Source organism: Euprymna scolopes, chromosome 26, assembly GCF_053919585.1.
Source record: "Euprymna scolopes isolate OS-2025 chromosome 26, ASM5391958v1, whole genome shotgun sequence".
In the NCBI taxonomy this organism is placed as follows: domain Eukaryota; kingdom Metazoa; phylum Mollusca; class Cephalopoda; order Sepiida; family Sepiolidae; genus Euprymna; species Euprymna scolopes.
The window spans coordinates 69,554,572-69,662,071 of record NC_136507.1 but is presented as its reverse complement, the minus strand read 5'-3'; the positions used below and the strand labels follow the sequence as shown (position 1 = coordinate 69,662,071).

The 107,500-nt window shown below is 33.7% G+C and overlaps 1 protein-coding gene and 1 pseudogene across 3 annotated transcripts in view; one reads left to right on the top strand and one right to left on the bottom strand.

Annotated features, from left to right (window-relative positions):
* The first annotated feature begins 45,224 nt into the window (after positions 1 to 45,224).
* On the top strand, positions 45,225 to 96,161 carry LOC145247874 (FAD-dependent oxidoreductase domain-containing protein 1 pseudogene; annotated as a pseudogene). Its single transcript, XR_013863292.1, has 2 exons — positions 45,225 to 45,305; positions 95,810 to 96,161. The product of XR_013863292.1 is annotated as an FAD-dependent oxidoreductase domain-containing protein 1 pseudogene (transcript).
* Positions 96,162 to 102,619: 6,458 nt separating this feature from the next.
* Positions 102,620 to 107,500, bottom strand: part of LOC145248144 (large ribosomal subunit protein uL10m-like) — a 43,498-nt gene continuing 38,617 nt past the window's right edge. For both annotated transcript variants that reach the window (XM_080109966.1, XM_080109965.1), the window contains exon 5: positions 102,620 to 102,965. In XM_080109966.1, coding sequence (XP_079966092.1) covers positions 102,757 to 102,965 — 209 coding nt within the window. In that variant the 3' untranslated portion in view covers positions 102,620 to 102,756. The remainder of the gene's footprint in view (positions 102,966 to 107,500) is intronic.

Below are 107,500 nucleotides of genomic sequence, written 5' to 3'. Positions count from 1 at the left end.
TATATATATATATATACTACGGTGGGGTGGAGATGTGATTGCGCTTAAAGTGTACTACTTCTATATTTCCTTTTTCTACTTGCTATCTTTTTTCTTTTTTCGTTCAGGCGAGTTTTAAAAAAACAACAAAAATCATAAAAAATGTTTTATGTTGAGAAGAAAATACATTGGATAAAACGTCTTTTTTTTTTCCTTCGTTTAAATGAAAACCTAAAAAGGCTAAAAATAATACTCATTTGATGTGAGACAAAGAGAGAGTGAAGAAGGAAGAAAGAGAGAGAGAGAGAGAGAGAGAGAGAGAGGAAATTGAGAGACAGGGAAGGGAGAGAGAGAGGAGATAGGAAAGCGAGAGAGGGGACTGCCAAACGCGCACCTGCCTCTTACATCTCTTACAAACATTAATAGAATCATACGTGTTTATAAGACACGTAAACATGCACATCACATCACATGCATTAAATACATGGAAAGTGCTTAGCATAAGCATTAAGATTACCTTATGAACAGCAACAGCACTGCCCATAGCTGGACCCTAAAAGCCTAAATAACACTGAACTTTTCGGAATATGTATATTATTGGATGCCTAAGGCCATGCTAATACCGGAATGGCTAAGATGTTCGTCAAAATACTAGGTGTGCGATCTCAGTTTGAAGTGTGTGTGTGTGTGTGTGTGTGTGTGTGTGTGTGTGTGTGTGTGTGTGTGTGTGTGTGTGTGTGTGTGTGTGTGCGTGCGTGCAATGGAAGACCGAGAGAAAGAGACAGAGAAAGGGAGATAAAGAGAGAAAGAGACCTTCCCCCACATCGCCGAAAAAAAACGACTTTTTTTCCTACAGAGCTTGTGTTAGTGTTTACTAAGGAGGAGGTAGGCTATACGTTACCCCCCACCCACCCACCAAACATATGAATATGTGTATGTGTTCATGTACTACACTGAGGAAGACCGAAGGTGCTGTCGAAAGATTATGTTCTTGTAAAAAAAAGTTAAACATTTTTTTTCATAACACTTTGTATTCCTGCATGTTACGAATAGAAAACGAATAAAGAAAATGTATAAACTTGTGTGTGTGTGTGTGTGTGTGTGTGTGTGTGTGTGTGTGTGTGTGGTCACGAATAGGCTCCTATATGGTTGACTATTTTAAAAAACTGATTACATACCATGATAGAAGATGTATCGAGACACAGGAATGGGTATATTTGATCTGGCAGAACGGTGGTTCATTAAAATTGTGGGGTCTGCGTTCGCGCCTGGTCCACAAAGTATGGAAATAAAAAATTTTAAAATTAAAAAAAAACGTTTACAAGTGTTTTTGATATAGATGTACATAAGAATACTTTGATAAGTATGTTTTAACTTAAATAGAGATGGTATAATAAAATTGTGGGGTCTGCATTCGCGCCTGGCCTCCATAGATGGATATAGGCACACACTTTAATAAAGACTTTTCATATCTATTTGCGTAAGTATACTTTGGTAATTATGTTTCAGTTTGAAGAAATATGGTATAGTAAAATTATAAGGTGTTCGTTCGCACCTGACCTCCATAGAATGGAAATATGTCAGAAAGTTTAACAAGGTTTTTAATATAGATCCACAGAGTATTGTGATAAGTGTTTCAGTGTGAACAGGTATGGTATAATAAACTATGGTGTTTATCTATTTTATTTTTACTTTCATCATATTTTGCTTTGGTTTTGATATTCCCAAATTCGTAGCTATCTCTTTACAACCCTTCCTTTTCATAACCTATCATACTTTCATAAATCAGAGTCCATTTTCTGTAGGCTGTTTTTGAACCCAGTCAACGACGGGTACTTTTGCTAGTATATATATATATATATATATATATATATATATATATATATATATATATATATATATATATATATATATATATATATATACTAGCAGTTCAGCCTGGCTTTGCTCGGGTCTTATGTGCATAACTATTTATATATTAAAAAGTTTGACACATGTACAGGTAAGCTACACCTAACATTTCAAGTGTTCAGACCGAAAATTAGTGGAGGAGTTTGTTAGAGTCTGCAATGGTCAACTCTTCCAACTTTGATCTTGGCAACCAAATTTTTGCCCAAAAACTGATTAAAAAGCTTGCAGAAAATTTCACCCCCCCACCCCACCCCCACACACACACACATATATATATATATATATATATATATATATATATATATATATATATATATATATATATACGTTTTATATGTCTTTATATAAAAGCATAGGATTCGCTACACAATCATGTGTCTGTTTCGGTTATAAATAACAAGTGACATCACCAGGATTAAACATTTCGAAAAAGCAACATCGCCTGATTATGTCTTTAGTTATCTATAACTAGTTGATTGAAACATACTCATGATTGTGTAGCGATACTTAAATGTTTATGTAAAAACAAACGCTTGCTCTACTTTGTATTGAGCACTCATTGAATTCATTGGAAGTTTTTCCCTCTAAACATTCTTAACCTGGAATTATATATATATATATATATATATATATATATATATATAGAGAGAGAGAGAGAGAGAGAGAGAGATACTAGCAAAAGTACCCGTCGTTGACTGGGTTCAAAAACTGCCTACAGAAAATGGACTTTGATTTATGAAAGTATGATAGGTTATGAAAAGGAAGGGTTGTAAAGAGATAGCTTCGAATTTGGAGGTATCAAAACCAAAGCAAAATATGATGAAAGTAAAAATAGAATAGATAAACCTCAGAATTTATTATACCATACCTGTTCACACGGAAACACTTATCACAATATTCTGTGGATCTATATTAAAAAAAAACTAGTTAAACTTTGTGACATATTTCCATTCTATGGAGGTCAGGCGCGAACGAACATCCCATAATTTTATTATACCATATTTCTTCAGACTGAAACATAATTATCAAAGTATACTTACGCAGATATTTATGAAAAGTCTTTATTAAAGTTTGTGCCTATTTCCATTCTATGAAGGTCAGGTGCGAACGCAGACCCCACAATTTATTATACCATCCCTATTTAAGTTAAAACATACTTATCAAAGTATTCTTATATACATCTATATCAAAAACACTTGTAAACGTTTTTTTTTAATTCTTAATTTTTTTATTTCCATACTTTGTGGACCAGGCGCGTACGTACACGCCAATATTTAATTAATCATCATTATGCCAGATCAAACATACCAATTTCTGTGTCTCGATACATCTTCTATCATTATATGTGATCAGTTTTCTATAATAGTCAACCATATAGGAGCTTATTCGTGACCAGACACACACAGACGTTCAGCTTTATATATATATATATATATATATATATATATATATATATATATATATATATATATATATATATATATATATATAAGGGGGTAGTCACCAACAATGTGTATTTTTTAACATTATTTTATCATTCCGTATCTTGGTTTTTCATTGAGAATTATGTTTGGATCATTGTAATAATGTTTTTAAATCATTGAAATCGTTTTTACGCGTTTCAGACGTTCTGTGAAGCGTCCTCGTCAGAAATTATTTTCAAATGTGTTGGAGATGTAAAAATGACATTTTTGTAGTTAATTTGAAGTGTTTCCAAGGGGTGGAGGCGTGAAAGTGTCTATTATTCATTGGCATAATAATAGAAGGTAACACATACACATTCAAAAACCCAGCACAAACATTCAAAATAAAAAAGGATCTAAATTGCACCTCCAGAAATATAGTATATGCACTAAGATGCACAGCATGCAATAAATCCTACATAGGCGCCACCAAAAATTTCAGCAATAGAGTGGCCTTACATAAGAGCAACATCAAAATTGCAGATAACAGACACCTCTATGTTTCAAAACACGTACACACATGCAGTGGAAACAGCTTCAAAATAATGCCAATCTTCCAAACAGACAATTATTTTTATTTACTTGCACAGGAAAAAAATTTCATCACCAGATTCACTCCTGAACTGAACAGAGCTTAATGTCAACACACAAAACATGAAATGCAAGACACACTCGCATGCACATCCATATACATATACATATACACAGCCACACATAAATCACAACCGACACATTAAAACACACACGCGCGCGCATACAACCACACACAGACATAACACCCCTATCTCTAATACAACACACTGAACAATACCAACCCTACTTAACCTCGAAACCAACAACACTAGGAAACACCTAGAACCATAGTATAATATCTGTTCCCACACCTCGCTCCCTCCTCAGTCAGTGGAAGAGAACCCCCTCATGACTGAGACAACTATCATCCCTTCTATCATCCCCTTCCCATACCTATACCCCCTCCAATTGCCCCCCCCCTCTGGGGAACAAAATCTTCCCCACACTAGGAACCGATCCTGGGTCTGGCCATACCCACATGGGGAGACAAATAAATAGAAACATTAAAAAATCCCCTATACATATTTTTAAATACACCCCTCTATCTAAACAAACATAATATAAAGAACACCCGAAAAGACTGAAACAAAAAATCACAATACTAAAATCCAAGAATCCAAAAAATAAATATCAAAATAGAATGAAAGCACCCCTACCCTTATTTCAGAAGAGCTGGTCCCCCCCCTCCTCACACATACACATTAGTAACGACCTTGTATCACAGTCACCTTCCTAGGGAAGCAAATAATCTCATAATACTATAAAACAGTACACATGTTCTCAAACCAATAAAAGAAAACACACACACACACACCCTACCCTAAAGGAAAAGGGAAAAAACACAAGAAGAAAGGGAGAGGGAGAGAGAGAGAAACACCACACGAGAGTGACTACAGCCGAGGTCAGCGCCCCCCCCCCCGACAAGCCCAATAAAAGAGTAATAAAAATTGAACATGCCAATGAATAATAGACACTTTCAAGCCTCCACCCCTTGGAAACACTTCAAATTAACTACGAAAATGCCATTTTTACATCTCCAACACATTTGAAAATAATTTCTGACGAGGACGCTTCACAGAACGTCTGAAACGCGTAAAAACGATTTCAATGATTTAAAAACATTATTACAATGATCCAAACATAATTCTCAATGAAAACCAAGACACGGAATAATAAAATAATGTTAAAAAATACACATTGTTGGTGACTACCCCCTTATTTAAATATACATCTTTCTTTCGTTGGAATTTCTTAACCCATTATATATATATATATATATATATATATATATATATATATATATATATATATATATATATATTACAATAAGTTTACCAAGGTAATCAAAATGGTAAACTTAAAATATATTATAAATATTAAAGAGTTAATATTTACAAGTAAAGTAATCTCAACCAGATGTAAAAGCTCAATAAAACCGAAAAGGAAATAGAGCTTATAATATGAACAAATGATTACTTGATTCCTCCGACCTTGGCAGACGTGTTTTAAATATTCTCTCCAGTGCTTTTTCTGTGCACATTTGAACTTTTCTTTTAATGATTTGGAACTCATTCCATTTGTAATTTTTTCCAATGAATTCTGCCTTTTGGATCATTTTGGACCATTTGGAACTTACCTGTTGGATTGGAAATTTTTTATTCTACCGTGTTTGGATTTTACCATTCTTGGATTTTTTACCCTTCACCGGACTATCCATTCATGTGAAATCTTTTTATCATTTTTTCATTTACCTCCTACTCCCCTTACCTCACTCTTTTTTTTAACCAAGTAAGATCTGTGACTTACTTGTAGTTTCACTAAATACTTTTACATGCAAAATCCGATCCCGTATTTTGCTAATTCCTACCCTCTAATGAGAAGGAGAGTATTTCTTCGAAACTCCGCGGATTAAGGACTATCCACTTATCTTGTGCTTCCTTTTTAAAATTAAATATGCTTTTAACTCTTTTTCAAGATGTCTTTTAACATGTTTTATTAATCATTTGTTCATACATACATATATATATATATATATATATATATATATATATATATATATATATATATATATATGAGCAAACAGTTAATAAAATATGTTAAAAAAACACTTTGAAAAGAGTTAAAAACATATTTAATCTGAAAAGGAAACACTAGATAAATTGATAGTTCTTAATCCGCGGAATTTCGAAGAAATACTCTCATTCTCATCAGAGGGTAGGAATTAGCAAAATGCGGGATCGGATTTTGCATGCAGAAGTATTTGATGAAACAACAAGTAAGTCAAAGATCTTACTTGAAAACAAAATAAGTTAAGCAGAGGGAATATGGTAAAGAAAAAGGTGATTACACATGAATGGATAGTCTGGTGGAAGATAAAACATCCAGTGACGGTAAAATCCAAATGTAAAACTTCAAGAAAGTTAAAAGAATTTCCATTTGTACAAGTAAAATCCAAAGACATCCCGTAATTGGAAGAAGATGGTCCATAATAACCCAAAGACAGAAAAATAAGATGTGCTTTTCACTCTACTTCCGAGACATAACTATTTTATATATATATTTATATATATATATATATATATATACATATATATATATATATATATATATATACATACATACATAGGAGACAGTACGAATGGAAAATGAAGTCACAAAAACTATACATTGATAAATATAGACTGATTCATTTATTTGATAAGGGTATACATACATTTAGTTGGGGGATGAAGGGGATTCTTTATACCAAGGTATTTCGAAGCTTAATGCTTCTCATCAGAAGAGTAGATAAGATGCTAGGTAATTCTTTATACCAAGAGTCCCCTTTTTCTCCCAAATAAATGTATGTATACCCTTATCAAATAAAGGAATCATTCTATATTTTCCAATATATAGTTTTTGTGACATCATTTTCCGCTTTTATTGTTTCCTATATAAGCTCCATTGAAATTAGTTGAGCTTTATATTATCCCGATAAGTCTCCTCTTATAGAATTGAATTCACTGTCTACTTCTAACTATCCAAGTTATATATATATATATATATATATAAGTGTGTGTGTGTGTGTGTGTGTGTGTGTGTGTGTGTGTGTGTGTGTGTGTGTGTGTGTGTGTGTGTGTGTGTGTGTGTGTAATAGGTAAAGAGATACCAATGAAAGAAAATGTATATTTAAATGAGTGGGGTCACCAACAATTGTTACGTTTTTTTTATACTTATTTTATTATTTCATATTTTAATTTTTTTAATTTTTTAGATCATTGAAATAATTTTTTAGCCATTGAAATAATATTTTGAAATAGTTTTAACGCGTTTCGGACGGTCTCATGTTTTTTAGAGCATCCTCGTCAGAAAGTTTGTAAAATATTCAAAATGTAAAATATTTAAAATGTAGAATAGCGTTTTTGCTAACTATTTTGATATCAGGAGATGTTTCTAAGAGGTGGGAAGATTTCTAAATGTTCCTAAATGTTTTATGGGTATATTTCTCACTTTCTTTTGTTTATTGCGGTTGGTACGTGGTCACCGAATGTTGTTGTTATTTCCTTTTGGTTTTTATTTTTCTGCCAGTGGAAAAACTTTCTCGACATAAGGATATTTCCTTAGGAATCTTTTACTTAGGTCGACTGCTGAACGGCCATCGACGGCAAAGAGGGAGAAGATACGGTAAAGGAAATGTGTAAGTGTGCTCCGATATAATGCCGCATTCCCTTCACATATTTTTAAGGCTAGCCATTTCGGGCCCCCATAAATAAATGATTTTTACTATTGTTAGAATCTCACCTGGTGGAGAGGGTATAACGTACTTTCTTTTTTAGGCGATTACATTTACATGTTTTGTCTGTTCTTTTATATTTGAAATTGTTGTGTGTAGGGGGTATCGATGAAAATGATTGATATCCTTAATATAGTAGGTGTGTTCAAAACGGAACTTTATGTCGACCGGGGCAACGCCGGGTACCCATGCTAGTATATATATATATATATATATATATATATATATATATATATATATATATATATATATAGTAGAACCCCGGGATACGCTCGTCATCGGACACAGTTTTTTTCAGATGATGATGTGGAATACGATGTTTTTTCCGGACCCTGGTTACGGCATTTGCCCCGCCTTACTGTGTTATTTATAATGTCATTTCAGTATATACATTGTATCCGTGTCTGCATGTGTGTGTGAGTTCGTTTTCTATGGATTCGAAAACGGTTGGGCTGATTTTTATAAAATTTTACACGAAGGTACTTGACGGGCCTGGCATTGATTTTAGAAAGGTTTTGTATCGGAATGTCTTTGCATTAATCTTGTAAGTAACAATAATCGAAATAATCCAATGAAAGAAGAAACTGGCGATTTAGACCAAAGTTAACACCTTACACAGCCTAAAATCACAAGTGCATCTGAGAAGTTTTATTACCACACAAGCCGAAAAGTTCAACATATAAAACCAACAGTAGGTTCTTTGATATAACAGGAACGCGTTCGATATAATGTTTCTGTTTAATGCATAATTTCACCATGATACTTGACTTTTTTATTTTAAACTATAATTCAAGTCATTATCATCACACAACCAGTAAGGCCAGTCATAAAAAATCAACAGTAGGTTCTTTGATATGACAAGGGCACGTTCGAAATGAATGTTTCTGTTTAGAGCACAGGTGAAGTATGATACTTGACTTTTGCATTTCAAACTTTAATCCACGCGATTATATATAAAATAATTTTAGCAGCAGTTTCTCTTCAGTGCAATGTAGACTACAATATATTGTGAACTAACTCACTGCGAGAGGCATGTGAACTTCCTTCCGGTGCACCGCGATGTGTCTCCAACTAGAGCAGGCAATCAATCGATTTGATCGAAAAATGAGCGATTTCACAAATTTCGATGATAATAAAAAATATAGGAGTGTGGAACATTCGTTGACCATCATTCAATCCTAAGCAACGTCTGATATCCCGACAAGTACACACACACACACACGCACAAACACACACACACACACACACACACACATATATATATATATATATATATATATATATATATATACTAGCAAAAGTACTCGTCGTTGACTGGGTTCAGAAACAGTCTACAGAAAATGGACTCTGATTTATGAAAGTATGATAGGTTATAAAAGGAAGGGTTGTAAATTGAGGTTGAATTTGGGATTATCAAAACCAAAGCAAAATATGATGAAAGTAAAAATAGAATAGATAAACCTCAGAATTTATTATGCCATACCTGTTCACATTGAAACACTTATCACAATATTCTGTGAATCTATATAAAAAAAAACTTGTTAAACTTTCTGACATATTTCCATTCTATGGAGGTCAGGTGCGAACGAACACCTTATAATTTTACTATACCATATTTCTTCAAACTGAAACATAATTACCAAAGTATACTTACGCAAATAGATATGAAAAGTCTTTATTAAAGTGTGTGCCTATTTCCATCTATCGAGGCCAGGCGCGAATGCAGACCCCACAATTTTATTATACCATCTCTATTTAAGTTAAAACATACTTATCAAAGTATTCTTATGTACATCTATATCAAAAACACTTGTAAACGTTTTTTTTTTAATTTTAAAATTTTTTATTTCCATACTTTGTGGACCAGGCGCGAACGCAGACCCCACAATTTTAATGAACCACCGTTCTGCCAGATCAAACATACCCATTCCTGCGTCTCGATACATCTTCTATCATTATATGTAATCGGTTTTTGTAAAATAGTCAACCATATAGGAGCCTATTCGTGACCAGACACACACACACACTCACACACACACACACACACACACATTCAGCTTTATATTATAGATATACAAGTTAGAAAAGTATTTCATCCAAGACATGAAAATTATTAAACAAAATGTTTTTAAAAATAAAGGTACGAAATTCAATTTTAAATTTATTCATCTTCAAAGTGCACTTTTATAAATTTTACAAAGTAAGGTATAATAATGTAATACCTTACTTTGTAAAATTTATGAAAGTGCACTCTGAAGATAAATACATTTCAAATTGAATCTTGTACCTTTATTTTTAAAGCCTATAGTAAAAACATTGTGTTCAACAATTTTCATGCCTTGGATGAAATGCTTTTCTAACTTGTATCCTATCTTTTTAAGATTATATTTTATTTAATTTATTAATTTGGATTTTTAAAAAATGAATGTGGTTTTGCATGTATTTATAAAAACTTATAAAATCTCTCCTACTCTTTATTTCAGTTTGTATTTCTCCTCATACCACAACTCATTTTTGCAACCCCGTCTTTGTATTATTACAGGTCTGAATATTCTTTCTGTTTCAGTTTGTATTTCTCCTCACACCACAACTCTGTTTTGCAACTCCCTCTTTGTCGTACATGTCTGAATAATGAGAAAATCTGAATTTTTTTAACAAAAACTTTAAAATAACTTTTTTAGATTACATTTTTTTAAACTTCTTTCAGAATAGAAAATCTTTACAATTTAAACAAAAATATACGAGCTGAGATCGAAATAAAAACCTTAAGACAGTGAGTCAAGTACGATAACCATTAGGCCAGCTTTCCACGTTCTTCAAACCTACTTATTCCTACCATAAATAATCTGTCACATGAACGATTCACGCATGCGCATTCGTGAAACATTTGACATGGCTCTTTAGCAGCCTTTTTGAATGAATACCTATTAAAAAGTTTCCACGTGTCTATATACCACATTTCAAGTCTGATGATTAAAAATTCGCCGAGTATATAGGTTGAGAATTGTCCTCTTGCACACGTACATTGTCATTTTTATAGATATACAGATATATAACATTTTCAACTTATAATGTACAACATTTCTTGTTCGCATAAAAGGAATACAAGTTAAAGTTAGTTATTTCCTTGTTCTATAGAGCTTTAAAAAGTTGGCTTTTTTTTCTCTCGAAGGAAAGGGTTATCAAAATAAATTTTATATAAACTAGCTACACTTTTGTTGGTTTGGCACAAAAATTGAAAACTTCAAAGTTTGAAAGAATTATATAAAATATATACGGAATTCAAATTGATGTCCAAGTATGAAGATGTATTCAGACAGTAACAAGATTCCATCAATCAAGTTGGTTATCTCGGCATTTGTTTCCAGTCGTCTTGTGCATACACTTCATTTGCCACTGGTATTTAACAATGTCAGGAGATGTCTGGTTGGAGACTGCGCACCTTCTGTCACAAAAATTTCACAAACAGGCACCCTTTCGTGGGTATCCATAGTCTTTCAAAAACTGAAGAAGCCTATATATAAATATATATATATATGTGTGTGTGTGTGTGTGTGTGTGTGTGTGTGTGTGTGTGTGTGTGTGTGTGTGTGTGTGTGAGGTAATTTGACTTGCGGATATTGAATTCTTGGAGCCTATGTAAATAATCTCTCTCTCTCACACACACGCACACACACTCTCTCTCTCACACACACACACACTCTCTCTTCTCTCTCTCTCTCTCTCTCTCTCTCTCTCTCTCGCTATATATATATATATATATATATATATATATATATATATATATATATATATATATAAAACGTGTCAGTGGATAATTATATTTTAAAAATAATATATATATATATATATATATATATATATATATATATATATATATATATATATATATATATATATATATATATATATATATATATATAATAGCAGAATAACCCGACGTTTCCCGAGATTGAATGATGATCAACAATTGTTTAACATTCCTATATTTTTATTGTCATCGAAATTGATGAAATCGCTCATTTTTCAATCAAATCGATTGATGTTATGCTCTAGTTACGGGTTGTGGGCCTATCGCAGTGCACCAAGAGAAGGCTCGCATGCCTCTAGCATGGACTTAGTTTATAATACATTGCAGACTATATTGCACTGTTGAAACCTACTGTTGATTTCATAAAATCATTTTATATATATATATATATATATATATATATATATATATATATATATATATAATGGCTTGAATTAAAGTTTAAAATGCAAAAGTCAAGTATCATACTCCAATTGTGCTCTAATGAGAAACATTCATTTCGAACGTGCTTTGTCATATTAAAGACCATAACTGTGGGTCGTCCGATGCGTTGAGCTGTGCCCTTAACAGTTGCATTTTGAGTGTTCTGGCAATGGTCTTTTTATCATAACGTGAATCGGTAGAGAGCATGTGTTGTACAGCAGCGCATCTACGATCTCGCTCGTTGAACATTGTGTCACTATGGCTCTTAGGATTTATAAACAACTGGTCAACTAGTAGATGATCTGCAACAACAAAAAAAGAAAACTGGTTTTCATCAAGTGGAAATGGAATTATGTCGTCTTTTCGAGGGCGACAATTTTATTGTTCTACTCTGTGGTACATGGCTTATGTTTCTGAAGAATTCGAGAAAACGATTTGCACACATTATGGGACGAAGAAAAAAGAACAATTATAGACCTAGAAAAACGGTGGATAGTAAGACAACCATGAGACCAAACCAAACACGATGAATACATATTTGAAGGCATGTAAGATCAAAATATAAAACTTTTACCATAATTACCAGGATCGGCTTTAAATAAATTAAAAAAAAAAAGAATGATGTGGTGCTGTAAAACAAAACAACCAAACCAAACACTATCAATAAATATTTAAATATATGAAGAACTTAAAGCATAAAATCTTTTACTAAAAATACCGAATTCGACAAAAAGTAACACGAAAATTGTTTTTATGCCATAAAAGAAAACCACCAAATCAAACACCATGAATATATATTTAAATATAATTTAAATATACAAGAACCCAAGTTTGCCTAGCTGGACAAACTTGAGTCTTTGTACCCGAAAAATATCCAGTAAATAAAACGTTGTTTAGTAAATCGTTATTTTTTTTTTTTTTTTTTTTTCATTTCCATACACCAAACATGGACATAAATATCACTAAAACATCCGTTGGGTCATAAGCTTCATTTCTGTACCTAACTTGGCTGAGTGGATTGCCTGTAGGCTGATAAACACCGCGTCACACACACACAGTACATCGAACTTACTAAGGGAGATAATAACTTCCGGTGAATACCGGAAAAATATGTAGTAAATAAAACGTAGTTTAGTAAATCGTTATTTTTTTGCATTTTGTTGTTGTTTTTTTTTTCATTTCCATACACCAAATATGAATATAAATATCACAAAAACATCCGCTGTGTCATAAGCTTCATTTCGGTACCTTACTTGCCTGAGTGGGTTGACAGTAGGCTGAGATAAACCGCGTCACACTCACACACATACACAGACAGAAAGACATTAGGAAAATTTATAGTAAAGATAAAGATAAAGAACTTGAAGAATAAAAGTGATACTTAAAATGACGGTACTTAACGTTAAATGACTTGAAAATGGCTGACATGCCGTAAAACAAACCAAACAAACCAAACACAATGAATAAATATTTTAGGATATGAAGAACTTGAAGTATAAATGTTTTATCAAAATGACGTTTGTTTGACTTTAAATAATTCGAAAAACTTGACGACTAAAAAACAAAACAATCAAACATCATGATTGAGTATTTCAAGATATAAAAAAATTGAAGTATAACATCTATTACCAAAATAACCGAATTCGGCTTTAAAGAACCGCAAAAAAGGTTGATGTGCCGTGAAACAAAACAATCAACCAACCACTTATCGTAGGCCATCTGCATTCTTTATTTTATTTTTATTTATTTATTTATTTTTTTTTTTGCAGAAATATCACTCCATCAATGGGTGTTCATTCTGTGTAGACATTTTTTATTCCTTTTTCACTACTAACAAGACATATTGCCATTTGGATCGTATCTAACAGGGGCTATGGGAAGTTCAGCAGCGAGATATATGTACATATTGCATTTAAAATTCTGTAGATTAGTACAGGGAGGAAAGCAAGGGACAGGGAAGAAAATTCCGGCCTTTAGGGAACTCAAAAGAGAAGGGGGATATTTTGTTGCTTGTTTAGATAAGGGGCGCTGAACAAGTGGTTATGCAGAATATCAGATATGCAACACAAGTAGACCATCAGTTGACCTTCCATCTACTAGGATTGTGGCCTCAGGAAAGCCCACTGGGGATGAGTGCAGGGTCCCTTTCTATGCGCGACATAGCACTACTAACATCCCGATATTATACAACTGTTGATGGAGCAGCCACTCTAAACGCTTCCAAAATGTTAGGGACCCTGTACTACCAGTCGGAAACAGCAGCCAGAAACTGTCAATCCGGTACCCTCAACCCATCAGACGTGGTCAACCAAATCTACTTGCACTGACATTACGGCATTCAAGCACTCCCAAGAGCCCAGTTTAAGTGATGGGATGTGTCGGGAGTGGGGAAAACGGCGTTCATTGCCCTAGTCAGGAAACAAGATCGACCACTGGGTGTTTCTGCCTAATCCCTGTGATTCGACCTATACGCCTGGCTAATAGGCAAAGAAGGAGTATGGAAGCCGGGCGATAAACAGAGCCTATCTATCGAGAATATGTACCTCAAAGTGGGCACAGGTGCTATAAGTTCATTTTGTAATACTGTTGCATGCGCCGGGTAATGCCAATTGAGGTTCCATAAAAAAAACATTGTATTTGGCAAATAAAGAAAACTTGCCGGCTGGGCGTTGAAGAATATACACATCAGCTTTGGGCTCTCGCCCAGGGCTAGATACCCCCCCCCCAAAAAAAAAAGAGGCAAGTTGAAAAGCTCTCCTCCTCTGACTGAAAAGCTGTCTGCGCGAACCTAAGTTGAAAATATCATGCATTTTGAAACCTTCAATAACCCGAAAAATTTATTTCTCCTTCGCACAAAGTGTACCCTGAAATATATTATGAATAATTATTCTCGCTTATGAAAAAAGGATCTCTGAGTTATTATTAAATTGTTTGGATTTGAAAACCCAGTTATTTACAGCGTCGACACCACAACCAGCCATTCACCAAAGCACCTACGAGAAGAACTCAGCAACTGACGAAGAACCGCCAGCGAGGGTGCTAAAGATATAGCTACACAGATTAAGGGTCATACGCGTTTTGTGCGGTCTGAGCATTAGAGCGGTAGTTCCAGTGACAAATAAGTTTCTGGTTACATTTTGAAGGATCTATCACTAGACAAAGATGAAAGTGTAGCCATGGGGACTTGGGGTTAGCGACTGCATATAGGAACTGGAGGCACCAATTACACTAATTGGTCCCGTTAAACAGACTTTAGGAAATAGGGTTTGATTATTATATCTCCAGTATCAAATAATCCTTATACACTGTGAAATTTACCTTATGTATAAAAACTAAACAGGACAGATACAACATATGATAAATATTTAGAATCGAGTCTCCCCTTGCTGTTATTTCAGATCATTTGAAACCATTTGAAAGCAGAAATTTTTAGTTTTCCCTCCATCAAGGTCTTGGGGAAATATCAGATATTTTGTAATTCATATGCAAAACTAGAAAAACAAATGACTATAATTGAAATATTTTATGGCTGTAAAAAAGTACCAAAAGGAAGCTCTGATGGATAATCCTTTTAATGGGCAACCTTAACGGCAAATATCATATAGGCTAAACAATTCAAGTCGTTACCTTTCCAACGAGCCTTCATTTGCTAAATTCTGATCAATAGTCGCTTAGATTTAGAACTTGTAAAATTGGCAAAAAAGGTGGTGTATATATATATATATATATATATATATATATATATATATATACTAGTAGCCAAATTGTATATTGAAATGCTCGTATCTTCGATTCTATGGGACGAAACTACATGAAGATTTAAAGGCCTTTTGAAGATTATAATACTATTCTATGGTTAAAATCTTATACAAATGTCACAAACAGAACCTAAACCAATAAAATATGCCCAAATTTGCCTACATTTGTATATATAGTGTCTTGCATGCCAGCTTCAGTTTTGCTGCTTCGGTTATCTCCTCTGTGGACTTGCCAGACCACTAATATAGCTTTATATTAATATATATATATATATATATATATATATATATATATATATATATATATATATATATATATATAGAGAGAGAGAGAGAGAGAGAGAGAGAGAGAGGTGAGAGAGAGAGAGAAAGGAAGTGCTTTGTATATATATATATATATATATATATATATATATATATATATATATATATATATATATATATATATATGTAATTCTTGGTTCGTTCTAAATCGATAAAACCATATTTCTACATTACAAATTTAATTGAAATTTTCAGAAAATCTATCTGTAAAGTCGAGGCATGTTTGCATGTTATTAAAATAATTTAACATTGCGAATTATAAAAATATTAATTAAAATAAAAATATTTTTCCTACGTCGTTTCCGATAACTTCCGTTTCAACTACTCTCGAATTACAAGATAAGTAAAAAAAAAAAAAGTACCGATGCAGAGAGCGATCCATGCTGAAATGATAACGTTATTATTTAAAAAGCCATTCTTAACATGGAGAAGGGAGGGCGTTTTGTACCTATTCTATACTTTAACCTTACAATCGAATAAAAAAAACCATATCATAAAACTTTAATTAAACGTGGAAATACAAAATAGCGCGGATCACTCTCTGCATTAGCACAAAAAAATATTTTTTTAAATTTGAATATATTTATGTATCTTACCAATTTTTTTAATTTTAAATTCCTTTGTTTATCTTAAGGCTTTTCACTCATCAAATATTACGTTTTAATTGTTTAGTTTCTTTCACGGCATTGTTTACATAAAAAAGTTTGTTTTAACTTTTTCTAAACTGTTTCATTTGTACGACATGCCTCAGCGTATTATAAATACCCTAGTCTCCCCATGTTAAAAACGGTTTTCAAATTGAACACGCCCTTCCACAAACCTCGAAAGCCGTTCTAAACATGGGGAGGTTGGGGGTGTTGATTCCGAAAGCCATTTTAACATGGGGAGGTTACGGTGTTTATAATATGCTGGGGAGAGTCGTCAAATTAACGAAGTTGCTATTTATTATTTATTGCAAAAATTGCTTGAAATTTATTTATTTGACAAAAGATCTTGACAATTCAAAAGAATGTTTAAAATTATTTATTTGTTCGAAAAAAAAAACTATTTTATAAAAGTCCAATGTTGCTTTCATTTCAAAATTGTTTTCTTAAAATTATATTTTTTACGCAAACTTTTCAATCAATGTTTTTACAATTATATTTCGATTCCCAGTAAAAAAAAATAAAAATAAAAAACAGCCCACTTCTCCGTTAAAAAACAAAACAATCATCTAAATTAATTTGTTGTTGACTTTCCAAAGTTGCTTTAATTCAAAAACAATGTATAAAATTATTTATTTGTTCGAAAAAAAAAACATACACACACACACACACAAACGAAAAATAAACAAACAAACAAAAAACTAATAAATGTTTTGGTTTTCAAATGGCGCTCGCCCAGTTTAAACTATTATGAATATGTCATTTCAATTTTCTGTTTTTAATAAAAAAAATGTTCCATGAAAGACTTTCCCGTTCTCATTAATTAAATCGAAACATTTCCAATTAAACAATTATGGATATATGTTCTTTTTCACTTTCTTTATTTACTTTTTTCCATAGTTCTTTCCGGATTTTTTTTTTTTTTTTCGAACAAATAAATAATTTTAAACATTCTTTTGAATTGTCAAGATTCATTTTCTCCAGTAATATCGGTTTACCGAGTTTCTGGAAGTAATAAATGATACTTTTAGTTTAATTTAACGTTTCCGGAAGTAATAAATGTTAATTTTGGTAAATTTATTCTTTCCCTTTCCGGAAGCAATCGTTCGACCATATGATGATGTCTCCCCTAGATTTGGATAGCAAGTGCGTGAAAAAAAATGGCGTCTCCAATTTCGACAATAAAGGGTAGAAGCACAATTTTAATCATTGTTGATTTATTGAAACAGTCCTTTGGAAAATAAATATTTAAAATAAAGTGAGTTACTCCTTGGGTGTTGAGTTCCATGGCGACTAGCAGAATTATTTAATGGTCGCTCCCTTAGCCCCTCCCCCCTTAGTCAAGGCTAACGCATGCGCACGTAATATTTATCATTTATTTACTTACGTTGCCTTTCGCACTTTTACAAACATTATTTATTTACGTTGGCTTAACTCTTTTCATGAATAAAAAAAGTAACTAAATTTGTCACTTTTACAAACATTTATTTATTTACGTTGGTTTAACTCTTTTCATGAATATTGGAAAAAAAGTTTTACTCTTTATGAATATTAAAAGAAAAAGTTACTAAACATTTATTAATAATTTCTCACTTTTACAAACATTTGTAATCCATGTATTTACTTACGCTGGCTTAACTCTTTTCATGAATATTAAAAATGAATAACTAAACCATGTATTGATAATTTCTTACTTTTTACAGACATTTTTAATTTACATGAGTGGATAATTTTTGGGTAAATATTTACATTTAGGTCCACTTCCACAATTTTCTTTTTTAAATGACGACTTTTATTGATAAATAAATCTACTTCTCTGCAACGGCCACTGAACCCCTCCTTTTTTTTTTTTTTAAATAGTATTTTCGGGTGGGTATGCTGACAACAAATATCAGTTAAATTTTGCAAATATTTTTTCACGCCATCCCCTCCAAAAATGGTGTTTATTCCGAAAGCTGTTCTTAAGATGAGGAGGTTGGGGTGATTATAAGGTGGACATAATCTAAAAAAAAATACCAAGTTTTTTAAATGATTAAAATAATTTCTCACTTTTACAAACATTTTTACATGCTCAAATAAGCAACTATTTTTTATTAACTTTTTTACTTTTTTTATTTAAAAATTAGTAAATTTCAATGAATAGAATAATAAATCATTTATCATTAATATGTGTTTTTGGTGTTGCGTTGAATGAAACTATTTTTTTCATTACAACAATAATGAACCAATTTAAATCTTCCGGCATGCGTTTAAGGGTTACGAAATTATCAATAAATCGTTTAGTTACTAAGCCAACGTCAGTAAATAAAAAACGATACGTGCGCATGCATTAGCCTTGACTATGGGGGGGGGCTAAGGGAGCGACCATTAAATAATTATGCTGGTCGCCATGGAACTCAACGCCCAAGAAGTACCTAAAGTGGCACTTATGCACTTATATTATCGTGCTATTTTTAAAATGGTATTTCACACTAAATTCAATTTTACAATATCTTTTTCTTTTTATTTTTATTAATTTGTTAAGTGAAAGTACAGATAACCCAGTCGGTTTCTAATGTGTGGAAAATCTAGCTCCCGAAAAAAAGGGGGTCCTCTGGATAGTAACAAAAAATTAAAATTGCTTCAGTCTTGAAAGATTTCTTCTCTACTGAACGAGGAAAAAACGGTGAAGTGTAGCTCACCTTCTGTTTCTCTCCCCTTCTTTCTTCCTCTCTTAATATCTCTCTCTATCCATCTCTCCCTTTTCCTCTCTCAATCTATCTTTCTCTCTATATCAACCTCTCCATCTCTCTTTGAGTCCCTTTCTTTCTCTAACTCCCTCTATCTCTCTCTCCTTTCCTCTGTCTCGTCCTCTCTGCTTCTAACTCTCCCTCTTTCTGTCTATCTATCAATCCCTTTATCTCTATCTATCTCCTTCTCTTTCTCTATTTTCTTCTCACTTTTTCTTTTCTATCTATATATCTTCCTCTCTATCTGTCCATCTCTAATCCCTCATCCTATTTTAGTCTCCTAAATTAATTACAGTGAATAAGGCATTGTCAAAACATGGATAAATCCTATTTTAGTCACCTAATTTACTGACTGTGAGAATAGAAGTTATTTGGAAATTACTGCTATATTGAACAGCACCAGAAGTAACTGGTAAAACCTTTCTAATTAAATTGATTTTGGCAGCCATTCGGTAACAAAATGACATAGCCTTAGCCCTTGCTGCATGAGGAATACCTGCGACCTTGCTGCCAAGTAGAAGAATTATTTATTCTACTTTGAAACATTCAATTTTTCAAAAATCTCATGTTCGACATCTCCAAAACATCCAATATGGGGAAAAAGATTGCAGAAATGCAAACTTATTGTTTAGGATGAATGCACAATGGTACGCAAAAAATCACTTGAGGCTCTTGGTCGATCCTTGCAAGATTTGCGTGGCAATTTCAGACCATTTGGCAATGCAGTAATATTGCTTGCAGAAGATTTCAGACAAATGTTACCTGTTATTCTTCAATCAACACCAGCAGATGAAATAAATGCTTGCCGCAAGTACTCTACTTTTTTGTTCCATGTGAAGACATTAAACTTAACTCAAAATATGCATGTCCAGTTGCAGACTGCTCGATTCGCACATAAATTTTTGCATCACTTGTGGGAAATTGGGTACGGAAAAGTGCCAGCTGATCAGAGATAAGGGCAAAATTCTTTGACTTTTAACTTCTGTAATTTTATTTCATCAAAAGAAGAGTTAGTTTAAAAGGTTTTTGCAGATATATATATGCATAAATTTTATATATGTACAGGGTGACCAAAAAAAAACAGGGGACATTCAATTGTTTTTCTGAGCATTATACAGTCAATGGAGAAAAAAAGGCCAAAGACCCAAGTGTTTTGATGTGATGTTTTGAATATAATAAACTAGTTATGACCAAAGTTTCATTTCATTCGAACAAAACACTAAGACACGAGGCCTAATTAGAGTTGGGCCTGTTTGGGGCGGTCACCCTATATATATATATATATATATATATATATATATATATATATATATATATATATACTAGCATAAGTACCCGCCGTTGACTGGGTTCAAAAACAGCGTACAGAAAATTGACTGTGATTGATGAAAGTGTGATAGGTTATGAAAAGGAGGGGGTTGTAAAGAGATAGGTTTTGATACTCCAAAATTTTATCCTAAGCAAAATATGATGAAAGTGAAGATAATTTTCGCGAAAATATATTTTTTATATCAACTTTTTTTCCCATTCGTAGCCAAGAGTGACCAACAAAATGATGTTTCCTTACAAAGAGAAAATGTTATATATATAATAATATAAATATACGAGTAATAAATGTTACCATAGTCAATAAAAGTTACTTTTATGTTAGAAAAGTTCATTGATTCGTATTTTTAAGTAGTTTGTAAAAAAAAAAAAATTTTAATTCACGAACCGGTTTAAAAAAAAATCAAAATGGCAGCGACTTTGAAATGGAGAGCCCCGTTTTCAATTTTAAGGAGGGGCGCCTGAGCATTCTGTGTTAACAATTTAAGAGATGTTCCGTCAACGTAAGGAATATTTATAAACATATTTTAATGTTTTCCGTTATTTTGTGCTTGAGGAATATTCGATTATGGCATGTGTAGCTTATATAAAAATTCATTTAATAGTTATCGCCTCAAATTTCGTTTTAATTTCGGTTCTCTGAAAGTATTTCAAGTAAAGAGCATTAAAACTATTTCAAAACTAAAAAAACATGAACTGAACTTTTATTGACTATGGTAACATTTATGTCTTGTATATTTATTTTTTCGGGTAGTCGTTTGTTGGCTTTTCTGTTAAACACTCTTACTAAATAATATCGACGAAATATCGAAATATCGAAAAACAAAGAAACAAAAGCAGTTTTGAAAAATAATGAAGCTTTACTTACTTTAGTAAAATAATCCGAAACAGCAAAATGGGATATTAAAAAAAACTAAACACGTAATTAATTACTTTAGTTTTTTAAAGCAAAGAATCGATATATATATATATATATGAATAAGAAGAAAATGGCGCCCTTTTCAAGCAGAACAGCTTCGTTTCAGTTTTACAGTAGTGAACAGGGTTGTGCTATTGTAATGTAAAGAACACGCAGAAAGGGTTGTAATCAACTGAATTCCTTCTAGTACACTGACGAAAAAAAGCTTAAACAGATATATAAATAAAAATAAAAAGGTTATGTAAATGTTTTTAAAAAGACACGTAATCACGTGAGCAAGATTTTTTCCTTCTTTTGACTTTTTTTTTTTTTTTTTTGGTTTTCACTTTAATAAGAACGTGAATTTATGAGGTGAATTTATTCGACACAATATGATTCAACTAAAAACAATAAATAAAAGCTACCGTGAATTAAGATTAAAGTTAAGGTGTTATTGTGGACCCTCAGCCCTTTTAAAAAAACCTTGTTAAACTTTGTGACATATTTACATTCTATGAAGGTCAAGCGCGAATGAACACCCAATAATTTTATTATAACATATTTCTTCAAACCGAAACATAATTATCAAAGTATACTTACCCAAATAGATATTAAAAGTGTTTGTTAAAGTTTGTGCCATTTTTCCATGGAGTACAGACGCGAGCAAAGACCCCACAATTTTATTATACCATCTCTATAAAAGTTGAAGCATACTTATCAAAGTATTCTTATGTACATCTATATCAAAAATCTTTAAAAACTTTTTATTTTCATTTTTTATTTCCATAATTTGGGGGCCAGGCGCGAACGCTGACCCCACAATTTTAATGAACCACCGTTCTGCCAATCAAACATACCCATTCCTGATCCTCGATACATCTTCTATCATTATATGTAATCAGCTTTTTAAAATAGTCAACCACATAGGAGTCTATTGGTGACCAGGCACACACACACACACACACACACAAACACACAGATTCAGCTTTATATTATACTAGCAAAATTATCCGTCGTTGACTGGGTTCAAAAACAGCCTACAGAAAATAGACTCTGATTTATTAAAGTATGAAAGGTTATGAAAAGGAAGGGTTGTAAATTTGGGTTGAATTTGGGGGTATCAAAACCAAAGAAAAATATGATGAAAGTAAAAATAAAATAGATAAACCCCATAATTTATTATACCATACCTGTTCACACTGAAACACGTATCACAATATTCTGTGGATCTATATTAAAAACCTTGTTAAACTTTGTGACATATTTCCATTCTATGGAGGTCAGGGGCGAACGAACACCCCATAATGTTATTATACCATATTTCTTCAAACCGAAACATAATTATCAAAGTATACTTACGCAGATAGATATGAAAAGTCTTTATTAAAGTTTGTGCCTATTTCCATTCTAGGAGGCCAGGCGCGAACGCAGACCCCATAATTTTATTATACCATCCCTATTTAAGTTAAAACATACTTATCAAAGTATTATTATGTACGTCTATATCAAAAACACTTGTAAACGTTTTTTTTTATTTTTTAAATTTTTTATTTCCATACTTTGTGGACCAGGCGCGAACGCAAATCCCACAATTTTAATGAACCACCGTTCTGCCAGATCAAACATACCCATTCCTGTGTCTCGATACATCTTCTATCATTATATGTAATCAGTTTTTTTTTTAAATAGTGAACCATATAGGAGCCTATTCGTAACCAGACACACACACATACACAAACACATTCAGTTTTATATATATATATATATATATATATATATATATATATATATATATATATATATATATATATATATATATATATAAACTCAGATCAGCTTGCTTGCTTGAGCGTTTAAACCGTCTATCCGGTTTGTAACTTCCGGTTTTAAAAAAATCGTCTGCTTACCTATTCCATTGTCTCCCTGTCTTAAGTCCGATGTTAAAACCACTGCTGTTATTCAAATATACATAAGGTCAACAATATTTTTGTTTTAACTTATTTTAACGTGTTTTCTCTCCAAATAATTTAACCCCGTTGAGTTAAAAAAAATTGATTTAAATATATACTTACAATATATAACTATAATCATATTTATAACCATATTTATTGTTTTTAGTAGCGCTCCTGTCGATTCTGACGATTTTTTTTTTCAAGCTTTACTTAAAAAATATTTTCTCTTCAAGGAGGGGCAGGTAGAAAATTGGTTTTAGTAGTGCTTTTAATAGGGCGTTTATGCAGTTTTGAAGGAGTTTGATTTAAACAAATAAGTATACTATAAGGTTGCGTTCGACATCCAACACATGTTTTATCACTGTACCTACTCCAGTGTCGGAAGAATCCATTGCCAGGTTCAGTGATTTGAAAGTTAGCCAGTGATAGCTAAATCACAGTTAAGCCGAATTAGAATAAGACTCTGTTTTAGTTTATCTAGCCTTATGTGTAAGATACGAAAAGTCATTATGAAGTTATAGGCTTGACCTGCCAAGAAATCAGTTCGGTTGGTGACAATCGGAAACGATAAATCTTAGATGAAAATAACATCAAGCAAATAATTGGTTGAGTAGTGGTTGTAATCTGGAGAGTCTAACATGGAAGTTTGGATCGACAAGATATGTTCTGAGATGTTTATCAGGTAATGTCACAAAATAGGGTTTTGGGGTGGTATGAGAAAATAATTCTATTTAGGCATTAAAAATGTTTCTTATTTGAAACATTATTACACGAGGAGTCATTTCGAGTAAAAAGTTTATTTATTTGACCCATTTAAGTCCAATTGATGTTTCAATATTTAATATCTTGAATTTTTATTCATTTATTTATTCATTTATTTATTTATTTGCGGACTGTTATCCTCCTCATCATAGTTGTTGTTTTCACGACGTTTCGGCCAACTATTTCTCTGACCTTCGTCAGGTATTGTTTTGAATTGCCGGAACAGTTTGGTTAGAAAGCAAGCATTAATTTTGTACCGTCTTCCCTTTCTTCTTGTATCACTCATTAAAACAAAAAAATACTTCCGGCGAAGTTAAAGTGCACTTGTTTCTAAAATACTTTTAAATAAAGAGTAAAATCGTCAGAATGAAAGTCATCTCATACTGTTCGACTCTGCAAACCCGGCTTGCAAGGACTGTATTTTACATGCAGCATCTGGTAAAACCAAAGTGTCATCCATTGACGTCACTTAACTTCGATGATTTTACGGAAACCAGGGTATAAACGTGAGTGTCGCCGTTATGAAACTTTGGTAATGTCACTAAATAGGGTTTTGGGGTGATATGAGAAAATAATTCTATTTCGGCATTAAAAATGTTTCTTGTTTCAAACATTATTAAAAGTGAAACTAGAGAAATGTGCGATTGAAATGTGTAAACGTTGAATGAGTAAAAATGAGGATGACTGCCACTCGCAATTTCGAAGAACAAGTAGCAGTTTTGAACTTGCGATCAAAAACCAAGAGTGAAACGGAACGACCCGACGGGACATCTTCGTGAATTTATGCGGAGGGAGCAAGCAAACACAAATAAATTCGGCGAAATCATTTGCTGCATTGTGTGCATTTATTCTACATAAATTATTTTTCTTTTCAAATTAAAAAAAAAATTTACAACAAAGGTTGTTTAAATTATTTTTCATGTTTTTCTAGCATTTATTTTACATAAATTATTTTTATTTTCAATTTAAAAAAATATTTACAACAAAGGTTGTTTAAATTATTTTTCTTGTTTTTTCTAGTATTTATTCTACATAAATTATTTTTATTTTCAAATTAAAAAAACATTACTTAAAACAAAGGTTGTTTAAATTAGTTTTTATGTTTTTTCTAGCATTTATTCTACATGAATTATTTTTCTTTTCAATTTAAAAAACAAAACTTAAAACAAAAGTTATTTAAATTAGTTTTTATGTTTTTCTAACATTTATTCTACATATATTTACATTATATGTGTGTGTGTGTGTGTTGTATGTCATTATTTAAACAAGTTAGCGTATATTCTATATCTACTATATAGAGATGTTAGTTTTGAGAGAGAAGAGACGAACATCTGAAATTTTGCGTTCTATGGTTGTTTTTACTTTTTGACATGCAGAGCAAACTTTCAGGTCTCTAGATGCAATATGTGTAATAAGGTTATTTTATTGACAATTTCAATAAAATCTACAACTAGCTTAATGCACCTACTAAAATCAAACTTCTCTAAATTTATCGTCTATTGCAATCGACGAGGTAGGAACAAAGAGAGGCAGAGACAGAGACACTTGATAGACGGTAATGTCACTAAAAAGGGTTTATGGATGAGATAAGAAAATTAGTTTGTACATGCATTAAAATGATTCTCATCTTAAACACTATTAGATGAGGAGTCATTTCGAATAAAAAAGTGTATTTATTTTACCCATCTAAACCCGAGAAAAGCACGATTAAAACCTGTAAATATTGAATGAAAAAAAATCAAGATGGCTGCCGCACCCAATTTCGTAGAGCAAGTAGCAGTTTTGTCCTTTCGATTAAAAACTCAGATACCGTAAAACGGAACTAATCGAGACAAAACTGACAACTCTTATTCAAACACTACCGTGTTTGAATATGTGGTTAAGTGGCAGTTTTAGTCATTTAGAACTGTTTTAAAGCTTCACCGCTCACTTATTTTTCGACCAATTTTCAAACAATTATTACAGTTTAGAGATCGCCTTCTCAGCTATATTGCTATATTTCAATTTTTGTTCAGTAAAAAATATTTATGATAAATTTACTGGTGTTCAAAATCGGAAAAAACGTAAGGAGGTGAGTGACATTTTTATGACTGATTTCCATAGCAACCACGTCGCTTCAGCGACTACTATTGCTACCAATTCACCGCTCCCGCGAAAAGAGAAGTAATAAATTGAAAAGAAAATTAATTTATGTAGAATAAATGTAGAATAAATGCTAGGAAAACATAAAAACTAATTTAAACAGCGTTTGTTTTAAGAAATGTTTTTTTTTTAAATTGAAAAGAAAAATAATTTATGTAAAATAAATGTTAGAACAAATTTAAACAACCTTTGTTTCAAGTACTTTTTTTATTTGAAAAGAAAAATAATTTATGCAGAATAAATCCTAGGAAAAACATGAAAACTAATTTAAATAACTTTTGTTTTAAGTTTTTTTTTGCTTTGTTTTGTTTTGTATCTAACTACTGAGCTGAGTGTCGCTGGTTGTCCGAAAGAATCCGCTTTTCACCGCAAGTAACAACCCGGTCGAGAAACATGTCGTTCTTGTTGCGTAAAAGAAAGAAAGATGACACTTCATAACGACGTTTCTTTTGGTTGTGGTTCAATTCGTGAGGCACACATTTATAAAGTTTTTTTTTTGTCTTTCCAATCTCTCTTAAGTTGTTGGAAATCATCGTATACATTACGTCTAATTCAGAAGCAAGTTCTCCAACAATTGTGCATGGATTCGCTTCGACTGCGGCTCTTAATTGATCGTTGTTAACATCCGATGACCGACCACTACCCTCATCATCTTCAAGACTCTCCTCACCTGGTTGCCCCACAAATGCTTAAGGCCATCAGAACCAAATAAATTAAATTTCGTCTCATCAGACTATGGGACATGGTTCCAGTAATCTATAGGCTTTGTTGACATGTCTTCAGAAAACTGTTTGTGGGCTTTCTTGTGTATTGCCTTCAGAAGAGGCCTTCTCCTCCTGGGGTGACAGCCATGCACATTAATTTGAGGAGTACAAAGATAAGTGTGTCATGCCTACAGTTAAGTCATGGGAATGTCTTGATCTGAAGCTACATGAGTGCTGCATGTATTGGAAAGTTACATTTCATTGAGGGAAACATGAACTCCAACATGCTATCAAATACTGCAGCAGAGTATGATCCCCTCCCTCCAGAAACTGGGTCGCAGAGCAATGTTCCAGCATGACAATGGCCCAAACCACACATCCAAGACAACCACTGCGTTATTGAAGAGGCTGCGGGTAAAGATGATGGACTGGCCAAGCATGTCTCTAGACTTGAACCCAATAGAATATTTTGGGGGCATCCTCAAGCAGAAGGTCCGGATGTGCAAAACTCAAATATCCGCCAGTTCCACGACGTCGTAATTGAAAAATGGGAGAGCATTCCAGTGACTACATGTGAAGCTCTGGTAAATTCCATGCCCAAAAGAGTAAAGTCAGTTTTGGATAATGATGGTGGCCACACAAAATGTTGAGAGTCGACATGTTGTACTGTACTTGCAATAACCCTTATCCCTGAGTGGCTTCCAGGCCTTGATAAGTGGTGATCACTGTGTAAAAAAAAATGTTAATATTGACAACTTTTCGTAAGGGGTGTACTCACTTTTGTTGCCAGGGATTAAGCTTTTAATGGCTATATTTTGAATTATTTTGAGGGGAGAATAAATTAACTTTGTTATATATGCTGCAGGCAGACTACTTTTCATTGTGTCAAAAATCATTTTATGTTTTCAGTGTTGTCCCATGCAGAGATATACTTAAATATTTGAAGATATTTGAGGAGTGCAATCACTTTTATGATACACTGTATATAAACAAAGGCGGTTAATATTATTTCAGATAATACCATATCAATAACAAATTATAAAGTATATAACTATTATATAATATATAATATATATAATATATAATTATATAATATATAATATATAATTATATAACGACTAAATTGCTCGAAATCTACAGATGATTTGTTTATACTAATGAAGGCTTTGTGTAGAGCCATCCACACTTTTGAGGCAACTGCTAATCTCAGTCGGTGCAGTTGGTTGCCACGGACAGAGCGGATAATAAACCTCGTGTTTTGTGTCACAGTTTCCTTCAGGATTCATGTCTTAGCGATAATTGAAAGTACATCTCTCCCAGTGGTTTCCCCCTTCCGATACTAACCCTCCCAGATACTAACATCGAAATTTCTACGTCCTGACGCTTGGCATACAGCGCTCAATATTTTCAAATGGCCACCTATTTCGTACTGACCAGACTCATCGTTGCTTAAGTTCGATGATCTAACAAGAACCTGTGTGTCAACATGAATATGAAAATTATATATATATATGTGTGTGTGTGTGTGTGATTTATCATTATTTATTATTGATATAATTGATTTGTTCAACTTGAACTCTTCCTCTGTGAATGGCTCAAATCGAACGGCCAATACTAATCACAATGATCAAGGATTTATCAAGTGAAAACTCCAAATCTGGATTCAGCAAATATTTTCCCGCGTCAGGCCACAGACTTATTGATCGCCTCTCGTCTTCATCTTGTCTCTGAATGGTGCTGCATCTCTTCTATTTCACTTTTGCTTCTTCTTTTTTTATCTCTGGCTCTTTTGCCACGAATTCTGTTTATTGATTTAGCGATCTATACTATACCGGTTCTATCAATCTGCAAGGTCTGCTGTGGACTGATGATGGCGCGTTTTGGCTCCGTCTCTGAGGCCATTGTTAATAGGGTTAGTTCGATTCGACAATATAGAACAATGAATGAAGATGAAATTCTATACACAGATGTTTGTCAGCATACAAACACACACACACACGCACGCACACACACACACACACACACACATATATATATATATATATATATATATATATATATATATATATATATATATATATATATATATATATATACATAATGATTGTCATGTTGCGAGTTCCTAGATGTTAATCCAATAACAGTACGGTGTTTATAAAATAGTGCTTAATAACAAGCAAAGCTGTATTGCCTAATTTTCTTTGTACAAACATTATCGTCTACATATGTGCATACGTGTTTCAGCTGTGATTTATTTCGAAGTCTAGTTTTATCATGCAATTAGCCTAGGGTTGATACTAATGGCTTGCTGACGTTCAGTTTCGAAAGAAATCACAGATGAAGCACGTATGTACATGTGTAGCCAATAATATAGATAGATAGATAGATAGATAGATAGATAGATAGATAGATAGATTATTTCATGTATCTACAAAAAATGTTATATGGTGATGAAATATTTGATGTACCTATTTTCAGTATTTACTTAACAGTGCTCAATACATGCGTAGAGCTTGGGGTAGATTTGCGGAAGAGATTACTTCAAAGGGACTAGTTTCATGTGTATACTATCGATAAAAGGGCCCATACGAAAAAAAGTCTGGAAATTTATTTAAGGTGCCTCGTATGTCGTATTCCGGTCAAATTGTTGTACATGAAAGTCGTTGGTTTATTGTTCCATATTTTCACGAGTACTTTGATTCTTCAGATCATCATCAGAAAAGGTAGACTTGGTGTGTTCACATCTCTTTTCTTTTATTTACAATCTGTAAAATGAGCGTCTATTGTACATGTTGCATGCGGATGTGATGTAGAATGCGCAAACAAAATTCAAAATAAAGTCTAATGGCTAACATAATCTATTACTATTAATTATTGCGCTAGACACTTTATGACTTTGTTTTTGTTTGTTTTTTTTTGGGGGGGTCACGTTCTTTTCTTTCTTCGCAGAAGGAATTGATGTTATCAAATTTGTATTTTGTATTGATGCTATCAATTTTGGGATGTCTAGCTAAAATGTAATGCAAGAATTTTTAATTTTTATATTGCTATCATAGTGTAAATTTTTGTTATTTATGTGTTGACAGATTGTGTTCGTATAAGAGGCATGTGAATTCTGTGGGAAAATGCTATCGTATTATAAACGATGTGGAAACATGAGTTGGAATACATACATCGAGATTATTGCTAAGGCTGCTTCAAAGAAGGCGGGCACTCTCTATCGTACTAGAAAGTTACTTACGCCTGAAAGTATCCTGTACCTCTACAAAACCACCATTCGTCCATGTATGGAGTACTGCTGTCACATTTGAGCTGGTGCATCTGCTACTAGTTTCTCGCTCCTGGACAGGGTCCAAAAGAGAGTAGCTAACCTAATAGGTCCCGAACTGTCATCTAAACTTCAGCCAATGTCCCACCCACGTAATGTTGCATCTCTCTGCCTGTTTTACAAGCATTTTAATGGTGGATGCTCTGACGAACTACAAGCCCTTGTACCCCCTCGATAAAAATACCTCCGACAAACTCAGCAAACAGCAAAGTCCCACCCCTACACAGTTGAGATCCCTAGATGTAAGAAAGCCTTTTACTCTAATAGCTTCTTCCCCAGAACTGCTAGACTTTGAAATTCTCTCCCGGTTTCCTGCTTCCCCAACTGTACTGACATGCAGAAGTGTAATGTAAACAGACATCTTGCTACTAAACTCCCTACATAGTACCCCTGAAACGTAGGTTCATAACTAAAAAAATAGAAGACTTTATTTTTTATGAAAAAACGCTCGTAAATGCATGCGTGTGTAAAAGTAACCAGGAGTTATTTGAATTTAAAAACAATCAAACGGAACTTATCATTTTGAACTTTATACTTTTTTTTTCATTAAATCGCTTTCATTTTGTAGCATACTTTTTACTAATAAACATTTTTGTTGATTAAACAGTTTTTCTTGGTTATTACCGGTTTGCAATATTATCGCCATCCAGACACGTAAAAGATTGTTGCCACTAAGACTTCAGACCCAGAAACCAAAGGTTGTTGTCTGTGAGAAATTTCTGATAACGACTCGAATAAGAACTCTTACTGCGTAATTTTCTTTTACTCTCGTTGTGTACGTAAAAATGCTATCTTTGTGGCAGAATCACGGGTAAATTAAGTTTAGTATTGCCACACGCATCTAAACATGACATATCAAACTAAACATTACTGGAAGGAGAAAAGTGAGTATTACGATCGCCCAGTAATGGTTAACACGGAGAACCATTGACATCTTGCGAATGCTTTCCCTTATAACTTATGAAACAAGAACTCTACGAACTAAAAACTGTTAAATAACACCTCTAATTCCAGAATAGATAATTCCACGTCTCAAGTACAGGAAAATAGAACTGAATACTGCGGCAAACGAACAACACAAAGAAAGAAAAGGGACTACAATGTAATGAGATGCTATCACAAAAGCAATCGCACACAAAGACTCAAAACGCATGAATTGTCCATGGGACAGTTCTATTGACTTCCATACAATGAAACAAACGATTGCAGATGGAGTAAGACACTCCCTCAAGAGGGGGTGCTTTTCAGAGCTAGAATTAATAAAAGTAAAAAGAACAAGCCGCACGTGCGTTGTCCCCCTCTGGTGCTGCATGTGAGATGACTCCACAAAAAATAGTGAAGAAATGATGAATGTGAGAAGTGTGAAGGGCCAACGTTGCCTTCACATTTTTGCCAAGTTTCAGAAAAATTTAATGGATGGGGCAAAAGTTATGAGGGAAAAAGTGCAATTTTTTTGCAATTTTTAGGCATTTGTGACCCCTTTTGAGCTCCTGTGAACGCCGAATCCCAGTGAAAATGGATAAACGGTCCAGTTTCACGCCTTAAGACATGTATATTTAAATTCAGCGCCATGGAAAACCACTATATAGACATACATATCAAGTTTTTGAGTAATATGAAAAAAGAGCTCGAAAAAAGCATGTTTTTAAACCCTAAAAAGTTTCAGAGAGATACGAACTAGAACTTTGCCAGAGTCACCCATACTGAATTTATATTAAGAACAATGGTCTCCACATTTTGGCCAAGTTTCAGGAAAATCTAATGGATGGATCAAACGCTATGGGGTAAAAAGTGTCGGGTTTTTTGTGCCATTTGGGGGCATTTTTTCCGCCTTTTTACCCTTGATGTCGCAACGGGAATTTTCGAAAAAAAAAAATACTGTGCACATCTATTTAATGAAATACAATTTGTGGCAAAATTTCAGGAAAAACTAATGGCCGATTATCCGGCAATCGTCCGGAATAACGGACCAAAAAACAAGTGGTGCAACAGAGCATCTGGAAACACGCCTCAGTGAAAACACACAGGTAGAAAACTGGCACAACATAAAAACGAAATTCAATAAGCAATAGCTACTTGATCACAAAAGTGACAAGGAAGAAGCAGCAAAAATTGAACACAGTAAATAAACTATGAATGAGGACAAAACAAAACTCGCGTTCTTAAAGAGTGAAAAACCGAAAACTTAAAACGGAAGAAATGAACATACTCCTTACATATATCCTGACAGATACTATCAGAAAACTAAACAATTTATACAGTGGTCAAATCGCTAATAAAAAGATTATAATATAAACAAAAATATAATATGGAAAAAAAAGGTTCAGATAGGAAAGCTAATTGGAAAATAAGTTCAACCAACTACGAAAAAAAGAAAAAGTTGTAAATAAGGCAGAAGAGAACAGAAAACTATAGGAAAATACGATGTCTGACAAAAAAAGAAAAAAGAAAAACTGAACCACAAACAGGAAGAATAAAATAAAAGATACTTGCAAAAAGCTGAAAGCTTAGACAATATATATATATATATATATATATATATATATATATATATGTGTGTGTGTGTGTATATATATGTGTGTATATATATATGTGTGTGTATATATATATATATATATATATATATATATATATATATATATATATATATATATATATACACACACATACACATCTGGACAGTAAAAACAAACAGATCTTTGAAATCCAAAAACGTAAACGAAAGAAAGACAAAAAAAGGCGCAACCAGACACGATAAGACCGAACACTTCTGGATCGTTGTAGGGGAAACGCGACATCAACAAAAGTGCAGAATGACGGAAAAATATTGATGAAAGAACAGAAGTCGAAATTAATCAAAAGTCATTCAAGACAACATTAAGAAGAATGGAAGTCGCTAGAACGTGATGACAAAATACATACTAAATATTAGATGCGTTAGAGCCTAACGCTAAATCCGAGATGTATACACGAATACACACACTAGAGTAGATAAAAAATAACTTAATTCATTAAGCATATTAAGACCATTAACTTGCCTACTATACGTGTGCAAAATATTGACGACACAATTGAGAGTGTATCTACTATTAACTTAATAATCGTAAAGAACGTGCAGAAAAAAAGCAAAACGGACACGTGATCTGTTACACAGAGATCAAAGATAAAAAATCTGCAATATATATATATATATATATATATATATATATATATATATATATATATATATAACGATAGCGTGTGGATTATTTTCTGTATCACGGTTACATTCGGGTCGTTTAGTTGTTATGTACTTCCATTTCTTGCCATAAATTATATTACCAAGAATTCTTCATAAGTTTTGGTTTCGGTTTCGATTATAGCTGATGGCACTTAAATTATCTATTTTTTTATAAATAATGTTATCTAGGATTCTTCATAAGTTTGGATTTCGATTTCGATTATAACTGATGGCACTCCAATCATCTATTTTTAGACATAATTTTATCAAGAATTCTTCATAAGTTTTGGTTTCGGTTTCAATTATGGCTGAAGGAACTCAAGTTATATATATATATATATATATATATATATATATTCTTATGTATAGTATTCCGAATTTTAATGGGTTTATATAATTGAAAATTCGGCAACCGTTCATATACCAATAAGGTTTAAATCAAAATGATATGACTTAAACTGTAAGTTTCAAAATTACCATATTTCCTAATTGAGCATTCATATATTTTTTTAAGAAAATCAAGACATCAAGCAATAAATTGATAGCAACAAATAGTCTATTTCATCGTTAGTTACAATTGTTTCAAGACTATTCGGACAAATTCAAACCCTATATCGTTTGAAAATTTTCACAAGAACAGCCTTTCATCAGACGTATTAAATGAAAAAACACTTTAACAATGGACAATAAGGAATCCATTTCCCTTAGAAGGAAAAACATGAGGAAATATTTTACCTACATCTCATCCTTCCAAAGTTAAAATATTTCCTCATGGTTTTCCTTCTAAGGGAAATGGATTCCTTATTATGCATTGTTAAAGTGTTTTTTTTTTTCAATACGTCTGATGAAAGGCTGTTCTTGTGAAAATTTTCAAGCGATATAGGGCTTGAATTTGGCCAAATACTCATGAAACAATGGTTTTGATTTAAACTGATGCACCCTAGTCATATGGATATATTTTTAATATGTAATATTTTTAAGCTGTAAGCTTTCGATGTATTTTTCGGGGCCTCTCCAAGGCTGCTATATCCTTCGGTATTTATGACTTACACCAGCCAATCATATTCCTGTGTGGAGGAACCCGGACATAATCATGTTCATTACATCATATTCTTATGTTTGAACATACGTCATTTATATTATTTGCATCGTTGCGACTATTTATTTCATCATAGTTGTTGCCATTGCCACGCTTTGTTTGTGTATAGGATTCAATCATAACATATAAATAACGGAATAATAAAAACTCATTTCCTGATCATTGTCAAAAGTAGTAAAATTCTATTGTTTTTTTACCCCGCTAAAAACAGACAGAAGTTCCTATTTACTTTGCTTCCCCATGAGGGCAGAGTTAGACACCATGGTCATTTTTTAATGTGGAGAAAAGGAACAAAAATAAAAATTGTGTCAGTAATGAAGGATTTCTCCTCCACTAACTGAGAACAAAAAATTTAAGTACAGCGTCAGAACAGATACTACACTTTGATATTGGCCGCTTTATGCCAAATTGATGGTTAAATATGGTTGGTTGTGCTCTTTTTTGCATTCAATACTGACCCCATATTAATCATTAACTGTGCATTGAATAGATAACATATTACTTAGGTCGCTGCACTTTATACCAAATGTACATACATAATTTCAGCCAGATAGGCTTAGTAGTTTCCAAGTAAACTTTTAAAGTAAATGTGGTATTATGATGACTAATCTCTGTTAATCTCTATTAATCTCATACTGTGAATCGAGCGGATACCATAATATTTAATTCGCTGCACGTTATCATAATAAAGGTCCATACAAAATTTCAGCTCGATCGGTCCTGGTAGTTTCCTGGAAACCCTCTACAGCAAGTGTGTTATTGTAGTCACTAATCCTTATTAATTCCTATTGATCCGTAACTGTGCATCAAATGAATGCCATAATACTTAGTTCGCTGCACCTTATCATAACAAAGATCCATACAAAATTTCATTCAGATCGTCCTGTAGTTTCCGAGGAAAAGTGGAACGGAAAAACAGACATACAGACATACAGACAAAAAGAAATATCCTGAACATCATCAACAGTACTCTGACCATGTTGGATACTATTGTATACTAGATTGTTAACCCGTTTAAAAGGGGGTAAAAGTTATAGCCCGTTGACTTAGAACGGGTGCTTTATGCCAAATGAATGGTTGAATATGGTTAAATTTGTGCTCATTTTTGCATTAAATACTAATCCCTATTAATCCTTAAAGCAGTACGGTTCTCTATTTCCTGCTCCAAAAGAATCACGGCGACAACGACGGCAGCGCCCCCACTTGTCCAGCGCTCTTGAATGACGCACACCGAGTCGGTCTTTTGCTGATCTTACTAATGTACGTATCATGGTTCTGATTACGACGGCGGCAGTTGTTCTTGCGATTGCTGATTTTCTTTTTTTTTTGTTTTTTGTTTTTTGCTGCGGCTACTGCCATTATTGACACCGTTGCAGATTGATTCTCTGATTCTGCAGCCAATTTTCGCAAAAAGAAAGAAAGGAAAGAAACGGCGAGAAAGAGAATATATTGATGAGAAGAAGAATGCCAAAACTAAGTCCAGTCACTTTTTATGGCGCCAACATTCATTCTGCTCCCAACATCACACTGACTTTTTTTTTTCTTGCCACAAAAAAGTCTTCGAGGAATTATTCATCTAGTAAGAGTTTACAAAAACATTTATTATTCAAATGATTATATTTTGTTTTTTTTTCGGTCAAAAGAAAGTTCATCTAATTTCTCTCTCTCTCTCTCTCTCTCTCTCTCTCTCTCTCTCTCTCTCTCTCTCTCTCTCTCTCTCTCGCTCTGTATATATATATATATATATATAGAGAGAGAGAGAGAGAGAGAAATATTATTGAATAGCACGGAGTTATTCTGTTTTACAATTTTCCTTTTTATCTTCTCCAATCTCCGAATAGTCCTTTTTGTGTTCTTGGAGATTGGAGAAGATAAAAAGGAAAATTGTAAAACAGAATAACTCCGTGCTATTCCATAATATTTGTCTAAATGAGAATATGCTGCCTAAATATACACAATATATATATATATATGTCATTCAAACAATGCCGTGTTTGAATATATGGTTAAGTGTTAGTTTTACTCATGTAGAACTGCTTTAAACATTCACAGCTCACTCATTTTGCAACCAAATTTCAAACAATTTTTACAGTTCAAGCATATTTTGAAATAAAAAATTTCAATTTTCGTCCAGTAAAGCAAAAGTTGTAATAAAATTACTTAGTGTTCAAAAGTTCTCAGAATCTGTAAAGAACGAAGAGCCAGTTTTTTATTGCCTGTTGGTTACCATAGCAACCAAATCTGTTACGCTACCTCAAATCGGCTGGGAACGGCGGACATGATGCTGTAGCAAGATATACAAACGGAAAGTTTCTCCGTTTTTTTTTTTTGTTTTTTTTTTTGCAAACGTAGAGAAAAATGGGGATACCCAATTCTCGAAGACAACAATAATATACATACATATACATACATATACATATATATATACATATATATATATATATATATATATATATATTGTCTCTTATATTTTGCCCTCCTTACAATGTTTTCATTCGTTGCGCACCCGCGTTTTTGCTCTGTCGCCACGATTACGTCGATTCAGCTACTACTGCCGCTTTTAATTCACCGCTGTCCTAATCTGTCGCTCAGCTATACTGTCGCTGATAATTCACCGTCGCTATACTCATCAATCGCTAACTGACCTTTACGTCTTTTATTTGATATTTTTTTATTTAGTCAATTTAAGAAGTTGGTAATAATTGGGGGGTGACAAAGCAAAGCCTGAAAAAATCATGGATTACATAGAAAAATGCGAGCATGAAAAATAATATGGTTTAGATTAAACTTAGAATAGTAAAAGGACTGGTTGTTAAAACTGGCAAAGAAAAGGACAAGATATTCTAGGTAAAAATATAATGAATTTATAACATAAAATATTGCAGTATTTTAGAATTGATTATTTAATGTTAAATTGGATTTTCTAGCACGGTAAAGAGAGAGAGAGAGAGAGAGAGAGAGAGATCCTCTTTGCAGGAGCTTTGGCAATGTCTTCAATGTATTTGTTCCAATTCATGTTAGGCCGAGGAGTTTGGATGATGGGCTTTCAGATAGAGTGTTTTCATGGTTTGAGAAAGTATTTTGTAATTACAGTTCTGAGTTTTTGAAATGAGGGCTGATTGTTTGTATCATTTGTTTTGATCGGACTATTGTTCTCATCTTGAGTGTTACTTGTGCAACGTATCGGTCGATGTAGCCTTCGACCTTCGTCAGACATGTTGGTCGCCATCTTGGAAAAGAAAGGAGAAAAATTACTGGCTCCGTAGATGGTTTCGTATTCTTAGAGTCGTTTTCGTTTTTTTTTTGTTTTTTTTTTTGTTCGCCGTAGTTTCGTATGTATGAAAAAAAAAAATTGGTTGACAAAGGGAGGTAACTCTAATAAAGTTTAACAGGGCATTATCTTCCTTTTGTCGTTGACATTTTAAGGAGAGAACTGTACAATTTATGTTTTTTTTTTCTTTATAATTAGAGGTTCCCATATACTTATACTCGGTCTGCTTAGTAAATTTTTTTAGCATATGTGCTGCTTCTTTAAGTCGTCTAACTCTCCGCTTTGAACACCTGTCAATTATTTTGACCTTGTTTCATAAAGGAAAGTGTTTTCCGGTGTCTTTCCATATGTGATCAGCTTGTTCCAACTTTTCGACCTCCTCCCGATTATGGTATTCTTCTAGCCTTATCTTTAGGAGACGACCGGTTTCATGTTTGTATAGTTTTTCGCATTTGCATGAAATCTCATACACGCAGTTTCTTTTATTTTTTCATGAGACTTTCGGTCCAGGACCACTCGTACTAGGTGTTTTTTGAGAGTCAAGTCACTTTTAAATACTGTTCTGGTGTGATATGAACTACATATTTTTTTTAAATTTTCGGACATGCCTTTTATATACAGTGTGCAAACTGTGGCGAGTTTTCGAGTATTGTCCTTTAGTGTTGCTCCAGGTTTTTCGGGGCCGATGTAACGCTCTCTGGGTAGTCATTTCGGTGGATGATTATTCTTAGGTTGTCCATCCTCTCCTGTTTTGTGTTTTCGTTGCTACATATTGTTCTGGTATGGTGTTCTAAGTACTGGACGATTTCCTTTTTACGTAATATGAACGGTGGGAATCAAAACTCAGGTATTGTCCCGTGAAAGTTGGGTTTTGTAGTTTTTGTACTTGTTAAGAGGTAGAAGCATATTTTAATTAGTGTCGTGCATGGTATGGTAATTATGCTCAATTTGATATAAATATATTTAATCTGTTTTCATGTGAAACTCTTCCTAACAATACTAGAACCATTTTTTGCATATTTTATATTCCTGTTAACTCTATGATGTCATTCTTTATTCTCGTCGATTTTAACAGTCACTCCTTCACCTCAACATAGTTCGTAAAGTTTAAGGCTTATTAATTTCCCACACAACCTTCTGTTTCCCTCCCAACGCATATTTATTTCTGTCACAGACAAATCTAACCAACCTTAGATTTATGCACAGATGTTAGGTTGGTGCAAAAATAATGTCGTTTTGACACACACACACACACACACACACACACACATACATATATATATATATATATATATATATATATATATATATCATCCTGTTTTGATGATTTTGACATTGCCTTTTCTATTCTAAAAATAACTCAATCATCATTCAATCATTTTTTTTTCTTCTTTACTCATTTTTCTTAACTCAGCCTTGACAGTCGTGTTTTAAAATCTCTCCATTTCTTCTCTTTACCCACAATTTATCTTTCTTTTAATAATATTATTTGAACTCATTACTTTTTTCCCTTGTACCCATTTGTGAATTATTCCACGGAATTCTGTCTAAAAATTCTGTAGACTAAAAATTAACAGAGTTATTGCGTAGGGAAATGTACACAGACACACAGATACACAGATACACAGATACACAGACACGTTCACTTTTATAGATATACTAGCATGGGTGCCCGGCGTTGCCCGGGTATTTGGAGAGGATATTGAGCAAAAAAAAAGCGGTCAATTTTTTTTAATTTTGACCCCTATTATGTCCCCTTAATATTTATTGTTTTTTGGGCTCAAATCAAGTTATTAAGTTAGATCCATGTCCAAGGAACCTGTATCTAAAATGTCAAAGGTGTAGACCCAAAATTGTCGGAGGAGTTTGGTAGAGTTCTCAAAGGTCAAATCGTTGAACTTTGACCCCTTAATCGCCAAATTTCTGGCCCAAAACCGATCACATCGATTTTCCCAAATCTCAGTAATCTGTATATCAAATTTCGAGTCTGTAGACAAAAAATGACAGAGTTATTGCGTAGGGAAATGTACACAGACACACAGATACACAGATATCTCACTACTGATGCAATTCTCTATCTATATAAAAGCCAAGTACGGCCAAGGATGGAATACTGTTGCCATATCTGGGCAGGAGCTGCCAAAAACAGCCTATCATGCCTTGACAGAGTACAAAATAGACTTCGTGGTTTAGTGGGGGATGCCCTTTTCTCTACCCTGCAACCCCTCTCCCACAGAAGAGACGTTGCGAGCCTATCCTTGTTTTATCGTTATTTTCATGGCAGGTGCTCATCTGAACTCCAATCCCTGGTCCCCCCTCGCCAATCTTTCACGAAAAACACCCGTCTAGCTGAATCCACTGTGAAAAATTTCCCCCACTCTATATCTGTGCATAAATCAAAACGCGGATTTCATGAGCAAAGCTTCTTTCTTAGAACTGCACGCCTGTGGAACTCTGTTCCGTCTGCCTGCTTCCCTCCGGACTACAACTTGGATATCTTCAAGTCTAATGTTAACAAATTCCTAATGAACCGCCCCCCTAATTAATCACTTCATAAAATCTCCTCACTAACGTAATGTACTTGCAATAACCCTTATCCCTGAGTGGCTTCCGGGCCTTGATAAGTGGTGATCACTGTGTAAAAAAAAAAAAAAGATACACAGACACGTTCACTTTTATAGATATATAGATATGATAAAGCACGACGTTATTTTTGCACCAACCAAATATTTTTCGTAAATAAAATCCACACACTATTCAACAAGCAATTAACAATTTTAGATACACATATTTAACAGTAACATATACATATTCATACATTTCTCGGCATTAATGTTACTGGATTAAAAACAACTTAATACACAGTAAAGCCAAATAACGCAATAAAAATATTAAGTAAACTGAATTTTATTTTATCATAATACCGAAGCAATTAATTATTTCTCAATCAATAACGTCATAGAATCATTCATTTATCCACTTTACTAATTAGCCAGGCCAGAATTAATGAAAAGTAATATATTAATCCAATTCAAGGAAAACAACTGCAATTGAATTTACAAATAAATTCAAATAAAGCTTAATAAATCCTTTATATTTCTCATGAGTTTATATGTTGGTATGTGGCTATCTCTATTTTAAACGAATATTTTGAAAAATACGGTAGTGTAGTAATCGTCAATGGTAAATTAGGTGGAATTTTATTATTTATGGGGACGGCTCAACAAGAACTTGTTTGCATTGGATTTGAAGGCTACCGTGTTGTATTCAACCGGGAAGCAGGCCAGCAGAACAGTGTTCCAAAGGCTGGCAGTTCTAGGAAAAAAGTTTTATTCGTGAAATCTGTGTTTAGATTTAAGCAGATAAAGTGGGAGAAATCGTATACAAAGTTTTTAGCTAGTCGAGTGTTTTGTGAAAGTTTAATAATGGGGCCATTGATTGAAGTTAAGTCGAGCACTTTCCATGAAAATAACGATAAAGAAGAAAAGCCCGCAGCCTCTCTTCTGTGGGAAAGAGGTTTCAGGAAAGAAAAGGGAAGATAACCTACTAGGTTTCAAAGCCAGTTTTGAAGTCTATCAAGGCTAGATAGAGCGTGCCGAGCAGCTTCTGTCAAGATGTGGTAACAGTACTACATTTTTAAATAGAGGATTGCATTGACATTAATATACCTACTGAAGCGATAGAGTGATTCAACCATTTTTCCAGCGACCTTGGCAACAGATTTCATGTATGCGTCCAATTTAAAATCAGCGGGTAATTCAGTCTCAGAAACTTGTCAAGGCATGGAGCTTCCCCAAGACGAGAGCCATTTATTTAAAATTGGAGCGTGATGAGGGCCAGAGCAATTATGATAAGAGGAGATAACCTTGGTTTTCGATGCATTAAATTTAACCAGTCACCTTTTCCCCCATTGCACCACGTTCTCAAGATCAGAAGAGAGAGAATCATATATATATATATATATATATATATATATATATATATATATATATATTAACACACGATTATATATTAGGTTGTTGTAAAAGTAATGTTAACGTTCAAAACGACATTATTTTTGCAGCAACCTAATATATATATATATATATATATATATATATATATATTATTATTATTATTATTATTATTATTATTATTATTATTATTTACTATAATAAATATTAAATACGTACAGTCATTATTGGTTCATTCTTTCGGGAATCATCAGTGCAGAGTGTCACGATTATGGCCGGTCGGGAGATTCAAACCCGGCAACGAAGTCATCTCTGGCTTCATTAGCTAGGAACAAATCCACACAGCCAGCCTCAACCGCGAGAAATATTGTTGAAATTTAAACATTTATTTTTAAATGTCTTAACGTCTGTCAGAGTGATCTAATCATTATGATATCATGATCTGCGCATGCGAGCTAAAGTGGAAACCGTGTGACGCAGTGTCAACTCTAGTACATAATCAAGTTATCTGATTGATCTTTTTCAATAGAAGTTTTAAAATAAAACTGTAGTGTTGTTTTCCTTAGGGTGACAACTTTATCGTTCTACCCTGTATTAAATAAAACAAAACAAATTAAATTAAAAAGACTCTTCGAAAATATCGGATCCCCTCCCATTATTTCTTCGAAACGAACAAAAACTTTATTTTTCTTCGTTCAAATAAGCCGTTGTAACAATTTTTATTTTACACTTTCGGATTTATGCAGTATATTTTTTGGAGTATTAATCGATATAATTTCGAACAGAATAAAAAGAACGAGGGTGCTTCTGCAGAGTTAATTTGAAAAAGCATATCTTTTTAGGTTCGAACTCTGCAGAAGCACCCTCGTTCTTTTTATTCTGTTCAAAATTATATTATATTTGATACTCCAAAAAATATAGTTTGAAAAAGCCTATCTGTTTAGGTTCAAAGTCTAAACTTAACTTAGTGTTAGTTTACAGTTTTAATCAAAAACAACATCACGGTTAAATTCTGTAGAAGTAATCCTTTTCATAACAAAACAAAAACGAGGGAGGTGCTTCTGTAACAGAGCGTGTATGGGCGTGTGTGAGGATACCAACAGCAGCAGCAAGCGAAAACATCAGCAGCAGCGGCCGTTAAAGCACGTATGCAAATTAGCAAGTGTGCGCGAGCTTGCGTTATAAGAAAAGGAGACAAAAATACACCACGTGGTGAAGGAGAGAAGCAAGTTGCTGGTCGGGCAAGATGTGTAAATACGAGGGCGGTAAAGCGCTGGCTAATGCCAGCGAAAGGTGGCGAGGACAGAGAGTTTTAAAAAGCACATATCTGTGCGAAAAGACATTGGAAATATAATGAAACGCCTTGTTTTGGAAGAATCACAAATAAATATATATTTTCTATAATTGCACAATTTTTCTACCTTGCCAAAATTACCCAAATATCACTTCTTTTTTTTTTTCAGCGAAATTACCACATTCTAGAACGAGTTCTCATTCGCGGAAAGAGTGTTGAAAACAAACAATTATTTGTTTCACCATTTTCCAATACTGCTTCTAGTTAGAAAGATTAATCAGAATCGGAATTGGGAATCGGAAAAATCGGAGCTTTTTAGAGTATCGGAATCGGTATCGCAATCGGAAAAATTTTAGCCTATTTTCCGATGCCCAAACCGATTCCTTCAATTATCTTTTTTATTTGATTTTGGTTTAAAAAATATTTTCCACTGCTTGTAGTAATAATAAATAATAAATATTTATTAATTTAAACTCACATAAAAATAAAATCTCTAGACCACCCCCCTTACAAGTGTGTTTTTACGTTTGAGAAAAGACAGGCAAATTTGAGATATGTTTTTACAGTAATCGGGACAAAATAACACTTTTATATTTAAATATTTAGAGATTTATAAAGAATCGGAATCGGTAATTGTATCGGAATCGATAAAAATATTGGAATCGTCCCATCACTAAATTGCTTCGTTTAATGTCTTTATGTGTGGAGGGGGGCCATTTTTTTACGAAAAATTTGTGCTGACACTTTCGTTTTTATTCAACAAATTTCTTTTTCATATCTATCTTCATCAACCACCTTCAGGGAGTCACCAAATTACACGAAAAATTAGACTAGAGAATTCTGCCGTTAAGCTTTAAATGAAATTTACTAACTAGCATTTCAGCCGGGCGTTGCCTGGGTGTTTTAAGATGTATGTTGAGCAAAAAAAAAGCGGTCAACTTTTTAAATTTGACCCCTATTATAATCCCTTAAAATTTATTGTTTTGGGCTCAAATAATATTATTAAGTTAGATCCATGTCTAAGGAACCTATATCTAAAATTTCAAGTGTTTAGACCCAAAATTGTCGGAGGAGTTTGGTAGAGTTCTCAAAGGTCAAATCGTTGAACTTTGACCCCTTAACAGCCAAAGTTCTGGCCGAAAACCGATCACAAAGATTTTCCCAAATCTCAGTAATCTGTATATCAAATTTCGAGTCTGTAGACTAAAAATTGACAGAGTTATTGCGTAGGGAAATGTACACACACAGACACACACGGACGCACACTTTCACTTTTATAGACACACAGACACACACACATACACGTTCACTTATATATATATATATATATATATATATATATATATATATATATATATATATATATATATATATATATGAGCAAACAGTTAATGAAATATGTTAAAAAACACTTTGAAATGAGTTAAAAACATATTTAATCTGAAAAGGAAACACTAGATAAATGGATAGTCCTTAATCCGCGGAGTTTCGAAGAAATACTCTCCTTCTCATCAGAGGGTAGGAATTAGCAAAATGCGGGATCGGATTTTGCATGCAGAAGTATTTGATGAAACAACAAATAAGTCAAAGATCTTACTCGAAAACAAAATAAGTTAAGCAGAGGGAATATGGTATTTATAATTTACTTTAATTTTACCATCTTGGATCATTTTGGTAAATTCAATTGTAATTTTCATTTTATATATATATATATATATATATATATATATATATATATATATATATATATATATATATATATATATATATATATATATTAGCATACAAACAACGAACGATATTCCATAGCATTGATGATTTAGAAGAGAAATTAAAATACATTTCTGAAGACTTATTGTTCAAATCTTTTTCGGATTATAGGTTTAATGGTCAGTCCAAACTTTCGGTGAAAGCAGTTGAAAACATACATCATCGAGCCACATACGAACTGTATGCATATGTCTTGCTGGTAAGTAAAGCTGTCACATATATTTATCACCTTTAATTAAAACATTTTGTTTAAAAAAAAACACAAACTTTATTATCTATATTTAACGTCAAAGGTGTGAGTTCCATCTAGAAACGTTGATTTAATTTGAAATCACAACGTAATATTAGGAAAATAAAGGAACATTTTTCTTGTTTGAAATTTGTTACATAAATATATTTCGGAGCTATACTCCATCCTCAGTATGTTGTTTTCTTTCTTTGTTTTTTTCTTTTCTTCTTTCTTGACATGTTGTAAACTTGGAGAAAGAACAGAAAAGTCTGTTTGTAAAGAGCCGCGCGTTGTATCTCAGCTAATACAATTTGCCTGCATCTTCAAAATGCAAACGTTTGCATCGTTCCCAGTGAACTGCCTTTTATACACAATCGTGTCTGCCTTTTCCTCCTGTTGAGCTAATTTGTTATATTTACTTATGTGATTTACTGTTTCCTCTCTCTCTCTCTCTCTCTCTCTCTCTCTCTCTCTCTCTCTCTCTCTCTCTCTCTCTCTCTCTTCACGAAGTCTAAATTTACTGTTTTGCTGTTGTTGTTTTGTTTTCTTTCAATCTTGCCAAGGCTGCTTCAAAGATGGGCTCCCTCTATCGTGCTAGAAAATTGGTCACACCAGAAAGTATCCTATATATAAAGCCACAATTCTCCTATGCATGCAGTATTGCTATAACATTTGGGCTGGTGCATCTACTACTAATCTCTCACTCTTAGACAGGGTTCAAAAAAGAGTCTCAAATCTAATAGCTCCTGTACTATAGTTTTAACGTCTGACCCATCGGCTTAATGTTTCATCTTTGTGCCTGTTTCGCAAGTACTTTAACGGAAAGTGCTCTGATTGCGAAGTCGAAATTGTATGGCGGAAACCTGATGAAAGCGGTTAATGCATGGGCAGTCAGTGTTTTGAGGTACAGTGCGGGAATTTTAGAATGGTCTTACAAGGAGTTGCATGCCATGGATATCAAAACAAGAAAAGTTTAAGTAATGTTTGGTATGTTCCACATTAGAAGTAGCGTGGCTAGGCTGTATCAAAAGAGGAAAGACAGTGAAAGAGGATTGAAAAGTGTAAAAGATTGCGTTAGAACTGAGGAGATGTCGTTGAAGGAGCATGTGGTTAGAAGTGAGGAGTGGATGCTCAAGGTTGGGCCCAATGAAGTGGATGTATGTGAGACAAAGGCTGAGTATGTGAAACGTATGGATAGAGAAAGGGCAGAAGAACTGGCTGAGAAGAAAAATGTATGGAAAGTTCCTCCAGGATGTAGCAGATGTGGCTGATGAAAAATCACAGCAATAGCTTAAAGCTGGGTATCTGGCTAAGAGTACTGAAGCTTTTGTTTGTGCAGCACAAGAGCAGGCTTTAGGAACGCGACTGTTTAAAAAAGTGGTTTTAGGAGAGGATGTTACTGTAGAACGCCGGATTTGTGGAAAGGTCTCAGAGTCAGTTGCGCACCTTGTAGCAGGGTGTAGCGAATTAACCCAGAAAGAGTACCGCAAAAGACATGATCGCATGGGGCTCCGGATATACTAGGAGGTTTGGAAGAAGGTTGGGGTGAACTGTGTTGGAAAGTGGTTTGAGGAGATGCCTGATGAAGTGACAAAAAGTGAGGATAGCAATGTGGAGGTATGGTGGACAAAAGTGTCATAACGACCAAGCAATTGGAACATAATCGTCCGGATTTGGTCGTCATTGACAAGATCTCAAAAAACTGGCAAATTGTAAATTTCTCAGTACCATGGGACAGGAATGTGAGAGAGAAGGATACCGAGAAGTGGAGCAATTATGCTCCGTTTGCCTTGGAGATAAGGTGAATACACGGGGTTAAAACACAAATAATCCCGGTCGTAGTTGGTACGCTAGGAGTCATATCAAGTCGTCTGGAAGGACATTTGAAAAAACTACGAATCTCCGATGGTTTAGGCGCCTTTCAGACTTCTGCTATTGTAGGTACCTACATCCTTAGGAAAACACTTGATCTTTGTAGCTTCTGGTTTGGAACCGGGACTAGGGGAAGTCCTCTGAAAATGAATCCTATCTCTTTTTTAGGAAGACGTTGGCAAACGAAATCAGAATTATTATTATTTTTTTTTTTTTTTACATAGGCGTCACCACTTATCAAGGCCGATAGACCACTCAAGGATAAGTGTAAAAGAGTGTACAGCAGTCAAAAGGACAATATAGTAACCGATAGTAATGGAAGTTCGGTAAATTTGTTAACTAAAGTGGAACGGCTCATCAGAAACTTGTTCACGTTGGACTTGAAGACAACTATATTATAGACAGCTGGAAAGCAGGAAAACGGAAGGCAATTTCACAGGCGTGCAGTTCTAAGAAAGAAGCTTTGATCATGGATCTATGTTTAGGTTTAGGCACAGATAAAGAGTGGGAGGAATTATTGATAATGTTTTCAGCTAGACGAGTGTTTCTTGTGAAAGTTTGGCGAGGGGGGGGGGGCATAGATTGAAGCTCAGTCGAACACTTTCCATGAAAATAACGATAAAGCAGAGACAAACTCGCAACATCTCTTCTGTGAGATAGAGGTTGCAGCGAAGAGAAAGGGACATCACCCACAAGGCCACGAAGTCTATTTTGAACCCTATCAAGGCAGGACAAGTCTTTTCTAGCAGCTCCTGCCCATATGTGGCAACAGTATTCCATACTTGGACGTATCTGGCTCTTATATAGATAGAGAATTGCATCAACAGTGAGATATCTACTGGATCGATAGAAGGATCCAACCATTTTTCCAGCGGCCTTGGCAACAGATTTTATGTAGTATTCCATTTAAGATCAGGAATAAAGGTCAAGCCCAGAAGCCTGTCAAAACTTGAGGACTCCCCAAGACGAGAGCCATTCATTTTAATTGATGCCAGATGGGGACAGAACGTTGATGATGTAAAGATAGAAGCTTGGTTTTAGATGCATTAAAAGTAACCAGCCACTCCTTTCCCCATTGTACAACGTGATCAAGATCAGAGGAGAGAGAATCGGAGAGAACTTGGTCGTTTACTGTCTTAGATGTGCTACCATAGATGGTAGTGTCGTCAGCATAAATGTCTACGAATGATGTAAGGATGTGATTTGGAAGATCATTAATGTAGATCAGGAAAAGAGTTGGGCCCAGGATGGACCCCTGAGGGACTCCAGCATTAATACTGTGAGCTTCTGATTTTTGCCCATCAACTACTACTCTTATGAACCTATCAGAGAGAAATGATTTAATAATTGAGAAGACATACCATAGCTGGAGATCTTGTGAAGTAAACCTTTATGCCATACCCTATCAAAGGCTTTTGATATGTCAAGAGCAATTGCCCTAGAAAAGTTGCCTCTGTCGAGAGATTCACTAATCCTATGAGATATAACTGTAAGCACATCTGCTGTAGATCTAGCAGAACGGAAACCATATTGTGTGTCATTAAGAAGGTTATTTTTGCTGAGATGGTTGATTACTTCTCTATGTAACACAGATTCCAGCAACTTACTCATGACGCACAGGAGACTTATTGGCCTGTACTGAGAGGGGGATGAACGATCACGTGAATTCTTAAATACAGGGCATACTGATGAGATTTTCCAGGGTGATGGGAAGCAACGTTTAAACAGTTTTGTAAGTATGGGCGCTAGTTTTGGTTGAAGTTTTTTGAGTACTATAATTGGAATACCGTCAGGGCCGGTTGCTTTACTGGAATCAAGGTTTTTTTATTAGCTTGGCAACATCATGTACAGATATTTGTATATCACATAGCATGTTTTCTGATACAGGAGGAAATATTGGGGGTTGGTGGCCTTGGTCGCAAAGGGTAGAATTAGCTGCAAAGTTATTGGCAAAGAGTTTGGCTTTTTCTGATGCTGACGAGATTAACTCAGGTCCATTGATAATAGTTCTGTTCAGGATTCTGTTTGCTATTTGCCAAAACTGGTGGGAACCAAGCCGCTGCTCAGCTACTTTGGACTTGATGGACTGAGCATATAACTCTCTTGCATTCTTTATTACTTTCTTACAATGGTTGCTGGCAGTCCTGAAAGAGGCTTTAGTTTTAGCTTTTATTTACTCACTAGGAGTAGTCACACATGCTATCATCAAAGATTTCTCTTTGAGTATAACTTGTGGTCTTCTCTGGAGTGAGTGACAACAAATGTTGTGTGTCAGTAACGCAGTTTAAGTGGTACTGATTTGAACGCAACTTATTTGTGTCGGGTAGATGCAGAAAGGTCGTGGGGTTGCCGGTGACACAGTGAACTCAGTGATTTCCATTGACAGAGCGTACAGCTGCGTGCTAGAAAGAGGGTCGGTGCGTTTGGGTGCAGGCCGGTTAACGGTAGAGGAGTACCACCACCACCACCACCACATATATACCCTGATATAAATAGAAACGCACATGGGGATTTTGGAATCGACAGTCGATTAGAGTCAAAGTTTGGTAGACAGTTGGACAAGTTAGTTTCGAGACCAGGAGGGACAGAGAAAATATGCGTCGACGGAAACGCAAGAAAGCTTAAGTCAGCAATGCAAGAGCTCCCGGTTCACTCGTAGACAAAATAAAGAGGTCCTTGCCAGAAAACTGGCGTCATGTTTTCTTCTTGAATGCTCTTTACAGAGCATTGATCAGTTACGGAAGAACAGCATCCCAGAAAACAAAATATCACAAACTAAAGGTGTGGTGAATGGTATATATGCACACACACGCACAGTTTAGAACTACAGCAAGTAGATACACAACTTAAGTATAAATGTATATGAACTGTATATAAACCTGATATATAATGAAACGGGAAAAGATGCACGCGGACAAGTTTGAAGGGACGATCACATAAAGACCATATTAAAACATGCCCATACAAACGTTAGGGCAAAACGACGTAGACACGGTTACACAAAGAAAAAAAGTCGAGATATAACATAGCACGTCTCCGCAGATTTCCACTACTCTCCACCACTTTCGATAACTTTTGCAGGTGAATTTGCGTTATCGCAACAGCCGCTTACCATTGATTTCTCATTGGCGGCGACCATTGGTCTTCACTGAAATTTGGGTGGCAAAATACCTCCCCAAAGTCCCAGTCCTCTTTACACTTATCCAGTGGAGGTCTGGCTAGTGCTTTCTCTCCTCGGACTTTCCTCCCTCCTCACTTACTTGGTGTGGTGCCAGTTTATAGTGACATACACACGCGCACACACACAAAAGCGGAGAGGAACTCAAATTACAATTATTATTATTATTATTATTATTATTATTATTATTATTACAATTATTATTATTATTATTATTATTATTATTATTATTACAATTATTATTATTATTATTATTATTATTATTATTATTATCATCATCATCATCATCATCATTATTATTATTAATGTCAAACTATCTTCACTACTATGAAAAGAAAAATATAGATGCAGAAATTTTGACCTAGACGCGCGCGCGTGTGTGTGTGTGTGCGCGCGCGCGCGCGTGTGTGTGTGTGCGTGTGAATATGTAAAAAAATGTTATGGAAGTATTATTCTAGACAAGTCCAATCCGTTTATAAAAACAAACCTCGGATATTTTGTCCGTGTTTTCGCCATATTATTGACAGACAGATTTAAAAAAAAAAAAAAAAAGTCAGTCGGCAACTTTCCAATAGAAACAAAACGAAACGTGCCGCCACAGCCCTCCACTGCCCCCCCCTTCGCGCACGCACGCACGCACGCGCGAGCGCACACACACACACACATACACACACACACACGCACACATGATCTCACATGATGGAGACCGCGATGATGAAATGTTTTGTTGTTTTTTTTTTCATAATAAAATATAAAAAAAGAACATTTCCGACACAAAATATAATCTTCCCCTCTCCCCCCCTCCCCCTCCCCCCTCCCCCTCCCCCTCCCCTCTCTCTCTCTCTCTCTCTCTCTCTCTCTCTCTCTCTCTCTCGCTCAAAAGAGTTGATTCTAATCCAAAATTTGAATTCCTGAAGAATGTAGAGATGCGTTGTCCAGCTTCCTATCATTAAAAAAAAAGATGTATGATTTGGCCTAATGGATGTCATCTTAGACGATGAAATCATTATGCTGAATTTTATTGCTACCGGGTTTATCACGAATTCTGTTTAGAAACGGATATATCCACAAGTACCTCAACAACGATGGGCAAAATAGCAATTTGTGTTCAATAAATAGTTTACAATTGTGACATTCCTTCTTTAAATATCTGTATTATATTTATCTTAGTCTGTCTGTTCGTTCGCAAACTACTTTGCCGATCTGGCTGAAATTTTGTATGAACTTTGGTTGTAATAAAGCCCAACGAACTAACTATTATGGTATTCGTTCACTGCAGGGTTCGGGGTTAAGACGTATTAATTGAGATTAGTCACCACAATACCACATTTACTCTAGAAGTTTTCTCGGGAACTACTGAGCCGATCTGGCTGAAATTTTGTATGGACCTTTGTTATGATATGCGAACTAAGTATCGTGGTATCGGTCCGATGCAAAATTAGGGATTTATACGGATTAATAGTGCTTAATATTTAATGCAAAAATTAACCATATTCGACCATCGATTTGACATAAAGTCCTCAACGGGCTATAAAATTTCCTGTTTTAATGGGTTCTTTTCTTTCCCTGCAATCTCTTTCCTACAAAAGCGATGTTACGAGCCCGTCTCTGCTCTATCGTTATTTTCATAGAAAGTGCTCGTCTGAGCTCCCATCTATGGTCTCCCTTGCCAAACTTTCGCAAAAAACACTAATTTCCCCTTTCTCTCTCTCTCTCTCTCTCTCTCTCTCTCTCTCTCTCTCTCTCTCTCTCTTTCTCTCTCTCTCTCTCTCTGCCTAAATCTAAACGCAGATTCCACAAATAAAGCTTCTGTTCTAGAACTGTCCGCCTGTGGAACATTGTTCCACTGGTTTGCTTCCCGGCCGGCTACAACATGGTAGCCTTAAAGTTCAATGTAAACAAGTTCTTGATGGGCTGTCCCCTTAAATAATTCAAATTCTACTCAATATACACCATTAACGATTACTACACTACCATCTTACATTCATTAACCCTTAGCCTCGAGTGGCCTTCGCGCCTTGATAAGTGGTGACTCCCTTGGAAAAGAAAGACTGTCGAATTGTAACGTAGTTACTTTATACAAGTGACACACTTGACCTTGTTCATTTCTCTTCTTCCTCGGTCATCTTGTCACGTAAGTTTCGTTTCTCTCACCATTTGATGCATCGTCAGAACGCTGAAATTAAACCGTTACGTAACAAACTCTTTTAAAGACCGACTAAAAACTTCGAAAACCGATTAGTGAGTTATAGTGGTTTATTGAGTCGCAGGATATTCTATAATTAATAAAATAAGTTAACCGTATATAATTTGCTGGTTAAATTGAAGTCCGCTCAAGAAAACGATGAAGCCGCTATTTCGAAGCCTTTTTTCACTTAAAAATTGGAGAGCTCATTCTCACTTGTTGGCGGAATAATTCAGGGATAACTTTAAACATCATTCAAAGTGATAATAATTGATCAAACGTTTTTGTTTTGTTTTGTTTTGTTGTTTTGTTGGTTTGTTTTGTTTTTTGTTTTTTTTTGGGGGGGGGGGTTCTTTTTTATTTTGTTTTTGTTTTTTGTTTTTTTTGTACTCACTTTTCTCTCCAAATACGGCGTATCGCCACTTGGACGTAAGGGGCTACTAATTGGGGCCTTGCCTAAGAAAGATGGACAAGATATTGGCTTACGTTACATTTCAACTTCTGCATATCAGCACAGTCAGGGAAGCAGGTAGCAGGAAGGGAATTCCAAAGTCTAGTTGTCCGAAGAAAGAAGCTATTAGAGTAGAAAGCTTTCTAGCATTTTTTTATTTATTAGTATTTAAACCTGACGTGCGACTAAATGAATGGAGATACTATCTCAAACTGAAGCGTGACGGACGAAATAAAATACAATTCCAAACTAAATTGCAACATGCCTAAGGATTGGGATTGATGCAAACGCGCAACATTTAAATATGCATCAAAGAAATGGAATTCCTTATCTTCTGCAAACCATTACAACTTCCAGTAAAAATGCTTGTGGGTTGCAAAAAAAAAAAAAAAAAAAGGACACCGGCAAAGAATTGACATCTCCTTATTGCGCATAGGATTATCATCTCGGCAAGAACTCCTCTTATTACCAACATTGTAAAGAACTGTCCTTAATTCTTCCGTGCACCTATAAGAAAACGGAACTCGTGTGAAGAGAGTTCAGAACATGATTGAGTTTTTTAGTAAAGTGAAAGGAAACAAAAGTTTGGCGCAATTTGGGTCATGAAGCCAGTATCTTCAGACCGCCTCATCTGGCAGCACAGTAAAAGAGCGTGGACGCGAGTATGAGACGCATGCGAAATGACGTCACCGGTAGGGAAAAATAAAGCCTTAAAAAGGAAATCACGTTAGAGACGGAAATACAGTTCGATACAACGTGAATAGCGTGGATGACGTTCGAGAAGACGATCACGTGAGAGACGTTACAGCAGTAACGAGAGAATGGGGGAATAAATGTCGCCGTACCACAAGAAAAGTGGGTTGAAATTCTTTTCTATTTTTTTGTCTGTTTTGCGACTGAGGCTACAACGTGTTGGTTCCCGGACAACGTTGCAACACTACAATAATTCAAATATAATTTAAATTCTGAAACACGTAAATATAAGAGTTGCCTTCAAGACTGTTTTGTACATGCATTTAAAATTTATGTAGACTCTTGAAAATTCACTATGTTATAGTTATACATCTTATGAGATGACTTTTATGATTTTAGGTTTAAATGAACAGCTACAGTAGGAATTCGAAAACACCCTACTAAAGCCTGATTGTCACAGCTTATGAATTTCAAAAATGCAATCTGGACGTGAGGACACTTTAGAAGAACGATATGCAATAAAATTCTGTTTTAAACTTGAACAAAAAGAAAAAAATCATGAAATGCTTTAGATGGTTTGGGGCCATCTTGCATGAATCGAGTATCCGTTTTTTAGTTGTATAAGGGATTCAAGGAAGGTAGGGAGTCTGTGAAGGATGATGAGAGGTGTGGGAGGAATGAGGAAGTTAGAATACCAGAGTTGATTAGCCAAATAAAGAATTTCATGGATAAGGTCCGTCGTGTGTCTATAGAGACAATTAAGTCCACAGTGTGACGTCAGTGTGGTAACTGTACTCACAATTATCCTCGAGGAATTGAAGATGCGGAAGATTTGCATGAAGTTTGTTCCACGAGTGCTCCACTCTTGTCACAGACAATCTGACCAAGATGGCATCAAGACAGTTCCTCGCCTTCCCTATAGTCAAGACCTTGCTGTCTGTGACTTTTGGTTATTCGGAAACCTTGGTTTTTAGGAAAACCTTAGAGGCTGTCGTTAGGAGACAATTGAGGTGATGAAAGAGGCTGTGACGAGGGTCATTGACACGTTCACACAAGGGGACGTCCATGGGCCTACCAGAAGTTGTTGGAACGGTACAAGTGCATTGCAGCCGGAGAAGATTACTTCGAAGATGACTAGAGTTCCATGTGCATATTATCAATAAAAGTGCCCGTACGAAAAGCGTCTGGAAATTTATTGAAGACACCTTGTATATTGGTGAAGTATACAATACATTCGGCCAAAATACGTGTGGATGCTGAAATTATTCAATTTAAACTGACCAATCAAATTATACAGCATACGTAAATTGTTTGGAAAACGTATCCAAAAGAAAGATCCGCCGATTAAGCTACACGGCTGAGAGACCAATAATACCGAGAAAAACATGGGATATATGAGAACATCCAAAATAAAGTACTATTTAATTTATGAACTTATAAACAGATGAGTCAAAGATAGAATTGTTCGGTTCAAATCCAAACTACCATATTTGAAGACAACATCCGATATTGCTAAGCAAATAATTTCACCACAACAGTGAAGCAATCTTTGTTTATCCCCGTTCAGTGATATGCGGAGAGATTGTGGTGATCGCTTCATATGATTAACATTGTGTGATCCTAAATGGGCTTCACACTCACCGGACCATAACCCCTGATTTATACCAGTATTATAATCTAAAAGATAATGAGTCAAAACGATCCCCCAAATCATTTCTTTGCTGAAAAAAGCTACCACGGTCAAAATGTTTCAGTCAGTTAAAATATAGTTCATCATATCCAAATGTGATTATCATTGAACGACTATAAAGCTCGTTAGATCATCGCAGTTAAGCAATGTTGAGCCTGGTCAGTACCAGATGGGCGACCATCTGAGAATACCAGCGATACTATATAGGACGACGTCAATACTTCTCTGCAAAAACCTAACGTCGTCATCTCCGTTGACCGGTATATGCGTGCGACTGGGGGCCGCCTATGATGAATGCCGCTGTGTTCTCTTTGAAAGTATTAGAAATTTAGCGAATCAAGCATAATTTGTGTATCTAACTTTATTTCAATAAACTTATAATGATGTACAACCTCCTTCAGATATGACGGAAAGTTAATTATACTTTGCTTTTTTTCACGATAGCTACTTATCTGGATTACTTATATCTAAATGAATAAATACTAAAGATTTTTTTAAATTTATCAACATTTAAAAAAATTTTTTTAATCCTCAAAACGAGTTAATCTTATGTAAATCAATAATACAATATATATATGTGTGTGTGTGTGTTAGCGTGCGTGTGTGTTTGCATGCGTGCGTGTGTGGGTCTGTGTGTGCGTGTGCATGCGCGCGTGTGCGTGCGTGTGTGTGTGTAACATAGCGCGGATGCGCGGATGTAAATGCATGTGAAATAACGTCAGCGGCAAAAAAAAGACTATAAAAAAAGAGAAATCGAACGATCACCAGAGAGACGTGGATAACGTTCGCGATCACGTGCGAGGCGTGAAGGACGCTCGAGAAGACGATCACGTGAGGGACGTCACAGCGGTAAAGAGAGAATGAGGAAATAAATGCTGTTGTTACAAAAAACAAGCGAGTTAGAGTTATTTCCTATTCTTTGTCTTGGCTTCTTTGCGACTGAAACTAGACACAGCGTGTGTTGGGACCGGACACGTTACACGTGTGTGTGTGTGTGTGTGTGTGTGTGTGTGTGTGTGTGTGTGTGTGTGTGTTACTGGGCATTGCTTGTGAATTTGATATTCCCATGATACTTCCTCCTACGTAGGAAGCCAGTTCAACTCACCTAAGGTGAATGCCGCTGATTTTTATAAAGCAAAAACTGTTAAACACTCTTGACTAAAACTTGGTGTACAATTCAGCCATAGACTTGAGTTTATTTGCATTAAATAGTTTGGGATTATAGAAAGGATTTCCACTTTTATTAGCCATTTCATAGATATCACTTTAGAGGGTTAGTATTAAGGATTAGGGGTTAGCATTAGGAATTAGGGGGTTAGGGTGTGAGTTAGGGTTAGGGTTAGGGTTCTATAGAACATAAACGAGACTTTTTCTGGCAGTACACTTTCTCGACGGATAGGTCAATGATAGAATTGTTTGGTTTCAATCCAAACTTCCATGTTTGGCAAAAGGCCAACACTGTTCAGCAATCAAATAACCTCATCTCAGTAGTGAAGCAAGATGTTGGAATTACTAAAATCTGTGGCTGGTTTTCGGCCTCTGGACGTGGGCCATATTATCCAGGGCAACATGAATATTCCTTCCTATCAACGGATTTTGGATCAGAATCTCCTGTCATCAGTCAGAGAGTTGAAACTTGGCCAAAAAGAGGTCATTCAACAGGAAACTGTGCCGAAGCATACCAGCATCTAGAAATTGCCTCAGAAGCGAGAGAGAGAGAGAGAGAGAGAGAGAGAGAGAGAGAGAGAGAGAGAGAGAGAGAGAGAGAGAGAGAGAGGCAGACAGACAGACAGAGAGAGAGAGGGGTGAGATTACTGAGACAGAGACAAACAGACAGACAAATAGACAGACAGACAGACAGAAAGGGTACACTTTAAAATGGTGTAAGTCCGGATCTCAATTGCAATAGAAATACTGAGTTTAGGTCTGATGCTGGCAATTCATGCTTGAAGAGCCGAAAAACTTTCTCAACTGACTGAATTGTTTTTTTCTTTCAATTTTCTTCTTCTTCTTCTTCTTCTTCTTCTTCTTCTTCTTCTTCTTGATGAAAGCCACGTTTAGAATATACAGGGTATTTTTTTCTTTTTCTCCGGTTTTTTTGTTTTTCATGGTCTTCTTTCTTTCTTTGCTTTAGCTTTTTCTTCTATTTTTTCTTCTTCCTTTTTCTTCTTTCTACACTCTTTCTCTTTTTCTTTTTCTTCTTCTTCTTCTTCTTCTTCTTCATCATCATCTTCTTCTTCTTCACATTTAGAATAATCAGGGTTAATCTTTTTTCTTTTTTTTTCTTTTCCAGTCTTTTCTTTTTCTTCTTGTTTATTTACTTCTTTTTCGCTTTAACTTCTTTTTCTTCTTCATTTTCTCTTCTCCTCTTTTTTCTTCTTTTACTTTTCTCCTTTTTTCTTCTTTCTTTTTTCTTCTTCTTTATGACTTTTCTTCTTTTTGTCTTTTCTTCTTTTCATCTACTTCTCTCCTTCTTCTTTTCTTCTTTTTTCTCTTTTCTTTTTTCAACCTACTTCTCTCTTTCTCCTCCTTCTCTTCTTCTTCTTCTTCTTCTTCTTCTTCTTCTTCTTCTTCTTCCAATCTTTCACTTGACCTTCTTCTTTACACTGTTCGTTTCCATAACATTTTCTATGGAATATCTTACTAAAAAAATTTTTCAGTTTTCTTCTTTTTCTGTTTCGCTATCTAGTTTTTTTAATCTAATATATAAAAGTCTATCTGTCTGTCTGTCTGTCTGTCTGTCTCCATATTTTCAAACTCTATCTCCTCCGAAACTAAAAGTCGCAGAACAGCGCTCGGGGCCTCAAATCATTTAATTTTTTATGGGTCTTTAACCGGTTAAAATATTATAGTTTTTAAGGGGTCAAAAATGGATTAAAATTGAAAAAAATCGTTATACATTTCGTGCATTAATCTTAGTTTGTTTTTTATTTTTTATTTTTTATAAGTTCGTATTCACGTCACGTTGATATAGTGGTAACGTCACCAGCTTTGGATGCCACAGTTTTGGCTTCGATTCTAACTGATTTCACCCAAATAATATTTATTTTTTTTTACTTTTGAAATCACGACTTCTGAAATCACTATTTATATACGAAATCTTCACAAATTAAAATATCATATTTAAGCGTAGTTTACGCACAGGCAAATCTGAGTTCCCCCTCAGCCACCCCTACTTCGTGATATGTTTTCAATATTTTCTTTTAAATTATTTCCTTACAAGTATTCTACAATCTCCATTTTTTAAGATATTCTGCAGATGATCTTTTTTATAAAATCAGTTTTCTTCTTTTTCTTTTCGTTGTCTTCCTCACGTCTACTTTTTTATGACATTCTTATTCTTCTTCATATTTTTCTTTCTTTCTTCTTCTTCTTCAAAGTAACCTCATTTTGCAAAGCCCTTTTCATCCTTTAGTTTTTTTTTGTTTTTTCTTTGATGTCTTTTTCTTTCTTCCTTTTTTGTGTGCTTTTTCTTTCTTCATAGTCTATTTCTTTCTCTTGTTTTTCAAAAATTTAGACTATTCTGAAGAATTCTTTTCTTCATCTTAGCTACCGGTGTTTCTCGGGTGGAGAGAGGTGGTATACTAACCAACCCCCAGCCTGGAAAAAACAACTTTTCTTCATTAAAAATAGCAGTGAATACCCGTACGAGCGCAAAAAAAAAAATAGCCGCCGTAGGCAGGATCGAACCTGTAATGCGAAAAAGAAAAAGGAGGTGAAAAAAAAGCTAATGCGCTAGATATCACGGCCACAGTGAATTATGACGTCACGACGGGTCGAAATACTGTTTTTTAAATGTACATTGGCATTGCTAGTCGTATGACTTGCAAAAATCCCGACGCAAAAAGTGAGTCCTTCCTTGCAAGAAACGGGCCAGTTGACCCAGACAGAATTAATCTTTTTGGCAAATTTTGAAATATTTTTCATCCGAGAGATTGATCTTTCTAGCGATACCAATTTTGTAACGGTCTGATGCGTCTGTGAAAAGTTTTCGGTGGACATACAAACACACACACAGACATACGCACATACAAAATAACACACATTTTCCCTTTTATATAATAGACTTGCAAGTGTATACAGCATTGCCCGGGTGTGGAGAGATTTTATCGTAAGCAACTCAGTCCTAAAAAAAAGTAGCCAGGCTCTTAATTGTAACGCTAAGAGAAAAAAGAGGTAAAAAAAAGCAAACGCTTTAGTCGTTTCGCCCATGCGACTAGTGACGTCAGGGCCTTTGAAATACGTCGGAATTGCAAGGCGTGAATGACTTTGCAAAAATTTCGACGCAAAAACCGAACCTTCCTTGGGAAAAAAACGGCCCAGTTGATGGTAAAAGAATGAAGGTTTTGAGCCATTTTTTTGGATATTTGTCATCCGAGAGATGGATCTTTCCAACGATACCGATTTTGTCAGTGCTCATTGCGTGTGTCGAAAATTTTTTTGTGAGACATACAAACACACACAGACACACGCACACACTCACGCACACATACTTACACACATTTTGCCTTTATATAATAGACTATATTTGACTCAATATATATATATATATATATAGTAATAATTTAAAAAGTTTTTAAAAAGATTACTCGTGTGCCACCACCGAAAATCGAAACCAAAACATTTAGCTTACGATTTACTTTTTCCGTTGACATTTATAAGTTAGTTATGAAGACACGTTTGCTGCAAGGCTAAAAATTAAAACATGAACTAATAGCTATTACGTTAAGCATGCATATTCATAATATTCATATCCGATCTTCACCTAGAAAATTCCTTTTTTTTTCAAATTTCACACTTCTGCACCAGTTTTCCTCGGCTAAAACCCAAATATAAAGTTTCACATGGATTCGCATATCCTATATATTAAGTTTCATGTCTGAAGACCAAAAAACTGACAGAGGAGTTTGGTAGGCAAAGTTTTTTCAACAAATATATATACGATTCATAGAAAGAGGTTTGTATTTACTATAACTATTTTGCACAAATATTACGCAAGTATAAATCATGTAGAATATCTGCATGAATATCATTACACGTAATAGTTAACTAAAGATGGTCATCCATAAGAAAACCGAAAAAACTAATGGGGAATTAATTAAAGTGTATGTTTAAAAGAATATGCAAATTAGCTAGATCTTCTGCAGATGAATTCAATTCTACAACCCATATATAACAAAGTTGTATTTTCTTTTTAAATAAATAGAAAGAAAAAAGGCTTGCCTTTTTTCTTTCTTTGCCTTAGGGTCAAAATGAATTATTGTATTATAATTATTGTTATTTTTTTTTGTTTTTACGCGTTAATAAAAATGTTTTAAACGATATGGCTCTAAGTAGGACGCCCCCCCCCCCATTACGAAAGGGTGAATGCGGTACTATGGTGAAAGAGGATGCTAGTGACAAGGATGATCAACGACCCCTATTCTTCTCCCTTTTTGAGTTGGTCTTGTGCTTAAATTTTTTGTTCGTGTTTAATTTATATTGTATTTTTTAACCTGAATAAAAGACTTAATACCTCAAAGTGTAGTATCTGTTCTAATCCTACACTTAAGTGAATTCGTCCTTGGTCAATGAAGGGAAAACACTCTAAACTGAGGCAGTTATGGTTTTTTGTCCCTACCAGAGTGCCCCTTTAGTCCTTATTTTGGGGAGCTGGTTTTCCCCCCACATTAAAAATGCCATTGTGTCACATATTGCTTTCGTAGGGAAGCAAATAAATACTAATATAAAAAGGGTTTTTAATATGAATATCAATACACATAAAACAAGTTTATATATATAATCCCCGAAACAGTATTTCATGGTAAACAACTGATGATCCCTTACAAAATAAATTATTACTGGTACTATAGTGAATTCGAGAGAGCAAGTTGATGCAGTGATTGCAGATAATTGAATGACTTACTGAAGTGGTTTTCTTACGAATGATGAAAAATAACTTGTTTTGTATAGTTTTAAAGATAAAAATCTTCCAAGACTATATATATATATATATATATATATATATATATATATATATATATATATATATATATATATATATATATATATATATATATAAGGTATTCTTGAAGGCTTAACAATAGCGGAATGTACAGTCGTTGTAACCAGAGAAATAAAAAATAAATAATTCAATAATATTCTTTTATTTAGCTGATTGATTTGTTTTTCCTTTCCTTTTTTTAACTGTAGATGGTATTTTTCCCAAAGGTCCTTTCGAGTGCATCATTCCTCGTCAGTGGAGAAACGTATATCCACTCTCTAAGCTGTCAACTGTAAATTGGTCGTTGTGTTTGAATTTTTCTAATAAATGCGAACGCTGCTAAGTTTAAATTAATTACGTTAACTGATAAGGGGAGTTAATTCTATTTTTTTTACTTTTCTACAGATTTTTTGATTTAGACAAAGTAATTCTATATCCCTGTTTAAATTTATGGTTAGATCTAAGGGAAAATTTTATCTATTTATTTGAAAAAAAAGTAAAGAAAAACAAATCAATCAGGTACATAAAAGAATATTATTGAATTATTTATTGTTTGTTTATTTATCTGTTTACAACAACTGCACATTACTGCATTGTTAAGCCTTCAAAAACACCTTTTATCCGTTAAACAATGTGTCAAGCAAACCAATACATACTTCTTGAATTACGATCAACGAATATTTCACACTCCCATATTTTTATTGTCATCGAAGTCGGTGAAATCACCCATTTTTCAATCAAATTGATTGGTTGCCTGCTCTAGTTGGGAACCCATCGCAGTGCACCTGGAGGAAGCTTCACATGCCTCCCCACGGCGACTTAGTTCACAATACATTGTCGTGTACATTACACTGTAGAGAACCTACTGTTGATCTTATACCTTAAACAGAACATTTATTTCCAACGCGCCCTCGTCATATCAAAGTACCTACTATTGATTTTATATGCCTGGCTTTTCTGCTTGCGTTGTGATAATGGCTTGAATTTAAGTTTAAAATGAAAAAAGTCAAGTATCATGGTTCAATTGTGCTTTAAACAGAAACATTCATTTTAAACGCACCCCTATCATATCAAATAACCTAATGTTGATTTTTATATGCCGGGCCTTACTGCTTGTGTTTAAAAAGAAAAACAACTTCTCAAATGCCCTTGTGGTGTTAGGTTGTATAAGGTGTTAATTTTGGTTAAAATTTCCTGTTCCTTCTTTCATCGGAGTTTTTCGATTATTGGTACCTTCAATTACAAAACCTGTCTAAGACACTGCCAGATACATAAAATATATTTGTTTGAAATTTCATAAAAATCGGCTTAGCTGTTGCAAAGTCTATAGGGAACGAACACACACAGACAAAGTTCCTTTTATATAATAATAGTTTGGTTGGTTGGTTGGTTGGTTGGTTGGTTGGTTGGTTGGTTGGTTTTTGTTTTACGGCATATCAACCCTTTTCAGTTTATTAAATAGCGAATCCAAAAATTTTGGAAAAAAATTGTTTAATAGAATATATTTGTTGTTTTCAAATCGGTTTCTATTTAACCCGTAGTTGGAACCCTAACAGGTACTACCACTCCGGGTCAGAGTGGATCTGGAAGCAATGGCAATTAAAGGGTGGCTCCACACTCCCCAAAGCCCGCAAGCTGGAGCCTCACCACTGGATATAGTTTAAGGTCATATCCAGGACCAACAATAGTTTGATAGATAGATAGATAGATAGATAGATAGATAGATAGATAGATAGATTATTTATAATTAACGGTTCCCATATCCTGTCAAATTCTATACTAGGTTATCTACTTATTAATAATTGATCGCCACCCACTATGTGTACTGCTTCTTTCATTCGTCTTACTTTCTACTGTTCTTCTCTATCTAGAATTTTTACTTCGTCCCACATAGGTAAATGGTTACCTTTTCACCCCAAATATTGTTAGACATACCTTATTTTTCCATCTCTCCGCGTATTACGGCTTTTTGGTGTTCTTTTAATCCTAATTTTAGTGGACGACATGTCTTGCCTTTGTATAGCTTTCCACATTTACATTGGATTTCATACACACAGTTCTTAGTCATGATCTTTTCTGTAGAATGCTTAATTCGCGCAAGATGTTTCAGGAGAGTCGAATCACTCCTGGATACTCTCTTGATGTCATATGGATTACATCTTCTTCGAATTTTTTTTTTTTTTTTTGATAAGTCTTTCACGTATAGTATATAAACTGTCGTGAGTTTTCAGATGGTGTCCTTTTGTTTCTGGTTCAGATTTCTTGGAGCTGTTGTCATTCTCTCCGAATAGTTGTTTCTGTGAAGGGTTTCTATTGAACTCTATATCTCCCCTTGATATGCATTGCTGTGACTACATACTGCTTTTGCTCGGCTTGTAAGCCACGGACGATCCCTTTCTTTATTTTATATGGATGGTTGGAGTTGAACTTTAGCTATTGCCCAGTTGAAAGTTGGCATTTGATATACAGGTGACATTATAACCCTAACACCCTCTCTGTCCGATATCCGTCGCTATCCTGGTTCACGGGAGCATACTTATGATGTACTTCTGGCCGTGTTCGTCGCTCCCAGCTCACAGGACCATAGATGCAACCCAGCAGGGCTACATTCTTACTTGTCTAGTGGTGGACCCCTCAAGGGTGACCAGACTCTCATTGGTCACTGGAAAATATCCTTTTGCTGCTCAGGGCACGCGAAATGTGCATAACCCTAAGTCCGTGTGGCAACATTGTCGATTTCGGCCGTCACTCTGGCTTCGTGCTGGATCCAGTCTATCTCTTTCATCATCTGGCGTCAGGGCATACCTGAAATAAACTGCATCTTCATTCAGGCCGGCAATCGAGAAAGAAAGAAAAACTCTGGGACATTTTTATATAACGAAACAAAATAATTATTCATAAATCGTTTTACACTTGTTTATAGTCGATTTCTTTGATCCAAGCTTCATGATGCAGGTTGTATAACTTAAGTTCATCTAGTTAATTTCCCAGCTAAGAACAAGAGATTTTCAACTTAGCTCTTATGAGGGTTTTGCTCCCCCCCCCCAGGCGGGGTGAGAGCGATGTGGACGCCTCGAATGCCAGCCAGTAAAAAGGACTCTAACTCTAAAAAAAACATTCGTTTTTATCAAATCAGAAATTCCTCCCTCTACCTTTTTGGAGTTATTCTTTCTTTTCTCTTCCCTTTCTCTCTTTCTCTTCGTTCCCTATTAATTTACTCCCCTTCTCTCTTTCTTTTGTCCCGAACCTTCTCCCTCATTAATGACCATATCTCTCCCTAGGTTCAATTTATTTATTTATCTGTCCAACTAACTTATCACTTGGCTTGGTGGTCTGGTAGTTAAATACAACAGGTGGACCCAAATGACAACATCTCCCAGACACCAAAGCAGACCTTTCGAACCCAAGTCATTGTACCTGTCTCACTCAATTAGTAGTTAAAATTCATTTTTACCAAATCCAACTAGAAAAACAATCTCTTGTTCCACGAATCCTATTATCAGATTTTATATTTTCTTTTCGTTGAAAAAGATACTATTTCTCTCTGGTGGACAGAAATCTCATAACATCTGTTTTTCCTTGACCAAGAGTCAGCATGGCTCACCCCTAACTATACCTCATCCTCTCCCATCTTCTCTTCCTCTATTTGAAAAGCAAGACCATCTGGTGTCGCCAGGGATCTCGTCATAACATAAACCCCTGACCAGTGCGGGTTATCAGCATATCTAAAAACGATAGTTTGCTATAGTTTTTTTTCATCATGAACTGAATAGACGGATGGATAGAGTTCACATGGTCTAGTAATGGTTTGAACATCTTTCTGGTGGGGCCAGGGTATAAATGTTTAATCCATATATCGCAACCACATTGGTGGTTTTAGTGGTGTTGATCCTAACGACATTTCGTCAAAGTATTCCATGTATACATTGGCCATTTCAGGGGACAATGGTGATCTCATCGGCCACTTTCCTCCGATCGATATTTATGTAGTGTCTACACAGAAGGTCAACATCTCCATTATATTGTCAATTGGGATGTAAATGCGCTTCATCAGTGAAGCATCCGAAGTCAGCTTATCATGTACCATTGTTTCATCAGTGAATACTTTCATGAACAGACTCACTACAATTAGACTCACCATTTGGTTGGAATGAGTTGGATCATTGTTTATTTTTTCCACGGAGTAAGCTGAATTCTTAAAGTACGATGGAAATTTGCTTATGATTGGGGTAATTATATTTACCAGGAATCAGTTCAATGGATGGCATGCTGAACCTCGGGTGCTGACAATGGGCCTTAATGGAATACCGTCTTTACGAATCTTATGGAGGCCCTATAAGTGTAATAGCTTGCTGTAGTGTAAACCTTATGAAAATGACCCTCAAGGTGAGAATAGTAGTCCGAAAGATCTAAATGATAATAGATCTCAAAAATTCGGAAACGTGATTGGTTATTATTATTATTATTATTATTATTATTATTATTATTATTATTATTATTATTGGTTCACGATGAGCTTTCACACAGGTCCTAAAGAATTTCTCCTTGAGAACAACCTGTGGTGTTCCCTGGAAGCTGAATGACAACAAGTCTCCCCAGATTTCCAGTACTCTCCACCTCTTTCGATAACATTTGCAAATGAATTTACATTATCGCAACAGCCGCTTACCATCGATTTCTCGCCAGCAGCGGTCATTGGTCTCCACTGGAGTTTGAGTGGCAATAAGCCTCCCCAAAATACCAGTTCTTTTGGCATTTGTCCAGCGGAGATCTGGTCAGTGCTCTCTCCTCAGTCTTTTCATCCTCCTTGAGCCTTCTCGACTATTTGGCATCATTCTTGAGGGGGAGCGGTGATTGGGTAATTGGGAGAGGGGATGGAGAACTTATAGATATGCAGCTTCAATGTTCTTGGTTTCATGTAACGTTTCGTGTTTTGTCTCTGCGGTAGCTCGTCTGGCTCGCGCATGTGGTTCATGTATTAGTCTCTGCATTCAACGGTTTTTCTTAATATTTCAGATTCACACATGGCTTTTTGCAGACAGGTTACCATCAGACAACAGCCGATAGTGTTTCCTGGAATCCAGGTGGCAAAAGTCTTCTCAGATTTCCAATACTCGCCACATCTGTTCGTAACATTGCATCATCGCAACACCCGCTTGTCATTGACTTCTCGCTTGCATTTGTCATCACTGGAATTGGAATGGCAATAAGCCTCCCCCAAGTACCCATTCAAGCCTCTCCCGAGGTACCAGTCCTCTTTACACTCATCCATCGCAAGTTATGGTAGTGCTCTCTCCTAGTCTTTTTGCCCTTCTCAACCTTCCTTTATTATTTGGTGTGGTGCCAGTCAATGACAAGACTATACAACGTTTTTTTTTTGGGGGGGGGAGGGGGTAGTTAACACAGTTTTTAAGTTTAAGTTGTTTTGGTTCCTCTTTCCTTTTTTTTTTTACTTCAGTTGTAGTTTCTATCTGATTGGTTAACGTTTGTAGCTCAAGTGGTTTCCGCATTCCAGGGTTTTCCTTAAGATTTCAGCCGTTTTCCGCATTACTGTTTGTTACATTATCTCAGTTCTCCTCGTAATTTCGATTTCTCATAGTTTTTTATCTTTATATTATTTGGCATTGTTCAAAATTGTCAAATTCCGTATATTCGTTTCGTTTTCCCGTCTCTTTCAGCTTCACTTTTTGAACTGCTGTGATGGCAAATTCTACAATTTGTCTGTTTCTTTCCTTGTTGTTGTTGTTGTTTTTCTTTTTCTTCTTTTTCTTTTTCTTTTTCTTCTTCTCCTCCTCCTTCTTATTCTTTTTCTTCTTCTTCTTCTTCTTCTTCTTCTTCTTATTATTATTATTATTATTATTATTACCCATCTTCTACTTCTCTATCATCATCGGGCACTTCTCCGTCAATTATTTCTTCTTTTAAGATAATTAACCATGATGTTGGTCTCTGGCGAGCCATTAATTCAGCGGACAGCGTTCTGATTCACAATAAAAAACAGCAAGACAAAAATTTAACTTCCGACATGTTTGATGGGTCCCATGGCGTAATAAAGCGGGAATGTTGCGCGGGAATAAACAAGAGTACAAATGCGGAACGATCTCATCGATGGCGAGGGAGGCGACGGTACAGAGAGATATACGCATATGACATTTTATTTTCACTTAAATCCAATTCAAATTAAATTTAATTTCTATTTTGAAAATTTAAAATAATAATCGATCAAATCGACCCCCTTAATAGTCAATATGGTTGTGCATCTGTGGAAACGTGCACTACTACTACTACTACTAATACTACTACTAATAATACTAATACTAATGCTACTATTAATACTACTACTATTAATACTACTACTGTTATATATTGTTCATCATTATTATTATGATTATTCTTTTCTTGTTGTTGTTATTGTTGTTATTAAAAGTGCATGTTAGAGAGTCTTATTAAGAGAGAGTCTTATTACAAGTGATGTTGTTGTGTGTTCGTGTTCTGACGAGATTCATATATATTAAATGTTCATACTTAGAAGTGTAGAAGCTCTTTGAGTGTTGAGACATGGTGTATGTAAAGACATTTTAAAACACATGATATAGAAGACATATAATGACAATTTGCACTTTACCTTTTTGGTAGAATTACAACACAAAGACGACGTTTATAAAAACACATGATGGGTTTATTTTCATGGACTGGCCGGTGGCTTTGCTTTCAGGAATTCAAAGTTTCATATTCTATGTTTCAAAGGTGACCGTCTCGCTTCTAGATGTTCGACTCCCAACTCCAGACTATCGTCTGTCGTCCTCAGACTCCCTCTGACTCTCTCCCAGCCTCTCTCCGCTTAACTCTAAAGTTTCTAATTATATCGAGAACTTTTCCATTTTCCATGACGTCATACACATGTTAAAACATGTGTCTTCTTTCACGTGTTCTGGAAATGCGTGTCCAAAACTTTTTCCTTTGTTTACAAAAGGAATTTTAACCTATATCCCCAGTAACCTATATTTCCAATATGTTAAAAACATGTCTATTAAATTATCTTATAGTTGTATTCTTCAATTGAATTTCATAACAGAATTGACAATGCACATTCTTTTCTTAAAACTATTTTATCTCTAAGCTTAACAATGTTTTTTTTTTTTACATTCCATTTGCTAATTCTCTCTCGTAATCTATTTCTAAACCTAAATTATGAGGTTCGAATTTCGTCTATTCTATTTCATTTTCATTTTAACTAAATCTCTCTATTTTTATACTTACATGAAAAGGGGACAGCCCTTATCATATAACACCACTACTACTACTACTACTACTACTAATAATAATAATAATAATAATAATAATAATAATAATAATAATAATAATACAGGAAAATTAAATTTGAATTTTAATAAAGGGTTATCAGTCCTGAGTAATATCAAGCAAAATAGTCGCGAAGGGTCAAGAAGAATAGAAAGACAGAGAAGGGAAAGCACTAACAAGGCCTTCGCTGGATTAGGGTTAGAAGTATTGGGACCTTAGGGGGGGCTTATTGTCACTTAATTTCCAGTGGAGACCAGTATGTCGTTGCCATCGAGAAATCAGTGGGAAGCGGATGTTGCAATGACGCAAAGTCATTTGCAAAGGTTATCGAGAGATGTGGAGAGTACTGGAAATCTTGGGAGATTGTTGTCACCCAGACTCCAGGAAACACCACCGGTTATTATCAGTGGGTAATCCCTAGTGATGTCCTGTGTAACAACTCCTAATGAGTATAAATAATAATAATAATAATAATAATAATAATAATAATAATAATAATAATAAAGGAGGATGGAAAGACCGAGAAAAGAAAGCACCAACCAGACCTCCGCTGGATGAGTTCAAAAAGGACTTTGACTTTGGAGAGGGATATTGGCATCTAAATTCCAGTGAAGACCAATGGTTGCTACTAACGAGAAATCAATGGTGTGCGGTATTGCGATGACACAAATTCATCTGCATAGGTTATCGAAAGAGGTGGAGAATACTGGAAATCTGGGGAGACTTGTTGTCACTCAGAATCCAGAGAACACCACAAGTTGTTCTCAAAGAGAAATCTTTGATGATGGCCTGTGTGACGTCTCCTATTGAGTAAATAATAATACCAACACTGCGAACTGGTTTCATGCAAAATTATTAATTTTATTTGGAAGAGGATGTATCTTCGAACATCCCTTATAAATAAAGAGTTCATGAGAACTGATACTAAGTACAAAACTTAGTTGTGTTTATCATGCACTATCTGTTAATATCTGTCCGTGTATTTTATGTATATGTGATAGCACACCTTGCCTCCTATGTAATGAAGAGGTAAATACTATCCCTGTGACAAAACATCAGGTAAAATAATCCTGGGTTTGGTGTTGCCACTAACACCACAATATGAAAAATGTTTCAAATACATACTGCACACAGTGGGACCCAGAAGAAAGATCTAGGTGTCATGACCGGCAGGTGCTCCCTGGGTGGCCAGCATGAGGGACCTGGTCATCATCCTGTAAATGTTAGCCCTTATAATTTCAGAAACAAAAGTATTACAGACACCGAACAGAGTCTCATCAGTGGGTATTTTTGTGTCCCTCAGATTCCAGGGAAAGTCCGGAAGCGATATATAAACGGTATATGCTTGTTACAATAACACAGCGTGATTACCAGCGAGAGAGTACTTGAACTCTGAAGAGACATGTCAATTGACCCCTATTATAATCCCTTAACATTTATTGTTTAGGGCTCTAATCAAGTTATTAAGTTAGATCCATGTCCAAGGAACGTACATCTAAAATTTCAAGTGTTTAGACCCAAAATTGTCGGAGGAGATTAGTAAAGTTCTCAAAGGTCAAATCGTTGAACTTTGACCCCTTAAAAGCCAAATTTCTGGCCGAAAACCGATCACATAGATTTTCCCAAATTTCAGTACCCTGTATATCAAATTTCGAGTCTGTAGACTAAAAATTGAAAGAGTTATTGCGTAGGGAAATGCACACACACACACAGACACACAACAGACACACAGACAGACAGACACTTTCACTTTTATAGATATATAGACTAGCATTTCAGCCCGACGTTGCCCGGGTGTTTGGAGGTGTACGCTTAGCAAAAAAAAAAAAAAGAAAGGAAAAGGTCAATTGTTTTAAATTTGTCCCATATTATGACTCCTTAATATTTATTGTTTTGCGCTCAAATCTAGTTATTAAGTTAGATCCAAGTCCAAGGAACCTATATCTAAAATTTCAATTGTTTAGCCCCCAAATTGTCGGAGGAGTTTGATAGAGTTCTCAAAGGTCAAATCGTTGAACTTTGACCTTTTAATCGCCAAATTTCTGGGCGAAAACCGATCACATAGATTTTCCCAAATCTCAGCACCCTGTATATCAAATTTCGAGTCTATAGACTGAAAATTGACAGAGTTATTGCGTAGGGAAATGTACGCACACAGACACACAATAGACACACAGGTACACGGGCACGTTCATTTTTATAGATATACTAGCATTTCATCCCGGCGTTGCCCGGGTGTTTGGAGGTGTATGCTGAGCAAAAAAAAAGCGTCAATTTTTTTTAACTTTGACCCCTATTATTACCCCTTAACATTTATTGTTTTGGGTTCAAAACAAGTTATTAAGTTAGATCCATGTCCAAGGAACCAATATCTAAAATGTCAAGTGTTTAGATCCAAAATTGTCAGAGGAGTTTGATAGAGTTCTCAAAGGTCAAATCGTTGAACTCTGACCCTTTAACAGATAAATTTCTGGCCGAAAACCGATTACAAAGATTTTCCCAAATCTCTGTACCCTGTATATCAAATTTCGAGTCTGTAGACTAAAAAATTGAAAGAGTTATTGGGTAGGGAAATGTACGCAGACACACAGACACGTTCACTTTTATAGATAGATAGATAGATAGATAGATTGAATGCAATATATAGTAATGATTTAAAAAGTATTAAAATAAAATACTCATGCGTCACCACCGAGAATTGAAACCAAAACGTTCAGCTCTCGATTTATTTTGCCTCTGCCGTCAATGACTGGATTGTGAAAACACGTCTACTGTAGGGCTAAAAATTAAAACATGAACCAATAGCTACTAAGTTATGCATTCGTAATGCCGGCATTCGACCTTCACCTGGTAAATTTCGTTTTTTTTTTTTTTGATTTTCACACTTTTGCATCGATTTTTCTGGGCTAAAACCCAAATACAAAGTTTTGCATGGATTCAAATACCTTATATATGAAGTTTCATGTCTGTAGACCAAAAACTCTAGGAGGAGTTAGGTAGGCAAAATTTGTTAAACAAAAATATATATGTATACATAAATATATATGGAAACAATTTTGTGTTTACTATAAAGTTTTTACGCAAATATTATGCAATTATAAATCATGTAGAATGTCTGCATGAATTTAATTACACGTCATAGTTAACTAAATATGATTATTCCATTAGAAAATCGAAGCAACTAATAAGAAATTAATTAAAATGAATGTTTAAAAGAATATGCAAATTAGCTAAATCTTTTGCTACTGAATGCAATTCCACAACCAAGATATAAGAAAATTGCATTTTCTTTTAAATAAATAGAGAAGAGGGTGTTTAATATGAATATCAATACACACAAAAGAAAAACGAATTGATAGGAGTATATATATATATATATATATATATATATATATATATATATATATATATATATATATATATGCACATACCTATTCTTAATGTATACCCAGAAGCTCCAAACGTGGGTCTATGTTTTTTACTTGCACGGAGACAGTTGTCGTAAATTGATAGCAACCGCTTCGAGAATTTTTTTTTTTTTTTAATGCGTTTGTGAACGTACTCCGTGCAAAATAAGGAATAGCTCATATTTGTGGGCTTCAGTACAAACTTGGCGCCGCAATAACCGCTCACCAATGGCTGCTCCGTTTGCTTGTGAAATGGTCAACATCCGGGCGTTCACAAGTCCACGAACGCAACACCTGCCTATCACAGTGGAATGACAATGAAGTTTAAATCATTTTAATTTAAAACTTAAATTAAGATGGTTTAAACTGGTAATTTTTAATGACTGTTTAACAATGTAATATGACTAGATCATACCGAGAGACGTTTAAGCGTTTATCTAGCGGGTCATTACATACGGATCAGCCGACCAAATAATAGACATGCGTGGGCGTATTCAAAATGCTGCTGATATGTGAGCACATGTCTGACAAGAAAGGGGATAGACGTCACCATATCAACAATATCAACGAAACAGATCTTTACATGCATCATCTGCGGCCGTGCGTACATCTCACCGGTTGGACATGCATCCAGGACAGACGCTGGATGGAAGTTGCTGTTTACATACGAGAAGAGAGTTGGAGACAATGTCGTTGTTAATGTATGGCAAATACAACTTCGTAAAAAGATGTACTCTGTACAAAAAATTTAAACGGTATCGGAGGAGAAGGATTTCTTCTTCGCTGACCGAGGACAGAGCAAATACACTCTGATATTAATTACTTCGTTAAAAAGTTATACTCAATGTCAGGTGAAAATTGAAAAGTCAACGCACGAAAGGAAATGCGCTCTGGCTTAACAAAATGTCTGAGCAGCCCAGCCGACATTCCCCAGCAATCAGCCATATTGATCATCTTTCCAAGAATGATTCTTCTTCGCTAACCGAGGACAGAACAGATATTACACTATGAAATTAATTACTTCATTAAAAAGTTAGACTCGAGGTCAGAGGAAATGCACTTTGGCTTAACAAAATGCTTAGCAGCCCAGTCGACATTCCCCGGCAATCAGTCATATTGACCACCTTTCTAAGAATGATTCTTCTTCGCTGACCGAAGACAGAACAGATACTACACTCTGAAATTAATTACTTCGTTAAAAAGTTAGACTCAAGGTCAGGTGAAGATTGAAAAGTCAACGCACTAAAGGAAATGCACTCTGGTTTAACAAAATACCTGAGAAACCCAGTCGATATTCCCCGGCAATCAGCCATATTGACCACCTTTCCAAGAATGATTTGTCTCATAGAACTGCAGAGAAGCACACCTCATATCGATAAAAGCAACATTACCTAACTCCAAAATGGCTCAAACTCTGTCAGATTGTTTGTCGAAGAGGTACCCTCGATTGCTATGTACAACCTAGCCTTTGCGGAATGAGAGTCAGACAGTCGGACACAGGAAATCCCCGTGAGACTGCCTTATTTATTTTCCTTCTACATAGGAAAAATGTGATACAAGTGTAAGGAAGTGGGATTGTACAGCTAGAGCTCTAGATGGAGAGCAGTCTGGCCTGCAAGAAATGCCCGGGAAGCTACATCGGCATTCATCGTTAGGGATGCATCAGGCGATTAGCCATAAATTATCTTAAAATGAGAAAGCAAAACATGAAAGTGTGGACCTCCTAGAACTGTACACGATAAGTACCATAATACAGTCAACAGGAGAAAAGACCTTTAAGTAATGTTCTCGACTCTGTCGCGTTTGATGCCGAGGAAAACCTCCGCATGAGCATTATTTATCTGCTCTCCAGGAGATTAGACATAAGGTCAAGGGTGGGTTTGGTGAAAATGTTTATGTGGAAAAAAACTGGATTCTTACATGGTACACCCAGATTTTCAGTCAGTGTCGTTAAGCATTTAATCGCATGCACTTATGTGACTGCGATACCGACGAATACGACCAAAATAAACATTAAATTCTTCAATCTGCAGATGTGTCTCTATATGAGGTTTTATCCGTCGTCCTGTCGCTCTGTCACAACTCAATTCGAAATGCCGTCTTAATCATTATACGTCTAGATTAAATTTGGGTGCTATCGAATCAAATTGTCTCAGTTTGCTAGTAGAGTTGTTTCATAGTCTAAAATATACCAAACATTAGTTTTATTGCTTTTTTTCATCTCCCTTTGCAAAACTAAATCGTGTTTTGCAAAGCTAAACCTAAAACAACAATTATTTTCTCTCCAAATCAACTAAACTAAACACAATGAATGAATATTTGAAGAAATAAACACTTTGAAACATAAAAACACTTTTTGTTTTTTGTTGATTTTTTTTTTTTTTTTTTTTTTTTTTTTAATTACGGGATTTGGTATTAACTAACCCAAAAGGGGTTGATATGCCGTAAAACAACCAAGCCAAACACCATGAATAAATATTTGGAGATATAAACAACTTGAAAAACACTTTTTGTTTTGTTTGTTTGTTTGTCCAAATTACCGGATTTAGCATCAAATAACCCGAAAAGGGTTGATATGCCGTAAAACAAAACAACCCGATTAAATTAACGCACCATAAGACGGTTTTGTTCTTGATTGATAACTGAGCACAGTCCGTAACTCGAATCTAGCGCCATCTTGTAAACAGGGTCTTTTGGTGCGATGCTTCGCGCTGTCAACAACTCAATTAAATACTCAATAAGCTGTGAAGATGTTGCCACCGGGGAACTGGCAATTCCGATTTTCCGATTCCAGGGTTGCACCTGTGATGATGTAGCCACTTGGTAGTTTCTTCATTGCGTGATTATTGCAAAGCTTTTGACTTTTCAACAGATCAAATCTCGTAAATGTTCAGAACAATTTTTTTTTTAACTATCGAAGTTTTTTTTTATAAATTGATATGAGATAAAAACATTAGATTTAACTAAATAAAAAATCTAATATATAAAAGCCTATATGTCTGTCTATCTGTCTCCATATTTTCAAAATCTATCTCCTCCGAAATGTCGCAAAGTCGCAAAAACACGCTAGGAGACTCAAATGATTGGATTTTTTTACGGACTGTTCTTTTATGGGTCTTTAGCTGGTTAAAATTGTTTTTCAGGGGTCAAAGATGGTTTAAATTGTTTTTAAGGGGTCAAAGATGGTTAAAATAGTTTTTAAGGGGTCAAAAATGGTTAAAATTGTTTGTAAGGGGTCAAAACTGGGTTAAAATTGAAAAAAAATCGTTATACATTTTGTACATTCATCATAGTTTATTTTTAATTCTTAATTTTTAATCAGTCTGTATGCGTGTCACGTTGGTACAGTGGTTACGTCATCAGCTTTGAATGTCATAGTTTTGCTTTCGGTTTCGATTCTAGATGATGACATCCAAATACTTATTTTTAAGCTTTTGAAATCACAACTCTATGATAATATATACGAAATCTGGACAAATTAAAATATCATATTTAAGCGTATTTTATACCCAGGCAAAGCCGGGCGCTCCCCTCCCCCCCCCCTAGTCTAATTTATAAAACTCACTATATCTGTCTGTCTGTATCCATATTTTCAAATTCTATCTCTTCCGAAACTAAAAGTCGCAGAGCGGCGCTAGGGGCCTCAAATGATTGGATTTTTTGCGGCCTGTTCTTTTATGGGTTTTAGCCGGTTAAAAATATTTTAAGGGGTCAAAAATGGGCCAAAATTGAAAAATTGTTATACATTTTGTACATTCATCTTAGTTTATTTTTAATTAGTTCATGCGCGTGTCACGTTGGTACAGTGGTAACGTCGCCAGCTTTGAATGCTAACTATATTTTTATTTATTATTTTACTTAATTTATTAGCGGGGAGGCATTTTTATCTATTATTTTGTAAAATTCTCGGGGGATATTGTTTTGTATATGTTCACTATAAAGTGGATTAAACCAGACTTACATTTTACACCTATTTTTCTTATTCATAGGTGCATTTTAGTATTATGAATCGGTTTATCATTATTAACGTTATTCTTAATAGTTTTATATATAACTTTATTTTTTACCTTTTTATTCATTGCCATGTTATATGATATTATGTGATTAATCTTATTATCTTTCATCGAAATCTTTAATGTACTTAATCTTACCATGATACCCTGATCGAGTTAAAGCTTCATTACAGTAATCTTTATTTTTATCAAATATATATCATTTTGTGATAATTTAGTTATTTTTTCTATATACTGGAGATAAATCCTTTTTTTTTCATACATTTAGAATGATTAGATTTATAATCTATATAAAATAGTATTTGGTTTGTGATATGGTTCATATGCATTGTCATTACGATTTAGGGTCATATCCAAGATATTTAACATTTTATAATTACAGTCTATTAATATTTCTAACTTAAGTTCACTAAAGAATAGTTTAATTTCTTTCTATTTTTTTCTAATAGTCTGTTACTTGAATTGACTAAAAATAACGCGTTATTTCTATAAAGCGCTTCCCTTTAAACCTGGCATTTTTTTATTAATTTATTTTTATATGTACATTCAAACTAAGTCAGTAACGGGGAATCCGGCGATCCCATTGTAATATTAAAATTTTTATTTTTATCCATTCTTGTCTATATAATAAAATATCGTATTTTATTAAGATCCTTCTCGCTAATTTTATAATATTTATTTCTTTATATATTGAGTAATATTTGTTTATTTTTCCGCTAATTTAAGTGCTTTTTCAAAGAGTTCGGATAATAACATTAAATGTCAAACATAATGAACTTACTGCTTGTTTTATTTTTGGTATTTGCTGAAAGCAATCGATGACTCATCCCTTCTGTTCGATTGACCTACCTTAGTTTTGACGTTCGCCACTTCCGGTTTTGCGATTGGTGCAACAGCAAAGACGTCACGTTTTTTCACGTTCTTTTTCTCCTTCGCGGTACGGGTTCGAGTCTGCCTGCCCTACTACGATTTGTTTTTGTCGGTTTTTTTTTTTGCTCAACACACACCTCTAAACACGCAGGCAACGCCGGACACCTAGGCTAGTTGATAATATATAATAAACATGCTATAAATATTTTATATAAAATATGCTATGAATACTATGTATTTAATATGCTATAAATACTATATATTAAACATTCTATAAATACTATGTGATAAACATGCTATAAATACTATATAAAAAAACATGGTATAAATACTATATAATAAACATGCTATAAATACTATATATTAAACATACTATAAATACTATATGATAAACATGCTATAAATACTATGTGATAAACATTCTATAAATGTTATGTAATAAACATGCTATAAATACTATATAATAAACATGCTATAAATACTATGTGATAAACAGGCTATAAATACAATATGATAAACATGCTATAAATACTATATGATAAACATGCTATAAATACTATATGATAAACATTCTATAAATATTATGTAATAAACATTCTATAAATACTATGTAATAAACATGCTATAAATACTATATAATAAACATGCTATTAATACTATATAATAAACATGCTATAAATACTATATGATAAGCATGCTATAAATACTATATAATAAACATGCTATAAATACTATATGATAAACATGCTATAAATACTATATAATAAACAGGCTATAAATAATATGTGATAAACATGCTATAAATACTATATGATAAACATGCTATAAATACTATATATTAAACATGCTATAAATACTATATAATAAACGTGCTATAAATACTATATGAAAAACATGCTATAAATACTATATGATAAACATGCTTTAAATATTATGTAATAAACATGCTATGAACACTATATAATAAATATGCTATAAATACTATGTGATAAACATGACATAAATGCTATATAATAAACATGCTATAAATACTATATAATAAACATGCTATAAATACTATATAATAAACATGCTATAAATATTATGTGATAAACATGCTATAAATACTATATGATAGACATGCTATAAATACTATATAATAAACATTCTATAAATACTATATATTAAACATGCTATAAATAGTATATGATAAGCATGTTATAAATATTATGTAATAAACATGCTACAAATACTATATAATAAACATGCTATAAATACTATGTGATAAACATGCTATAAATACTATATAATAAACATGATATAAATACTGTATGATAAACGTGCTATAATTTCTATATAATAAACATGCTATAGATACTATATAATAAACATGCTATAAATACTATATATTAAACATACTATAAATAATATATATTACACATGCTATAAATGATATATAATAAACATGCTATAAATACTATATGATAAACATGCTATAAATACTATATAATAAACATGCTATAAATACTATATGATAAACATTCTATAAATACTATATAATAAACATGCTATAAATACTATATATTAAATATGCTATAAATACTATGTGATAAACATGCTATAAATGATATATAATAAACATGCTATAAATACTATATGATAAACGCGCTATAAATACTATGTGATAAACATGCTATATATGATATATAATAAACATGCTATAAATACTATATGATAAACATGCTATAAATACTATATATTAAACATGCTATAAATACTATATATTAACATGATATTAATGATATATAATAAACATGCTATAAATACTATATATTAAACATGCTATAAATACTATATATTAAACATGCTATAAATACTATATATTAAACATGCTATAAATACTATATATTAAACATGCTGTAAATACAATGTAATAAACATGCTATAAATGATATATAATAAACATGCTATAAATACTACATATTAAACATGCTATTAATGATATATAATAAACATGCTATAAATACTATATATTAAACATGCTATAAATACTATATATTAAACATGCTATAAATACTATATATTAAACATGCTATAAATACTACATATTAAACATGATATAAATGATATATAATAAACATGCTATTTATACTATATGATAAACATTTTATAAATACTATATATTACACATGCTATAAATACTATATATTAAACATGATATAAATACTATATATTAAACATGCTATAAATACTATATGATAAACATTCTATAAATACTATATATTAAACATGATATAAATACTTAATGATAAACATGCTATATGATAAACATGCTATAAATACCATATAATAAACATGCTATAAATACGATATATTAAAAATGCTATAAATACTATATGATAAACATGCTATAAATACCATATAATAAACATGGTATAAATACTATATGATAAACATGTTATAAATTATATATAATAAACATGCTATAAATACTATATGATAAACGCGCTATAAATACTATGTGATAAACATGCTATAAATGATATATAATAAACATGCTATTAATACTATATGATAAACATGCTATAAATACTGTATATTAAACATGCTATAAATACTATATATTAAACATGATATTAATGATATATAATAAACATGCTATAAACACTATATATTAAACATGCTATAAATACTATATATTAAACATGCTATAAATACTATATATTAAACATGCTATAAATACTATATATTAAACATGCTGTAAATACGATATAATAAACATGCTATAAATACTACATATTAAACATGCTATAAATGATATATAATAAACATGCTATAAATACTACATATTAAACATGCTATTAATGATATATAATAAACATGCTATAAATACTATATATTAAACATGCTATAAATACTATATATTAAACATGCTATAAATACTATATATTAAACATGCTATAAATACTATATATTAAACATGCTATAAATACTACATATTAAACATGCTATAAATGATATATAATAAATATGCTATTAATACTATATGATAAACATTCTATAAATACTATATATTACACATGCTATAAATACTATATATTACACATGATATAAATACTATATATTAAACATGCTAGAAATACTATATATTAAACATGCTATAAATACTATATGATAAACATTCTATAAATACTATATATTAAACATGATATAAATACTATATGATAAACATGCTATAAATACTATATGATAAACATGCTATAAATACCATATGATAAACATGCTATAAATACTATATGATAAACATGCTATAAATACCATATAATAAACATGCTATAAATACTATATAATAAACATGCTATAAATACTATATAATAAACATGCTATAAATACTATATATTAAACATTCTATAAATACTATGTGATAAACATGCTATAAATACTATATAATAAACAGGCTATAAATACTATATGATAAACATGCTATAAATACTACATATTAAACATGCTATAAATGATATATAATAAACATGCTATTAATACTATATGATAAACATTCTATAAATACTATATATTACACATGCTATAAATACTATATATTAAACATGATATAAATACTATATATTAAACATGCTATAAATACTATATGATAAACATTCTATAAATACTATATATTAAACATGCTATAAATACCATATAATAAACATGCTATAAATACTATATAATAAACATGCTATAAATACTATATTATAAACATGCTATAAATACTATATATTAAACATGCTATAAATACTATATGATAAACATGCTATAAATACCATATAATAAACATGCTATAAATACTATATGATAAACATGCTATAAATACTATATAATAAACGTGCTATAAATACTATATAATAAACATGCTATAAAATCTATATAATAATTATGCTATAAATACTATATGATAAACATGCTATAAATACCATATAATAAACATGATATAAATACTATATGATAAACATGCTATAAATACTATATAATTACCATGCTATAAATACTATGCGATAAACATGCTATAAATACTATATAATAAACATGCTATAAATACTATATAATAAACATGATATAAATACTATATGATAAACATGCTATAAATACTATATAATAAGCATGCTATAAATACTATGCGATAAACATACTATAAATACTATATAATAAACATGCTATAAATGCTATATAATAAACATGCTATAAATACTATATAATAAACATGCTATAAATACTATATTATAAACATGCTATAAATACTATATAATAAACATGCTATAAATACTATATAATAAACATGCTATAAGTACTATATGATAAACAGGTTATGAATACTATATAATAAACATGCTATAAAATCTATATAATAAACAGGCTATAAATACTATATATTAAACATGCTATAAATACTATATAATAAACATGCTATAAAATCTATATAATAAACAGGCTATAAATACTATATAATAAACATGCTATAAATACGATATATTTAACATGCTATAAATACTATATATTAAATTTTACTATTTATTCTTTTTCTTTATGTAATAAATGAATCTGGGTTTTGAAGTTTGTGATTTAGCATCTTACTTCTGAAAACTTTTTGTCCAGTGCATCATGTTTTCAATATACAAGTCTGCCACATGGAGACAACTGAGTTCGCTAGTATTTAAAACATGTGTGCGTGTATGTAGAAAGGAACGGTTTATGTACCGAAGTGTGTGTCCGTAAGCACACACATGATGTTTGCTATAAAATTGAGTTCACGAGTATATGTGACACAAACTCTGAGTATAAAGACATATACGTATTCGTGTGTAAAAGACAGTATAGAAATCTTATGTCCCAGCATGTTGTGCTTGTCTGAGAGCGTACGTGCTGTCTTTATAGCAGCTAGCAGTCCGATACGTCACCAGTAGAGTCCAGGAGAAATGAGAATGGATTTTGCCCGAGCAGCGGTTTTTATATACCCGGTCGTAATCCTGCTTCTACAAACTATTTGAATTTATTTCTATAAACAATTGAAAATATTTGACGATTGGTATACAAAATAATAAGATGGAATAAGAACAGAATGCTTAACAAGACCCCGTCCCTATGTTAGGAATGGATTTCTGATAATAAAAATAATGTTTCTGTTTAGAAAAACATTCTTAAGATGAGGGTGGTGAGAAAAGGCTTTGTTAACTATTCTCTACTTTCCCTGTATCCGAAAATCTTCATATTTGTATCCTAATTTAGAAGGTTTGGTCGGTTATTGTTGCTGTCAATATTAATAGTTTGCTTTGTTTTAATGTAAAAAAATTACTACTACTGATGATGATGATGATGATGATGATGATGATGATGATGATGATGATGATGATGATGATGGTGGTGGTGGTGGTGGTGGTGGTGATGATGATGATGATGATGATGATGATGATGATGATGATGATGATGATGATGATGATGATGATGATGATGATGATATTTTAGCCTAGTCAAATCTTCCGTCGGTACTTACTATGTTACAGCAATTGCAATTCGTTGGACAGGTCTGGTTCCAAGCTCCCAAAACAGTTCCTTTATAGCGAGCAGTCCAAAGGAAAAAAAAAGACCTACAGGAGGACTGTTCAAGGTCTCCCTCAAATAGTTCAGTTTGTATTCTAACTCCTGGGAAAAACTAACCCAAGTCAGATGTTCCTGGCGTGCAGAAACTCACAAAGAGGCTACAATTGCTGAATTTGCACGCAATGAAGAACGCAAGAGTAAACGTGACATTGCAAAAGACAGGGCAGTCATCACTTTTGCTACCGAATCATCTCGCAGGTGTCCAACATGTGGGAAATACTTTAGAGCGCGAATCGGTCTAACAAGCCATCTTCGAACCCACAGAACAATTGCATGATCACGGTCATCTTCGCAAGAGATGGAAGAACATCATTAGTAATACTGCTAATAATAAGAATGGCACATTTATAGCTAAGGTAAATTTCAAATAGCATTTTCTTCAAATGTCACACATGCGTTTAAAAATAGCATGTTCGTTCACCTATCACATGTAAATTTTATAATAGAATTTTCGTTTATCTGTCATATAAGTTTTAAAATAGTATTTGCGTTGGCCTGTCTCACACTGGACAAGGTCAGCCTTAGGCCACTGCAACCTATGGAGACGCAGTGTGCCACGTGCTTTCATAGGCTCCTCGCTAGTTCTTTTTTTTTTTAATCTTAACTTTCAGTTATTGTCCCTATTCCTGCCCACACAGGGCTCCGTTTTACGTAAGGCCCGGCGCAATTCGTTTTGTATAAGGTCCCGCAATAACTAAGGTCGGTCCTGACTGAAAATGCATTTTTTTTTTCGTGTCACTGTGCGATTTTCATCTGTACGTGAATGTTATACACGGTTGCTGAAATGATGACATATAACATGAATAATGAGCTGCTGATATGGATATCGGCGAAATAACTAGATTAATGCAAACTAGCAGGATCTGTGGACATTCCACAACTACATCTTTCATGTGTAATATATTGATGCTGAGCATTCTGTGAACTTTCATTGTGAATGGAGACTCCGCGATATTAATGTAGCCCTTTTGTTAAAACTGCAAAAGTATTTATCGCAGTAATCTGGTTAATGTAGTGTCAGAATATATCTAGCATACATGGTCTATCTCCAATATCCTTATAGGAGTCTGTAACTTATTTCCATTGTATGGACGCCCGGCGCAAACGGAAACCCCACGATATCATTATACCATTTTTAGACAAACCAGATACAGTAGAACCCCGGGATACGGCATTAAAAAATAGAAACAAAATACAGTGCAGCATATAATACACATGTATATAATAAACTAACATTATAAATAACACTGTAAGGGGGGAATACCGTAACCAGGGTTCGACAAAACATCGTATTTCAGGTCGTAACCTTCAAAAACCGTATCCTGGGGTCACCGTATCCCGGGGTTCTACTGTTCTACCTTTGGATCCTAGCCAGAATACCAACCAAGAGGGTATATTTTAGTTTCACATACGGCCCAAATGCGACATTACTTTTGTTTTCTTTTCTTTTTTTTACGTTGCCTTTTCAGTGATCGGGATATCCTATTTATTATAAAAGAGGGTAGCAGGTGATAACATACTACGAACATAAAATTAGCGTATCTATATACTAGTAATTTAATATTCGTAGTCTGTTATAATCTTTTATCCTCTAAATAGGATCTTTATAATCTGGAAACCATAACACACCTCCGTTAAAGTTACTACGGTATTAATGTAAAGATAATAATAATTTAAAAAAAAAAAAAAAAAAAAACACCGAACTGAAACGAGAAAAAAAATACGAGAGAAAGATAAGGGATTTATTATTATCCTTATCCTTGTTCACACAGGACACTGCGCAAATTTAGTTACTTTTTTTCCGGCTATTCTCGTTTTTATTATATAATTTTTGTTAGGCATTAAAATGGTTCCAATTTCTAAAGTTATTTGTTATTGTTAAATTAGTAACTATTTTTTGTTAAATTTTCGCGTCATTCGCTGCATAAAAAATGTGTTAAATAAAGAATAATGGGATGTGTCCAACACTTATTTTCTCCAATATATATATATATATATATATATATATATATATATATATATATATATATATATATATATATATATATATATATATATATATATACAGGGTGTCCACAACACTTATTTTCTCCACTATATATATATATATATATATATATATATATATATATATATATATATATATACAGGGTGTCCACAAAGTATGGCTACATAATGTAGCCAGACTTTGTGGACATCCTGTATATATAGGGGCGTGCAATAAGTAATGCCCCTGACCCACTTCCCATAGCTGTAGAGCAACGAAACTTGGCACAATTATTAGTCTTTCTCTGAATAGGAACCACCCAGAGTTATGCATTTCTCTCATCGTCTCTCTGGAGACCGTTTTTGTAGAACACCTCCAGGTTGGTCCTCCAACCACGACATGACTTCAGAAATCAAGGCTGCATCATCTGGGAAGCGCTTTCCTTTCAAAAATAACTTCATGGCTGGGAAGAGGTGAAAGTCAGAGGGTGCAAGGTCAGGAGAGTAGGGAGGATGAGGATGATTTCATAACCACACGCCCGTGCTTCTGATCTGGCAACATGCGAGTTGTGGACCGGAGCGTTGTCCTTCAGAAGAAGGGTACCTTTGCTGCTCTTGCCCCGTCTCTTGATTTTGATAGATTCCCTTAATTTCCTCAAAAGTGAAACATAATATGCTCCTGTAATTGTGGTACTCTTTGCCAGGAAATCTGTCATCACTACTCCGTCCTGGTTCCAGAAGATTGTGAGCATGACCTTGCCAGCGGAGGGCTGCACCCATGCCTTTTTTGGAGGTGGTGAGTCCAAGTGCTTCCACTGCATTGACTGGGCTTTGGTCTCTGGACCAAAGTGATGGACCCAGGTTTCATCCTGTGTAATCAGTCTTTTGAAAAACGTTGACTCATCTTCTTGGCACATCTCCAAATTCATCCTCGATCACGCGACGCGTTCTCGCTTCTGGAATGGTGTGAGCTACCTGGGAATCCATCTGGCAGACACCTTATGCATATGCAAATGGTCATGAATGATAGTTTCCACAGACCCTGTACTAATCTTGACATCTTGGGCTATTTGGCGAATAGTAATGCGCCGATCTTCCAAAATGGCAGCCTCAACTTGACGGACAGATGTCTTATCAATAGCAAAAGGGGGACGACCAGGTCTGGGAGCTGTTTCCACAGACTTCCGGCCATGTTTTAATTCACGATGCCAGCGAATTACAAGGTCATATGATGGGGCATTATCATCATAAATTTCTTTCATTTCATCAAAAGTCTCCTGTGGTGTGCGTCCTTTCAAATACAAAAACCGGATCACTGCTCGACATTTAACAGGCTCCATTTCACACCTGACTCAGTTCAAACACCTGTAAAACAGAAACCACAATTAGTTCAGAGCTGTGATTTGCCACATAGCCCGTAGAGATATAAATCATTGCACATGCAAAATTTCAGCGAGATCAGACAACTGAAAGTGGGTCAGGGGCATTACTCATTGCACGCCCCCTCGTAGTTCAATATTAGCGTCTGATCATGCGCACGTGTGTTAAAATTAATAGAAACCCACCGTTGAGAAGTAAAGTGAAAATGAAATCTAGAACATGATGGTTAGATAATAATTATTCTTTTATATCTACGAACACTAGTGTTTAATGCTTACGGTACATGTGTGCAAAATAAAATGAAGATAAATGAAACATTGAAAGAATAGAAGGATCACCAGGTAGCAAGTACTATCTAGAACCGAAATAGAGTTCTGTAAATGAAAAGTGAAGAAATGAAGAAAAACGAAAATTTTATAACAAAACATTTTCATACAAGAGATAAGAATACAAAACTTACTTTCTATCATGAAAATGTTTACAGTGCAAACAAGAAAGTTCACTAAATAGTCACGAGTCAAAATGTTCATAGTGTGAATAATATGTAGCAATAATTTTTATATATATTAGAATATGATTTAAAAAAATTGGAAGATTCTACTTATAGACACTGGCGATAGGAACTCACCAATCAAATTGAATTAAACATGGCTTAAAAATATGCGTGTGTTAGTAATATGCGTATATGAGTGTTTGGCAGTGCGGCATTGTGTATATGTCTGCATTGTTTTCCCTTGTTCTTGTAGTGTGTGCGAGTAGGTAGTAATTCTTTTCTGTTCGCCTGACTTTTGCTAGTGTGCACGAGTGTATACGCGAGGTGGAGAAGGCATGTACGTGGATGTCTTCAAGTCCAACATAAACAAATTCCTGATAAACTGCCCCCTTAAGTAAGACACTTTATCAAATCTCCATCACTAACGATTAACGCGATATTATCCCATTGATTACTGTACACGCAATAACCCTTATCCCCGAGTGTCTTCCGGGCCTTGATAAGTGGTGACTACCATGTAAAAAAAAAGGTATACACGTGAATTAAACGTGTTTGTAATATCGTGTTGTGCAAGGACTGGCTACTCATTTGGCCCTGTGAACCGGATCGTGTTATAAGTACGGGTCGCCGGTCGAACGAATGTTATTAATGAAAAATAAGGAAAATTACATATGCAGACGTCTGTCAATGTAAATATCTAAAAGCATAATTTAAATAAACATTGAAAAATCGAAAAAAAAAAAAAAAAAAAAGAAAACCTAAAATTAAAAACCACTTAGCAAAAATAAGTTTTCCTCAAGGAACGTCAAAATACTTCAAAGTGAAAAAAAATCAACCTAGGTGAAATGGATAAAATTATGACGTGGATATTTGCAAGTGTTATTGAAAATGATGCCACAAACGAACGTACACATAAACAAAAACAAAACACACATACGCTAGGTGTGTCAGAAACTGACCGTACGAATGCGTGGAATATATTGAATAATTCGAACCCCTGTCTTGCCAAGCTTATAACTACTCAAAAAATGTAATTCAAACCCTAATTTTTTTTTTTCAATTAAAGGAGCAAGGACCAAGGTTTCATTAAAACAAAAAAAAAAGTGTTTAAAAAAAAAGGGTTTTAAACTTCGGACTTTACAGGTACATTTCTAAAAAAACACTACTTTTTTATTTTAAATTTGAATATATTATTTATTGATCTTTTATATTCAATTTGTGATATATAAAACTTTGGTACATAAATTAATTATTTACTTTTTAATAGACATTTCAAAATCGCGGGGCGTGAATTAAAAAAAAAACGTTTGTCTAAAATATTATATTCGGTTTATTGGAAAGAGCATAAAATTTCACACTGACCCTGAAAATATCGTAAAAATTGAATCAATGGAAAAATTTTTATAGATTTTTAAAGTTTAAAAATTGAAAAATACTTAACTGGTAAAATTCAATTGATTTCATTCCTGTTTTTGTTTTTTTTTTGTTATTTTTTTTTAATAAATTACTTTTTATACAATTTTAATAGTTTATATAATCCATAAAGAAAATAAACAACCCACTTTTAAAAGAGAAATTACGAGTTTTTTTATATTTTATTCGCAGTTTCGTGTTAGGGGTGTCAAAAATTCCCCAGAAATTCTGATACACCTACACGCATACTTACGAGTGCAAATAGTTGCAAGCATATACGCTTACGTGCGTACACATGCAATAACATCCACACATTCATGAGACATGAAATAGTAAGCTGACTGAGACAACATTGTCCCTTTGAAGTTGCCCCCGCCTAATGTCTGTCTATGTTTATTTTTTATATTTTATGCAGAAATGGAGGTGATTGGGTGTTGATTGAATACTATGTGTCCATGGTATTCAAATTCTATTGGGTGGATCAGAGGAAAATACCAGCAGGAATTTTGTTGAATTCGAAAGCCTCGTCTCTCATATTAAAAGTAGAGTCATTGGTAATCAGGCTCGTGGGTCGGTCAAAATGCCGTCACATCCGGCCTGCAGGTCATAGATTACCGACCCTTGATGCGGAGTTAAATGTTTTCAGTTGTCATAAAACTATGTAAATTCGAACCCATGGCTCATCAAATCTGTAGTGTAGATCGCAACGTCCTCAGAAGGCCGAGTCGTTCTTTAGTCGTGGGTTACCAATTTTTGTCTGTCAATCTGTCAATTTGACTGTCCGTCTTAATAAAGTTTGTAATATCTTTTTCGCGTATTAAATTGATGTATTTTAAGAATATATGTTCCTGTTTTCGGTCAGCTAAGTGAAGTTACACTTTTGGGGACGAAGTTAACTACCTGGGTCGAAGTTTGTGTTTCCTGATTCTCCTCTTTAGTGGTTTTTATTTTGTTAGAGAATAATCAAAGATGCTTATCCATTTTTTACCCCAATATTAAAAAATTATTATGACATAAAACTATTTTTACCCCAATATTAAAAAATTATTATTGCATAAAACTATTTTACCCCACTATTAAAAGATTATTATTGCATAAAACTATTTTTACCCCAATATTAAAAAATTATTATTGCATAAAACTATTTTTACCCCAATATTAAAAAATTTTTATTGCATAAAAGTAGTTTTACCCCAATATTAAAAAATTATTATTGCAGGAAACTTTATTATGTACGTATCTGTTCAGTTAAAAAGTAAATTAAAAAAAAAGCTCTATACCAAAATTTACATAAATCCATCCAGCATTTTTGTTTTGATAAAATAAAATAATATTTGGTCGTCCAACGATTTCTAGTCGGTATTATTATATGATATCGTATGATGTTTAACTATTAATTATTTTCCTTGGTCACTGATCTTAATGTAAGCAAAAAAAATGGCAGACGAGACATTTCGCCGGTAAATTGTGTTTTTCCTTGTTTAAAAAAAAGCACTTGGTGAATTTGTGTAATTTTTGGTGTACGGTCTCTTTTTTTTAAGCCTAATAGTAAGTCCATCATAAAACTGCTGCGTAATTTAGCTAATTTTCCTTTTACGGGCGGCTTTAATATTTGAGTAAAATTGGATAAGTATCTTATAAAGTTTCATAAATCGATAGAAGAAATTCAACTGAGTTTAAATTCAAAGAAACATTCGCCGTGCAATGATTTATTTATTTTTTCTTAACTGTGTAAACGATGGTTAAGAATGGGCAGATGTACCGTTTAGGTTATAAAAATAGCCTCCAATCCTTGCATAACAAAAAGGGGCAATCTTCTATAACTCCGTAGTTACGTCACCGAAATATACGTCAATGATTGATTTATTAGATTCAACTTCTTTCTTTTATTTTTTTTTTCGATTAATGGTAACAAACAATATATTTCTAAAGCATGTTAAACATTAAACAATATCTTTATAAATTTTAAAAAGAAGGTTATATTTCTTAATCATGTTAATAAGTATTAAACAACTAGCAGTATCCCCTAACCGGCGTTGCCCGGTGGAAGCGTGTCCCCCATCTCGAAAGTACGGTTGTTGTTGTTGTTGTTGTTGTTGTTGTTGTTGCTGCTGCTGCTGCTGCTGCTGCTGCTGCTGCCCACAGGTGAGAAAAAAAAAGAACATCCATTTAGCCGGTAAGACTGTTAAAACTTTAAAAACAAAAACGATCTGATACATGGACAGAAACGTTTAACCTATATGGTACGACGCGAACCCTTTTATCCGTTGGTCCACGAAGACGTCATCGAAATAACGTCATGTTTATTCTATTTTAACCAATTCAGGGAAAACCGGTAGGCATGTATGCGTGCTTGCTGAAATGAACGATTTTTTTGCGATAAACAAAAAACGAAATGTTTTGATGACTTTTATCGTTGGGGATCAGTTTTCGGTTATAACGTTCCTAGAGTGGGAGGGGATCAGTTTCATAGACGTACGCCAGAGATTCGTTAATATTTTCATCTCATACGTTTTGACGATTGATCCAACGGTGTTATTTATTAATTCAAATGAATAAAGGAAGAAAACTTGGACGATTTAGAACGAAGGAACAGTATTTTCATGAGAAAATAAACAATATTAAACAATAAAGTATCTTTACCAGAGGTAGCTGTTTTAACTTGTCTGTATGGAAGTTATAACTTTTTTGATTTGTGTAACTTTAAACTAAATTATAAATGATATATGTAAATGCGTGAAGATCGAGCAGTCATCTTGAATAAGGGCTGATGTGTTTGTTTTTTGTATGATCCGGAATAATATAATTTCAAGGTAACAGCCAATGAGAATAGGAGGGATGTTACTGAGCGGAAATCATTATTTTCGAATATTGAAGTGTAAGGGTAGTTGTATTTGTAAGAGTGTTTAATCCAGTTAATAAGGGTGTCAGGTGAAAATAGTTGTAATGGTTATAAATTTACTCGGTCTTGTCTGGGAGAGTGGGAGGACTTGTCAGAAAGAGGGGAAAATACGAACTATTTCGTCTATAGATCTGGGCAATAGTGATGATGCCTCTTCTAGGATGCAATATAGTATCTAATTATAAAGAATAACTGTGTATGTAACGACGTAGGGTAGTTAGATAAGACGGGGGTTGAAGATTTAAACGTAATAAATTTGTATTTGGCATCTAGTAATGAAAACCTGCAGCAATTTGGTGCAGAGGGGAATTTGTGTAATCAAAATCTTATAAACAGGATAACGTTGTAAAATTTGAACAGAATTTTATGAACATAAAAAATAACATTATAAAATTTAAACAGAACTTAATAAATATTAAAAAATAACGTTATAATATTTAGACAGAATTAAAGAAATATTTAAAAAATAACTTTGTAAAATTTAGATATAATTTAATCAATATTAAAAAATAACGTTATAAACTTTAAATTGAATTTAATAAATATTTAAAAAAAACGACATAAAATTTAGACAAAATTTATTAACTATTAACACTAACGTTATAAGATTAAAACAGAATTTATTAAATATTATAAAAGAACGTTATCAAATTTAGAAAGAATTTAGTAAATATTTAAAAAAAAACGTTATAAAATCTAAACAAAATTTAATAAATATTTTTAAAAAAAACGTCATAAAATTTAGACAGAATTTAATAAATATTAAAAAAATAATGTTATAAAATTTAAATAGAATTTAACAAATATTAAAAAAATAACGTTATAAAATTTAGACAGATATATTAAAAATAACGTTATAAAATTTAAACAAAATTTAATAAATATTAAAAAATAACGTTATAAAAATTAAACAAAATTTAATAAATATTAAAAGATAACGTTATAAAAAATTTTAATAAAATTTTATAAATATAAAAAAATAACGTTATAAATTTTAGACAGAATTTAATAAATATTAAAAATAACATTATCAAATTTAAATTAAATTTAATAAATATAAAAAATAACGCTATAAAAATTAACCAAAATTTAATAAATATTAAAAATAACGTTATCAAATTTTAACAAAATTTTATAAATATTTAAAAAAGGGTCATAACATTTTGACAGAATTTAATAAATATTAAAAATAACATTATCAAATTTTAACAAAATTTTATAAATATTAAAAAAATAGCGTTATAAAATTTAAACAAAATTTAATAAATATAAAAAATAACGTTATAGTATTTAAACAGAATTTAATAAATATTAAAAAAATAACATTATATAATTTAAACAGAATTTAATAAACATTAAAAAATAACATTATCAAATTTAAACAGAATTTAATAAATATTAAAAAATAACGTTATCAAATTTAGACAAAATTTTATAAATATTAATAAATAACGTTATCAAATTAAAACAAAATTGAATAAGTATTAAAAAAACGTTATTTTATTCAAACAGAATTTAATAAATATTAAAATGAACGTTATCAAATTTAAACAAAATGTAATAGATATTAAAAAATGTTATTTTATTTAAACAGAATTTAATAAATATTAAAATTAACGTTATCAAATTTAAACAAAATTTAATAAATATTAAAAACACGTTATTTTATTCAAACAGAATTTAATAAATATTAAAAATAACGTTATAAAATTTTAACAAAATTTAATAAATATCAAAAATGACTTTATCAAAACAGGATATTGTTTACAGATGTATTTTATGATTAAAAATTCCTTCTATGTGTCTTCATTCGCCACTATAATGCCATCAAATGCATATCGAACATGTTCTCTTTATTCCTAATCTTTCATTTTTGTTTTAGTATGAGCCCATAAGCCTTCTGTTGCAGCTGGTCGCGACACTTCAATGGTTTGTGTGTGGGCAAAAGGGTCAACTGGATCCACGGAGTTTCCGGCATGGACCACTTTGCCATCATCATCATCATCATCATCATCATCATCATCATCATGTATATTCTATTATTAAATTATACGAACAATCACATCTGGACAGGAGCTGTTAGGAAGACCTTATGCTGCCTTGACAGAGTTCAGAATATGACTTCGTTGCCCAGTGGAGGATGCTCTTTTCTCAAAGAAGAGACGTTGCGAGCCTGTCCCTATTTTATCCTTATTTTCATGGCTAGTGCTCGTCTGAGTTCCAATCTATGGTCCCTCCTCGCCAAACATTCACGAGAAACACTCGTTTGGCTGAAAACACTATCAATAATTTCCCCTACTCTTTATCTATGTCTAAACCTAAACGTAGATTCCATGAACAAAGCTTCTTTCTAAGAACTGTGCACCTGTGGAACTCTCTTCCGTTTGCCTGCTTTCCAGCTGACTACAATATGGTTATCTTCAAGTCCAATGTAAACAAGTTCTTGATGAGACATTCCCCTTAATTAATCCAATTTACCAAATTTACACTTCTACCGATTACTATGATATTGTCCTTTTGACCACGGTATACTCTTTAACCCTTATCCTCGAGTGGCCTCTGGGCCTTGATAAGTGGTGATTCCTTTGGAAAAAAAGATAATGATAAACTAGATAAATATGAAAAGATCCACTTTGTTTCTTTAATTTCTTGATTACCAATTATTCTATGAACAATATTAAATTTCATTTTTATGGCAAAAAAATAAATAAATAAAAATCTAAAAATTAACAAAATGTATTAAAAAAATCCAGATAAAGAAAAGTATAAAAACAATAAAAACCATAAACAAATGAAATTGATTTTTTTTTTTTTTTTGCATTTAAATGAAATGATACAAATAGAAAAAAAAAAACAACAAACAAAATCAAATGAACAGTTCTGAATTTTTTTAGATGACGTATGAATGATTATTGCTTAGATTAATCGGACAATTTGTCTCATCTTGAGTGTTATCTGCACGACGTTGCCATCGATGTAACCTCCAACCTTCGTTAGGTGTTAGTCGCCATGTTTTGGCAGGAAAAAAAGAGGTAGCTCTGCACTCTAAGGTTTCGAATTTCTGGATCTAGTTGAAAGTACGTTTACATGAATCATAAAGATAATTTAATTATTAGGGAACCCTAGGGGTATAATTTCTAACTTATTATGATTAAATTTTCAGCTAAATCTATCAACCAATTCTTAGAAACATAATATTTACGAAACTAAGAGGTAACGGTAGGAGTTACTTTTGATCTGCTAGTCCTAATTTCGAACATTTATCTCTTATTTTTTACGAATCTCTCATATCATTGGTAACTTACCACAAGTCATTCATCCATTCATTTTGTATGAATCAGATGATTATATTAATGACACTGGTTTCATCGATACCTTTCTAATTTGAATTATTTCTAGAAAGACATTGGGTACTTACAAGAGAGGCCACACGAAGGTTGCCAACATCCAAAGTGAAAGTGTTTCTGTTGAATACATTAGACTCAAACTTGACATACTTAGTCCGCGTCATTAACCACTTAGCCATTGTCACTTCCTTACCCCAGTTTATGTTGCTGTATACAAGATGTATCTATCTGGCGTTACTTTCATTTTTGTTTCGCTTTATTTGCTCATTTATTTTATGTTATGCTATTTATTTATTTTAAAAGTAAGTGGTAGTTTGCTTGAAGCTTTGCTGGCAAAGGAATATATAGAAGGCTTAAAAAGCGAACAGAAATGTGGAAAGGACCAGAGCCAGAAGAGGAAAACAAAGGAAAAACAAGCAAACAAATAGGCGGGTATGTTTGAGTAGAGAAATGTCTAATTATTTATTCATTTATCATTCCTCCTCTCATTTAATGATTTACTATTGAAGAACTCGTTTATATAAGTTTATACATTACTGAACAAATAAAATTTTAGCACAAATTGCACAAGAATTTTTAAAACGATTTCAACAACTCTTGGAAAGCAGTTGATGAATATAGATAAATTTTAACCTTTCTTCAGAATAATATATGCAGTAAGCAGTAGTATTATATATTACATTATTGAAAAGAAATTATTTGGCGTCCTATTTATAGGATGGTGGGACCTAATAGGCTAAGGGGGCATCATTGTTTGTCTCAGGTCTTGTGTTCGTCTGAGCTCTAATCTATGGACCCCCCCTTGTCCTAAATTTCACGAAAAACACTCGTCTAGCTCAAACCATTATCGATAATTTGCCCCATTCTTTATCTGTGTCTAAACCTGAACGTAGATTCTATGAACAAAACTTCTTTCTTAGAACTGTACGCCTGTGAAACTCTGTTCCGTTTTCCTGCTTTCCAACTGATAACAATATGGTTGTCTTCAAGTCCAATGTAAACAAATTCTTGATGAGCCATCCCCTTAAGTAATTAAGTTTCCAATTTCCACTATTCTAGAAGTGCAAGCCATGTTTAGTTTTAGAACAGTTTCTGATGGTTAGTTGTTCTACACAAGTCTTGGGGGTGACTGGTTCGCAGTAGACAGTTCTCAAGTTGGAATCCACAGAGCAAAAGATTCTTCCCGTGTTGACACGAAGAAAACATATGCGAAGTTGCTACCGAAAGATTTGATATTTATGGAGCAATTCTGGTTTCTGATTGGTTGGTAGCAGAACATGAATTAATTCGATTCGTCAGTTCCTAGCAGCATCGTTTATAAATAGAATCTCCGACTGTGCGGGATCATACCATATTATAGTGCAAAAATATTGCAACAATAACAATATGGTTGTCTTCAAGTCCAACGTAAACAAATTCTTGATGAGCCATCCCCTTAAGTAATCCAATTTACCAAATTTCCACTACTAACGATTACTACGATATTGTTCCCTCTTGGGCTTTGATAAGTGGTGACTCTTGCGTAAAAAGAAAAAAATCAAATTGTAGATACATTTCTGCACTTTGTCAAGAACCAATCAAATGAGACAGAGATTCGCTATTTCTGCTACTATTATTAATTATTTTTTCTGTTTATTCTAATAATAACCAAGTTTAATGTATTTTCTTTTATTTTTTTTAGATGATGAGTGCTTGGTCAGGTTTTTATGATTACAACTATGCAGATCAGAATCTCGTTATTGGAAACCATCCCTACTTATGTAATTTTTTCTTCGCCAATGGTCTTAATGGACATGGATTCCAGCATGCACCGGCGATTGGTCGAGCACTCATGGAGTACATTATCGATGGCGAATTTGAAACAATTGATTTATCAAGGTTTACATTTGAAAGATTCCTAAACAATGAACTGCTTTACGAAGTCGGAATTATCTGATCATTCAGTTGTAGATTTTTTTTTTTTTTTTTGCCAAGAATTTTGAGCAAATTTTTTTTATGTAATATATATTGTTAAAGATGAATATATAAAGAAAAATGAAAAGAACATAAGTTGTTGTAAAAGATTTGTTTCTCTAACATTTGCTTTTTTGAGATATAAGACTTCCGAATTGTGTTCTATCAAAGTCTCAAGTTTCATTGGATATTTTGGTGTGTGAGATCCAGGATGATAAAATATAAGATAGTATCTTTATCTCCAGATAATTGTCTCTGACAGAAAGAATTTAAATTAACTCATTAAGTCCCAAGGTATCTAATTTTTTTTTATTCAAGTCTGGAATTCAACTTAATTAAAAAAAAAACTACAAAACAAATCTTGACATTGTACATACCCATCATGAAACAAAAATGTCATATTACAAAAATCAGGTAAATTGATCAAGCAGTTCTATTTTTAACTAGAATTTAAAAAAAAATCAAATTTTATGAGTAAACAAAAAAGAACCGTCTCACATCGCCTTCTTGAAATAAAAAAACGATGACAGTTAACGGCACAATAATTCAAACTTGCATGATCATGTAATGCTAACGATTTCACATTAATTATTTAATTGTTTAAAATGTTTTTCTTTATAAAAATAAAAACTACTTGATCAATTTACATAATTTTTGGAATATGGCATTTTCGTTCCTTGGTGGGTACATACATCACAAAAATATTCTTGAATGATGTTGAATTCTAGATAAAACCAACTTTTTTACTATTGGGTTGAAATTTTGTGTAATGATTAAAAATAGGTTAGAATACACAAGTTGAAAGGAAAATTTTATTTTATTTAGAAAGCAAAAATATTGACTCTCCTATAAATAGAACATTGGGTTCATGTGATATATTTTATCAATCAAGAGGCTATATATGTAAAAATTTACAAATTATGTAAAGGAGCAAAGCAGTTCCCACAAAGAGTTGCATTGCTCTTTTGGCAATAAGTTAGTGATTTACTATTGAAAAACTCTTTTATATTGTTACTGAACAAATAAAATTTTAGCACAAATTGCACAAGAATATTTAAGACGATTTCAACAACTCTTGGAAAGCATTTTTTTTTTTCTTTTTTTTTTTTACATAGGCATCACCACATTATCAAGGCCAAGAGGCCACTCAAGGATAAGGGTTAAAGAGTGTACATTAGAAATTGGACAATATAGTAATCATTAGTAATGAAAATTTGGTAAATTTGATAACTTATATGGAACGGCTCATCAAGAACTTATTTATGTTAGACTTAAAGACAACCATATTGTAGTCAGCCGGAAAGCAGGAAAACGGAAGACAATTCCACAGGCGTGCAGTTCTAAGAAAGAAGCTCTGTTCATGGAATCTACGTTTAGGTTTAGGCACAGATAAAGAGTGGGGGGGAATTTTTGATAGTGTTTACAGCTAGACGAGTGTTTCTTGTGAAAGTTTGGCGAGGGGGGACCATAGATTGAAGCTCAGTCGAACACTTTCCATGAAAATAACGATACATCAGAGACAAAACTCGCAACATCTCTTCTGTGAGATAGAGGTTGCAAGGAAGAGAAAAGGACATCTCCTACGAGGCTACGAAGTCTATTTTGAACTCTATCAAGGCAGGCCAAGTCCTTTCTAGCAGCTCCTGCCCAGATGTGGCAACAGTATTCCATCCTTGGACATACCTGACTCTTATATAGATAGAGAATAGCATCAGCAGTGAGATATCTACAGGATCGATAGAAAGATCCCACCATTTTTCCAGCGGCCTTGGCAACAGATTTGATGTACGTGTTCCATTTAAGATCAGGAGTAATGGTCAAGCCAAGAAGCTTGTCAAAACTTGAGGCCTCCTGAAGACGAGAGCCATTCATTTCAATTGATGCCAGATGTGGGTCAGAATGTTGATGATGTAAAGATAGAAGCTTGGTTTTAGATGCATTAAAAGTAACCAGCCACTCCTTACCCCATTGTACTACATGCTCAAGATCAGAGGAGAGAGAATTGGAGAGAACTTGGTCGTTTATTGTCTTAGATGTGCTACCATAAATGGTAGTGTCGTCAGCATAGATGTCTACAAATGATGTAAGGATGTGATTTGGAAGATCATTAATATAGATCAGGAAAAGAGTTGGGCCCAGGATAGATCCCTGAGGGACACTGGCATTAATACTGTGAGCTTCTGATTTTTGCCCCTCAACTACTACTCTTATGAACCTATCAGAAAGAAATGATTTAATAATTGAGAAGACATTTCCAGCAATACCATAGCTAGAGATCTTATGAAGTAAACCTTTATGCCATACCCTATCAAAGGCCTTAGATATGTCAAGAGCAATTGCCCTAGAAAGGTTGCCTTCGTCGAGAGATTTGCTAATCCTATGAGATATAACTGTAAGCACATCTGCTGTAGATCTAGCAGAACGGAAACCATATTGAGTGTCACTAAGAAGGTTATTTTTGTTGAGATGGTTGATTACTTCTGTATTTAACACAGATAACAGCAACTTACTCATGACGCACCGGAGACTTATTGGCCTGTACTGAGAGGGGGATGAGCGATCACCTGAATTCTTAAATACAGGGCATACTGATGAGATTTTCCAGGGAGATGGGAAACTATTCTCCTTAAGACAACGTTTAAACAGTTTTGTAAGTATGGGCGCTAGTTCAGGTTGAAGTTTTTTGAGTACTATAATTGAGAATATAGATGAATTTTAACTTTTCTTCAGAATAATTATGCAGTAAGCAGTAGTATTATATATTACATTATTGAAAAGAAATTATTTGGTGCCCTATTTAAAGGATGGTGGGACCTAATTGGCTAAGAGGACATGATTGTTTGTTTCAGGTGTTGTACATCAAGAGATTTTTTATTTTATAAGGTTGTGAAAACACAAGAAGGAAGTTTAAGGGGGGAGGAGGAAATGTTAAAAGACACTTAGACAATACATGGTGTTTTGACTCCTGTGTGTAGCAATTTTCTTTTAATTTATTATTTCTTCTTCATTTTATAGAGTTTAGACTAATACAATCTAATATTTCAAGGCATTGTCTCCTTATCAAAGATGATGGAGATCTTTCACGTTTCCCCAGGCACCATTTTGATGAGGAGGTGATGCTTTGAAATATTAAACTGTACCAGTCAACTATGTAAATTAAGGAAAAAAATACTAAGTAATAAAATAAAATCATTACCCATAGTGCCAAAACATTATACACCTTCTGGTGTTTCCTTTATTTTGCAGTTTTCCCGGTGCCCACAATTTCCTGCATTGTCAAAAAATTGTCTAAAATATAAAAATTTAATTATATTATTATAGTTGTGGGGAGGGTGGGTAAAAAAGTGTGATTGGTCAAACAAAAGATTGTGTGAGGTTAGAAAGAAAGTTCTTTTTAAATAGTCGGTTCTGCTTATCCAAAATGAGCGTACAAGTGGCCATGTTGGATGTTTTTTCACCATGTGTTGAAGTTTATTCCTTGACATTTAAGTGATGACTCATTTCACTTCTATAACAGTTACTACACATTGATTTATATGGTACACATACTACATTGTCTGAGAGCCATAATACTGAAATTTTTTTTCTAATTATTTCAATTTTTTTTTTTTTATGTTCACTATGAACCTAATTTTTATTTAATAAGACCAAAACAAGATGTTAGAAAAAAGAATGCAAAAAAATTTCAAGAATCAACAACTCTTACTAAAAGAATATCACTTATTTCAATTAGCTGATTTTTCTTTTAAGGTGACAATGTAAGAATTTCTATATAGTAGTCTATAGAAAATAACATGGTACAATAATAGTAACTGACAGTTGGTTAGTCAGAATCAAAAATGCTATTTTGGTCCAACTTTTAAAATCCAGGCAACATAATTTTATAGCATAAATAAAAAAACAAATGTATTTGTGTCTTTATGAAAACTTTTTAAGCTGCAGCTGATATGACATTGTTTAAGACAATGATGTCAACAATGACCACTATGTTGATATCATCCATGTTCATGTCAGTGGTGTCCATCACGTTTATCTAACGTAATAAAGGTGAAATCACCATTGACCAAAATGTCCTCATTAGATGAAATCACTTAAAACCTATTCAATTTTGGGTTGGGACACACACACACACACACATATATATATATATATATATATATATATATAAAAATGTATGTATTAAAGTTTTTAAAAGCCAGGAGAGGAAAGAAAGGAAAAACAAATAGACGGGTATGTTCAAGTAGAGAAATGTCTAATTATTTATTCATTTATCACTCCTCCTCTCATTACATAATTATTTGCAATCAAGTTATTGACATGTCCGGTGTATATAAAGTCCACTGGTGATATGGAACTTTGATTAATTTCGGGAGAAAGCACCTCCCCTTTTCAAAAAGAAAACAAGAGTATATTCAAGATGGCGAAAAATACTAGGACCGCAGATAGAGGTTAGAACCGCAGTAAGATGTGACTAGTTAATTCATTTATTTCATTTTTTATTTTATTTTTTCAAAAAAAAAAAAAAGGTAGAATGTAGTTATCTCTCTTCTTGATTTCTATGTCCGTCATTTTATTTTTTCGGCTGACTTGTTTCAAATGCTTCTCAAAAAGAAAAGGTGAATAAATAAGCATAGTTATTTTCTCTATAAATAAATACTTAAATAAAAATGTTGTTTCGAGTTAACTTTGAATTCTAATAATGTTAAAAAGGGTTCAAATATTTTTTTTTTACTAAGTTTATATTTTCATTTACGTAGAGAAAATTGTTTGGAGGTTTTTATAAATTTTAAACTTACAGTCTAGTACACAATTTTTTAATGCTCCATTTCTGTTATTGCTCAGCACCTATTTCTTCTTGAATATCTCTTCAACATTTTGTGTACTCTGTAACCTTTGCAACAAACGCAGCGATTGGTTGAATCTACACTGATTATCCAATCAAAACGATACTTATTAAAATTATTACAAAGTCGCAATGTGATTGGATGAAAAATAGCCAAACATTTTAAGGTCTTCACAGAATTCTCAAGAGAGCGGTTTTTATAAAGTCTCTTTCTCTTTTGTATTCTGTAAGGACGTGACTGATCGTAAAGTTTCCACCCTAGCAAGACATAATGAAGAATTGCCTCTTTTCTCGCCAAGCTGGGTTCTTTGATCCGCCTCAAATCTTGCCCGGTCACGTGGGTTTATCACGTCTTTCACGTCTTCTCTTTTTTTCTTCTTTCCATGTGAGTGGCAGAAAGAACACACCCTTTGCAGGAAGGCTATTTGTAACACTACTATTACATTACCCCCCCCCCCCCCCGATCCTATGATCACACTTGAAACATTCAAGAGGTGGTCTTTTGCACAGTGTACTTTTTCGCAATGGTACCATTACTGGGTCCCCATTAGAAGTATTATCAGAAGAGGCATCATCTTCATTTATGCTGGGTGTCTGTTCACATGGTCTCTCTTCAATTGTCACAAATCTCTCACTCACATCCTCTGAAGACATTAAAGTCCAGACCATCAACGGACCTGGTCCCAATATGGGTTCCAGATCTTTTACATGGTGTTGTGTTCCATCAACCGAAATGTTCTGTCCACTGATAATTTCAGTCACACGTCTTATTCAATATTTTGTGGTATATCATCCATGTGGAACCTTTACCACACTTGGTCACCTGTTTTGAAGACAATCTACTGTTGACTGTGTGCCGGCGCTGATGTTTCATTGATTCCTTTTTAGCCGTATGCAGTACCGATAGACAATATTTGGCATGAAATTGTCCCAATATACTGCTTCTGGCGGCGATTCATTTTCAAGTTCTGTGACATTGCTCGAAGGGACACTACCATCTATGGCAAAACTTCAAAGGCCGTGAATGACCAACTTATCGGTGATTTTATCTCCTCTGATTTTGAGCACATGATGCAGTAGGGAAAAGGGTGGCTGGATAATTTTAATGCATCTGAAACCAAGCTTCTATCTTTACATCATTAATACATCTGACATCAACTGAAATGATTGTCTCTCGTCTTGAGGAGGCTCAATGTTTTGACAAGCTGATAAAGCTTCTTTTATTGTCCCAATAACTACCATACACTTATCCTCGAGTGGCCTCCAGGCCTTTATAAGTGACTCCTTTGTAAAAAAAAAAAAAAAAAAAAAAAAAGAAAATGCCTTCTCCTATATGTGTTTTCCAGCAACCTTGGCAACGGATTTGATGTACATGTTCCATCTCAGATCAAGAGTAAATATCAGACCCAGAAGCTTGTCAAAACATGGCGCCTTCACAAGATGAGAGCGATTCATTTCAATTTGGGCCAGATTGGGAGGGGGGGAGAGGGAGGGGTCAGAGCATTGATGATGGAAAGGGAGAAGCTTAAAAAGGTGGAAGGATAGAAGCATAAAGTTATAATAGTCTAACAAAATGTGGTAGATGATCATGCAAAAATTCAATAGTTGACATCAATATCATCAAAGTTCAAAACAATAACACAAGTTAAAGAATGAACCAAAGAAAGAAATAAAAAAAACAACAAAAAGTTTCAATTTTGCTAAGAAATGAAATGGTTTATTATTTTGCGTTGAAAAAAATCAAAAATAATTAAGCAAGATTTTCTTTTTAATTTAAAAAAAAAAAAATCATAAAGTAAAATCCAAACAGTCAAATAAAATGATCGTTATTGTCATTTTTCTTCTTGGTCCGTGTTCTGTTTGACAAATTGTGTGAGATTTGAGGAGAGTTGTGACTGGTGGTGGTTCAACAGGCGCTTTGTTTGGCTCATGCCATGTCCAAGAAGAGTCACTAATTCTCCACGGATGAAATCTAAAGATGGAATCTTGCTACATTGTAAGATGCCCTCTTTCGTTAGCAAATGTTTATCTATCATCCCACCTGGAAAAAAAGAAAGAGAAATCAGACAAAGGATTAAACATTCCATCATGTATTTATATATATATATACTAGCAAAACTACCCATCGTTGACTGGGTTCAAAGACAGCCTAAAGAAAATGGACTCTGATTTATTAAAGTATGATAGGTTATGAAAACGAAGGGTTGTAAAGAGATAGCTTCGAATTTGGGGGTATCAAAACCAAAGCAAAATATGATGAAAGTAAAAATAAAATAGATAAACCCCATAATTTATTATACCATACCTGTTCACACTTAAACACTTATCACAATATTCTGTGGATCTATATTAAAAAACCTCGTTAAACTTTGTGACATATTTCCATTCTATGGAGGTCAGGTGCGAACGAACACCTCATAATTTTATTATACCATATTTCTTCAAACTGAAACATAATTATCAAAGTATACTTACGCAGATAGATATGAAAAGTCTTTATTAAAGTTTGTGCCTATTTCCATTCTATGGAGGCCAGGCGCGAACGCAGACACCACAATTTTATTATACCATCCCTATTTAAGTTAAAACATACTTATCAAAGTATTCTTATGTATATCTATATCAAAAACACTTGTAAACGTTTTTTTTTTATTTTTTATTTCCATACTTTGTGGACCAGGCGTGAACGCAGACCCCACAATTTTAATGAACCAACGTTCTGCTAGATCAAACATACCCATTCCTGTGTCTCGATACATCTTCTATCATCATATGTAATCAGTTTTTTAAAATAGTCAACCATATAGGAGCCTATTGATAACCAGACACACACATTCAGCTTTATATATATATATATATATATATATATATATATATATATATTATATTTATATTTGCCCGGCGTTGCCCGGGTGTTTGGAGGTGTGTTGTGCAAAAGAAAATGTGGTAGTAGGCAAGCAGGCTCGAACCTGTACCACAAAAGAGGAAAAGAACGTGAAATAAAAAACATGACGTCAATGCTGTTGCGCCCATCAAACCGGAAATTACGAATGTTTAAATCAAGGCTAGTCAGTCGAAAAGAGGGGATGACGTTCAAAAATATCAGTGAAAAAAGCGACATCTCCCTATAGAAAAGTTGAGGGTGAAGGAATTACTGTTTTTAGCAAATTTTTCGATATTTGTTGTCTGGGACTTTGAGTTTCAAAACAATACCAACCTCGTGAAAATCCGCACATTTAAACAGACAGATGATGGTTGGTTGGTTATTTTACGGCATAATCAACCCTTTTCAGGTTATTTAATGCCAAATCCAGTGATTTTGAAGAAAAATTTTTAATAGAATATATCTTTTTTCCAAGTCATTTTCTATTTAACCCATAGTTGGGACCCTAACAGGTACTACCACTCCTCACCAGAGTGGACCTGGAAGCAATGGCAATTAAAGGGTCGCTCCACACTCCCCAAAGCCCGCAAGTTGGGGCCTCACCATCGGATATAGTTTAAGGTCATATCCAGGACCACAGACAGGTGAGATTTATATTATAGATGGTATCATTGGAAGAATACATAACGTAATTATACCCTTCTTAAGTAAGAGAAGAATCCAGGTTGTCCTCGACGGTCGTACATCTAAACAATATGATATAAATGAATGAGTATCTCAGGGGTCAATCCTTAGACCTTTATTATTCCTAATATTCATAAATGACCTTCCTGATAAAATTGTCTCTCAGATTGGTATATTTGGTGATGACACCATGCTCTATAACAGGTATGAGGGGAAAACAAATGCACACATATCTAAGGAAATGGCAAAAATACTAGAGGAAGACCTCCAATCTGTAGTGGAATGGGGACAAAAATGGATGGTCAGATTCAATGCTGCCAAGACTAAGCTTGCTTCCTTCAATAATTACAAGAAACCTTCTCTACCAATAACAGCAATGGTCAAAAACACATTACCTGAAAGTACTTCTTTTAAACTCCTTAGCCTAACATTCACAGGGAACATGAGTTGGAACAGATACATTGAGAACATTGTCAAGGCTGCTGCGAAGAAGGTGGATTCTCTCTACCATGCTAGAAAGCTACTCATGCCTGAAATTATCCTATACTTCTATAAGGCCACCATTCACTATGTATGGAGTACTGTTGTCACATTTGGGCTTGTGCATCTGCTACTAGTCTCTCACTCCTGGAAAAGGTTCAAAAGAGGGTCACCAATCTGATAGGTCCTAAACTGTCATCTAAGCTTCAGCCTCTATCCAATCAATGAAATGTTGCATCCCTCTGCCTGTTCTACAAGTATTTTAATGGTGAATGCTCTGACGAATTATAAGCACTTGTGCCCCCTCGACGTAAATACCGCCAACAACCAGCTAAATCTCACCCCTACACAGTAGAGATCCCTAAATGTAAGAAAGCCTTCTATTCCAATAGTTTCTTCCCCAGAACTGCTAGACTTTGGAACTCCCTTCCGAGATCCTGCTTTCCCAACTGTATTGACATGCAAAAATTCAAGTATAATGTGAACAGACATCTTGCTGCTTATCTCCCTTCATAATGCCCTTGCAACTCATGTCCCGATAGTAGCTCCCTACTTCAAAGTGGCACTGTGCCTTGTTTGGGGTGAAAATTGAATAAAAAACATAAATAAAAAGAAATTTATATAAAATATGTTTTCTCACTTTTCCTCAGAAGAAATAGCACCTATCAATCCATCAAGATAAAATAAAATGCACATGGGCATGATTACAAAATCCGAAAATTGGAAGAGATGTTGCAATTACCTTTTCTTTTTTTCCTTTCTTACACCATATACATATATGACGAAATATGTAAATGATATTCTGATGTAATGGAAATAATAAAACTTCAATTCAAGGCATTGAATAAAAATAATTTTATAAAATCAACAGTAGATTTTCTACAGTGCAATACAGACTACAACATAGTGTGGACTAAGTCAATGTGAGGAGGTACATGAAGCTTCCTTCCGGTGCACCACGGTTGGTCCTCGACTATAGCAGGCAATCAATCGATTTGATTGAAAAATGGATGATGAAAATAAAAGTATTGGAAGTGTGAAATATTCGTTAATCATCATTCAATATCAAGCAATGTTGGATCACTAGTGTTGCATTGTCAAATGTATATATAATTCATATAATTATTGCAATTAGGAAGGAAAGACATTTATGATTCATAATTAAAAGTAAATTTGTGTATATATATATATATATATATATATATATATATATATATATTCCTGTAATCTCTCCACAAAAGGGGAAAAAAGGAGAACAAGACAGGAAAGAAAGAGAAATGAGGAGCCAGTTGACCGGTTTCGACCCTCGCTTCTCAAAGCTATATCGAGGGAATTTAAAAAAAAAAAAAATGTGGGAAAAACGATTAAAACAAAATAGCGTTATGGTCGAATGCCCTAGAGATTAATCACGTTCATACCCAGGAGGCATTCCATTTGCTTGCAAAGGGAACATTTTCTAAGTCGAACATGGATAGTCTCCAAGATCTTAAGGTGATATAGTGAATGAGCATGACTCAGAATAGAAAAAGAGTCCGTGCTAAAGTTTGCTGCACAAGACTGGTTTTTAAGTAAATGATCAGTAATTGAAGACCCATATGTGTTAGTAATAACATCTGAACCCCACAAAAATATTCGCATTGGTTGGCCCAATTATTAAATAAACAGAATGTGTCGTCAACATATCGGAAGTACACTAATGGTTTTATGGGTCCAGATAGTAAGCGCTCTTCATAGAACCGCACAAAAATATTCGCCATGGTCGGTCTAAGTACTGAGCCCATGGCCACACCATCGTTTTGCCGATACATAATATTGTTGAAACTAAATTCCACAGATGTCGTGGCAAATTTCATAAGTTCAATAGAGATGTTTTCAGGAATAGGCGAATATTTTTGCGAGGTTCTATGAAGAGCGCTTACTATCTGGACCCAAAAAACCATTAGTGTACTTCCGATATGCTGATAACACATTCTGTTTTTTAATAACCAAATGGAAGCAAACACTTTTTTCTCCTTACTCAATGGAATGCATCCCGCGTTGAAGTACACCTATGAGGGAGAGTGCAATTCATCCATAGCTTTCCTTGATGTATTGGTAATAAAAACACCATCTAGTTACCATACATCTATATACCGCAAACCAACATTTACAGGATTGCACACTCGTTGGGATTCATTTTGCTCTAAAAAACGTAAGATAAATTTAATTTGGACCCTAGCACATCGTGCCCTTATGATTTGTTCAAAGTTAAAATTAGATGAGGAATTGGAAACAATTACGGATACTTTATCCAAAAACGGGTACCCACTAGATGTGATTAGGTTAGTTATTCAAAGAAAATTGGCTGAATTCTCTCGAATTAAAGAGAATATAGTGGCCAAATGTCCAATTTATCTTCGTTTGCCTTGGTTGGGTACAGTAAGTGAGAAATTTGCCAAACAAATAAGTTCAGCAGTTCATGGATGTTATTTTGTTGCCAATGTGCATGTTGTGTTCCCTACGAGAACTTTATTAGCATCTTCTCGAAA